Below are 121,896 nucleotides of genomic sequence, written 5' to 3' on the forward strand. Positions count from 1 at the left end.
CCTGCAAGGCTCCACATCCCAAAGCTGACTCTGGGGTAAGATTAAATATGGAAATCAGCTTTTAATTTCTAATTGGAGAAAAGGATTCTCTGGCGCTGCTTTGAGAATGAGCAAAACCCTGCAGAGTTCATTTGAACACCCCCTCTCCTCGTGGTGAGTTCAGTGAGAGGAGCTTAATGATCCTTCCTCAAAGTGTAAGAATTTATTTTACACGTCCCATGGAGCTGGGAGGCAGAGGAGCACACACTGTGGGGGCTCAAAAGGTCTTTGAGACAAGCTGGGGAGGGACAGCCCTTCCAATCTGCTGTTCCAGCTCTTGGGAGTGTGGGATCTCCTGGAGCCCAGAGTGTCCCTGGGCAGAGTGGCTCTAAATGAGCAATTCTGCAACTGCAAATATTCTGTGGTGAGAAACAGCTGGCGAATTACCAGCCCTGCTCCCCACGGCCCAGGGGAAGCTGGGCAGGACAGAACGTTCATTTATTGGCACAGCCCTGCTGTTTGCCTTTCATTTCATCCCACTTTCACAGGCAGCCCTGTTTGTGGGTCACTGGGGGTGCCTCATGCCCTAAAATGCCACCACACTTCATTAAAAACTGAGTGGAAGAGGGAGAAGGCAGCTGCCAACTCCCTTGGGGTGTGAGGGCTCTCTTTTGCACAGAGCCAAATGCACAGAGTGAAAATTCAATATTGGGCTCTTGGGATTGTTTATTTTATGGCCTGGAAGGTGCCAATAAAGCCTCCTGCATTCAGCAAGGATGCCAGGGGACAGAAGGATGAAGGAGGTGCAGTGCTCTGACCCCTGGCTCTGTTGGAGCAGGACATTCTCCCTCTTCCTCCTTCTGCAAGTAAAGCTGGGCTCCCAAATTCGATAAAAACAGAGAAATAAAGCTTAATTTCACAAAAAGAGGTGTAAATAGGCACATGTGAAGCTGTGCTCTGCTGGGGTTACGTTCAGGCACTGCACATCAGGACTCTGCAGCTCCGGGCTTGGCTCTGGTGTTAATTTGCCACTAATCAGCAGCTCTGGCCACGTTTCCTGCCCATTTCCCATCAGCAGCAGCAAAATAACAGCCTGGAGCACTGAGAGCTTCTTTGTTGAGTTGCAGACTTTTCTGAGAGGCAGTTTTTACTGCCTGTTTATCACAGGATGATGGAATGACTGGAGTTGGATGCTCCGGTGCCAGCCCTGCCATGGCAGGGACACTTCCACTGTCCCAGGTGCTCCAGCCCCAGTGCCCAGCCTGGCCTTGGCACTGCCAGGGATCCAGGGGCAACCTGGGGAAAGGAATCCAAAGGCAATCCTGCCTTCCCTGTCGGGAATGCTGTGTAGGTGTTGCAGGGTATTCTCAGGGAGAATTTCTTCCCAGAGAAGGGAACCCATCCTGGCAGGAATCTCCCCAGTTTCACCAGCCAAGCCCATCTGTAACCACCCCTGCACTGACAAAAGTGTATTTATCCCATCAATCCCCTATAAAATAAACATCCCAGAGGCTGGGCTGTGCAGGGAGTCCCTGATGTCCCTAAAGCCAGCTCAGCCTGGCACAGGGGGCTCCTCCTTGTCCTCGGTCCTTGTTTCTGCAGGAGGATCACTGGGAACACTCCAAAAACTCCCAACTGCACACAGGAAAATCCCAGAGAGAGAAAGAGAAGGAAAGAACAGAGAGAACCCATCAGTGGAGACCGCAGAGAGGAGAGTGCTGACCAGATAAATAAAATCATTTCCAGCTCATTTCAAGAAGCAGCAAAGAGGGAAAAATTGCAGGAGGGGTTGGGAGGCTTCCACCTCTGTCCTGCAGGGAATGAGAGAGGATAAACAGAGGGCAAACCTGACCCCTCATCACAGTTATCTGCAGAAGGAGGTGAGATCAGGTCCAGGATGGGATGGGTGCCACTGAAGCTTTGCACTCTGCCATGTCCTGGAGGTTCCTGACCCAAATCCCTGCAAATTTATTGAATTGCCATAATAAAAATCCCTTCTCTGCTTAAAACATTGAGAGGAACTGGATAAACCTCTTGGCTAAAGGGGATTTATTGAGTCAGGGCATCCAGAGGAACCTTCACTCCTCCTCTTTCCTTTTTCCTTCCCATTTTTCCTGGCAGAGCTGCCCCATCCCAGCCCCCTGGAAGGACCAAGGCTGGGAAAGGACTCTTGGTGATGCTTTTGAATCTTTTTTTGGGGAGCCTTTTTCCCCTTGTGGAAGGAACTTTCTCATGGTTGATTTTTTTTCCCTCAACAATTTCTGAGCTCCTCATGACCCACGTGGCCCAGGCAGGTTTGGTATCCTGGGAACTCCTGGCAGTTATTGACAGAAAATGCTGCTCCAGCAGAGGCTGCTGATAAAGCACAGATGGGAACAGGTAGAAGCTGTCTGTAAATAATTATTGGGTGAAAAGCCTGTGATTACAGCAGAATCTGAGACTGAGGCAGCTGAGAACTGTGAAAGATTTAGGAACTGGAAGAGGATGCTGTGGGAATTGTTCCTCAGGAATCCACTTCTCCCAAAAAGGCTGAATTCTTTAAATCCTTCTACTCACAGAAGGTGAGGTGGGGAAAAAAGCATTTTTATAAAGTCAAACCTCACATTGTTTCAATATTTTTAAAAGCAGATGGTCTATTTAGGAGCTAAAACCAAAGGAATTTAAAATTTGATATGTTAAATATTTAAATATAATTTGTTTTTGCAGTCGACCTGTTCTTTAAAAAATATAAAGCAAAATCAGGTTTGTTTAAAAAAAAAAAGACATTTGAAGGTGTTAAATCATTCAAAATTTGAAATCAGGTCCATCATGGGATGGGTGCCACCTGCAGCTTTGCATTTCTGCCATGTCCAGGAGGTTCCCGACCCCAAAATCCTATGAATTTATTGAATTGCCATAATAAAAATCCCTTCTCTGCTTAAAATACTGAGAGGAACAGAATAAACCTCTTGGCTAAAGGGGATTTATTGAGTCAGGGCATCCAGAGGAAGGTGCTTGAAGGTGTTAAATTACTGAACTTTGAAGGTGTTAAATTATCAAAACCGAAGCAAGATGAAAGGTTTTGAGCTGAACTGGAATAATCTTTTTCTTCAGGCTGGGACCCTGGACAGGCTTTGGAGCATCCCTGGGTGGGGTTTGGCCAGAATGACCCCAGAATGGTTTGGGCTGGGAGGGCCTTTAAACCCCCCCCATTCCCCTCCCTGCTGTGTCAGGGCCACCTTCCCCAGCCCAGGTGCCTCAAGCTCCATCCAAGCTCCTGCTGCTTCTTGGCCTCTTTGCCTCTAACAAGAACAGGATTGAAGCACCAGAGACTGAATTTCGTGTTCATGCTCAAATGTTTATTATTTCTTGTCTAGATTACAGTTTCACAAGTCATGATTTCTGCAGGATTGTACTAACAAGCCACAAAATGCCCAATTATCTCTCTCTACAAAGTCCTTTAAGGCTAAACGATCCCATTAAGAAATGACACCTAAATATTTTTGCTCTTAACCCAATAATTAATCACTCATGTCCCACAATTCTGTCCAATTACAGAACACCACCCAAACCCATGGAGAAGAAGCTGAAGAAGAACAATCCTCAAGCATTGCCCTCAAACCTCCATTCTGCTCCATATTTATGGCTATATTCTAAATGCAATAAATTTAGAATATATTGCAATATATTTAGCATATATAAATGTCTAGAAACTCTCTTTTTTTTTGGTGTCAGGTCAAATGTGTTCTCTTGTAGGTCTGTGCTTTTCAGCACAGAAAGTTGAAAATTCTCAGCATCCAGGGCTCCGACATCAGCTCCCCAAGGACTCCTGGTGTGAGTTCAGCACTTTAGTCAAGAGGTTTATCCAGTGCAGGAGATGGAGCCGAGCCTGAGAGCCCCGGGGTGCTGGACACAACCAGAGCCCCCTCCCTGGGAGGAGCTGCTGACCCCGAAATCATCCCTGAGCTCTGCAAACCTCACACGAGGAGCTGAGCTGAGCTATTCCCTTCCCACTCGCAGCATCCAGACCTGGAGAAGTTCGTGGTGTGTGGTGTGGGCTCCCCGCTCCCCCAGCAGGGCCCTGAGCTCAGGGAAAGGCACTCCCTGCCCTGGGGTGCTGCACCCCGAGCAAAGCTGAGCTGTTCCCACTCTGGGAGCTGCAGGATGGAGCTGTGCTCCCTGGGAAACCACGTGGATTTAATGGGTGAAAACAAATTGGGTGGCTGGGTGACCACTTTGGAACCTGGATTCTTCTCTTGCATCCCCTCAGCCAAACCCTAGGGCAGAAATCTGCTTTTTTTTTGTAGTTTTTTTTTAGGTATTGGGGTTTTTTTTCCCAATTGTTTTCCCTGGCCACTAAACCAGGCAAGGGAAATGCTCTGCAGGCTGACACAAAGTCACTCCCTCCTGCTTTTAAACACAATGTCAGCAGTGAATAAACAGGAAAAAACCTCTCCTGCTCAGCAGAGCCCTTCCCAGGGAACGTCTCCTCTGGACCTGCTCTTGGGAGCTTGGAAACACTTAAGGTGTAAAAATAGCACCTGCAGAGTCAGCAGCCAGCCCTGCTCCTGCAGGCTTGTGTGGCTTTTTTCTGGGCTTTGTTTATTTTCCAAAAGCTGTTCCAAACCCTCTGGAAGGAAGTGGGGACTGTCCCTGGCCACCTCAGCCTGTGAGATCCTGGACACGGTTCCACCTGAGCCAGCCCTGCTGCTGCAGGGAGCAACCCACCTGAATGGATTTCCAGGGGAATTGGAATCTTGGGATATTTCTAGGGAGAGATGCTGAGGGAAACCCCCAGAGTCAGCTCAGGATGTCCCCAAAATCCCCTCCCATCCCTGCTCTGCTTGGGATGCTCCAAAATTACCCTATTCTCTTGTTTTTGGGGTTTGTTTTTGGTTTTGTTTGTTTGTTTGTTTGTTTGTTTGTTTGTTTTTTGTTTGGGGTTTTTTGTGTTTTTTGTGGGTTTTTTGTTTTTGTTTGTTTGTTTTTTTGTTTTTGTTTGTTTGTTTGTTTGTTTGTTTGTTTTTTGGTTTTGTTTGTTTGTTTGTTTGTTTTTTGTTTGGGGTTTTTTTGTGTTTTTTGGTGGGTTTTTTGTTTTTGTTTGTTTGTTTGTTTGTTTTTTGGTTTTGTTTGTTTGTTTGTTTGTTTGTTTTTTGTTTGGGTTTTTTTGTGTTTTTTGGTGTTTTTTGTTTTTGTTTGTTTGTTTGTTTGTTTGTTTTTTGTTTTGTTTGTTTGTTTGTTTGTTTGTTTTTTGTTTGGGTTTTTTTTGTGTTTTTTGGTGTTTTTTGTTTTTGTTTGTTTGTTTGTTTGTTTGTTTTTTGGCTTTGTTTGTTTGTTTGTTTGTTTGTTTGTTTGGGGGTTTTTTGTGTTTTTTGGTGTTTTTTGTTTTTGTTTGTTTGTTTGTTTGTTTTTTTGTTTTGTTTGTTTGTTTGTTTGGTTTTTCCTTGAAAAGTGTTCTGAAAATTCTCAGAAACAGAGGTGGAAAGGAGAATTTGTCCCTCATGGAAAACACATCCAGGTTCCCCAGTGATCTTTTTGCTCCCTGCAGGGCACTGTGGAAAAGGAGGAGAGTGCTGGGCAGCAGGGAGGGCTAAAATCCAACCTGGGATGGATTAAATCAGCAAATCCCTCAGAGAATCCTATCCCTGGGTATTCCTGGATCCAAACCTGAGGTTTAACAATGTTCCTGGGAATCTCTTGAGAACTTTTCCTACTAAAAGTTCTGAGTAAATCCACCTGTTCTGATTTAAAAAATAGTGCTATTGCTGAGGAATTTCCAAAAAATTCTCTGTTATCTCAGGATCTGATATCCTGAGAGCCCTCAGGACATTGTCCTGTGTTATGTGCCCAGATTCACTTGGGAATTTCTTGCCCAGCTCAGTCTCAAACACATCAGGGGTGATTTTGCCTGCCACAGCAGAGGGAAATGAGTGGAGTGTCCTTTGCTGCTCTCCAGGCCTTCAAGCAGAACACCATGAGGACAAAATTGTATTTTTGGCTGTGCCCTGGGAGCTGTTGGTGGCTGACCAAGCCCAAAGGCCATTCCTCACCATGCTGATCCATCCCTCTGATCACCTTGCTTGGGTTTTTTTCCCCCTGGCATAGCTGGTATGATACCAGAGAGCTCCCTAGACACAGAAAATCACCTTGGAATTGCAAAGAAACACCACCCAGCCCAGGCTGGATGTGCCAGCTCCCTTTTTCCTGTGGCACAGAGCAGGAATACAGATGGGGAGCAGCCTGGCCTCTCCCAAGGCATCCTGAGCACTTCCTGCAGCCTGCTTTTGGGGCTGAACACTGCAAGTTCCCTGCTGCTGGCAGAGAAAGGACATGCCCCGTGATGAGCTCCCGTTGCCATGCCAACAACCTCAGCACCACAAAGGACATTTCCCCTCCTGGCCGGGTCTTAGCAGTGCCTTGCTAAGCCCTGGGGTTGTTTTTGGGACACGGAGCGTGTGCTGCTGCTGAGCAGCAACAGTGGGAGAGGCTGCAACCTGTGACACAAAGGCACAAAGGCAGGGGGAAACCAGCCCAGCTGAAGTGGCACAGTCTGTCAGTCCCTAATCTAAGGCAGCCCCTCTATTTTTGGCTCTTTGCTGTGCCGTGTTTAGTCTGTGCCTGTTGGAGTTTCTGGCAGCAGTTCTCCAGCACCAACTCCAGCTCCTTTCCTAAAGGTGCTGGAGCAGATGACATCCCCCATCTTTGCCACCTGGGTGGATTGGGTGTTCATAAACCCAGGAATCATGTGCTGAGAGGATGGAAAAGTCCTGTGCTCTGAAGGGGAGGCAGGGGTGAGTTTTGAAGCCTCGATTCTCTGTCACAAAGTCTGGAACAGGCAGTTGCACAAAGTGCTCAGAAAATCTGACCAAATCTGACCAGAACATGCTCAGAAAATCACATAAAATCTGTCCTGGCATCCCCACCATGCCCATCAACTCCAGCTCCTTTCCTAAAGATGCTGGAGCAGATGACATCCCCCATCTCTGCCACCTGGGAGGATTGGGTGCTCCTAAATCCAGGAACAACGTGCTGAGGGGATGGAATTCAAATTCCTGTGCTCCGTGGCGAGTTTTGAAGCCTCAATTCTCCTACACCAGAAGGAGTCTCTCTCTCAGTTTGAATCCATTCCCCCTTGTCCTGGCACTCCATCCCCTGTGAAGTCTCTCCCCATCTTCCCTGCAGCTCCTTCTCCTACTCCTCTATTCTCTTCTGGCACAGGCAGTACCAGAACACGCTCAGAAAACCAGAAAAACCTATCCTGGCACTCTCTTCTTGCCAGAACCATTTCCCAGTGACACAGGGACCTGCAAGAGCTCCCACAGACCCCGCCACGAGGAGAGGATCATTATTCCTGTTTAAACCGACGTGGTTTTACCATAGCAACTCCCCAAGAAGGAGTCAACAGCTCCTGAGCAAACAAACCCTGATTAAAGCACCCTTTGAAATATTTGTGCTTTGTTCCCCAAAGCCCACTAAGTGCAGGGCCCTGCCTGGCTCCAGGAGTGCCAGGAGAGCTTTTTCCGGCTGCCTGGCAAAGTGGAAAAACCATTCTTGAGCAGGGTGTTTGTCAGGGAGCGAGCAGCAGGGATGCAGGAGAGCAGAGCAGAGGAGCAGCCCAGCCCGGCCTCGGGCCCTCCCGCCCAGGGGAAGGGCGCAGGAGGCTCTGGGTGCTCGGGGAGGAAGAACACATTTATTCAGGGCTAGAAATGCCAGTGTAGTTCTGGGATTCTGCTGTTATATGTTAGCTTTTGTAAATTATTGTTAATCACAACGATTTTAATGTGATATAAATATTAATATATATAATATATATTTTATAGATATTATATATTATATATTTTATAGATATTATATATTAATATATATTATATATATTATATATTATATATATTATATATTATATATATTATATATTATATATATTATATATATAATAAATGTTAATAGGATAGAAAGAATAAATATAAATAATATAATAAATAAATATAATAAAAACTATATATAATATATTACATATTACATATTATATATAATAATATAATATATTATATTATTATATAATATATAATATAATAAATATATTATAAATATAAATACTATAATAAAGAATGAATAATAAATATAAATAAGTAATAAATAAATAATATAAATAGATAAAGTAATATAAATTATATAAATAATATATAAACAGTATAAATATATATAAATAATATAAATAATATATAATAGTAGAAATACTATATTAATAAATAATAATTAAATAATATACTAAAGAATAACTATAAATAATATAAATAATAATAAAATAAATTAAAATAATATAAATATAAAGTTTATAATCACTTTTAAACTGTTTTTGATATAGTATACATACTATACTGTATCGTATATAGTATAAATATACAGTATACTATATTTGATACAGTATATTTTAATATCATTTTCTGGGCTTGCAAGAGCACAAAGAGGGGGAAATCTGGGAGTGTTTAACCTCAACACCGCCCAGCTGCCTGTGTGCCCAGAGCCCTGTTTGTTTATGTGCTGATGCCGCACACAAATATTTGGCAGGCTCGTTTCAGACGGTTTCAAGAAGTTTTTCCTTAGACAAGGGAGCCCTGCTGCTCCCTGCCATGCTCTCTGCTGCAAACACTCCGAGATTTTCTCCTCTGAGAGCCACTGCAGGTCACCTCGACAGCCAGGATGGAAAAGTGAGAGGAAATGGTGCTGTTTTGTTTTATTTTAAAGATTTTGGAAATAATTTTATTCCACCCCTGCTATGACAGGGACACCTTCCACTGTCCCAGGTGCTCCCAGCCCCAGTGTTCAGCCTGGGCACTGCCAGGGATCCAGGGGCAGCCCCAGCTGCTCTGGGCACCCTGTGCCAGACCTGCCCACCCTCACAGGGAAGGATTTCTTCCCAATATCCCACCTAAACCCGCTCTCTGTCAGTTTGAATCCATTCCCCCCTGTCCTGGCACTCCAGGCCCCTGGAAAGTCTCTCCATCTTTCCTGCAGCTCCTTCAGACCCCACAATTGTGTCACCCCAAAGCTGCTCCTGTCCAGTGAACAACCCCAGCTCTCCCAGCAGAGCTGCTCCATCCCCCTGATCACCTTGATACTTTTTGTTTGTTTGTTTTGTTTTGTTTTGTTTTGTTTTGTTTTTTGTTTTGTTTTGTTTTCCCTGGCATAGCTAGTATGATATTAGAGAGCTCTCTAGCCACAGAAAATCACCTGGAAATTGAAAAGAAAGAAGTACAATATTATAATAATAAATAAAGGGATTTAGCTCCTTGAGAGCCCCAGGACAAGAAGTGGGTGATGCTGGAACCCCAGAAGGGCAGAATTCCCAAAGCATTTGCAGGATCTGGCACAGCTGGATCCAGATTTCCAAGGCAGAGGAGCCACCCTTGGCCTGTTGGGTGAAGAAGCTCAGCCCTGAGCCCCCAGAGCACAAACTTTGATACAAATTTTGATTTCTCTGCTCTGAATCTCCCGATCTGAGCCGTGGTTCCCATTTCAGGCTGCATATAGTCAGGGCATTGACTTTAGTCTGGCTCTCTCTAGTGGTCTGAAGCTTAATGAGATGGAAGTCCTGCTCTGTAATTACTCTGGGTGATTTCAGTATGAACAAAAAGACATCCCGTCACTTTTGAGCAGTTAAATTAAAAGCAAAGTGGATTGAGCTACCTGGGGTGTGTTTGCAGGTGATAAATGCTTTCTCACAAATCTCATAAACCCTCCTCTTTCTGCTGCACTGAACTGGGATTTTTATGGATCTTCTTAATACTCCCTCAAATAATTTCATCAGCATAAAGTCTCCTCCTGGAGGGAAATTTAATAAAAAGCTGAATTGTTCAGAAAGGGATGAGCTTGATCTAATCTTGCCCTTGTAAATGTATTCCTGACAGGGCGGCAGTTAATAATTAATAAATGAAATAAATGACTTGGAAATTGCAAGCTGACACCAGGCTCTCCCCTCCTGCCAGCCCAATGATAATTCACACTGGGTTTTTTTCAGTCATTTGCCTCTGTGATCCAGATTAAGCATCCAAATTAATCCAGATTAAACACCCAAATTAAGATGTGGAATGTCTCAGCTCAGGGTTCAGAGTCAGGATTTCTCATTTCACATTTCACTGTGAGTTTGCTGGGTTCAGACCTGCAAAAGTAAACCCAAATACAGATGCAGAGAATTCTTGGTCTTTTTTGAAGGTCGTGGCATGGAACAGGAATTATCCCCTGAACCAGTGGGTCTCCAGCCCAGCTCTGTGCTTGGATTCTCCAGCTCCTTCTCAAAGTCCCACCTGCGAGTTCCAAGCTGCCAGAAATCCTTGGCTGCAGCTCCACATCCTTCTGTGGCTCCCAGGCATCCTCTTGGTGCCTTGGGAAGGCTGAGCTAGAGCAGAGACCAGAAAGAGCTAAAGAATAAAGCAGGGATTTATTAAAGGATCTCCTCCGTGGATGCACCTTGGGCAGCAGCAGAGCCCAGCCAGGGCTGCACCCAAGATGAACCCAAATGGTCCCAAAATGAACCCAGGATGAACCCAAATGGTCCCAAAATGAACCCAAGATGAACCCAAATGGTCCCAAAAGGAACCCAAGATGAACCCAAATGTTCCCAAAATGCACGAGCGCTGCCGGGGTCTCTCCCTGGGCTCAGCTCTGCTCCATGTGCACATTGCAGTTCAGTGTCCAATCCCAGCTGCAGCCCCTGCAGTCCCATCCTTGTTTTTCTCTCTGCAGCCCACGGGGTTTGTGCTCCTGGGCTGAGATTGGGATCATTTGTCCTTGGTGCCCAGCTGGAGCAGGAATTGTTTTGTGTCCCTGCTCTGTGCAGAGCTCACCATCCCCTGATGTGAACCCAGCCCCACACACTAAAGCAGCACAGAATCTGAAAAATAAAAAATGTGAAACCTGAGGCATTGCCCTCAGACCAGTTTGGGTCCATAACCAACATCTCAGGGAGCTTCCCGAGCCCCCTGCCCCCTCAGCAGCATGACAAGGGTGGTTTGGAGCTCAGAGGAGCATCAGGAAATCATCCCAGAGATAATTCCTGCAAAACCACAGCCTCGTTTTTCCTGCAGATCTGTGGGAGAGGCACCATTCCTGTCATGTGGAGACCAAGATTTCCCAGCTCCTTGCACAGGCGCTCTCCTGTCTTTGTGTGGGCTTTGTTTTGGAGAAAATCTGCTTTGTTCCATCATTTTCCCTCACCTGGTGCTGGAAAGGAGCTGAAGCCAGGCTGGAATACACCCATGGAAATGTGTGGGGGTCCTGAAATCAGCAGAGGTGATGGAATTCATCCCAGAACACTTGTGAACCATCCAAGGGAATTTCTGAGGCATTAGTGAGGATCTCTGAGAAAGTGGTGGCAGGAGAAATAAACAGTGAAAAAAGAGGAAAAGAAGCCCCAGGAGTGATCCCTCAGCCTGCCCAACTCCATTTATTGGAAAGATCCTGGGACAAATGATGAAATAATCAATATAAACACCTAGAAGGTAATAAGATTACAGGGGAAATAAAAATAAAATAACCAGCATGGATTTCTCGGGAGCAAATCGCATCAAATCAATCTGATTTCCTCCCCTGACAGAGCAACAGCCTGATGGACAGGGGAGAAGCAAATGTGAGATATCCTGACTGCAAAAATCTGTGTACTCAGGATTGCATGGCAGCCTCATGAGCAAATCAGGGCCATGGGAGCAAAATAGAAACATGAAAAAAGCGCTGTAATTTCAGTGCCTCGGCAGGAGAAAATGCAGCCCCCAATTCAGGTGGGGCCAGAGCTGCGTGTGCTGTTCATGCCCATTAATAAGTGATTTGTCTGATAGCAGAGATAAAGCAGCTTTATGAGCTGGGAGGTGTTGGAACAACACGGAGAGCAGCTCCTGAATTCTGATTGATCTGGATAATGGGATGAGATCTGTGGGCTGAAACTGCCGAGGACAAACGCAGAATCCCAGGCTTAGGCAGGAAAAATCAAATGTACAGATGCAAAATGAGAGATAAGGGACAAAGCCTTGCTGGGAGGATGGGGACACAAATGACTTCATCTCTTCTGCCTGAGCTCAGTGGGTTTCTTTTCTGATTTTAACGCGTGCAGATACTTTTGACATTGACAGATGGTGGAAGTTCTGAGATTATTTCTTCTTTTTATTATTTTTAACAAAGAATATGTATTTTTCCAAGGTTTGTGCATTAAAAAGTAATGTTTTAGGGGAGAGCTGGAGTGGTGGGGTCACACCTTGAGTGCTGTGTCCAGTCCTGGGCCCCTCAGAGGAGAGAGCCCTGGAGGGGCTGGAGCGTGTCCAGAGAAGGGAAAGGAGCTGGGGAAGGGTCTGGAGAATCCCTGAGGGAGCTGGGAAGGGGCTCAGCCTGGAGCAAAGGAGGCTCAGGGGGCCCTTGTGGCTCTGCACAGCTCCTGCCAGGAGGGGACAGCCGGGGGGTCGGGCTGTGCTCCAGGAACAGGGACAGGAGCAGAGGGAACGGCCTCAGGCTGGGCCAGGGCAGCTCAGGGTGGGCACAGCAGGAATTTCCCCGTGGAAAGGGGGCTCAGGCACTGGAACTGCCCAGGGAGGGTTGGATCCCCATCCCTGGAGTGTCCCAGGAAGGGCTGGAGGTGGCACTGGGGCTCTGGGCTGGGGACAGGGTGGGGATCAGGGGAACTCCATGACCTGGGGGATTTTCCAGCCTCAGTGATCCTGGGATCCTGTGACCCCAGCCAGGCCCAGGACCTGGCATGGAGCACTGGTGACACCAAATGGCAAAGGACACCTCAGAAATGGCCACTCACAGCTCCCATCCCCCAAAACTGGGGTGTTTTAGAGCCAGCAGCAAGGGCTAAAGCACCGATTCAAGAAATCTTTAATTTTTCCACAGGCAGGAATAGGATGCCCTCATGTTATAAATGCCAATATTTAAACCACTTTCCTTTCTCTTCAGGTGTTTCCTGTCATGGGTTTCTCTGAGCAGCACATTGCAGGAGGGATGGGAGCTGTCCCAAATCCAGGCTTCCTTGTCAATCACAGCACAGAGGGGAATTTTCCTGCAGGAACACTGGAGATCCCTCCTTAGCACCACTTCTGAACCATCTCCCTTTGAGGTTCCCAGCCCTGCAGAGTCACTCCAGTCCCTGCATCCCTTCAGTTCAAATTGCTGGGTGTTTAATTCAGTTTAAATTTTGCAGAGTGTTAAAACTGAGATTAAAGTGATGTTTGTCCCTGTGAATCCATGGATTCTCAAATTGACTCTCTGTCCCCCTCACACGCCCTGGAGGTCACGTCCCCAGCAGGGCTGGCCCAGGAGGATCCCTCACACCAAGCTCTGTCTCACACAGACTTTATTTTCCTCCACTCATACAAACACCATCTAATCAGGCGCGAGGAGAATCTGCCTTTGTTTATTGGGAATACAACAATAGGATCCTATTCCACACCCTGAGGAGCAAACAACAGTGCTCACAGCCAGGATCTCTCCTTGTCTTTATTGGTTTTGATGTTTAAAAGCATCATCCAGAGTTCCAAACAGATTTTGATCCAACTTTAGCATCCCTGATGTAATTCCAGCACTCAGTAGAGGCACAGCACACGTGCAATGAGCTCCTCAGGGACAACAGGGATAAGAAGAGATAAGATTTTGATGTCCAGCCAGGTGAAATCATCCAAGAGCTCGGTGTGAATGTGTCCTGCCATGCTGGGGGTTGTTCAGGCTGGGATTTTGGGGTGTTTCCCCCATTTCCATGCAAAGCTCAGTCCTGTAAAAGTGAATCATTCACAAATAATTCAGCTGTGAACACTGCCTGTCAGGATTAGGAACTAAGAGCTGGGAAGAATTCCTGGTTTTCTCTAGGTGGAAAGGAACTTCTGCAGGGACAGTGTGGCAGGTCCTGGTCCCTGACAGTGTCTGTGCTTGGGTGTCCTACAAAACCATGGAACAGGGAGCACCTGGCACTGACAGTGGCCCTGCCCTGCCCATGCAGACAGACCTTGCTGCTTTCCCTGCCTCCATTTCTGTTCCTGCTCTTTTCCCTGTCTCCATTTGCCTTCCTGCTCCTTTTCCCATCTCATTTCTGTTCCTGTTCCTTTCCCTGCCTCCATTTCCCTTCCTGCTCCTTTCCCATCTCCATTTCCCTTCTGCTCTTTTCCCTGTCTCCATTTCCCTTCCTGTTCCTTTCCCTGCCTCCATTTCTGTTCCTGCTCCTTTCCCTGTCTCCATTTCCCTTCCTGCTCCTTTTCCCATCTCCATTTCTGTTCCTGCTCCTTTCCCTGTCTCCATTTCCCTTCCTGCTCCTTTTCCCATCTCCATTTCTGTTCCTGCTCCTTTCCCTGTCTCCATTTCCCTTCCTGCTCCTTTTCCCATCTCCATTTCCCTTCCTGTTCCTTTCCCTGTCTCCATTTCCCTTCCTGCTCCTTTCCCTGTCTCCATTTCCCTTCCTGCTCCTTTTCCCATCTCCATTTCTGTTCCTGCTCCTTTCCCTGTCTCCATTTCCCTTCCTGCTCCTTTCCCATCTCCATTTCCCCTCTGGCTGAGCCCCTGCCCTCAGCACCAAGCAGGGAGCCAAGCAGGAGCTCAGGCAGCTGAGGACAGAGAGGAGGAAAGAATATCCCACCAAAGTACAACTGCAGACCAGGCAAACCCTTCCCGAGCACGAGAATCTTCCTCCAGCTCCCCAGCCTGGGAGAATGCTCGAGATCCAAAGCGAAAATATTTGGAATATTAACATCTATCAGTTTCACACGTCTCTTAAAGCAGCATATTCCTTGCCTGATTGATCCTGCCATATGGGAACATTAGCCTGTACCATCACCATCTGCTGCAGCTTTAATTTTATCAAAAGCATTGTGACAGGAGGGAGAATGTTTCTTTTTCCACCCTTCCTTCTCCTCCCGCCAAAACCTGGCTGATTTCTCCTCAGATGAACCCATTCTCCAGTCCTGAGTGAGAAGGCTGTCTGGATACTCTGTCTAGGAATAGCTCTTTGATTTCAAACACTTCACTTTGGGGAAGCTGAGCTAGAAATCCAGGAGCAAGGCAACTCACAAACTTCTCTCCCGGAGAAATTTTTGGTATTCATGAGCTCCAAGCTGAAATAGAAGTGTGGCTTGGGTGTTGCACGTTTCTTCCACTCTCTGCTCAGAATTCCAAAATTATTCAGGTTGGAAAAGCCCTCCAAATTATCGAGTTCAACCTGATCCCACCTTGTCCCTAGCCCAGAGCTCCAGTGCCACCTCCAGCCCTTCCTGGGACACTCCAGGGATGGGGATCCAAACCTCCCTGGGCAGTTCCAGTGCCTGAGCCCCCTTTCCATGGGGAAATTCCTGCTGTGCCCACCCTGAGCCTGCCCTGGCCCAGCCTGAGGCCGTTCCCTCTGCTCCTGTTGTTGGTTGTCTCACAGAATAAAAAATATTGTGCTTTAATCATCCCTGACTTATCTTGTCACCACTGATTGTGCATCCCTTCATAAAGGAAAAAAAAAGGAATTCCAAATCTCTTGCCTTATTCCTTCTCACTTATCCATGACCACAGATATTTTTGTGACATCCCTGCTGTGCTCCTTTCCCACAGCAAACCACAACCTAAATCCAAACTTCAGTGCCACAGAACCAGAGAATAGTTTGGGTTGGAAAGGACCTTAAAGATCATCCAACTCCAACCCCTGCCATGGGCAGGGACACGCAGGGACACCTTCCACTACCCCAGTTGCTGACAGCTCCATCCAGCCTGGCCCTGGACACTCCAGGTGGAGATGTCAGCTCCCAAATGAGCTCCAGACATTAATAAAACATTTATACAACACAAAATGGATACAATAACAGCAGGAAAGGCAGAAATGGCACCGCCACAGGCCAGGTGTGCCCTGTGCTGGCTGTGACCCAGCTCTAAACTGCTCCTGCTGCACTGGGGATGTGCAGAGGCTTGGGAGCCCCATCCTCCTCCTGGGCTGCCTTTGTGCCACTCAGTCCTTCATTATTTAGTGACACGGAACACTCCTGCAGCCAGCCAGGCAGGGAATCCACTCAAAGGCAGCTGAAAGGGGAGAACTTGGCCACAAAGAGCAGCTGGGGAGGAGATAAGGTTCTCTGGGCTTCCAGCCTGGCTGAGCAGCAGGAGCTGGGCTCTTGTTGTGCTCTGGAGATGTGACAAGGACAGCGGGGTGTGAGCGACTGCCTGGCTGCAAGTGCATCAGAATAATGATAATAATTTTTAAAAATCATGTTAAAAGTGCCGTTTATTGCAGCGTCTTGCTGTGCAATCAGGGAGGTCACCACAGGAGGGAAGCAGTGTTTCACTTTTGTTGCTGTAGCAGCCAAAGTTTTTTTTTTTTCTTTTTTAATGTGTATTTTGATTAGCAAAACCTGCTCGATGTGACAAAGCAATAAATCACAGAATCCTGGAATGGTTTGGGTTGGAAGAGACCTGAAAGATCATCTCATTCCACCCCCTGCCATGGGCAGGGACACCTTCCATCAGCCCAGGTTGCTCTAAGCCCCATCCAGCTTGGTTCTTGCAGTGGAATCCACCCCTTCCAGAGATTCCTGCCACCATTGCTGATGCTCCACATTAAAAGTGATTTTTAGCCTTTTCAGTGACCCCTTTTCTCCAGCAACAGGAATCAAAACCTCAGAGATTTACAGAAACATTTAAAGCAAGTGGAATCATGACTTTTCCTGCTGTTATTGACAGAGAGAGATCAAGAACCCCCAGCAGTCCCCAGGAGTGGGTGTGGGGCTGTGCAGAGATCAGGAGAGAAACTCAGCATTGCTCTTCACAGCAATACCCTGAGGTGGAAATTCCCTCAGGAGCTCCAGCTGCCCATCCTGGCGTCCCTGCAGCAGAGGTGTGTGCCAGGGCTCCTGGAGAGGGGCTGGAGGGCACACACAGCCCTCGCTCTGTTCATTCCTGGCCAGCTCGGGATCTCCCGGTGTCTGCTGGGGCTCCTCAGCCACAGGAATTCCTCTGTGCAGTTTTCTGTCCTTGGCCACCCCAGGGAAACAAACCCTGCCTGGTTTCACATCATTTTGACACAGCTTTGCTGCCTCTGGGTGGTGGAGATTGCTACCAGCCCCTTTGGGAAGGGATGGATTAGATGGGATTGGAAGCAGCCTAAAAGCTGCTGGTGGAAAGTTTGGAATAGGAGCCAGCATTCCTAAAAACCACATCTAAACAGAAACGCTGTGCAGGGAAACCTCCAGCCTTGTGAAAATGAGGCTGCAGCCTCTGCAGCTTTCAGGAAGAGCCATGGGGAAATAAATCTGAAAATAGCAACTTGCTGAATCTCTTCAGACCCTCTGAGGAGGAAAATGAGCAGTTGGACTCCATGGTTCTTTCCTGCTCCTGCTTCCTGTGGGAGCTTTGGTTGAGAACCTCATCAGCCGTGTCTCCCCTCCCCATCTGCCAAAAGCAGGATGGCAGAAAGCTGGGAAAACTTTCACTACAATGTGAAGACTTTGATAGCGCTGTCCTGAGCAGCACTGCTAGAAATCAAAATGTGCATGCCTGAGAGAGAAGTTTCAGTGCTGATGCAATTTGTCAGCATCTCATCCTTGTTCCCACACAGAGCTGAATCATCAGAGAGCAGGGATTTGTCACTCTGGATCATCATGTGATGGCAAAGCCCACCACCAGCACTGCGAGCAAACAGCCAGAGCCCAGCTGGGGAGAAAAACTGGCCACGTGCAGAAAATATTTCATTATACAGGATTATATAGGGTTATATAGGGTTATATAGGGAATAACCTGACAACCACAGAGCCATGGAACGGCCTGGGTTGGAAGGGACTTTAAAGGTCATCCAGTTCCTGTCCCTTTGCTGTGGGCAGGGACACCTTCCATGATCCCAGGCTGCTCCAAGCTCTGTCCAGCCTGGCCTTGGGCACTGCCAGGGATCCAGGGGCAGCCACAGCTGCTCTGGGCATCCTGTGCCAGGGCTGCCCACCCTCACAGGGAACAATTCCTAATTCCCAATATCCCATCCATCCTGCCCTCTGCCAGTGTGAAGCCATTCTCCCTTGTCCTGTCACTTGTAAATTGTCTCTCTCCATCTTTCCTGCAGCTCCTTCAGGCACTGTGAGGCCACAATTGTGTCACCCCAAAGCTCCTCCTGTCCAGGTGAACAATCCCAGCTCTCCCAGCAGAGCTGCTCCATCCCTCTGCCCATCCTGGAGCCTCCTCCTCCAGCACAGAGCACGTGGGGATCTCCTCAGGGATTTTTACACAAATCCAGTCCCTCTGGTGCTCCCAGGACAGCACAGTCCAGCAGGGTTTGTGCCACGAGGAAATCCTCCAGCTGTTGGCACTGTAGGGTTTGTGACCCCCAGATAATCCCAAGCACACAGGGCTGTGGTGCCTCCGTGGAACACCCCATCCATGGCACCCTTTAATTGTGAAAAGTCACTTTTGATGTTCAGAGTTTGACATCCCATTCATTTCAGGCAGTTAGTAAGTCATAAAGAGCAAGGATTAATTAATCCTGGCCATACCCCCAAGAGATGTGCAGACAAACACTGAGCTGCTGACAGAAACACAGCAGCCAAGGTTACTGACTTGTCCAAGCCACAGTGGGTGCTGGAGCAGAGCTGAGATTAAGGGGCAGAAACTGATTACAAAGCTCAGCGAAACTTATTTTGAGGAGGAAATAACCTTCAAAACAAACAATCCAGTTAGAGAAATGTTTGTTTTTAATTCAGCACTTTGTTGGTACAATGCAGTACACCCTGATCCATGGGGTCAGGCTGTAAATATTCGCTTTGGCCCATCCTGAGAGTTTGTACACACACAAACACATCTATGTGTGCTCCATACCCTGTGGGAGGAACAACGAGGTGTCCAGTGAAACAGTTCAGTCCCAAGCAGGCAGAATAACAAGCTCTGGTGTGTTTTTTTTCCAAGGCTCCACCAGCAGACTGCTGGCTGGTGGGGACAGACTTTCCCACGCCAGCCTCCCTGTTATGGAACAGAGTCACGTTGAATTTCCAGCAGTTTTGGGATCTCACTGGGCAGCAGATATCCAGATATCCTCCCAGGGAGCATCCCCACAATCCATGATTCCCTGCAGAGTTTTGTGCTCTGATGATTAAATACTCACAGCAACACCTACTTCTAGGAAAATTTGCAACCATCTTCCAAATTTCCTACAGTTTTGAATAAATAATATCCAATGCCTCCCCCTCCCAGCCTGACACATCTCAGGCATGGGAATAGGGTGCTCAGGGGGGTTTGGGGTGCCCATCCCTGGAGGTGTCACCTGGAGGTGGCACTCAGGGCTCTGGGCTGGGGACAAGGTGGGCATCGGGCACAGGTGGCACCCCGTGGTCTTGGAGCTCTTTTCCAACATAAATTATTTTGTGATTCTACAATATCTTTAATTACACAGTGTATATATGGGCAAACTCCCTCGTGGCCCTCAGATAAAATCTGAAAACTGGGCTCTGTGGGGTTCCTTGATCTGGTTTAAGTGTCTGCACAGACAAGGAGTTTTTGCTTTTGTTGTAATTAGTGGGCATGTGCTCAGACTCTAATCATTGTTCTTCAGCCTTTCTTACCAGGCCTGACCTTCCCATTTGGACCCAATAAAGCAGATGAGCTCTGTGCCTTTTTTGTTCTCAGATGACAAAGTGCCTGGCATTTGGCACTCAGCTTATCTCATACATTTGGGATTTTAATTATCAACACAAGAGCCTTCCCAAAGGCTGGGCATGAAGATTATGTAGGGAAATTAATGGCAGAAAAACGCCTTTGTCCATCAGTTCTTTTCACTGTGGCGACTAGAAACCCTACAAGCAGCTATGCTACTTTAATTCCAAAAAACACATTTGCAATGTCATCTTTGTGGAGGAAAAATATGTTCAGCTTGAGTTTTGTTTTGTGCTGCTCTGTGTACGAGAACATGGAGCTGCCGTGTTTGCAGAGCGTGTGGGGAACCCAGAGCACAGTCTGTTACCAGGCTTTATTTTTTGCACTGTCTGCTCCCATTTTTCCATGTTCTGACTTATTGCTGATTATTCCAAGGCGCTCCAGTGGATCTGATAGTGCAGGAACTGTAACTCCTCAATCCCAGGCTGGGATGGCTGCCGAAATGAGATAACCAGCTGGGCATTAAGAGCACAGAAGTTGAACTTTTCTTCTCAGAGAACTGAAGCCTGCTTGGTCAGATTGACCAAAAAGCACCGAGTTTGCTCAGTTTTTATTTCAAACTGGCAGTCTGATAACACAGGGGTGGGTGGCTGGGCAGTGGGGCAGGGATTTATCTGAGTGTGGCCTTTCTCTTCGTGTGCAGAGAAAAATCATGGAGCACAGAACGGTTTGGGCTGGGAGTGACCTTATGGATCCTCTTGTTCCCTGGACAGGGTCACCTTTCACCACCGGGATGCTCAGAGCTCCATCCCTGAGCGCCTCGGGGATGGGGCAGAGCACGGCAGGGCACGCAGGCTGTACAGCGAGAGGGGAATAAACACAGCGAGGGGAATAAACACAGTGAGAGGGGAATAAACACAGCGAGAGGGGAATGAACACAGCCCGCACCCACGGCCGGGGGCTGGCCCCGCATCCCGGGGCCGGTGCTGGGCCGGTCCCGGTGTCGGTGTCGGGGCGGTCCCGATGTCGGTGTGGATATCGGGGCGGTCCCGATCCTGCTGCCAGGGTCGGTGCCGGTGTCGGTGCCGATGCCAGTGCTGGTGCGGTGCGGTGCCAGGGCGATCCCGGGGGCTGTGCCAGTACCAGTGCCGGTCTCGGTCTCAACCCGGTGCCGGTGCCGTCCCGCGGGCGGTGCTGGTCTCGGTCCCAGTCCCGGTCCCGGGGCGGTCCGGCGGGCGGTGCCGGTACCGATGCCAGTCCCGGTCCCGTTCCCGGTGGCGGGGCGGTGCGGCGGGCGGGACCGGTACTGATGCCGGTCCCAGTCCCGGTCCCGGTCCCGTTCCCGTTCCGGTCCGGCGGGCGGTGCCGGTACCGATGCCAGTCCCGGTCCCGCTCCCGGTCCCGTTCCGGTCCGGCGGGCGGTCCGGCGCAGGCCGCGCCCCTGGGCGGTGCTGGGCGCGGGGAGGCGGCTCCGCAGCCATCGCGCCTGCCCGGCCGGCGGCGGAGCTCGGTGCAGGGGAGGGGGGCGGGGGGCGGCTCGGCGGCGGGTCTGCGGGCCCCATGGGCGGGTGTGTGGGCTCCCACCACGACTCCTCGGGCAGCCTCAACGAGAACTCGGACGGCACCGGAGGTGAGCGCCGGCGCCGGGCCGGGGGGCCCGCGGGGGGACCCCGGGGCGGGCGCTGCGGGCCGGGGCCTGCGGCGGGCGGGGGAGCCGCGTCCGGCGGCTGGCCCGGACCGTCCCCCGGACCATACCCCGGACCATCCCCGGGACCATCCCCGGGCTTCTCCCCCGCGTTCGCCCCAAGTTTGCCGGGGCGCGGGGCCGGCGGCGCTCGGCGGGCGCTGCCCCGGGCTCAGCCCTCGCTCGGCGGCCGGGGCCGTGCCGGGGCCGTGCCGGGGCCGTGCCGGGGCCGTGCCGGGGCCGTGCCGGGGGCCGTGCCGGGGCCGTGCCGGGCGGTAGCGCGGAGCGGGGTCGGGGCTGTCTCGCTGAGGGGCTCAGGGACGCGGCCCCCGCTGAAATGAAGCCAGGCGGGGGAAAGGGCCTGCCCGGGGGCTCCCGAACTTTGTTTTCCTCGGGCTCCGCTCCTTGCGGCGTGCGGGCAATGATTCCTCGGCTCGCTGAGATCCCGGCGGTGCTGCGGGGCCGGGGTTTGTTTTTCAGCCGGGAGAGGTGCTTGGCTCCAGCCTCAGCCGTGAGACCGGAGCGGCGGCTGGAGAGGATGGATGGATGGATGGATGGATGGATGGATGGATGGATGGATGGATGGATGGATGGATGGATGGATGGATGGATGGAGCGAGCACCGAGGTCCCTGTCGCTCATCCCGACCTGGGGAGCAAAGCCAGCGTGCAAACGCTGCTGCAGTGTCAGCAGCCTTTCACCGGCGTGTTTCTCTCCAGCTAAATGCCCGAATGATTGCTTTTTCAATGCTCTCAGGTTTGTGGACCCCTGATGTTCTCCAGCTGAGCTGTGTATGTTTTATAGTCATTTAAAGTCAGCCTGCCAACAGGACACTTGACTCATAAGTAGTCCTCACACACGCAGGGTCCACGGATTTCAGGAGGAGAATTGCTGATCTAGGGCTGTGTTTTTCCCTGTGTTTTACAGAATGTTATTTATCAGTCTGGTTTTGTTTCAGATGTCCCAGCTGATGGGTGTTCTTTCCATCAGTGGCTTTGCTGTCATTCCATAATGTAAAAATATGCAGCACTTGGAGTTGTATCTGAACCAACCATCTGCTGGTTAGTGCCAGATACAGAGTTCATGGAAATACCAGAATTGCAGCTGCTAAGAACTCTGTGGGATTTCACAGAATCCCAGAAGAGTTGGGGTTGGGGACCCCAAGAGTTGGGGAGTGACCTCTGGAGATCATCCAGACCAACCCCCCTACTAAGGCAGGGTCACAGGGATAAATCCAGGTGGGTTTGGAATGTCTGCAGAGAGGGAGGCTCCACAACCTCCTGTGGATTTAATCACATCAGTGTCATTAAAAGCAATTTTATAGCTTTCAGTAGTGCGAGTCTTCCTTACTCTATTGGTAAAAAGGGAAGGAGTGGGTTCCTAAAATGCATCTGTACTAAGCAGATTTACCAACCAGTAAAACCCTGCAGGTGTGCTGAGCAGAATGGACCAGTCAAAGGAAAAGAACAGCAGGAATCATCACATACCCCACAACCCCGACCAAAAAATAGCATTAAAAGCTCCACTGGTGCTTGTCCTGAGATGTGCTTTGGTGTTACGAGGTGAGATCATGTCACAGAAATAGGCTGGGTTTAATTTCCTTGCTCTTATCTCACCTGTGATATCGAATGAATGAGATGGGAGAAGAACACGATCAGGCTTTGGGTGATATTGTAAAACAGATTCCACACCCCAGAGCAGCATGTGAGGTGGGCAGGCTCCATCCAGGCCGTGTCCCTGCCTGGTGCTCCCAGGGCATGGCACTCTGCTGCTCTGGGGTTAAATAACCCATTGTGCCTGCTGCATTACAACAGCAGCTGGGCTTTCAAGATGTAAGAGATGTGAAATTCGTGTCAGCTGGCTCGTGTTGATTCATGCTCTCAGGGTAATGTTCCTTAAGGTTGTCTCGCTGAAGTGAGAGGCGCTGAAATTTCACTTGAATTATGAGCTTCTTAGGACTGTCTTAAACAATCAGCTCCAGTGTGCAATAGCCTGTTTTGTAATGCTACAGATCTGTTCCTGCCTCTCCACAAGGAGGAAGGGGAGTGGGTTAAGCTGGAGGAAGCTCTGAGTATCTCCCCTAAACGTGACTCCCCAGGTGTCAAAGTCCAGCCTGCGCTCATTCCGAGCTTTGCAGGTTCTGCCCTCAGCCAGCCTGAAACCTGACGTGCTCTCCCAGGGGAGCTCCTGTCTGGAGGCATCAGCCAGTGAACCAGCTGAAGCACAAGTGAGCACGGTTTGGAGCTGAGACCTGTGCAGAGAGATGGCTTTTTCCTGTTCCCCAAGTGAGGCTCATTTCCTCCAGCTCCGGGGTTGTGACCCAGCCCGCTACATTCACTTTCAGATTGCTGTCGGTGAGCGGGGCCAGAGCATTTCGAAATCCTAGGAAGGTGTTTTGGAACGTGATGGTTCTAACTTGCCAGCGATGGACTTGTTTTGGAGAGGCTTTGTCTTTTCCCCAGAATGGAAAAGTTTCTGGAGAATCGCGAGCGCCCAAGAGCTTGATCAGCCAGCAGCGGCCGTGTGCGACGCTGGGTGAAAGCAGAGCCAGCTCTCAAGTCTGATTCATCCCAGTTTCAATGTATTCCAGGGCAGTGGGGAGTGGCAAAATCGTGCTCAATTGTGTTATTGGAGTCGAGAGGAGGATTTGTCACATCCCTGTATTCTCCTCGGTGTTTTTGTCCATGGCCAGCACTTCCCGTTGCTCGTGTGCAGCTTGGCAGAGCTGACGGCATGTCCTGGCCACGTGTGCTTCTTTTGTCTCTTATTGTGGGCATTTTTGAAGGTCAGGATGCCTGTGTGTGTCAGGAGAGCTGGTGTGGATCCTCAGGTGTGCCTGCATGTGTGAGATGGAGCTAATCAAAGCCCAGCTCATTAAAGCACGGCTCTGTTTGCAGTGACCGGAGCAGGAGGAGGCTGTTCCTCACCAAGAATTTAACAGATGCTGCTCTGCCCATCGGGCTGGAAATGAAATGGGCTTTGCAGATTGGTACCAGCTGTTTCATTAGCACTGCTCTTTTTAGCAAGCTTTCATTTCACCAGGACGTTGTTTGGCACAGACAGGAAGAGTTCCTGCCTCGATGCTCGGTGTGTTGTAGCCCAGCAGCACCAAACTGTGGTGGGTGTCCTGGGTGGATTTACTGGGGAGTCATTAAAGGACATCATTAACTGGGTTATAGACATGGGTTTTGCCCACTTCTTCCCTTTAGCTCAGCTTTCTCACACCTAACAGCCCAAGGTTTCAGGAGCTGAGCTCTGCATCTGGTCCAGCTGTGCCCTGCCAAAGGTGCCTGAGTTCCTCAGGATGGTGAGAGCAGGGGAGGAATAACTGTTCTGCAGCACTTCCCAGGCTGTGTGACCTCTTCACTTGTGCTTTTGGCGTTGCTTTGGGCTTGGAATGAACTGCTGGAAAGCTCTGCCCTTGTGCCTGTACGTCAGGTATGTTCAGTTGAGCAGAAGCAGCAGAGCTGTGCCAGCTCCATCCCACAGGCTGGTCCTTCCTGGAGAGCTCCTCAATTTCTTTTTGAGAAAGAAAAGGAGGAACCTGTTCATTCTCTCGTGGCAAACTCTCACCCCTCTCAGAAGCTGCACATCACTTTGTCTGACGTGGTGAGTTCAGTGAGCCAGTTACTTGTGTGGGGTGAGGGAAAAGCAGGGAATACAGTGGCTGGGAGCACGAGTCATTCCAGATTAAGGATTTTGGCTGCAGCTGTCTGGTTGCTGCTGAGCTCTCCTTGACACGATGCTCGCCCGCCTGCTGCAGTTCTTGTCGCCCTTCCTTGGCAGCAAAGATGCTGATTGTGTTTGAAATTTGTCTTCTTTCCTGCTGCCCCCATCACCCAGCAGTGAGAACAGGGCCAAGTGGAAATAAGGCTGCCAGAATGGGAGATTATTCAAACTATCAACTCCTCCCGTGGAGTTTGATGCAGTGCTGGAGCTTCATTAACTCAGAGAAAAGCAAATATTGTGCTCCACCTCTGCTCTCAGCAACTGGACAACAGTTTCTTAAATATTTTCCTTGAGTGCTGTGCAGGGCTGCGTATCACATGGCTAATTGGAAGTCACAATAACTGCTTTCATGGTGCTTCTCTGCAAGACTGACCAGGGGAATTTGCATATTAAGCAGTGAGATTTGTTGCTCACAATTGCACTAATACAGCTGGGCTCTGCCTGGCTGGCACGGGGGGGTTAAACAAGCAGCTCATGACTGAGCACTTAAGAGCATTTGGTGCCTCCCTTTTGTGCTGGAGCACACAAAGAGTCTCCCAGAGGGATTTTTTCAGTGGGTTGGAGCTGTTGGGTGCAGGATGGGATGGTTTTTCACCATGGATTCAGGTAGTTCCTGCTGGTCTGGAATACAGGGCTGGCAAAAATATTACTAAACCAGAGCTGGCTTTTTGCTGTTAGGTGCTACTGGGGGGTGTTTTGTATGGTTTGTTTTGGTTTTGGGGTTTTTTTTATAATGGAATAACGAAAAAAGCTTAACATGACACTGAAATTTGCTCCAAATCCTTCCTGCTCCATGCCTGAGTGCATTTAAAGGATGTGTAGATGGAGCACTTGGGGATTTGGTTTAGAGGGGGCAGTGATGGGTTAATGATGATCCTAAAGATCTTTTCCAACCTAAACGAGTCAGTCATTTCCACAAGAGTTATATGTGGGTTTTCTCATGGCTTTGGAATAAAAGTAGCCTTTAATAACTCTTATTTCCTGAGGGCTGGGCACCCACAGCCTGCTGGAGGTTGTTAGGGTCTGGGAGCCCCTGACAATTCAGTCCCAAGCGTTCATCCCCTGGCGTGTCACTCTGCTGCTGTGACTTCTCATTTGTAAACTACCAGGCTCGGTTTTGTTTTCCAGGTGATAACAAGGAGCTCTCAGAAACCGAAATAAAGTGTTATTTTTGCTGTTAATAAGGGCTGGCAAACGAAGCTGTTTGGTTTCCTTTTTGGCTGGTTCCTCCATGTAATTGTTTGTTTGGCTTCTAGATGAAGTGATTTATTTTAATTTCTCTGTTTGGGATTGCAGTGTTGAAAACGACAACATCCTCCTTCACTGAATGTTAAATGCAATAAATTGAACAGTCATTGTGCTTTGGAGACTTTTGATAAATGGAAAATATTATTAGTTGCCAGTTTGAATAAACTCTACAAAGCAGGCATCCACTCTCATTGCAGCAAGTAATATGATAGCTATTATTTTTCATGTTGAATGTTGAATAATACAATTTATGAGTCACAAATTATAATACAGTTAAAGCCTGAAGTACAGATTTGCCTTGTGGTTAAGTTGCAAATTCTTGTGAGTCTTCTTGCAGGTACAAGGAAGGGTCAAGTTGGCCTTAATTTTTTTGGTTACCTGTAAAAAAGAAAGAATATAAAGCTCTGGAAAGTTCATGAGCGAATGACCATAATTGAGAAGGGAATGTAACTCCTCCTTATAATTTGGAGTGTGATGTAACAATCACCTTCATCCTCTTTTCTAGACAGATACTGTGTATAAATGTCTGATACATTTTAAAACAAATTATTTTCAGTTTGCCACCTTGGCTTTCACCTCCTTTTCTGCAAGTATTTCAACTGGGTTTTATCTCTTAATTCTTTTTTTTTTTTTTAATTTTGTGGGTTTTTTTCCCCCCAAATAACTTATGGCTCCTACAGAAAACTGTCGGATTTTTTTGGGGTGAAGTTCTGCCCCCCAGCAGCCAGGATGGAGCAGGGAGAGGCCCATGGGGCATCCCCTGGGTGTGGAGAGTCCATCCAGGGAGGATCCTTGGCTTCATCTTCACCTTCCCAAAGTGTGCAGGTGCCTGGCTGGAGCCTGGGGAGGTTTCTGGGTTTTTCTGGGGGCTCTGTGGGACTCTTCCTTCCTTTGCAAGGTGATGGGAGTGCTGAGGTTCAGTCACCCAAAATCAGGAGGGAGGGGCTGTTCTGTGCAGGAATAACAGAGCTGGAATCAGCACCTGGTTCCTGGCTGTGGAATAAAACACTTTTCTTGCACTCTGAGGATTTTAGTTACAGTTTCATCTGCTGCTTCTGTGTTGTCTGGCAGTTTAGAGCTGACAAAACAGAAATGTTCCACTAGTTAGGAAGTAAATGAACCGTCAGTTTTGTCAGGGATTTTTAAAATTTGGTTTGTTTTCTTGTTTTTTAAGGAAACAAAAAGATTCCCCCTCACGTGGGGGGTGTGTTTGCAGTGTAATTCAGTGTTTCAGACCGAGTTGTCCATAGCAGAAGAGGTGATGGATCCAAAGCCTCCTGCACCCCAAAGCAGCAGGAATGCTGGTGGCACTGGGTGTGGAAAACTCCTCCAGCACAGGATGTCAGCTCTGCACTCTGACCTGTGTGCAGGGAAAATGCCTCTTGTGGTTTATTGAAGGTTCAGCTGGAACCTGAATTTTGCATTTGCTGGCCCTGGCACACTCAGATTTAATGCAAGTGAGAGCTGGACAAAAGATGGGGCACAGCAAACTGCAGGAAGTGTTTTTGTTCTGGTCCCCATTTTAGGAGTAAATTAAAAACTGTCTCAAATGCTGAATGAGGCTGAAGTTTCTTAGACTACCTTAAATATTTAAAATACCATCAGTCTCATCCTCAGGCTTCCCAGCACTGGGAAATGCAAGGGCACTGCAGGTTCTGCAGGTAATAAATGCAGGAGCAATTATTGGATGCTATCAATTTGCAGGAGCTGCTCCACACCCACTTGACCTCTCAGGCCTGATGGAAAACATTTGGAAATTGTCCTTGCCAAAGCAGAAATGCTGCTGGGGTTGTGGATTAGAGCAGTTTTAGCAGCTCCTCCCTTCAGCCTTTTCTCAGTGTCCTTTTCCCTGCCCATCTCCCCCTCTCCTCAGTGAAGAGGATTTAAAAAGGAAAATTCAAAGCCCTGCTTGAAAGCCATTTGTGGGAGGAGATGGGCACAGCTCTGAAACGCTGATTTTTTTTATTTTTTTATTTTTTCTTCTGGAGAATCTCAGATGTGCTGGCGGATTTTTTGTGTGCCTGTCTATCTGTGTGTGTATAAAGACATCCTTGTGCTGCAGATGAGGTGGAAGGGAGGGGATTTGGGGAGTTTTCTGCATGATCTGTCATGTGGTTTTCCCCCACATTCTCAGCCATGAAAGCACAGGCACTTCACAAATGGGAGTGAAAAATGCTTCAGTAGTTTGCAGCAAGAACAGGTAGTGCCCAGGGGGAAAAGATTAGAGGCTAAAATGGGAAAATGTGTCACACAGAGCATGGTGGCTCTGCACATGTTTAACAGGGAAAGTTTCCTCTTAAAACACATATATTCAGTCTAGCATTACCAGCACTTTTCTATAAATAAATTACTTTTCATCCCCTGAAATGATCAACATTTTATAGCTCATAACAGCTTCCAGTTTATAATAATGTATAATAAATGTAGCAACTATAAATAATTCTCTTAGTTCAGACAACAGCTTCTGGAGGGAGGCATTTTTCACCTTTCCCCAGAGGAGCTGTGTGCTCTTTGAGAGCACTCCCAGGGCCTGAAATGGCATCGGAAGCAGAGCACAGCACTTTGGGATTGGAAGCTTGTTACCTTTCTATTTTTAAAATCCAGTCATGAAGCTCCAGCTCTGCTCCCATGCTGTGATGAAGGGCACTGTGGATTCAGCAGAAGAATCTCTCCGTGGCATTTACTTTGTTGCTTTATTTCCCTGCCACAGAGCTCTCCTCTCCTGTGATTTCCTGCCTCTGTGGGTAAATACAGATTTTGCAAAAGAGCACCTACAGAATAGCACAGGGTACCTGCAGCTGCCAAATGCCATTTTCTCCTCTCTGCCAATTGTTTTTTTTTTTTGGAAGCACCTGAGCCTGCAGCAGAGCATCAGCAAGCACAGGGTAATGGCTGGCTGGAGAATTTAAGGAAAAATTGTTAATTCCCATGGCCTGGCTGCACAAAGCATCCCCTGGAAGAGCTGTCACCGAGCCCTGCCTGTGTCACACTGCTGGATTCGTGCCTCCAGAGAGGGTTTGGGTGTGTTTTTCTCCCTCTCAGGTGCACACAGAAGCTGGGTATGTCAAAAGAGTGTTTTTAATGCAGAATATTGAGCCTTCAAATGCTCCTGAGCCATTGCATCCCCATCCTTCAGAGGGGACATGCCTTGAGTGGGAAGGAACACCCAAATCTTGGAACGTGCAAACATATTTTAGATATTTTTTTAGTGCAAGTACAAATCCCATTCCTGCCTTGCATGGCTGTGGCTGCTCCCAGCTTTTACCCCTCCCCAGGTGAGAGGACAGGGGAAGGAGCAGTTGGGAGGATTTTGGGAAGCACAGTTTGGAAAGGTTACCCAAAGGCTGGGTGCATTTCCCTGGCTGGATGAATCACAGCTCCCACTGAGGGGGAGCACTGGGAGGGCTGAAGAAGAGGAAAGCTCTCACAGAGCTATTTAAACTTTATTTTTTTTTAGAGTTAGATTTCACTCGTGAGTTGCATGTTGATGACTTGGCTCGGTGAAACACGTAGCAGACTGATTTTTTTTGTGTGATTTTTTTTTTTTTTGCTCTGTGCCCACATAAGTTCGTTAAAAGCACATGGGTTGCTATAAATATGAGTGCTTTTAGAACAAAAATACCTTCTGTGAAGTGCTGATCAATATTGGATATTATCCTGAGACAGGTTTAAATGCTCATTTGCGATGAGTTCTCACTCTTTTGTGTGTTTTTCACATCCAGAGATCTCCATTGTGTGTTTATCCAGATCTAAAAGTAGTTCTGGTTCCAAAAAAGCTCGAATTTCAACAGAAAACCACATGATTATTGCTTGACTGAAGTCACACACTTCCAGTCACTCACAGATTGGATGGCCCCACATGGATCTTACAGCAAAATCCCGTTTTTTGCTGCCTCCGTGCATCCCAACAAATCACATTCCTTGTGTATATCCAGGGCTTTTAATACAGCACAAAAATAGCTCCAGAAATACTCCAGGCACGGGTTTGGCTTTATCTGAAACTCCTGCAAAATAGAGCAGGGAATACAAGATTTTAGTCTGGCAGCTGGGAATAAAAAAAGGAGCAGCAGCATTGTCAGATTGTTGTGGTTTGGTGTTACAAGGCAGTACCAGAATAAAAATCCTTTCGTTGTAAGTAAGCTTTTAGTTCTTGAGCTCTGCCTGGGAATGGAGGCTTTCTAATCGACTGTAGACAGAGATTATTTTCTGTAAACCTCTAAAAACACTTGGGCTGTCTTTGGGGCTTTTATTCTCCTAAATAACAAACCTTTAGAAAACATTACAGGTTGTTCTCAGCTGTTGTTAGAGGTGAATCTCAAGGGCTCTGGCTCCCTGGGAAGTTTTGTGCCCTTTCCAATTCTCCTAAATATTGGTGTCCTGGCAATTAGGTTTAAATTGAGGAGGAGAAGTTTGGCTTTTGATTAAGTTATCACTCCAGCAGCTTGAAAATTGAAATTTTAGCTTGAAAATTGAAGTAATCTGCTGGGTTTTGGACTGTTGGTGCTCAGCAGTGGGGAAAACACAATCACCCACTGAAAGAGGAGCCCAAAATTCTCTTTTTTATCTTGAACATGACAGGAGTGGGAGGGCTCCAAACACTCCCCAGTCCCAGCCTTCCTCCATCCCAGCATCAGTCACGATCCATTCTCAGGGAGCAAATTTCCTCCAGAATTTTTAAGTTAAACTTATTGAAATTGATGCTTACCACATCTCCTTCACAATATTGCTTTGGGAAATCAACAGGTTCCTTTATAATTATTTTTTCCTGCTTTATCCATCCCAAATAAAGTGTTTTTTCTTAGGAATGCAACTGCAGTTCTTTCTGACTCTGATCATGATTTTCCTGATGATTGGTGTGCTGCAGGACTGGGGAAGGAACCACCTTAGCATTTTATCTTATTGTGCTGGGAAACTTATTACCAAGAGTTAATAATTTGCATTGAGCTCACATTAGTTAGGAAAATATTGCAGATATTTCGGGGTGGGGGAGGAAGTGTTTTGGTTGCTGCCAGGGTCCTGCTTTAACATCTCTTGGCAGCTCTGTCCAGAGGGATGCTGATCTGATAATTGAGCCTGTTCAAAATCCATTTTATTAAGTAAAAAAATCCATTTTATTAAGTATTAAGTAGTGACAATTCAGCTTAAAACAAAGTTCTGCGAAATCCAAGATGGCAAAGGCTTCTGTATCTCTGCTTCAGTGCTGTGTCAAACAGAATATTCTGCCTTCGAAATTCTACCAACTGATCTAATCTTGTCTTGAAACTCTTTCCACGTTTGCCTGCTCAAGGATTCTGTTGCTATCTGATTGCTCTGCCTGCCAAATTTCCAGGCTGAGTTCATCTCCCATTGATAAAGTGCATTTCTCTCTGCTCTTTGCATTCAGCCTTCCTTCTTTCTCACGTCTCCTTTCGTTATTCTGAATTAATCGGGATTTTTTTCCAGCTGAGGGGACTCTGGCCATGCAATTCAGCTTTAGGGACCTGCACAATTTCTTTTCTTGTGTTTTGAAACTTTCCAACTTTTGCTGGTTTCTGTTGAAGGTAAATAAATTAGGAGCCCTTTTTCTCACAGAGCATTTTTCTATCGAGATAATTCAGGATTATTGTGTGTTAAAGGCACTTTTGATGCTAATAACGGGAGCTGTGTGGATGCTGCTCAGATGGAAACAGTTTTTAATGAATTTTTCTCCTGCTCATCCTCAGGACTGAAAGTGGCCCCAGTTCTGCTGCTCTGGGCTTTGAGGTGCTTTTGTTCAGAGCTGTGGAATCAGCACTTCCTGGCCATGGTTTGCTCATTAGAGCACAGTAATTAGTGAGTTTGTCATGGGCTTGCATGCAGCCATTCTTGGGAACCCTTTCCACTGCTGCAGTGAAATCAGCAGCTTTGGGTGTTGGGGTTTGATTTCCCCAACGCTTTCAGGAGTTCCTTTCCCTAAACCAAACCATCCCACCTGCCCTGAGGAGCCGTGGGAGAGGTGGGCTCCTGTTTTCAGATGGCTGGAATAAGAATCTCTTCTTAATAGTGCATTCTCATTGCCAGTCTCAAACTTCTCATCCTTAATTTGAAACTATTTTCCCTTGCAGAAAGGGGAGCAGGGGTGAGAAGAGAATCTGTGTCATAATGGAGAGTTGTGCTTGAACTCAGAACTGTTCTTGCAGACTCTTTAAAGCCCACCATCTTCACACACTTATTAATCTGTTATTGCATCAATTATGTCTTAAATAATGGGAAAAAGTAGGAAAAGTGCATCTGTCCTGACAAAAAACTCTGCTCATGCTTTGCAGTGATGCCACAGGAGAAAGAAGCTCCTGGAGCATTTTGGTGAGGAGCTTTTTAGAAAAGACAAGCACAGCCCACGGCCGAGCCCTGCTTCAGCTCTTGCTGGCTGTGGAACAGCTGAGAGCATTGCCAGCACCATCCCTGGGCTGCCACTTTTGAGCCTGCCCTGAGCTCTGGAGAATTAAATGCGTTTTCAATCAAATTCTGTGATCCCTGCCTTTGAAAGGAAGCTCCTCAAGGGCTGCTGTGTCCGTAGGAAACACTGAGCAAGCATCACTCAGGCCATTAATAGAGCTAAAGCCTCGTGTGCTCAGGGACTTCTGAAAGAGATCAGATTAATTTGCTAAAGGTGGAAAGGCTCTGCCTGCTTTAATCTCGCTTCATTTCAGCAATTGAAATGGAGAGGGCAGGTTCCTGTGCTTCCTCCCAGCTCAGGAGGTGCTCTCTGTGCTTTGCTGCGAGGAGGAGACCTTGATTCATTCCTAATTTGGGGGGGTTTGAAAAGCTCAGGGCTGGATTCACTGGCACAGGGTGCCCAGAGCAGCTGGGGCTGCCCCTGCATCCCTGGCAGTGCCCAAGGCCAGGCTGGATGAAGCACCTGGGACAGTGGCAGTGTCCTTGGGGGTGGCACTGCGTGTCCCTCAAGGTCCCTTCCAGCCAAACCACTCTCTGATTACATCAGGAATCCTTGAGGCTCTAGCAGGGCTATTTTTTCCCCAAGAACATCCACAGGGGGATAAAAAGGCCTTGGAAGGATGGAGTTTTAAGGCTACTTTGTTCAGGTGCTGCCATTTACAGGGTTGGATTGTTTTGGGGTTTTTTCCCCCCCTGGATGTACAAGACATCCAGGTATTTATACAAGTTGCAACAAAGGCTTGCACGTTTTTCATTTTAGCTTAGATTGCTTTCTAATTATCTGAGCAATCCACCGACGTCCTTATCTGTTATTACTTGCCTCTAACTCGGGGATAAATGTGGATTTCTTAACAAAATGTGTGCTTGAAGGGTAGGAATTCCTTATGGCCAAGAGGTTGGCCGTGTGTGCTGCCCTGAATTCCAGCTGTTGAGCTTTATCCAGCAAGGGTGCTGGAGTTTCCTGGGGGTGGCTGCCCAGGACAACAGAGAGGAGCTGGGTTTCAAAATTGAATGTGAAATATTAACTTTACTATGAAAAAGTACCCTGTAAAATAGGGCTGAATAAAGCAGCGAGTATCACTCTGAGAAATCCAATTTCTTAGATGAAATCTGTGAATGTTTGTGTGACTTTCACTTTCACTTTTCTTTAAACCAAGCAGTCGCCTTTCAGTTTTCCTCAGGCACCCGAGGAACATAATATGGGAGTGTAAAATGAAATCATTAAGATAATGTATGTTTGGGATGTGTGTCAGGTAAGGTTCCTATTTTCAGCTTACACTGAGCTCTTAATTAACTGATGAGCTTAAGCAGCTGAGATGCAGTAATAGTGCATTTAGTTAATTGGCTCATGTGAAACTTCATCCCTGCCAATAACTGTGACACTGGAATAAATTCAAGACATGGTGTTAGATCCTTTAACTAAGCTAATTTAATTGTTGGTCATTGTAAAAACAGCCACCAACTTGGAGGCTTTTTTTGGGTCGTTCCCTCCTGGAATTTGTGACTGCTGTGCTGGCAGCAGTGACATGGCAAGCGTGGCATGTTCAGCCAAAAAATCCTTGGGAACGTGGAGCTGGCCATCTGTCCTGAGCATTATACCTTGAATTACCCAGACTTCAGGGTTTGTGGGAGGGTTTGATGAGCAAAGCCAAATCGAAGGCTGTGCTGAGATGGGGTCTGAGCACTCTGCTGGCTCCTGGGCAGGTTTACCTGAGGGAAAAACCTGAGAAAGGTGGAGAGGGAATTCTACAAGAGCCTGGAGTGACAGGAGCAGGGGAAGGGGTTCACACTGACAGAGATGGATGCTGGGGAGGAATTCTTCCCTGGGAGGGTGGGGAGCCCTGGAATGGGGAGCTGTGGCTGTCCCATCCCTGGAAATGTCCAAGGCTGGGGCTTGGAGCAGCCTGGGGTGGTGGAAACTGTCCTTGCCCATGGCAAAGGCTGCCACTGGATGAGATTTAAGATCCCTTCAAATCCAAACCATCCAATGACTTTATGAACATTGGGCTTACTTGTAGTGAATGAAATTCCCTGGTGGCACCATCCAGAAGGTTCAGCCCCACGTTTAAACTCCCTCTGCACGAGGCCCTGCTGAGCAGGGTGTCCTGGCTGCTTTCAGCACCACCACACCTCGTCAGGGGCTGCAGAAATCCTCAGCCAAGTATTTTTTGTCATTCTGGCAGGGTGAAAGATAAGGCTGCCTTTGATTATTTTATTTTTTTCCCTGATTTTTTTTTGGCTGATGTTGGAAGCACTCGTGGTGTGTTAAACACAGCCCAGATGTCCAGCAGATGGTCCTGTGTCACTTGGCCAGCTCAGGATTCCTGGTGGCCTCGTGTGGCCAGCGCTGGCCACACCACTGCCATGGCTCAGCCAAGAGCAAAGCTAACCCAAACCTGCCTTGGCCTTGCTCAAAGCCCACCGAGCTCAGCTGTCAGCGTGTGGGGATGCCCTTGGCACTGGGAGAGTTTTGGTGCTGCTCCTTTTCCCTGGAGGTGCCCAAGGAGGGGCTGGAGGTGGCACTCAGGGCTCTGGGCTGGGGACAGGGTGACCACTGGGCACAGCCTGGTGATCTTGGAGGGCTTTTCCAGCCTCAGGGGTTCTGTGGTGTCAGCCCCCAGTGAACTTTAAATCACTTTTTTTTAGCAGTTGATGCTTTTTATGCAGGGGTCAGAGGGAGAACAAGGGAGGAAGGGACTTTGTGAGCCTGGTTCATTTGCAGCTGGAGCTGGACATTTCCTGGTGTGAAATCCAGGCTGCCCACCAGCCTGGAGCAGTGGGCAGTGCCCTGTGCCAGCAGTGCCCCAGCACAGGTTGTCCAGTCAGGAATTCGCACTTTTATCTGATGGGTCTAAAGTTTCCCTGGGAGCTGAAGGGACAAGAGACACAAAAGGCTTTTAGTGCTTTAAAAGTGAAGTTGCTGAGTTGCATTCTTCCTCATGCTGAGATACAGAAAGCTCTGGGGTGGGGTTTTTTTTAGGTTTTTTGGGGGTTTTTTTGGTCTTTTTTATTTTTTCTTTTTTTTTGTGGGTTTTTTGGTTTTTTTTTTTTTTGGGGGGGGGTTTTGTGGTTGGGTTTTTTTTTTTGTTGTTGTTGTTTTTGTTTTGTTTTTTTGGGTTTTTTTGGGTTTTTTTTGTTTTTTTTTTTTCCCCAGAAAATCTCTGTGCAGCTTCCCACTGCATTCCCAGAGCTCTGTTCTGCTCTTGTTTTGGGTGTGGGGCTGCCCTGGTGCCAAGCTCAGCTGCAATAATTGAGCTGGAGTTTAAGCCACAGGCTGCAGAAGTCACAACAAACGTGTGCTCTTGCAGCCTGCCTCAGACAGAATATTTTTCATGTTGCTGACAGCTTCCTTAATGGTTCTTGTCACAGCTTTTAAAAAGCTGGCCAGTTGTGCGCTGTAGATGGAGCAGATTGAAGCTCTTGGTGCTTGCACACTGTGAGTTGGGGATGGGGAAATCTTTATCCTCCGCTGTATCCAGCTGAAAACATCCATCTGCCAGAGATAGGAGCAGTTTAAATTCCAGTGTAAACAGTGCTGACAGGTAATTGTGTTGATAATGTCTGTCCCCTGGAGCTGTTTCACCTCAGTGAACTTCCCTGCCGGGCTGGGGCTGACTCTGAGCCGGGTTTTACAGCTCCTGCTTTTGGACCTGAGTTCAGGCAAGCTGAGTTTGGGGCTCCAGGGTTCCTGTGCTGGGAAAGAACAGAGACAGATGGGCAAACCCTGGGCTGTGCCCTGCCTGGCAGCCTTCCTTCCTCCCCCCTGCTCAGCCCTTGCCCAGGCACTGAGGTGTTCCCTCCCCGAGACATTTCTCTCTGTCCCCATGAGCTTCATCCAGATGATTGAGAATCCTCTGCTTGTGCTTCCAGCAGGAGGCTGGGTGGGCAGGCAGGGCTCAGGAGTACCCACAGAGCTTTTGGGAATAATAATCCTGGAAACAAAGGATGGTTTGGGTTGGAAAGGACCTCAAAAATCAGGGCAGGGACACCTCCCACTGTCCCAGGCTGCTCCATCCCATCCAGCCTGGCCTTGGGCACTGCCAGGGATCCAGGGGCAGCCCCAGCTGCTCTGGGCACCCTGCCCACCCTCCCAGGGAAACGTTTATTCCCAATATCCAGTCTAAATCCCCCCTGCCAGCTGGCTTTGGGCTGGGAGTGCCCCCTCAGGTCAGACAAAATTCACTGACCTGGTTCCAGTTCTGCTCAGCACATCCCAGGGCTGTGGTCACCTGAGCAGATCCTGCCTGGGCTGGGATGAGCTGGGATCTCTGGAGAACCACAGAGGGAGCAAAGATTCAGATCTCCAGAGCTGAAGCTTTTATTTCTTGCTGCAACACTCCTTTGAGGGGTGATGAGTGATGAGCTGCCCGGAAATCTCCTGATTTCTTCTGCAGTTTCTGCTGAAAATGATGGGAGAAATGGAAAATACAGTGGAATAGCTGGCAATTAGAGTCAGCTCTTCTCTGTGTCCAGCTCGTTCATACACCCTCCTCCTCTCATGCTGAGAAGCCTCTGGATTGACTCGGGAAGGTTTCATGTGTGGACAAAGGCAGGGATAAGTTATCCAGAGCTGCCTGGAATTACCAGAGGAACTTGCATTTTGCTCCCTGCAGCTTCTTCTGGGCAATTTTTGGTGTTGGGTAAGAACTGAGGGGAAGCAGGGGAGGATTCCCTGCCCAGCACTGGGTGGCACCAGTGATTGATTGTCCCCCTTGTCCCCAGAGGCAGCACATCCATCACTCAGCACCAGCACATGGTGCCTGGCTGCTGCTCAGCCCCTGGCCCTGCTGCTCCTTCCCCTCTCCATCTGATTTCTTTTTTTTGTGTTTATTTTCTTCCTTTCTTCACCTCCTTTCAGGTGGGAGAAAGGGGAAATTGCTCAGGGCTTGGCTGGGGGTTTATTTCTTGTGTGCAGACGTGTCTCTGCTGGGTTTGCTGCTCTGAAAAGCCTCACAGTTTGTTACTTGCCTCAAAATTAATGCCTTTGCCTACACTTCTGTAATATTGCTTTGAGTCTGCAGCCTGGTGGTTTGGTACACAGCTATTTCAAAATATAACCTGAATTTCTACCAGGGAAGTGGTGTTCATTTTATCCTCCTAAAAAACTATAAAACGTGACTTAGTTTCAAGCATTATCTTTCTATCTGTATTTATTTGGAAAGTTCACACAAGCTCCCTAGAAATGTTAATTAATTTCCTTGTTAGAAAAGTCTAATTGTCCTAATATTTCACTTTTAAGTCTTTGCCACTGTCCAGTGCCACTTCTGTTCCAAAATCCTCTTCTCGCCTTGGAAAAATGTAGCCTTCTTAAGAAGAAAATCACTGAAAATCAGCAATAAACAGATAAAATTCTGTCATTTTCCTGTTGTCGGCTACGCCTGTGCTATTTAATGTCATTTAAATTGTGTAAGCCTGTGTTGCTTAATGTAATTCAAATTGTCTGCTGCTTAAATGCAACGAATTTTCCCTTTTCCCCTCCCTGTTTTCCCTGGGATTTTGCACTTTTCCTTTGTGCTGGCTCTTCCAAGCACCATTGTAATTCAGGATTACACTGGAGAACGACGCAAAGAAAATGTTTCAGGTGAACTGTGTGATATTGATACCAAATTACAAGGTACCTCATGAGGAAATTGGAGCAAAATGGGTTTCAAATGGGGCTCATTTGATTAAGCAGAGAAGTGCTGGGTGATTGTGGGGAGGGGAGCCCTTGGGACTGTCACTGACAGGAACTTTCTGGGGAGCAAACCATTATTTGCATTTCATTTCTGATAGAAAAACACTTTGTTAGCAGCTGAGCCTCGACGGGGAAGCAATCTGGTAAAGAAAATAGCTTTGATCATTGGTTCAGTTTGTAAAAATTTCCTTGGCTTCTCCTGGCTGCCTGCAGGCCACTGCTGGGGTTTGTCCAGGATGGGGGAACATCCCCTGTCCTGCTGGGCTGGGGGTGTTTGCAGCCCCCAAACCAGCCTGGGGCTTCTCCTCCCTGAGCCCTGCAGCTCTGGGCTGGGCTGTTCCCTCCTCACTTCATCATCCATGGCCAGCCCTCCAAGCCCAGCTTTTCCACCCACAGCAGCTCCTCTACGTGTCATTCCCATTCTGAGAGATTTGTGGTGATTTTTTATCCTTCCCTTGGGCATTCCTGCTCCTCTCCTCACAGGACACTCCAAAGCTTTTTCATCTCTCACCACTTAAGCAGTTGGGTTCATCTCTTGGATATTTTCTTAATCAAGACAAAGAAAAAAAAGAAAATACAATATTTTCTTTTATTTATTATATTATTATTTATTATAATGAATAATATATAATAATATAAAACAATATATTTATTATTCTATTTTATATATAAAATCAATCTTGCCAGATTCTCCATTGTAACATTTCACGACTTTGGTCTTGGAATGTTTGCCTGTATCTGCTCTGAGCTCGTGTTGCACTGCTGGGCTGTCCCTCCCTGGTGCTTTCTGGCTGTGTGTCCATCTTCCACACATCTGCAGGGATTGGGAAGCACAGCCAGGCCCTGTGCTTGTAGCTCCAGCTGCTGCTGAGCCCCTGCAGATCACCAGCCTGGAGTGGAACCTGTCCAGTCCAGGTGGCTCCTGCTGGGTTTTCCGTGCCCTGGGTGGGCTCTTTGTGCCTGGAAACTTTTCCACCCCCAGCTTGGGCCACTTCCCTGTGCTTTTTCCAAAAGCTGTAAAAGACTAATGCTGCAAGCAACATATGCTTGTGTTTCCAAGGGAAAGGAGGAAATTCACTGTGGAGCACTTGGAGAGATGGAACAGCCAAATCTGCTCCTAACTTTATTTTTAGAAATAGGTGAAAGATGTTTGAAGGATGGGGTGGGAGGGAAAACTCACCTAAGGCTGATGACAGCAGAGGTGTTTCCATAAATAATTAAGATTTGAGCTGAGCTGCTTCAGGGCTGTTCCAGGTCTCATCCAGGGTTACCTGGCAGGGCAGAACGTGGGGAGGAGGAGGATGCAGGTCACACCTGAAGCAGAGATCCTGCCCTTCTCCAGAGCTCTGAGCTGTCCCTTGGCTCAGCTTGGCCGCGTCTGATTTGACACAAAACCCTCTGGGGCTGAGATATTCCCAATCTGACGATGGAGTGCTGTGATTTGGGTGGTATAAATTAGGAATTATGGATTGTGTAGCTGGATATTGGCTTTTAATACAAGAATCCTGTGGTAGCAGCTGCTCCTGCTCATCTGGTCCCCCTCAGAAGAGGCACCAGTGATATCCACAGTGATATCCACAGTGATAGCGACATAACAAACACACCAGCTGCTCCAAAGAGCTTCCACAGAGACATTTCTTGACATTCTGTTAAGAAACTGATTTAAATATCTGGGTTTATCTGCATAAGGAGCAGAGATAACCTTACAGATTCATTGCTTTGATGGGAAGCTGCGGGGAAGGGAAATAAATTTACCATTCAGGTGATAAAACAGTCTGCAAGGATTGCAGAAATACATTTTTTCCTTCTGAAAAATAAGACTTTTCAGCCTGCCAGGAGTTCAGTGGGGCAGTCAGAGCAGCTGCCTCGAGGATCCTGAACTCTGCCTGTGAGGGGGAAACAGGTAATGCTGCTAAATCCTGCAGGAACAGCCCAGGGCTTGTGCCCCACTGCTTTGGGGCATTAAACAGAATTATTAGGATTGGAAAAGAGCTTTCAGAAGAGTTTGTGTCCAGTCTTTGATCCATCACCACCTTTCCGAGCAGACACGAAGGGAGGTTTGGATCCCATCCCAGGGAATTCCTGGAGTGGCTCTCGGGGCTCTGGGCTGGGGTTGGAGCACAACTGGGCTGGGAGGGCTTTTCCACCCTAAATTCTGTGCATTTCTTACCCTGCCCAGCACCACCTGCACACCTGAGCTGTTGAAACAACAACCTAGCTCATTTTGGAGTGTGGCTGCTGATGTTTCACCTCTTGAAAAGTAGACCAGTGCTGATTTCCATATTCCCTTCTAAATAAATCCCTCGCCAAAAATATCAACCGCTGGCCTCTGCTGACAGGGTGACTTGGAGAATTGCTTCAGGGAGAACGTGCCTTCTTCTTGGCATTTGGAAAACAATTCCTGCTTTCGAGCAGGGTATTAATAATTTCTTACTCATGTTGAAGTGATGTAAGATGAAAAATTAATGTGGATGCTGCTTTCTCTTCTGGATCCTGCAAGCTGGTGGTGCCTCTGATGTGCCTGGTCTTAAATGAAGTCAAGGTTTCCTTTTGAGCTCCAATTTCCTTCCGAAGTGAGGAACAGAAAACTGACACTGTAAATACTTTTAAGTGGTTCAGACTGTTGATGTTTGTTTCTTTATCAGCCTTGTTAACAGAAAAGGGAAAGTGCTTTGATGTGGTCCGAAAGTTTGGTTGTAGAAATTCACATGTTTTGCTTTAGTGACTAAAACATGGGCTGGAAAGAGAAATATTTGGGCCTTTTTGCACATTATTTTTTTTACATGGCATAAGTTTCTCTCATCCTTTCTGCCTCATCTATCCACAGAGCTAAATAATGAATATTTCTTCAGGGAAGGCATAAAGCTTTTTGGGGATCCTTGAAGCACTTCTGTTAAATGATAAACACGCCAAAGATCTTTTTAAATACTGGCTTGTGCTGCAGCCAAGTTGTGTTTAAAGGCTCAGTACTGGGATGGATGGCTTGCTAGAGTGGATTTGGCTTTTGAGCCATTTGGAGAGTCCCTTTCTTCCACCACCCTTCCTTCCAGCTCAGAAAAAAAAAGAATTTATCACCGGGTTTATCATCACTGCTGTCTGTGTGGGAAGGATGGGATCTCCAGGGAGGAGTTACTGGAGGCTGTGAGGATCTGAGCCTCGGCTGGAGTGAGGATAAATCAATTTTTAATAAATCTGGGTGCTGTCTGGGGCAGGGTGGGAAGCAGGGAGAGCAGTGGGCTGCTGGATTTGCAGTGGGCTGCGGGAAGTGCCTTTAACCTGCTTCCATAATTGATGTTTGGGGACAAGGAGGGGGCCCTGTGGGACAAATCAGCATCCACTGAGTGGATGCAAACAGATGTGAGCTAAAGTGGAATGGAAAAAAAGAATATCCACTGACCCAAATTTCTTGCAGTGTGTCCTGTTCTGTCTGGCTGTAAATGTCATCCTCTGGCTGCTGAGCCTTAATAAGGAAACAATTCCCTGCTGGAGTGTTTTCCCACATATGTTTTTAGAATTTTAGCATGTACAGGGTTTAATGCACAACCCCATTGCTTGAGGCTGCCCCAGCATCATCTTCCAGGCTTCGTGTGCTCAGCTGAGCCTTGGACTGGGAAAGGCTGGGCTCTGCCAGGAAACTTGGTGTTTTGTAAACACTGGGGCTTGCTGCTCTGCAGTCTGCTCAATGGTCAGCTCTCCTTTGGAAAGCAAATGGAAGCAGTCCCATGGAAGCAATCCCGTGGAAACAAAAAGCAATAAATGCTTGTGGTCACTTGAAAGGGCTCAGCAGTTTGTTGTTGCTGGGTTCTGCGTGGGACACGGGGAGCAGCTGCAGTCCGTGGATGGGGGCCATGCAATTGTCATTTGCTGCTTTTAATTAGGAGCTGACTTGGTTTCTGTGCAGATCATGCTCCAGAGGAGGCCACCAGGATTGCAGGGATGGAGCTGCTCTGTTTTAAGAGCTGGGATTGTTCAGCCTGGAGAGGAGAGGCCTTGGGGTGATCTCAGTGTGGCCTGAAGGAGCTGCAGATGGGGAGAAAGGGAAAGATGGAGAGAGAGGATTTCCAAGGGATGGAGGGACAGGATTCTGGGAATGAATTCACACTGACAGGGAATAGGTGTAGATTGGATATTGGGAAGAAGTTCTTGGCTGTGTGGCCCCATCCCTGGCAGCTTGGAGCACCCTGGGATGGTGGGAGGTGTCCCTACCCATGGCAGGGGGTGGAATTAAATGATCTTTAGGGTTCCTTCCAACCCAACCCATTCTCCCATGGTATTTAATCCATAGAAAGCTCATTCCAGCAGGAATCCTTTTCAAACTCCTCTTTTCCATGGCTTGCACTCCAGGTTCATGAACGTGTCTCTCATCCTGAGCTAGCAAAGGAAGCTGATCATTCCTTGGTCATATGGGGTCAGATTGAATAAGGGTGTGTGGCTTAACCTCTTGTCAGGGGTTTTGGTCTCCTTAAAACCTCTGTGAGCTTGGAATCTCCTGCTGCAGCCCCAGGCACTGATGGGGATGGGAGCAGGGAGTTTTAATCTGTCAACTTTTATACCTGTGATAACCTCAAAGTGGCTATTACACAAAAATAGCTGTAGTTAAAGGGAAACAAATGGGGTTGTGTTTATTGAGAAGGAGGAAAATGCTCTTTAAACCTTGATGGATTCCTGGATTTCCAGGGGAAATCGGAAAGCAGGAGGATGCATTTGCACAGAAACAAAGTCAGCTCCTAATTAGAAGTAGCAAATAACAATTGCATGGCCCACATCCATATCACCTCCCTTCTCCAAAGCTCCATGGTGCTTTGACCTCCTGGGGAAATTGAGGAGACTCTGAGTCTGGTTTTGACCATACAAGACTGGTAAAAACATAATTCTCTCAGGAAATGAAGATCTGAACCATGAGCAGTATATAAATAACACCCCTCTCACTGCATCACCTGGGAGGTGATGAGCAAAAAGGACCAGGCTTGCAAATTCAGCTCTGTGATGCCTTGGGAAGGCTGAGCTAGAGCAGAAACTGGGCAGAGTTACAGAATAAAGCAGGGATTTATTCAAAGGATCTCCTCCTTGGATCCACCTTGGGCAGCACAAGAGCCCAGCCAGGGCTGCACCCAAGATGAACCCAAATGGTCCCAAAATGAACCCAGGATGAACCCAAATGGTCCCAAAATGCACCCAAGATGAACCCAAATGGTCCCAAAATGCACCCAAGATGAACCCAAATGGTCCCAAAATGAACCCAAGATGAACCCAAATGGTCCTAAAATGAACCCAGGATGAACCCAAATGGTCCCAAAATGCACCCAAGATGAACCCAAATGGTCCCAAAATGAACCCAAGATGAACCCAAATGGTCCCAAAATGCACCCAAGATGAACCCAAATGGTCCCAAAATGCACCCAAGATGAACCCAAATGGTCCCAAAATGCACCCAAGATGAACCCAAATGGTCCCAAAATGCACCCAAGATGAACCCAAATGGTCCCAAAATGAACCCAAGATGAACCCAAATGGTCCCAAAATGCACGAGCGCTGCCGGGGTCTCTCCCTGGGCTCAGCTCTGCTCCATGTGCACATTGCAGTTCAGTGTCCAATCCCAGCTGCAGCCCCTGCACTCCCATCCTTGTTTTTCTCTCTGCAGCCCACGGGGTTTGTGCTCCTGGGCTGGGATTGGGATCATTTGTCCTTGGTGCCCAGCTGGAGCAGGAATTGTTTTGTCTCCCTGCTCTGTGCACAGAGCTCACCATCCCCTGATGTGAGCCCAGCCCCACACACTAAAGCAGCACAGAACCTGAAAAATAGAAAAGCTCAAACCTGAGGCATACTGTAAATCCAAAACAGAGCAACCCAAGGGAATTTTATGGTGTTATTTTGATGAATTCCCTCTTTTCTTTGTCCCCCACAGTGGCTCTTGGTCGTAACCAGCCCCTGAAGAAGGAGAAGCCCAAATGGAAGAGCGATTACCCCATGACGGACGGGCAGCTGCGCAGTAAGAGGGATGAATTTTGGGACACAGCCCCGGCCTTTGAGGGCAGGAAGGAGATTTGGGATGCCCTCAAGGCTGCTGCCCACGCCTTTGAGAGCAACGACCACGAACTGGCACAAGCAATCATTGATGGTGCAAACATAACACTACCCCATGGTAGGTGCAGCTCCCGAGGATGTGGCCTCTCCAAAGGGTGAAAGGTTAAAATCCTGATGGTTTCACCCCAAAAATCAGTGATGGAATGGTTTAAAATATCTGGCTTTTAGTATGGATGTGCTCCTGTTCAGAGTTTCCAAGCAAAATGGTGTTAATACATAGAGGGACCAAGAAAATCTGCTTTTTTTGGTGGTTCCTGCAGTGGAATGGATGATGGGAATACTCAGCTTGAGTCTGATCTTTCCAGGCAGCACTTGGGACTTTCTGTGATCTCTTGGAGCACCTAGATGCTCCAAGGCAAGATTTTCATAACTTTTTTTTCCCAGCTTCTCTTTGTAAGGAAGCAGATTATTTTTCCCTCCTGATTTTATGGGTTTCTTTGGCACTTGAACTGTTGGGGTTTTTTTTAAACTTTCTCTTCTGAAGAGCCTGAAAAAAATTCCCAAAAATTTGGGGCTGGCAATCTGCTGTTAGATCCTGTGTGAGATAAACTGCAAGTATTATTTTGGGTACTTTCCCCTTTGTTTTGTTACTCTGAATCTTGCTGGGTGGGGTTTTTTTTTTCCAACTAATATTTCCCTCTCCACAGCTCTGAAATAAATCACTTCCCTATATTCCTAACAGAAATACAGGGAGAGGGAGCCAGCAAGAAGTTCCTGATCATTTGAAGTCACCATTCAGATAAATGGAAATAAGAACTCAGAAACTGAATTTTTGCAGACCTAAGGGAGTTGCTGCATTGTTTTTAGTTGCTAAAACATCAATTGTAGGTGCCAGGAAAACTCAATTTATACATGGGGAAGGTGGAATAAAATAGAGGTTACCTTTCACTGTGGTGTCTCCCTCACATCAGCCCTCAAAAATTGTCTTTAATGTGGGAAAGTTCCTCTCTGTGAGGGTCTGAGTGTGGTTCTGACCATACAAAAACCTGGTAAAAACATCATTATCTTAACAAATGAGAATTTGGAGCCAGGAGCAGCAAGGGGGATATTATTTCAGTAATGAGTTTGATGAGCCCCCGTTAATGAGCTGCCTTGGCAGCTGAAATGTTGCATGACCACAGATGAGCAGCACTTCAGGGGAAAACATTCAATTTATGGCACCAAATCCTGCAAAGAAGGTGTTTGGCACGTTGGGCCTGTGCTGCCTCTTGTCAGAGTGCCATAACAGCTTGTAACTGGGAGGGAGGAGCTGGAGAAATCCAAATTTGAAGCAGTTTAATCCTGCCTGCAAGGCTCAGCCTGGCTTGGGGGGCACAGGGCAGCCCCTTGTGTGCCTCAGGAAAACAGACTTTGTCTAATGGGCAGTTTCAAGGCTCCCAGATTTGGGAAAAACAAATGGATGTGAGCTCTTAAATTTGTTTTTCCAACAGTTTGCTTCGAGTCCTGCCTACTGCTGGCAGGTTGAAATCTGCTTTTTAAGGCCCACATGCAGAATATTCAGAGTTTCTCAGAAATAACTCAGAAATCAAAGCTGAACCAGGGGCTCTGCTGCCCAAGCCAGGCCTGGCTGGAGGCTGAATCCCAAACAGAGAGAATATTTAGAATTTTTATGCAGGATGTGGAGCTTACTGGGGAATTTTCTACCCACAGAATTGCATTATTTATTTTTATTCAGCTTTCTGACACATTTGAGCATCAGCTGTTGGCAAAGCTCTGCATGCAGTGTGACCTCCCCAGTCCAGATAATTCTAAAAATCCAAATATTCCTGAGCCAGGCATTGGCAGTGCCATGGAGGAGGAGATTTTGGATGAAATCCTCTCACTCAGGGACCCGGGGATGCAAAGTGAGCTTTTCTCCGGGCAGGAAAACAAACAAACTCTCCTTGCTCTGAGTGACCCCAGCAGCCTCTGGGGCTCTGGTTACAAAAAGCTCATTTTGGGCAAAATTGGGGAAGAATTGGGGAATAGCTGTGGAGAAATGCAGCTGTGGAGTCTGCAGCAGGATGGGATCCTGTCCCTCTCATTGCCCCAGGGAGCTGCTGGGCTCTGCAGGGCACACTGGCACTGCTGAAATTCAGCTTTCAGACCTTTTTTGGGGGGTTAATATTTGGTTTTGGGATTGGGTTTTTTTGTTGTTGTTTTTTGGGGTTTTTTTGGGGGTTTTTGTTAGGTATTTTTTGGTTTTTTTTTGTTTTATTTTGGCTTTTTTGTATTTTTTTGTTGTTGTTTGTTGGGGTTTTTTTGTGTTTTGGGGTTTGGGTTTTTGGTTTTGTTTATTTGGGGTTTGTTTTGTTTTTAGGGTTTTTTTCTGTTTTTGGGGCTTTTTAAAATTATTTTTGGGGTTTTTGGGGGGAGTTTAGTTGTTGGTTTTTTTTGTTTCTTTTTGTTTTGGTTTTTAGTTTTTTGTTTTGTTTTTGGGGGTGTTTTGTTTTGGTTGTTTTTTTTTGTTTGGTTGGGGGTTTTTTTGTTTGTTTTTTTGTGTTTTTTTTGTTTGGTTGGGGGTTTTTTTGTTTGTTTTTTTTGTGGTTTTTTTGTTTGTTTGTTTGGTTTTTGTTTGTTTGTTTGTTTGGGTTTTTTTATGTTTGTTTTTTCCTCTGGGTCTCTTTACCTGCCCAAGCTCTGTCTTCTCTAAAAAGTTTGGATGAAAATCCAGCCTCAGGCTGGGCCAGGGCAGCTCAGGGTGGGCACAGCAGGAATTTCCCCATGGAAAGGGAGCTCAGGCACTGGAACTGCCCAGGGAGGGTTGGATCCCATCCCTGGAGGTGCCACTCAGGGCTGTGTATTCCTGTCAGGAACCTAAATAATTCCCCAAGAAAACCCAACATTTGTTGGTTAAATTCCTTTAAATTTATTTTTTAAAAAGAAAGCTTTCTCTCTAATTTTTCCTTCTGCAGAATGCTGCAGTGCCAGGGGCTGTGGTGTTTCCTTTCATTTATTTGCTCCATTTTCCCTTTCATTTATTTTCATTTATTTTTGTGTGTACAACAAGAGGCTTTAAAAAAAAATAAATAAAACCCAAGCCAAGCCCTGCATGCCCATCTGAGTGTCCCTGTGTTCAGGCCTTGGGTTCCTGAGCAAATGAAACTTGCAGGAAGTGGAGGAGGGAGAGGAGGGGCTGGGGAGTGAGGAAGGACTGACAAACACAGGCTGAGCTGATGCTGCAAAAATAAAATTGCTTTTTTTTATTCCAGAATCCTACAGGAAAGGAAAGGGAAAAATAAAAAAAAATCTTTTCTGAGGCTGCTTCCAGCCAGATCTGCCACTGCTCTGGTGTGAGGAATTCTCTGAGCAGTGTAATTTTTCTAATGGATGCCTTTTGCTGGCTGCTGCTGTTAAAAATAGCGTGTAAGAAGTATTAAATAAATAAATAAGCTCGTGGGATGGGCTTAGCACTTCTCATCTATCTTGGGTGACTCTGTGGGATGGTTTTAAAAATAGAAATAACGTTATCACCAATTTATACTCCTTTTTTCTCCTCCTCCTGTCTTAAAGTAGCACATCCTCCATATTTTATTAATGAGTGCATTTAAATTTCATGAAGAAGAGTTTTCCATACTTCTCAGCTATCAAACAGGAAATCTTGGAGTGTGTAGTATTTTATAATAACGTTGAGCTGAACTTGGCCTGCAAGTCATTAATATTAATTGCAATCTGGCTGGGGTTAAGTGGAGTTTTTAAATTCCAGGCTGGACACTTGATGAGCTGCAGCAGAGTTCCCAGGATACTGGGGTTAAATATCTCAGACATTGCATCTTTGCAGCCCTTGCATTGTTTTGCTTTGTGGCTAAAATATAAATTGGAGATGGCAGAAAAACTCAATTTATACAGGGGGAAGTTGGAATAAAATACAGGTTACTTTTAATAGGTAATAAAATACAGGTTACCTTTAATAGGTAATAAAATACAATACATAAATTTTACCAAAAAATACAATAAAATTTACAAAAAATTCAATTAAAAATTTACAAAAAAAAAACCCAATAAAATAAAATTTACCCTTAAAGCCTCTCCACCATCAGCTTTGGGTCAGGGCAGTTTTTAACCCTTATTAGCAATCAGTTCCAGGGTGGGCATTTCCCCTCAGGGTATTGGGGTTTAGCTCCTCTCATGCTGTTGGATGATGGAAGGGTCTCTCTGCTGAGTTTTCAGCTTTTCTGGGCCTCCAGACACAGCTCCTGTGTCCCAGCTGGATTTTCCTGGGAGCAGCTCTGGCTCTTTATTTGCTTTATTTGCATCCCAAACTGGGATGGGAACATTTCCCTGAAATGCTGGGGAGGAATAAAGGACATCACTGAGATATTCCCACTCTGAATAGAGCATTTTCTTCTCCTTTGGGTGAAATATGAGTCAGAAAAGCAGAAAAAAGCCCTAAACAACACCAAGGAAAGCCCTCAAAGCCAAGAGCAGCAGTGTGGGGGGTTTTCCACAAATTCCTGATTCCAGCAAAACTGGTAATTAAATCACACAATCCCAGAATTACTGAGGTTGGAAAAGATTTCCAAGATCCAGGCCAGCTTGTGGGCAGCCCCACCCTGTCCCCAGAGCTCTGAGTGCCACCTGCAGATCCCTCAGTCACAGATTTATCAGTGCCACAGGTGAGTCCAATGTTGCCTCCAAACAAAAAGCAAAATTACAGAACTGCACCTCTGGAGCTGCCTGATTTCCAGAACTCTGTGGAATCTGTTCCTGGACACCTCCAGGGATGGGCACTCCAGCACCAGCTTTGGGGTTTTGGGTATTTTTAACATTTATCACTTGTAGTCAATATAAAAAGTTGCCCTGTGCTATGTTGAAAACTCCCTTTTTATTTATGTTGATGAAAATCTCCGTTTATTGAGTCCATTTATTTTATTTTATGTTGCTGGAAAGCTGAGCTGTCAGTGTGTGCTCACAGCCCAGCAAGCCAAGCATTAATATTGAAATTTGCACAGTAATTCAGAGAGATCTGCCACAAAATGCTGTAAAGTGTTGTAGGTTTTTAACACCGACCATTCCATGGGTGGTTCCTGTAAATGACACAGCTCCAGGAGTGGAACTCTGCCCTTCTGCAGAGCTTTTTGGGTGGTGGCAGTGCTGGAGTTAACCTGCTGTATTGATGGATTTGTGCTGGAGTGAATCTGTACAGTGAATTTTGCTGTGGAACTTTAGCATTTAAATGGAATCCCCTGTGAGCTGCTGCCCTTAAAGCCACCAGCTCCTGGGGCTTTTATTCCTCTTCTCCCTGAAAATTGCTGTATCCATTGCTGGGAATTAAAGCTGTAGGAATTGCTTGTCTGAAGAGGCTTTTGAATTGTCACAAAAAATCATATTTTTGATGGATTACGTTCTCTACACACGTGTAAAACATTGCTGGACATTGTGTTTTTCTGTGAGGATACCAAATACTCGCTCAGGTTTCTCTAATGCCCCTTTGAAAGGGGAGTAAATGATATTTTGGTGACTGTGGCTGTCTAATTTTAGATTCCAGCAGAGTTATGGAAGCTTTGGGAGGTCTGGCTACCAAAGCCTGTCTGTCAGTATGATCAGCAGTAGGACTGAGAGGAAAATGCAGCCCATGAAAGTTCATCAAACTCTAAAATCTGTAGTGAATATCATAACATTTACAGCTGAGCCTCCTGGTTTGTTGCTTTGGGTTTTTTTTTACTAAACTCTGCTCAGGAGACAGCAGTTATTAGTTCCAGGGAAGCTTTTTCTGGTTTGTTTTTACTTCAGTTTAAAAAAAACCCAAAAGGCAAGGGATTAAAACCCAAAATTGCTGCTGTCTTGTGAGGAAGCAGACAAGCTGCTGCTGGCACTGAGGCTGTGTGTGCATTAGGAGAGTGCTTTTATTTTGCTTTTTCCTCTACACATCCATGTCTATTTTTAAGGGTTCTTGACGTCAGGTCCCCTCTGTAGGCTGAGCGTGGCTGAAATGGGGAGTGAATGCTTTGGGTATTTCATAAAAGGGCTGCTTGAATCCCTTCCTGCCTCCCAGCACCCAGGCATCCTCTGGGGAGGGGCTGGCAGCTGCATCCCAGTTTCGGGTGCTCCAGCCCCATCCCTGCCTGCTCTGCAGCCCAGGGACAGCACAGGGACAGGACAGGGACAGGACAGGGACAGGGACAGGGACAGGGACAGGACAGGGACAGGGACAGGACAGGGGGACACAGATGGCTCTGCTGGCTCTGCTCTGCTCCTGTGGGCACTGCCGAGCAGTGGAGCAGCCCAGGTCATCCCAAAATTCAGTTCCCAGAGTGGGGGATCCCAGCTCACCCCAAAATCCAATTCCCAGAATGGGGCAGCCCAGGTCACCCCAAAATCCAATTCCCAGAGTTGGGGAGCCCAGCCCATCTCAAAATACATTTTTTGGAGTGTGGGAGCCCAACTCATTCCAAAATCCATTTCTCAGAGTTGGGGAGATCAGCTCATCTCCAAACCCCATTTTTTGGAGTGTGGGAGCCCAGCTCATGCCAAAATCCAATTTCCAGCTCATCCCAAATCCATTTCCCAGAGTGGTGCAGCCCAAGTTACCCCAAAATCCAATTCCTAGAGCTGGGGAGCCCAGCTCATTCCAAAACCCATTTTTTGGAGTGTGCAAGCCCAACTCATCCCAAAATCCAATTCCCAGAGCTGGGGAGCCCAGCTCATTCCAAAACCCATTTTTTGGAGTGTGGGAGCCCAGCTCATCTCAAAATCCATTTCCCAGCCCATCCCCAAATCCATTTCCCAGCCCATCCCCAAATCCATCTCCTGGAGCAGCTCTGCTCCTCACAAAGTGCCTCCTGCTGAGGAGAAATCCCCCAATCTCTGCCTCTTTCAGGGCACAGGAGTTGCTTTTCCATCAGGAGCTCCATCCAGAGGAGGGGTGCTCCCTCCAGGCTGAGTGCCTGGATTTGGGATTTGGATTTGGGAAGCTCCAGCCTCCCTCAGCCTGTTTGGGCCACAGTGGCAGCTCCTCCTCCTCTGCTGCTCTTCCTTTGGTGATTTTTGGCATTTCCTGTGTCCATCACACCTGGGAAAATGGTTTATTTTTATTCCCCTTGGGAATGGCCATGGTTCCATAAAGGATGTGCTGTGTTGTTGTGTCTCCAAATCCCTCCTGACCTTGAAAAAGAATCCTTTTCCTCACAGCCTCCTCCAATGAAGATGCTGCTTTCCATCATTGCTGCTGTGATTAATATTTTTAAAATAGATCACAGCATCCTTTCTGAGGGATGCTGAATTCCCAGTGTTTTCTTCAAGTGGAAGGAAAACGAATCAAATCCTCAGGATGTAAAGCAATTGTGGCTGGAATATTTATAGATCTAAGTGCAGGTTAGAAACTCTCAACCCTTCAAATAAAAGCCCCACTTAGGGCTCCATCCTACAGTTGTTTTCCTTAAATATCTTTAACTTCTGCTCTTGTGTTTTGAAAGGTTTTTTGAGGAGCTTTGTCCACAGAATTCTTGGGCTCTTCTGGAGTCTCTTCCCCTCAGCACTTGCCTCTCTATTTCCTGCCTTTGGTTTCAGTTTGTCTTTTTGGTGTGGGGAGGGTGACTGAGCAGCACTTTTCAGAAATGCTGGTTTAGGGGTTTTTTAACCATTCATGTGTGACCAGAAAATTGCAGCTAATTCCTTTAAGAAAAAAAAAAAAAAAACAAAACCAAAACAAAACAAAAAAAACCCACCAATCAAACAAACAAACAAACAAACAAAAAAAAAAAAACAAAACAAAAAAAACACAAACAAACAAAAAAAAAAACAAAAAAAAAAAAAAAAAACAAACAAAGCAACAAACCCAAAGTGGCTCAAAATAAACCCAGATTTGTGCCAAAAAACATCTCCAGTTCCTCATGTAGGAAGTTGTTGGGTGTTGCAGATGTTGCAGACAGATGTGTCTGGCTCAGGTGAATAATTGTCCTGTGCTATCTGATGGTGGCCAGGACTTGGTGTCTGATTATTAAATATTCCAGGAGTGGACATTTGCTCATTTCTGGCTGCTCTCAGTGGAGGGGCTGAGTGTCAGCTGCATCTGCCTTGCTGTCTGCTTGGGAAATGAGAAAAAGAAATATGAACTCTTTAAATGGGAGTGGGAAATGAAGTTTAAAATGGGTTTTCCCCCTGAAGATTCCAGTGAGAACCTTCCAGTGATCTCAGGGGAGGCTCTGCTGCCTTCTGCAGCTGTGGTTTGGTGTTCCTGGAGGGAATATTTCCCAACCTGAGGGCTCCAATCCCTCCAGGAGCCCCAGTCCCACCAGTCCCACCTGCCTCTGCCTCATCCCACTGCTCTGCCATCACCTCCACTGGATTGTGGCCAAAACATTTGGCATCTTCTGCTGGTTTGGCTTCAGGAATTTAAATAATAATAATAATTTAAATAATGAATTTAAATAAATTTCTTATAATAAAAATAATAAATAAATAAATTTTAATTTTAATTTTAATTTTTGTTTTTATTTTAACAAAATAATAATAATAATAATAATAATAATAATAATAATAATAATAATAATAAGGTGACTTTTTTCCAAAACCAAGGCAAAGTGTGTGACCCCCAGAAAGTTTCTCCCTTTAACCCTTTAGGGGCAGGCAGTGGCTGGGGAAATCCTGCCTGAGCTGAACATGGGCAGCACTCCTGAGCTATTTCAGGATTTTTAAATGTTCCACAGGCTCCTTCAATAAATACTCAGGGGGATAACTCAGAGTCACTCCCTGAGTGTGTTACAGACAGCCTGACCTCTGGGAAAATCCAAATTTCCAAGGATTTTGTGCAGCTAGAGCTGGGAGCTGCTTTCTGCTGACAGTTAGCACTGAGAAAATCATCTCTGAGAAAAAAAACCCTTTTTTTTTTTTGCTGAGCCCAGCCCAGAGCACGCAGTGCTTGGCTTGCAGCTGTACTGCAAAGAAAACCTGCAAAGAAAACCTGCAGCAGGATGAGCTCTGTGTTCCCACCTGTGTTTTGACTCCTTGAAACTGCACAGGAGCAAGGAAACCTCCGAGGTGCTTTTAATAATTCCTGAGTGATCGAGGAAGGTTTTTATAGAAGGTCACAGGTACAGCAAGGCCTTGAATTTTTAACCTTTTTTGGGCTCTCACCATCTGTGCAGCCTCTGCTCAGGGCACATTCAGGGCATGAGGCAGCACCAACATTCAGTCTTCCACCTTTGTGCTTTATCAGTCATTTTTCCTCTTTTTTATTTTAAATAAGGGCCACATTTTATTTTATTTTATTTTATTTTATTTTATTTTATTTTATTTTATTTTATTTTATTTTATTTTATTTTATTTATTTTTATTTTATTTTACTTTATTTTATTTTTAATTATTATTATTTTATTTTATTTTTATTTTTTAAATTTTAAATTTTATTTTATTTTTAATTATTATTATTTTATTCTTATTTTTAAAATTTAAAATTTTATTTTATGTTATGTTGTGCTGGTTTATTTTAATTTGTTTTAGTTTATTTTTATTTACTTAATTTTTTAAAAATTTTTTAATTTTTAAATTTTATGTTATGTTGTGTTGTTTTATTTTAATTTGTTTTATTTTAGTTTATTTTTACTTACTTAATTTTTTTTACATCTTTTAATTTTTAAATTTTATTTTATGTTGTGTTATTTGATTTTAATTTGTTTTATTTTAGTTTATTTTTACTTACTTAATTTTTTTTACATCTTTTAAGTTTTAAATTTTATTTTATGTTGTGTTATTTGATTTTAATTTGTTTTATTTTAGTTTATTTTTATTTACTTAATTTTTTTAAAAAAAATTTAATTTTTAAATTTTATTTTAAATAAGGGCCTCCACTCTGAAAGAACAACACTGTGGAGGTGAGGAGCAAATAAAGCAACACCCAGATCTTCCTGTGACCTCCTTTAATCCCCTCCACCCCACAGCCTGGGCCAGCCTCGTGCTGGAGTTTTATTTTCAGATGTGGGATGGTGTCAGGCTGCCTGACCTCCCTGGAGCCTTGCACATTTTTACTGCTGATCCTTGGAGACTGAGCATGCAAATGAGTGAGCCAGGCTCGGGAGCAGGTCCTGGCAGGGCAGCAGGGGCTGCAGGGAGGTCCTGGAAGGGCAGCAGGGGCTGCAGGGAGGTCCTGGAAGGGCAGCAGGGGCTGCAGGGAGGTCCTGGAAGGGCAGAGCAGCACAGGCTGCAGGGAGGTCCTGGAAGGGCAGCACAGGCTGCAGGGAGGTCCTGGAAGGGCAGCACAGGCTGCAGGGAGGTCCTGGAAGGGCAGCAGGGGCTGCAGGGAGGTCCTGGAAGGGCAGCACAGGCTGCAGGGAGGTGGGAGCAGGAGAACAAAGGTGCAGCACAAACCTTGCTCTTTGTCTGGGTCATTCTGGCCTCGTGTTGCCTTCACTGGGCACTGTTAAAAGAATAAAGGAATATTGTGACATGCTTATTAAAAGGATGCACCTTAGGGCTCCATCCTACAGATCTTTCCCTTACATATCTTTAACTTCTGCTCTTTTTTTTTTTAAGGTTTTTTGAGGAGCTTTGTCCACAGAGTTCTTGGGCTCTTCTGGAGTCTCTTCCCCTCAGCACTTGCCTCTCTATTTCCTGCCTTTGGTTTCAGTTTGTCTTTCTGCTGTGGGGAGGATGTCTGAGCATCACTTTTCAGAAATGCACTGTGCAGAGGCTGCCTGGAGCAGAGGCTGGGCAGAGCTCAGGGATAAAGCAGGGATTTATTGAAAGCCCTTCCCAGGACACACCCCGGGCAGTGCAGGAGCCCGGCCGTGGCTCCACCCCACAGGGACTCCTGGCCACGAGTTCTCACTCTTGGATCAGTTCTGCTCCATTCCCACACTGGGTTCAGTGTCCCATTCCAGCCCCAGGTGATGCAGTCCCACCCTCCCAGGCTGCTCTCCTCCATCCCCTGGTGTTGGCACTTTTTGGGCTGCAGCTGCAGCGGTGTCCTTGGTTCTGGGCTGGAAAAGGATTGTTCTGTGTGCCTGAGCTGTGAGGAGAGCTGCTGGCACTGGGTGTGGAGTGCAGAGTTCTGCACCAGTGCAGTGCAGAGCTGGGAAATACCAAAGCTCAAACTGAGGGCATCACTTGCCTTCTCTCCCTGTTGCCCACAGGTGGGGCAGAGTTGTTCAGTTTGAGTTTTCCAGCTCTGGCAGACAGCTCCGTGCTCCATCAGAGCCAACATTTGTTGGGTGTTCAGTCTGAGGGGTTGTCACTGCTGCTGCTTTGCCTGGAGCTTTAACAAGTGCTGCCTCATCCCAAATTTCCAAGTGGAAATTCAGGATGATGCAGGACTTGTTAAAGCTGCATCCACCCTCCAGATCCACTCGGAGCTCAGATTAAACTCTCTGAAATCTCATTTTGAGCAGGGGATTGTTTGGGGGCTGAACTCCCTGCCTGGAGTGCACAGGAGAGGGGCAGCTCGAGTTGTGATCACCAGTTGCTGATTGAACATCCCAACAAGTCTGGGCCTCCTCTCTCTCTGCAATTCCCTGGAATGAGGTTGGAGCTGGGGGAGTTTGGTCTCTGCTCCAGGAACAGGGACAGGAGCAGAGGGAACGGCCTCAGGCTGGGCCAGGGCAACTCAGGGTGGGCACAGCAGGAATTTCCCCATGGAAAGGGGGCTCAGGCACTGGAACTGCCCAGGGAGGGTTGGATCCCCATCCCTGGAGTGCCCAAGGAATTCCTGGATGTGACACTTTGTAGACTTCCAGGGACACAATCTGTCAGTGTCAGTGCTTGGCAAGAAAAAGGAAATTTCTGTCACGTGGATAATGTGAGCTCCTGTTTGGTTTCCATTTGAGCCATGCCAGCTATGGGATGTGGGATGCTGAGTGCCAGGTGTTCACTCTGCATTTACAGTAAAAAATCAATGGTAACCAAGGCAGTGACAACTTGTGTAAATCTGGGATCAGCCTCACCCTGAGCAGGTGACCTGGGGACTTCAACCACTGCCAGGGCAGCTGTGCTTGGAGGGATCACCACCTCAGCTGGTGGAGATATTCTGCTTTCCTTTTCTCCTCCAAAACCCTCCAGCCCCTTGAAGAAGCTGGATAATGCAGAAAAGCAAATGTAAATGAAGAGGATACACAGAGAAGCTCTTTTACCAACCATTTTATTTTTAAATTTTTATCTAAGAAGCCTGTCTAGACAGGCATTTATTTTCATGACATGCAAAGCAGAGTAGTAGATGAATACTTCATTAGTAAAATGACTTGTCATCTTTGAACCCTGCTGGAATATCTCTTGGAAGCTGTTCCTTCCATGCAATATTAGATCCAAGTTTTACAGGGATATGGAAGTAGCAGTACATATGGTGTTGTTAACATGACAACTACTGAGCATTAGTGCATAATTACTTTATTTATCAAAGCCAGTGATGGAAAGCCAATGAACTGCACAGACTGGAGGAATGTGAGCTCTGCTAAAGCTGTTTCAGGGAAGGATTAAGTGGTTTGTGGAAGTTACACTGCTGGGAAATTTGGAGATTTCTGGTGTGGGTCCCTTCCTCCCTGGTCTCCATCAGGTGAGGGAGGTGGGGTGACAGATTCCAGCTCCTCCGCCAGCATTGCACTGCTGCTGCTGGCGTTGGTGTGGATTTCTAAGAGGAATTTTGAGGGATTTGGTTTCCCAAGTGTCCCATCCCTGCTCCCTCTGCTCTCCCTGCTCCAGCACATCGGGCACGGTGAGGGAGGCACAGCTGGGAGCTGGGGCTAAAACCTGAGCAAAAGTGGCTCGTTTAGCAGAAATTCCTGTTTCAGAAGGCTCTGTTAATTATCTTTCACCTTCAGCCTAGTTAATTAGTGCTAATGAGTGAAGTGGTGCTGGTGCTCTGCTGTGGTAGAGGGAGAGGATCGGCAAGCCCAGCGATGCACATGGCACACGTGCAGCAGGATTTCCCAAAATTTGGGTGGGTGGGGACCTTAAAGCTCATGCAGTCCCACCCCCTGCCATAGCAGGGACACCTTCACTGTCCTGGCTTTTTCCAGCCTGGCCCTGGACACTTGCAGGGATGGGGCAGCCACAGTTTCTCTGGACAAGCTGTTCAGTGAGGAGCCTGCCCTGGGTTAGGGTGGGCTGTGCTTAGTTTGGGGCAGGAAGGCTTGGATACACCTGAGGGATCTTTGCTTGCATTCTCCAACTGGGAATTGCTCTTTAAAAGTGTTATTTTGGTATTATTATTGGTATTTGGTATTATTATTATTGAGGAAAAACTTTATGTGGAGAGTGGCAGAGCCCTGGAGCAGGGAGCTTGTGGAATTCCCTCTCTGGGGACATCCCAGACCCACCTGGATGTGTCCCTGTGTCACCCGCTCCAGGTGCCTTGGAAGGGTTGGACTGGGTGATCTCCAGACCCAACTATTCTGTGACTGCAGGAAAAGCAGCTGGGGAGGATCCTCGAGGTTGGGAAGGCTGTCAGAGCCTCTTTTTCCTCCTCTTTTCCTCCATAAACTCCTGTTTTCAGTTAAATTCCTGTGTGTCACACGTGGGACTGAGCTGGTCCTGCTCACCAAGCAGCTCTGGAGCCCTGGGATCTCCTGCTGGCTCTGGGAGTTGTTTCCCAGTGTGGAAAGGAGCCAGACCAATAATGTTCCCATAATGGAAGAGCTGTTTTTCAGTGGATTTGAAATGAGAATTATTAAATGCTTAACACTCATTATCTGCAAACCCATCCCTTCAGGAGCTGCAGTGCCAGAGGCAGGGTGGGGATGAGAGCAGAGCACTCGTGCCCTGCCTCAGGATGCAAACTGCACCTTTGTCCAGGAGCTTTCTGCCAGTTCCAACCTGCAGAACCCACGGAAATTTAGTGTGGAAGGAGCACAGGAGGGGGGTTTATATGGGTGGTTTATTGCCAAGTGTTTCCCCCACACCATCAATTCTTTATTGTTCTCTCTACACCGTGCAAGGCGCTGACTTGCACGAGTATTCCCACAAATTTCCCTCTGGAAAACAGGAAAGCCACTCTGGTAACAGCAGCCTTGGACACTTCCAGGGATGAAGTGAGCAGTTTCTGTTGGGATTCAGTCAGGAGGAGCTTTTTGGTGTGAATTCCTCCCATCTGGGCTGCCTGGAGGTGAGTGGAGCACAGCACTGTGTGTTTGCTCCTGTCCCAGCCCTGCTGCCCCTCTGCAGGAGCCACCCTCCACCTCTCCCACGTGCTCCTGGTGTCAGCACAGGGATGTTTTCCTTCTAAAATCTTGTATTTCCCAGTTCAGAGCTAGAATCAGCAGCTAATAAAGATGAAGAGATAATTCAGCTTTTCTGCCTCATCTTTGCTCTCCAGGAACTGCTTTGCTGTAAGACGCAGAGACTTCTTTGTTTTCCTTCTGAATTTCAGGCATCAGTGATTTATATTGGGTCCAAATCAATACTCCACAGGTGAGAGCTCTGCTTTCCCCAATTTATTCAGCAATCCAGGCTCAGCTTGGCTTTGGAATGGAGATTTTCAGTCAGAAAAACAACTGAACCAGCTGTTCCTTGGGCAAATGTGTTATACACAGACAGTCTCCTTAAATTAGCTGAGTCTCACTGCAGTGCTACATTTTGGGTTGTGTTGTCTTAATTTCTCTTCCTGCAGCAAATCTGGCTGAGAGAAGAGGAAAATAAAATGGAAATCTGCTCAGGTCTTAAGTTTTGGGTGTTTCTAAGCAATGCTCCTCAAAATTGCTCTAAAACTTGAAGGCACTTTATGAACAGAAAACAAGAATTTTCCTGAAGAGAATGGTGTGCAGCTTCAGGAAATGCCAAAATGCCATTCCAAATGCATCAAAAATTTCTGTGTTTTGAGGTGAGTGTGACCATATTTGCTTGATTTAATAACTCCTGCAAAAGTTGAGCTTCCTGTCATTGAAAGCTCTTAAATTTACTTATCCTGCAAGAGGATAAGTAAGTCTAAACTCTGAACTACTTAGGGGTGGAAGCAGTATTTCAACCAGTCCTTTTTTAGTGTTTTCCCTTCCAAATCCAGTGAAATATCCTCATAATCTTCATAAAACAAAGTTTTTGTGGCTGGCGAAGCAATTAATTTCAAAATGTTCCCGTTCCCTTATGCTTGATGATCACATCTGCTTATTTTTCCCTCTGAAATTCTCAAGCTGTCTCCTACCTGGATAACAACCAACAAGAAGCTCCTTCCAGAATCCCTCACTCCCCAAATCCTGAAATATTAAAATAATCCCATCTGCTGTTGTTTTTTTGCATTGTCTGCCACCCTTCCTCCCTGCTGCCTTCCTCCCGGAATCTGCCCCTTCCAGAGGTTTCTTTGGATGGTCCAGCAGTGAAAACTCCAATCCCTGAGGCTTTGGCATCTGAACCTCTCTGGTTTGGGGAAGGGGAGGGAGATGAGGCTCATTTGGGATGTGGGGTGGCTGTCCTGAGCATCTCTGTGCTGCCTTTTCCTCCTCTGCTCTGAGGAGGCTGCTCCTTCCTGGGCTGGAAGGACCCTGCTGCCTAGGGGACAGAAAAACAACAAAAAAAATTTTATTTCTCTCTTGTTTTCCACTTTCTCATAAAAACTTTACAGTCCTTTAGTGCCCCTTCCAGCTAAATGTGGTGCAAGCTGCTGTATCCTGCAGGAGGGATCAGAAATTTGATTTTCAGTTAGAAAAGCCATGTTAGTAAGTGTTCTCTAGTTGGGATATTTGATTTCCTGTGATTTTCAGTTAGCACATCAATTTTAGGACATATTCTGTAGTTGGGATGTTTGATTTCCTGTGATTTTCAGTTAGAACATTAATTTTAGGACATGTACTCTAGTTGGGATATTTGATTTTCTGTGATTTTCAGTCAGACCAGCAATGCTAGGATGTGTTCTCTAGTTGGGATATTTGTGATTTTCAGTTAGGACAGCAATGTTGTATTCTATAGTTGGGATATTTGATTTCCTGTGATTTTCAGTTAGAACATTAATTTTAGGACATGTTCTCTAGTTGGGATGTTTGATTTTCTGTGATTTTCAGTCAGACCAGCAATGCTAGGACATGTTCTCTAGCTGGGACATTTTGGGACTTGGGACAGGGGACATTTCCACCAGGATGAAAGGAAGACTGGGATTACTGGTGAGGTTTAATAACCTGTTCTTACTTTACCAGTTTGGTAGAAACCATTTCTCAGCCTGGCATGGGACTGTGGGGTTTTATTGGCAAGAGCTTTTCTCTGCTGTGTCTCTTTCTATTTATTTATTTTTTTAGCTGCAGACCTCCAAGTTAGCTGCTGTTTGAGAGGATTTGTTTTAATATTGCTTATCTGATGATGATGGAGGAATCCAGTGTTTATAGCACCAGCTTTGACCTCCATGTTAGCTCAGCTGGGCAGCCAGATAAATGATGCAGGAATTCCTCAGCAAGCTCCCCCCACGTTATTTAAAATTAACTCTTTGAGGAGCTCTTCTAAAGCTGATGCATTCTTTTTAAGAGAAATGGCTTTTGAAGAAATTTTAGCTGCTTTAGCTGCATTGAAAGGCTGTTGAGGTTTGGATTTTGGCTTGTTTTTAGTTGCAAATTTGTTTCTATGTCTGGGATTTAGTCCTGTGACATTTAGCAAATAGATGAGGAGTGAAATGAACGTTGTAAAACAAAACTGAAGTGTGGGAACTCCAGGCTTGGGTCTGTAAATGGCCAAGAAGCATAAAAGGGTTTGGGTCCAGCACAGCTTTGATAAAAGTTGGTTTGCTCTGCAGTTCATTAATGGTAAAACACTGTAATGAGTTCATGTAATTAGATAATTTTAATTCCTTTTGTTTTGTTCTCTGATAAATCTCAGGGCACAGATGCCTCGGTGCTGCCTGTACAAACAGAAAGCCTAAATCATTGATCTTTTGAATTATTTCCTCTGTGTACTTTTGCCAATATAAATTATCCTTTAAAAAAGAGTATTTCTATCTAAAATACTTCCACCAGAAGATGCTGCTGTTACACTGGGCTGGGTGGCACCACATATCCCTGAGTTATAATTCTATATTGTGGTAATTTTGCTGATCAAACAGCAAAGTTTAAGAGAACTCAGTGTCAGCATGAAAAAAACTCCAAATTTAAAAAAAACCCCTTAGTTTTTAACAAGGAGCACTTGGCTGTTGTGTGCAGAACAGTCAAAGAGGTTTTTAATGTTCTGTGTCTCAAGGACTTGGCTCCTCTTCAAGCATTCCCAGCTCCACAAGGATGGGTAATTTGGCAAGTGACTGTGCCCCTCTAGGGGCAAAAATGTGGAAATTGGTGCTCCAGGTAAATTCAGACCAGGGCAGGGGGCTTTAACCACAGTGAGAAAAAAAAGGATTCCTGCTTTTGGGATGCAGCTTCCTCAGTGTCCCAGGCTCTGCTTTCAGCCTTCTCTGCCTTGAATTCTTCCAACAGCACAGAAAATGTGCTGCTGCTTTTCTAGGCTAGCACCTGAAATCCATTTTATAAATCTGCTTTATAAAGTTACACTGTGAAAAACTCAGCCTGTATTTGATGCTTCAGCACGGGGTAGAATTCCTGAGCGCCCAGATGATCCCAAGGGAGTTCAGGGATATAAAAACCCCTCGTGACACTCCGGGGTTTGAATGTGGGCTCAGAGGAGCTGTGGAAATCCAAAATCCCTGCTGGGTGCTGTTCTGTGGTGCTGATGGAGCCGCAGGCTTGGGTGGCCGTGTTTGTTTGTCCTGGCACTGCTCACTAAAACAAGGCCTGCAAGAGCCATTTCAGTGATTTGGGGATGTTTGAGAAGTTACAAAATCCTCCTTTCACAGAGGAAAATGCTCTCCTGCATTTTCACAGCTCGGGCTCACCCTGGTGGAATTGCTCCAAGTGGCATTTTTGTGTGCTGGACCTTGGCCATGCTGCTGCTGAAATGAGACATGGGAGCACATCCTCGTCCCTGCTGCCCGCTCTGGCACTTCATCCTGGTTTTTCTGGGTGTTTGGCTTTTAGGGGCTGTGTGCTTTTATCTCAACCCCAAATTTCAAACAGAGTAGGGCATTGATGATTTTTAAAATGTCTGCGTGCAAACGAGGTGGGGCATTGATAATTTTTAAAATATCTGTATGCAAACGAGGTGGGACATTGATGATTTTTAAAGTGTCTTTATGCAAGCAGGGTGGGACATTGATGATTTTTATCTGTATGCAGGCAAGGTGGGGTATTGATGATTTTTAAAATGTATGCAAACGAGGTGGGGGCATTGATGATTTTTAAAGTGTCTTTATGCAAACAAGGTGGGGTATTGATGATTTTTATCTGTATACAAACAAAGTGGGACATTGATGATTTTTAAAATGTATGCAAACAAGGTGGGACATTGATGATTTTAAAAATGTCTTTATACAAACAAGGTGGGATACTGATGATTTTTGTCTGTATACAAACAAAGTGGGACATTGATGATTTTTAAAATGTATGCAAGCAAGGTGGGACATTGATGATTTTTATCTGTTTGCAAACAAAGTGGGGCATTGACGATTTTTGCCTGGTCCTTTAAAGCCTGAATTCCAGCCTCACCTCCTGGGCGGTTGAAGAGCAGGGTAAAACTTCCCAGAGCCACCACTGCAGAGTGCAACGTGCCAGGAATTCCCACTCACTGCCCCCTTTTCTCTCCTCAAGGTGCTCTTACGGAGTGTTACGATGAACTGGGCAACCGCTACCAGCTCCCCGTCTACTGCCTTGCCCCACCCATCAACATGATCGAGGAGAAGGGTGACCTGGAGACCCTGGACATCCCTGACCCCCCTCCCAACTCCGGGCACGAGTGCCAGCTGCGCCTGCGCCTGTCCACGGGCAAAGACCTGAAGCTGCTGGTGCGCAGCATGGACACCGTGTACCACATGAAGCGGCGGCTGCACGCCGTGGAGGGAGTGGAGCCGGGCAGCCAGCGCTGGTTCTTCTCCGGGAGACCCCTGGCAGACAAAATGAAACTGGAGGAGTTGAAAATCCCAAAGGACTACGTGGTGCAAGTCATCGTGAGCCAGCCCTTAGCAAACCCCACCCCGGTGGAAAACTGACGGCCGCCCGTGGGGTGGTTCTTCTCTCTCGTGGGGTTTGGTTTTCACTGCCCTCTCTTCTTTCTGGGGTTGGCCTGCTCGTGGATGGGTTGCAAGAAATGACCAGCAAAAAAAAAAAAAAAAAAAAAAAAAATTTCCATCTGTGATGGAGATCTGCAAAAATGTAAAAATGTAACCTGGCCTCTGGGGTTCGCCTGATCTCGTATTGAGCAGCGGGGCAGGGCAAAGGAAGGGAGGGGAAAAGGGGGAGGGAAGAGGTTGTTCTTCACTTAATGCAGATATGTAATGGTCCTGGAACTGTCAGTGGTGTCCTGACCCACGAGGCCGGAGCAACAGAGAGCACTTTTATTTAAAAATCCAACTTCAAACGGAATCAGTGTACCCAGTTCCACAGCAGCAGCACACACAGCTCCTGCAGGAAGGAGCCCGGTGCTCACGGGGATCCCTCTGGCTGTGCCCAGCTCTGGTGAGGCACAGCCAGCCCTGGCCAGTGGAGCTGGGCTGGGCTTTGCTCTCTGGCAGCTCCTGGTGATGCTCAGTTGTACATTCCAAGGTGGCAGTGCAGCCCTGTGCCACTGCCTCAGGCAATAACTCAGCCCTGTCTGCTCTGTACTGTAATTTACCTGCTCCAGCACTGACTCAGCCTCAGCTCCTGAGTCTGTGCCTGCTGAACTCCTGTCCCTCGGATCCCAGAGGCCGTGCTGGGGTCGGTGCTGCTCTGTGGTCCAGCCCCCACAGCACCCCTGGGCCAGGTGGCTGCTCCTCCTGCCAGGAGGGATGGATTGAGCTGCCCCGCAGGGCTGCGAGCTTGGAGGAGCTCAGGATGCAGCAGCACACAGCTGCCAGGTTTGGGGTGCCACTGGGAGCCAGCCTTGCAGCTGGGGTGGCTCTGCAGGCCAGCTGGGGTGGCCTCAGCAGCACAGTGTCCCCCAGGCAGTGCTGGCCCTCCAGAATGTACAGGGGCCCTGCAGCAGGTGACAAATCCTGCCGTGGCCTCAAGGACCATGCTGGGCTCAGGGATGCAGTTTGTTCCCCCATGGAGCTGCTCTGCACCCCTGCCTTTGCTGGAGATCAGGGCCCTGCTCTTTTAATCATCATTTCTGTTTGCTTGGGGCTTAAGCCATCACTGAAATCACTTCTTCCAAAGTCAAATGTGCTCTTAATATGGGAATAGCAGATTGGTTTTTTTTCCTGGTTTCTGTCTTCCCTCTGTGAATTAAGTGAAACTGAGGGATTCCCTTGACAATTTTAAACTTCTGCTCCTTCAGTAATTCCATAGAAATCGAATTTCTGGCACTCGGAAACTCCGAGGGAGTTCTTGCACCAGTCAGGATGATCAGGGACATCCCAGCAGGTGGAAGCAGAATTTCATTGATGGCTGGGAAACAGAGCCACGTTTTGTTTGCATTTCCCACCCCACCCCACCCAACTACAGCTTTTTTTGGTCCACATTTTGTATCAAACCTGGGGTTTCTGACAGCTCCACTGGCCCCACTTGGTACAGGATGCCTGAAATGCAGTGGCAGGGCTGCAGGAAGGAAAATGAGTTCCTGTTCTCATAATCACCAAAGTGACTTGCTTTGCTTTTCTTTTTTCTTCTTTTTTTCCTTTATTTTTAAAGGTGAAAGTGAGCTGATCAATACTAACCTAGAACAAGTTTTCTATTGTGGAGGTTTTCTTAAGCAAATTTGATTTACTGTACTTGAGGGTTTTTGCAGCCAAATCTTTTGCATTCCAGGGGAGGGGGAAATATTTGCTACATAAACAAGTCAAAAAATCTCTCTTGGGTTTTCTCTGGGCAAAGGATGGGTTCATGCCAGGAAGACACTACTTGTCCTATAAGGCATAATTTATATGTCTGGATAAATGCTCTTTATGTGTCATTTCCCTGCAGTCCCTCCTGGAAAGGGAGGAAATTCTGATGGATTAAGGAGGAGCAAACCTGGAGCTGTGAACACTAAAACACCACTTTTTTTTATTATTTTTGTAGGATCCTTTTTTTTATTATTATTATTTCTATTTTCATTCAGGCAATTTGTCACCAGGTGCTGGTTTTGAGCTGTTGGGGCTGGGATTGCTCCTTCTTGGCCCCCTCTGAGCTGGAAAAGGCTCAGTTTTGTGACACTGTTCCACATGATCATGGTTCATATGAATTGCTTTTATGGCAGGGAGGAAAGGTGATGCTCTGAAGGCCGTGTTGTGAGTGGGCTCTGGGTAGAACAGAGATTTTGTTCATGAAAATTCTCTTTAACAGCCTCCCCCTCCTTAATCACATATCCAAACCTGAAAGAATTCAATGGTGAAATGCTTTTAGAGGTGACAGTGAAGAGTTTGACCCTGTCTGTATAAAGTGACAGCACTACTGAGCACACACCCTGCAGAAACACAATTTTACAAGATTTCTATTAGGAAAGAACTTTAAATCTCAAAATATCTGTTAAAAATATCAGCAGCAAGCTGTGAAGGCACATGGCTGACAGGGCCACGTATAGAACTGGAAATTGTGACACAACAGAGAACATTTGTGTCTCAAATGATTGAGATTGCCCTAAAAGTTGGGGTTTGGTGCAGATTCCAGTGCAGGGAGTGTGGGATGAGTTTTGGGGCAGAGGGGGTGTCCCTTGAGGGAGGGAAATTTATTTGAGTGGCTGAAGTGGCACTGATCAGGGGCTGTCCCATGGGGGCTGGTGGCTGCTGGGGAGAGGAGGGGAACCCCAGGAGAGGAGGGAGAACCCCAAGAGAGGATGGAGAACCCCAGGAGAGGAGGGAGAACCCCAGGAGAGGATGGAGAACCCCAGGAGAGGAGGGAGAACCCCAGGAGAGGAGGGAGAACCCCAGGAGAGGATGGAGAACACCAAGAGAGGAGGGAGAACCCCAGGAGAGGATGGAGAACCCCAGGAGAGGAGGGAGAACCCCAGGAGAGGATGGAGAACCCCAGGAGAGGATGGAGAACCCCAGGAGAGGAGGGAGAACCCCAGGAGAGGATGGAGAACACCAAGAGAGGAGGGAGAACCCCAGGAGAGGAGGGAGAACCCCAGGAGAGGAGAGAGAACCCCAGGAGAGGAGGGAGAACCCCAGGAGAGGAGGGAGAAGCCCAGGAGAGGATGGAGAAGCCCAGGAGAGGAGGGAGAAGCCCTGGATTGCAGCAGGAGGGTGCTGGCAGCATGTCCTGGCTGGGTTTTGGCCCCTGGCTGCTGTCCCCACCCTCAGTCCCTGGGGTGTAAATGCTGGAACAGAATTTTAACGCACACGACACAAGCAATGAAGAATCAATTTGGGATTTTCAAATCCCCCCCCTCAGCCCTCTGTGCCATTCCTGCTCAGCTCTGGCTGGGAACTGATGCCAGGAGAGCCTTTTTTACCCTGTCAGTGACAGCTCTGTTTGACACAGCTCAGATTTTTCTACTCTTTCTTGGCACTTCTGCCCGAGCCAGAAGTAAGGGCCCGATGAAAGTCACACTCCTGAAGAACTTGAAGGGCAGAGAGGCACAAAGACCTGAGCCTGCCAGGGCCAGGGAGCCCAGGAAAGCCCCAGGTGTGCTGCAGGTCCCTTTGGGGCACTGCAGAGGGATGCTCAGGGTCTTCTTCCCCACCCCAGTGACAGCTGCTCCTTCAGAGCCCCCCAAATGTCCCTCAGTTTTTGGGGTCCTCCACACAAAACACAGCTTGGGATCCATTTGCTGAAAGCCTTTGCTCCTCTGGAGCTGGGGAGTATTTTGGAAAATGAATTGGTGGTGTGGTAAGTTGGGTTTTTAATGGACACCTTAAATTTGGGGTGTAACAACACCAAAAAACCTCAGCCCAGGAGCAACCAAACCAAGCCCAGCTTTTCTTTGCCTTCCACGGAAAGTTTGGGAAGGAAAGAGGGAATCTTTGGAGCAACTGTGCATAATGTTTGGTGAAGGTCAATGATAACTTGATAAAATATTGCTGTAGTGTGATGTGCTTCTGCATATATATCCATTGCTAGTAAATAATGTAAAATCTTTTTTTCTTTTTGGAAGTATTAAAAATACAAAAATACGCTTTGTTACAATGGTGGGATGCTTTTAGCCATGGAGTTCTGGAGGAATTTTTGCTGTGTAGGTGTTGACAAAGTGAATGCTGAACGTTTCTCCATGTCTGTGATGCTTCAGAAATGGAAGGGGCAGCTGCATTTCTGGCTCTGGAGCTCTCTTTTCCAAACCTTTCCATGTTCCTGTACAGACAGCCGAGACCCTGCACCTTATGCAGAGAATGTTTACATTAAAAAAAAAAAAAGGAATTTTTCTTTTTTGGCTTTTTCCCTGTGCTGCTCAGATCCTGTTACTTTGAAATGAAAGTAGTCTCTGTTAGAAAAAGGGGCTTTTTTGTTTTGTTTTTTTTTTTTTTGCCTTTGCCCTTCCCTGTAATCAAATCCCTCCTGGATTGTGGCTGGAAGCTCTGGGACAGCTTGGACTTTTCTGGAGTGGGATTAGAGGTGCTTGAGAAAGGTGATTTTTAAAAACCCCTGCCTGGGCTGTGGGGATGAGCTTTGTCCACTCTGCAGCTTCTTGGCAAACAGCAAACCCTGCTCCAAAGCCCCGGCTGTGTGGCTGCCTTGCAGATTCCCTGGGATTGGATTTCCCAGCACCCACATTTGTGTTTCCTCCCCAAATGATGAATGTCCTGCTGTTCCCTCTGCAGCCACAAACACTCGTGCTGGTTTGGATGCACAAATCTGCTCCAGGATTTCCCCTGCCAGGAGTTGTTTGGGATTGCTGTGGGCGCCTCTCCTCTCCCAAATTCCACCCTCGTGGGGATGGACTTGGAGCTCTCCTTCCCAAAGGAGACACTTCACTGAGCCTACACCAGGCAGGCAGCTGGAAAATGAGATATTTTAACCAAAAGGCTCCTTAAAGTGGACTTTGAGACTTTCATCCAACGTGTCTGCTGGATTTTCCATGGAAAATTTGTCCTGACCCTCGGGGCAGGGGGTCGGTCCAGGGGAACTCTGGATTTGTACATTTTCCACATGAAGACCACTCAGCCAGAGCCACGGGGCAAAGAGACAACTTCACATCCTGACTCCTGCCTTAAAACCTCTCCTTCGTCTTGAGCTCCAGAAAATCCTGCACCTGCTCCCTCCCAGATCCCTTTTTTTTCCCCGTCAGGAAATCGGAACCCGCTCCAAAGGCTGGAGACAATTCAAGGCAGTGCAAAACAAAAGAAATCCGAGCTGGTGGCTTTATTAAAACAACAAACTGGTCTTGGCTTCAAACCCCTATTTGTGCCTCTCAAGTCCAGGGAATGTTTCAAAAGAGGCGGATTTGAGCAACGCCGGCCGGGACCGCGCTGGTGGCACTTGGTGACACCTGGTGGCACTTGGTGACACTTTGCCTCCGTGTGCTCTGACAAGGGACTGGGCTCTGTGTCCTCTCTGCCTCATGGGAATGGCTTTCAAAGATGGCTGGTACCATCAAATTTGTACTTCTTGAATAAATACCTTCATTTTTATGGAAAGAGCCCGGTGTGTGTGCGTGCTGTGGGATTGGTGTTCCCGTTCTGGGGTCTGCTGCTGCCCCGGGGGGATCCAGGGATGGGGATCTTCCTTTTCCCTCTAATTCCAGGAGCACTTCTAGAATCAAATATTTCTGTCAAACAGGCTTTGCAATATTTTCCCCCTCGCTGCTCAGGGAAGAATTCCAGAATTCCAATTTTATCCTGCTCTGAACACCAGGTAACTTCCAAAGTGCTTTATGGGTTTTATTAACACCTCACAGGTTGTCTCCAGGCTATTATTTCTTATTAATTATTACAATTATTTCTTATTTAAATCATTAATATATTATTTATTATTATATATATTCATGATACACTATATATTATATAATATATATTATATAATATATATTATATATTATATATTATATATTATATATTATATATTATATATTATATACTATATATTATATACTATATATTATATAGTATATATTATATATTACATATTGTATATTATATATTATATATAATATTATATATTATATATTATATTATATATAATATATTGTATGATATATTATATCTATTATATCATATATTATATATATTATATCATTATGATATGATATGATATATAATATAATATAATATAATATAATATATTATAATATAATATAATATAATATAATATAATATAATATAATATAATATATTTAATGTAATGTATTTAATATCATATAGCACATTTAATATATTCAATATCTTATAATTAGTATATATTATTTCTTATTAATTATAATTATATTTATTTTTTATCCCAGGGAAGATCTTTTACTGCTGAGAGCAAACCACCCTGAATTTCCAGTGGAAACGCTGTGCAAATTTCCTGTATTAATAACAAAACAAAAAAAATTACACTTTTTTTCCCCTGTATTTAAAAAATAAGAATAATCCCGGCCGTGCCTCGCCTTAAGAAATACACTCAGTGTTCTTTTCCCTCCTGAAATTTCTTCAGTGGGGCTTTTGGCTGGGAGCTGCAATTCTCCAATTTCTCCATTACCTCTGATACCCCTAAGGGATCGTTTTAATGTGAATTTGGGTGTGTGGCAATGTTTTATCTCGCAGACAAGGGGTGAAATCCGTGGAGAATCCTGGGCCTGGAGATGTGCCTGGCTCTGGGGATCAGCTCCTTGCTGAACAAAAATAATGGAGCTGGGTAATTGTCCTGTAATTACATTCCCTGACGCTTTGTCTTAATTCAGGTCAGCGCTTTTATCGTCTTGATTAACTACCGGAGGTGTCAGAGTAGGAATCATTCTTTGGAGGCCACAGCAAAATATTTCCATTTTTAAAATTAAATTAAAGAAATTAAAGTAATTTCACTGTAGAATTTGGGATGTGAGTTCCAAACAAACAAGGGTGTGATTCTCCTGGAAATTTTCCCTTTACAGATGTAAAATACATAATTTTTATTCCTTTTATATGGGAGTGGGTACATACAGTGTCCTTAATTTATCAATGTTGCCTTTTCTAATAAAATACAAGGTGCAAAGGCTTTGCACCTTTACAATTTTCTTGTAAAGAAAATTTATAATTTAATTTATCCATATTCCCTTTTGTAAGGGAATATGGCTAAATTAAAAATTCCCTTACAAAAGCAAATATGGATAAATTAAAGAAAATTATAAATGTTGCAGCACTTCCATAAAATCACAGGATGCTTTGGGTTGGAGGGGAGCTTCTTGCTCCAAACTTTTTCCCCGGGCAGGGACATTTTCCTCTATCCCAGGGTGCTCCAAGCCCAGACCCGGAGCAGTTGTGGGGCGGGGAGGCCCTTGGAGGCTGGAATTTTCACATTTAATTATTCCCTCCTGCTGCAGCCATTCCTTCAGGGAAGCTCCAGCGTTTGGAGGAGCTCTGTGGTGTCCTGGGCTGCGTGAGAGGTGATGGGGGAATAAATCCATGGGGTGAGCAGCCAACATTCAGCAAAAAATCCAATAGTGCCTCTCGTGCCTTCTCTCCACATGGCTTTAATTAGTTGGGTTCGTTAATGAGATGTCTCCTGGTGCCGGGCTGTCCCCCAGCTCTCCAGCAGGGATTTAGGGGATGTGGGGCAGGAGCTGCCCCTGGGAGTGACCCGGCCCTGGACAGAGCCCAGTCTGGCCCAGTCACACCAGTGTGGGGCCGGGGCAGCCCTGGGAGGAGCGGGGAGGGAGGGGGGACACCCGCAGGGAGGGGGGGACACCCTCAGGGTGGAGGGGACACCTTCAGGGTGAAGGTGACACCCTCAGGGAGGAGGGGACACCTGCAGGGAGGAGGTGACACCTTCAGAGAAGAGGTGACACCTGCAGGGTGGAGGGGACACCAACCCCAGCCCTGGGAGGAGCAGGGGAAGGGAGGAGGGGACACCCTCAAGGTGGAGGGGACACCCTCAGGGAGGAGGTGACACCCTCAGGGAGGAGGGGACACCTGCAGGGAGGAGGTGACACCCTCAAGGTGGAGGTGACACCAACCCCAGCCCCGGGGATGTGCAGCTGCAGCATCCCCTGCTCCTCAAACAGCCCCGGGGCAAACCCAGGGAACTGCCGGGCATTTGTTCACTTTGTGAATTGCTGTTTGTTTATTTATTTATTTATTCACTTTGTGAGTTGCTGTTTGTTTATTTATTCGCGTTGTAATTTGCTGTTTATTCACTTTACAAATTGCTGCTGGCTGGGAGCGGAGCCCATGGGGTCAGGCAGGTGAGGCTGGGCGGTTCCTGGGTGAAAGATTCTGTTGGTTGGGAGCTGCTCCTGCTGGGAAGCTCTCCAGGATCCCTCTTTTTTTTTTTTTTTTTTTTTTGTTTGTTTGTTTGGGTTTTTCTGTTTGTTTGATTTTGGTTTTTTTTTTTTTTGGTTTTTTTGGTTTTTTTTGGGTTTTGTTGTTGTTGATTTGGGTCTTCTTTCTTCTGCTTTCTTCTTTCTTCTGCTTTCTTCTTTCTTCTTTCTTCTTTCTTCTTTCTTCTTCTTCTTTATTCTTTCTTCTTCTTTCTTCTTCTTTCTTCTTTTATTTTTATTTTTGTTGCTTTTTATCCAAGCAGCAGACTGCCAACATTTCAGATTCCCTGCAGCTCAGCTGTTGATTTTGGAGAGGAGGCAGATCCCACCTCACCAGACAGCCCCGCCCAGCAGGAATTATTTCAAAGACCCCAAATCCAGGCTCTCATCCCCCTCTCCAAAAGACTTTCCCGACTGCCTCGGGAGCAATTAATTCCAGCTGATTGCCTGGGGCTCATCCCAAACGTGTTCTGGGCTCCCAGAGCTCCTCCCTGGCTGCTGCTCTGCCCGTGGAGATGAGGCAGATGTTGATCCACAACATCTGGATTGTGCAGTGCTGGGAGGAGCCCCCACAGCTGGGGCACAGCCCCTTTGAACCAGGCAGCATCAGCAGGATTTGGGGCTGAAAAACTAATTTCAGGAAACGCTGGGAGGGCTTAGAAATGTCCAGAGGATGGGGGGGTTGGGACCTGCCAGGGCTGGGGCTGCAAACCCTGCAGGGCTGAGGTCCAACCACCTCCAACAAATAACTGAGAGGAGACTCTGGTGGGCAAAGAGGAGAATTATCTTATTATTAATTATATTTGTATTTAAAACAGTAACCCAGGGAGCTGGCAGCAGAAAGGAGGAGCAGGTGAGGCGATCTCCCTCAGCTCCTGTGCCCTGGAGCAGGTGGAGATGCTGTGTTTGGGAACAGGCCATAATCCTGATTTCCTGCCTGGGAAGGGCGCGTGGAACCCCGAGCAGTGCTCCCACCCAGACCACAGCTGGGACCTCCTGCTTCTCCCAGGCGCAGGAAATGCCAGAATCTGCTGCTGCCTGCCACGGAGCCTCGGCTGCTGCTGCTGCTGCTGCTGGGTTTGGGATGTGCTGGGACAGCAGCTGCCACCAGCCAGGCTCCAGAGCTGCTGCCAGGGAGTCACGGGGTGGTTTGGGTTGGAAGGGACTTTAAAGTTCATTTGACTCCATCTCCTCCCACGGCAGGGACACCTTCCACTGTCCCAGGTGCTCCCAGCCTGGTTTTGGGCACTGCCAGGGATCCAGGGGCAGCCCCAGCTGCTCTGGGCACCCTGTGCCAGGGCTGCCCACCCTCACAGGGAACAATTCCTTCCCAATATCCCACATAAATCTCCTTTCTGGCAGTGGGAAGCCATTCCCAGTATCCGGTCACTGCAGGTCCTTGTAAATTCTCTCTCTCCACCCTTCCTGGAAGGTCACAGTTGTGTCACCCCAAAGCTCCTCCTGCCCAGGTGAACAATCCCAGCTCTCCCAGCAGAGCTGCTCCATCCCTCTGCCCATCCTGGAGCTCTCCTTTGAGAGTTCCTTTCCCATCCCTCCCATGTCCATGGCTGGCTTCTCTCCCCCTCCTCTCCAGATCCCACAGGGGACACCCCCAGTGCTGATCCTGGGCCAGAGCAGAACTGCAGGTCATGCCCAACATCAAAGCTGAGCTTTAGGGTTAATCCTGGCTTTACCACCCCTCTCCCTCCCCACAGCATTCCAGCCCAGTGGGTGGAAGAACAGCAGGACCTGATCCTTGTTCAGGTTGGTCCCACCCTGGAGAAAGCAATAAAACTTCCCCTGAGGAGAGCAGGGAGCTCTCAGGCATCTCCTGCGCCAAGCTGAGAGCAATAATTAGCAGGATTTATTTCATTTGAAATGCCCACTGCTCCCAGTCAGGCTGCACAGGCAATTAACACCCCGGAACAGACACGAGATGCTGCTCAGAATTCATGGACAGTATTAATGAGATGATTTATGAGGGAGCCACATGTGATTTCTGCCCAGAAAATGTGAAGGTGCTCATTGCTGTCTGCCTGTCCTCTCTTCCTGTCTTCTTCTCCCACTCTACCACTAGAGGAAAAAAATACTTTTCCAACAAACCAGAATCACTCAAAACCCCCCACATTTTTCTTTTGAAGGTGTCACTTTTAACAATTCTTTTCAGTCCTCTTTAATCTCCTCCAGGGCAGCGCAGAGGGAGAACCGAACCAGCTCCAGAATTTCAAACTCCCCCCAGTGTGAACACACAGGACAAAAACTGCCCGTGCTAAAATCAAATCTGCACCTTGGGCTGATTCTGCCACCCTCAAATCTCTGCCAGTGGGGGAAACCTGCGGGAAGAGGGATCATTTGGGCTGGAACACCTTGAAAATATCTCCAAATATATCGAAGAACTGCAGCGTGAGGTGGGGAAGCACCAAACCAATGGGTAAGGGGTTGCAAAAAGCCTCATGTGAAGGACTTTTGGCAAGAAACAAAAAAAATGCTTCTCAGTGTGGAGCATGGCTGGGTTTGGATGTGCAGCGCTCAGGAATGAGCTCCAGTGAGGCAGAAATGCCCTCCTGCCCCGTGCCCCTGGCATCTGGCACAGCTGGAAGGGTTCCTGCAGTGCTGGCTGGGGTTTCCCTGCGTGGATTTTGTGCTCTCTGTGCCAGGACCTGGTTGTGGTGTTTGGACAGCCTGGCCTGGGGGCTTCACAGGGGGCAGGAAGGGGACACTGGGGACAGGAATGACATCGACCCAGTCAGGGCTGGAGCTTTGTCTGTCTCAAACAGGGGAGGAGAATGCAAGGGGGAAGGAGGATCCTCAGGCAGAGCTGGAAGGGATCTTGGTGGCTCTGCCACCTCCCCTGGGGAGCAGCCAGGCCATTGTCACCTCCCAGAGCAGCAGGGAGGGAGGACACCGAGCTGTGTCTGAAAGCTTTCTGGGGAATTGCCAAGCCCTGAATTAACCAAGCTGCTGGCTAATTAATATTACAGAGTGCTGCTGTTGTTGGAACATCTGAAGTGCAGGATTTGTAGTGTCACTGATCCCTGGTTTTAAATCCCAGGCAATGCAGAGTCCTGTGTGTCCCTTCCCAAAACATCACACAGAACATTTGAGAGCTTTAATGCCAACCTCGATTTTAGGAGCATTTACTGCTCAGGTGATTCTTTCAATCAACATCTGGGAGCTGGAAATACTCTGCCAGGTTTTTGGGGGTTTTTAAACAGCAAGGAGAGGGAAAGATGACAATCAGTTTTAGGGAATGATGTGGCAGGGAACTCATGAGGCATCGCTAACATGAGATTTCTGAACGAGCGAGCCTGTGCTGAGTTCTGCTGGAATTATCCCTCAGGATGGAGCGTGCGAATCCCCCCCGTTCCTGTGCTGCGCTGGGGGCGGATTTGGGGCAAAACCCGGGCGGTGCGGGTCCGTGCGGGCCAGCCCATGGCTCTGGGGGCGGATTTGGGGCAAAACCCGGGCGGTGCGGGTCCGTGCGGGCCAGCCCATGGCTCTGGGGGCGGATTTGGGGCAAAACCCGGGCGGTGCGGGTCCGTGCGGGCCAGCCCATGGCTCTGGGGGCGGATTTGGGGCAAAACCCGGGCGGTGCGGGTCCGTGCGGGCCAGCCCGTGGCTCCGCGCTGCACCGCCCGGGGGGTCCCCTAGATGTCCCCACTCCAACGGGATTGCCAGCCGCCCTTCCAGAGGCTTGGAGCTCCGCCGAGGCGAGGATGCGAGCTCCCCCCGGACCCATCCCATCTCCGAAGCGGACCCGGGACGGGCTCCCCGGAGTTCCCGGAGGCTGGAACCCGCTGGCTCCGTCACTGCGGGATTCGGGTTTTCCGTGCGGGGTCGGACGCAGCCCCGGGGATGCCGCGGGCCGAGCGGGGACATCGCTCCTTCCCTGCCCGCCTGGCCCGGGTTTGCTTCCCTTGGCTCGGGATTGCGATCCCCTCGCGGCGGGGCCGAACCGAGCCGGGCTGGGCCGTGGCGCGATGCACCGGGACGGGAAGAACGGGGCCGAGCCGTGCCCAGGCTGAACCGTGCCACGACGACTGGGCAGAGCGTACCCGGGCTGAGCCGTGCCGGTCAGAGCGGACCTTGACGCGGCTGGGCAGTGCCGGGCCGTATCCAGACTGAACCGTGCCGGGCCAGGGCAGAGCCGTGCCCGGGCTGAACCGTGCCCGGGATGAGCCGTGATAGTCTGGGCGGGCCGTGCCCTGTCTGTGCCGTGCCCTACCCGGACCGAGCCCTGTCTGTGCCGTGCCCTACCCGGACTGTGCCCTGTCTGTGCCATACCCAGACCGAGCCGGGCCGTGCCCTGTCTGTGCCGTGCCCTACCCAGACCGTGCCCTGTCTGTGCCGTGCCCTACCCGGACTGTGCCCTGTCTGTGCCATACCCAGACCGAGCCGGGCCGTGCAGGGCGGTGCCATACCCAGACCGTGCCCTGTCTGTGCCGTGCCCGGACCGAGCCCTGTCTGTGCCATACCCAGACCGAGCCGGGCCGTGTGGGGCGGTGCCGTGCCCGGACCGAGCCCTGTCTGTGCCGTGCCCTACCCGGACCGAGCCGGGCCGTGCGGGGCGGTGCCGGCCGGGCGGGCGGAGGGCTCGGGCGGCCAATGGCTCTGTCCCGGGCAGCCCAGCCCAGCCCAGCAGGTGGAGCGGCTCCGGCTCCATGTGCGCGGCCGGAGGCGGCCCCGGTGCCGGTCCCGCCTCGCCGCTCCCGGGGCCGCAGCGGGCGGCGGCTCCGCAGCTGCCGGGGCCGCGCTCCGCGATGGCTTTCGCCAATTTCCGCCGCATCCTGCGCCTCTCCGCCTTCGAGAAGCGCCGCTCCAAGGAATACGAGCACGTCCGCCGAGACCTGGACCCCGGCGAGGTGTGGGAGGTGGTGGGCGAGCTGGGAGATGGAGCCTTCGGCAAAGTCTACAAGGTGGGTGCTGGGGGGTCCGGGGGCAGCGGCGGTGCCGGGCCGGGCTCGGAGCTGCCCCGGCGCAGCGGGGCCGGCTCCGCATCCCGTTAGCCGGGAGGAGCCGGGCGGGCACGGGGAGCGGGGCAGCGCTCCGGGAAGGGGAGAGGAAGGGGAAAGCTTCCTGCTTTTTTTTCTTTCTTGCCTTTTTTTACATTTTTTGGGGTTTGATTTGTTTTTTAAATTTTTTTTTTAATTTTTAAATTTTCTTTTTGTCGCCGTGAATCGCCCGTTTCCAGAGCGATGCTTTTGCCAGCAGACCCGGGCGCTCCCTGCCAAGCCCGGGTGCAATGAATGGAGGGAGGTTTCTTGGAAGTCGGCGCTTCCAGGGCTGTCTCCGAGTTCTCTCAGTCTCCGGGGGTGACAGGGGATTTGTGTCCCCGCCGCTGCTGCCGGCAGAAAACTTGGGAGGGCCGAGAGGAGCCGGGTCCGGCGCTGTGAATGTTTAACCCCGGCCTTTAGGGACGGGGGTTTCAAGGAGCAAAGATTCCCCGGACTTTGCCCTGCGGAGCCGCGGCGTTGCCGCTGTCCCTGCTCGGAACTGTCCCGTGTCCTGGCAGGGCTGAGCCCGGAGCTCCCGGGCACACCTGTGTGACAGGAGCCGCTTGGAATGGGGGTGGCAATTGGCAGCTGGGGCCCGATGGCCTCGTTAGATCACCTGAGGAGTATTGCCTTCGGAAAAATGGGAAATAAATAGGGCAGGAAGGGAGGCGGGTGACTGCGGGTCAGCACAGGGGGATTTCGGGTTTATTTCTCATCTCTGTCACTGTGTTTGACAGAAACTCTAAAAAACTGAGTGCTAAATACCCATTGAGAGAAACTTTTTAGTGAAGGATCCTAATTAAACACAATTCCTAAAAAAATGATATTTAAATCCCTTCTCCTTATCCTTCTGAAAGCAGCATCAGTAGAATTCTGTTGTCATTCTGCTCGGGGAGGTGCATTGGAGACACATTTGTGTGTAGCAACACTCACTCCTGGATGATTCCTTGCTTTTATTTGCTCAAGTTTCTCAAACAGTGACAGGAGCCAGGTAAACAGTGTAAAATAACTTCAGTGGCCTCTGAGAGAAAGGAAAACTTAAATAATTATTTAATTGCTTTCTATTTTAAACACGTATAATGTACCCAAAGTAGGTGACTTAGAGAATAAAGCTACTTTAGAGGTGGCTGGTTTGGTTATTGTAGCTGAGTGCCTCAGTTATTAACCCCAGCCTCACAAAAAAACCATTGTCAGAGTAACTTTATGACTGTAGGTAAAGGATGTCAGCCTGTCAGGCAATAACAGCTCATCTCCAGCTCCTCTCATCCCTGTTTTGACCCAAGTGAGAATGAAAGCGTCCCAGTGGACACCGTGTGTTTACAACCAGAAGTTCACTCCTGGAACTTGAATATTCAGGCAAATTTTTGCTTTTGTGGAGTTTTAACCCTGTTGGGCAGGGTGAGGTTTAACATCGTGCCAGAAATCAAAGGGTTACTTTATTGTGTTTAGCAACATTTCACTTCTCCATTGCTTTGATCTCTTCTCCACCTGTTCTCCATTCCATCTGGCAAAAGGTCATGGCTGGATTTTGAATTCTCATCCAAAACTTTGTTTGTTCATTTAAGAATCCTGAATTATTTGGGGGTGCTGTGCTGTAAATCCTTATTTTAGGATAATAAATCCTTCTTTTATAAGGATTAATAATCCTTATTAATCCTTATTTTAGGATTAATAACCAGAGACATATTTTCCCTTCACCTAAAGTTTTTTTGTTGTCTCCTTTTGCTTTTTATATCTATGGGTGCGGATGAGTGTAAGGTGGGATGTGGAAGGAGGGGTTTGCCCTCTTGTGCTGCTCAGCTGTCAAAAAATCAGCTGGATAACCCACCAAAAATTGCAGAATAACCCACCAAAAATTGCAGAATAACCCACCAAAAACCCAGCAGCTGAATAACCCACCTCACCTGTGCTCCAGGAGAGCAGAGGCGCCCAAAACCCAGTGAACAACTTGAATCATTCTCTTGACCCCAAAGTCAGTTTGATTTTCTGCCTAAAGGCACTGCTTGGAGCGAGGCTGAGTGTCTGCAGGCTTTTCAGGATGTTGGAGTGCAGTTCCTGCCCGTTTTCCACGCCCGGAAGCGTGGGGAGGTGACGGAATCCTGTGCCTGCATCCTGCCCCGTGTGCCATCTGCTGTGTCCCCTTGGAAAGCTCTGAGCAGGGCTTTGTTCTCTGGGCAGTCAGACCTGGCAGAAAGTGAGGTGTGGAGAGATGGAAAAACGGGCTGGGTTTAGCAGGATTTGGTTTTGTGAACGAGGGTTCAGGGATTTGGGGTATTCCTGCCCCGTGGGATCCTGTCTGCAGCTGTGTCCTGGGCTCAGCAAAGCTGAACTGGCTTCTCACAGTGTTCCCAAAAGTAGGACAGGCTTCATTTAAATACATATTAATTAAAAAATAATTAAATTTCTAGTGGAGTCTGGATCCTACACGGCAAACCTAAAAAAACCTGCAGCCAGCAGAAACTGGGACTGGGATTTCCCTGGTTTTATAGAAAGTCTTTTTGCAGTAAAAGAGGATCTGCCTGCATGAGGAACCAGTCGAACAGAGGGTAATGAGGCTGAAAAGCAGGAGGGGGTGGGGAGGAAATGTTTCTTTCTAGCTCTGATTCCGTGAATGCCGTGGTCTTGGCAAGGCCAGAGGTCCACTGAGGACGTGGTGGCACCCACAGGTGACCAGGCTTTGTCACCAGCCCATCCAGAGCTCGTTAAATGGAGATTCCAAACCCTGCAGTTGGGAGCTGTGGTCAGTGGGTGCCTGCCTGGGAAGGCTCCAGCCAACCCAGGGTTGGGAACCTGTAAAAGTTCCTCACTCAGAGCCTTCCCAAGCTGCCTTAGAAGAAAAGCAGAGTTACTTTCCTGGAAAGACGTTTAAGATACCACTTATAAACCCAAAGGATCTGTGCTGCCACTTCAGAAAAGAAAAGAAAAAAGCAGAGTTATTTTCTTGGAAAAAACACCTAAGATACTCCCCATAAACCCAGAGGATCTGTGCCACCATGTCAGAAAAGAATAAAACAGTTTTTCTCCTCGAAAAACACCTAAGATACTGTCCATAAAACCAGAGGATATGTGTTGCCACTTCAGAAAAGAAAAGAGAAAAGCAGAGTTGTTTTCATGGAAAGACACCTAAGATACCACCCATAAACCCAGAGGATCTTTGCTGCCATGTCAGAAAAGAAAAAAGCAGAGTTATTCTCCTGGAAGAACCCCTAAGATACCATTTACAAACCCAGAGGATCTGTGCTACCATGTCAGAAAAGAAAAAGGCAGAGTTTTTCTCCAGGAAAGACACTTAAGATAGCACCCTTAAACCCAGAGGATCTGTGTTACCACTTCAGAAAAGAAAAGAAAAAAGAAAAGCAGAGTTATTTTCCTGGAAAGACACCTAAGATACCACTCATAAGCCCAACGATCTGTGCTGCCACCTCAGAGCTGGCATTGTTTGGAGGGACAGTGGCACTGGGCTCTCAGGAAGATGCTCAGGGTGAAACCAGCCCCTGCAGCCCCTCTGAGCCCTGCCAACCGAGCACTCCCTGCTTCACCCTCGCAGGGAGAGCCCCGGGGAGGGATGCCCAGTGGGCATGGAGAGCCCTGGCTGGCAGGGGCACGGCCAGAGCCCCTCCTGCCTCTCTCCTGGGATTGTTTTGCTGCTCGGTGCCTCTTGTGCGGCGCTATCTGCCCTGCCCAGCGCCGCTGATGGGGACAGTGGCCGCGATAAGGCAGGGTGGGGACAGGCTGCCCGAGGGGGTTCTTCGCTTCATCCCTCCAAATCGCCCTCGCACAGCGAGCCAGCAGCACCTCTGCTGTGCCTGGTCCTCCTTTCCCCTCCCAGGGAGGCTCAAAAAGGCGAATTTGGGTGCTGTGCTGCTCTGGGGCTGTGCAGGCTTTGCCCGGGTGTGAAAGGCTGGTTGTTGGGTTGTGCAGCTGCCTGCAGCAGCAGCAGGGCTCTTGGTGGGCACCAGGGTGGCCCTGGCACCACAGAGCTCCCTGCTCATCAGCCCAGCCTGCAGCACTCGTGGGTGGCTCAGGTGATCCAGGCTCAGCTCTGGGTTTTGGGTAGGAATTGTTCCCTGGGAGGGTGGGCAGCACTGGCACAGGGTGCCCAGGAAAGCTGGGGCTGCCCCTGGATCCCTGGCAGTGCCCAAGGGACACTTGGACAGGGCTTGGAGCCATCTGGGATAGTGGAAGATGTCCCTGCCCATGGCAATGAAATGGGCTTTATGGTCCCTTCCAGCCCAAATCGTTCTGTGATTCTACACTTTAATTCCTGGAAAGGGTGTCACACAGAGATGTTAATCTGCTGAGTTAACTTTGAAAAAGAAAAAGGAAGGAAAACAGAAACAGGGGAAGTTTGAGCTGATTGGCCACAAGCAATGTAAGATCAGATCATGGTCTTGTCCTTTAGGGTTTCCTTAAAATCTTTTCTCTTGGGAAAGAGGAATGGGAAGGTTTAACAATATTAACCCTGGCTGAACTTTAAACTTGCTTTTCACTTTCAGCTGATGGAAACGCGGGATGCTCTGTCCCTGCTGCAGCCCTGTGCTCTGCGGCTGTCTCTGTGTGACAGGGGACAGGGACAGCTCTCCATGGCCTAAATATTTGGGCAATGACTTCAGTGGCACAGCCCAGATCCTGGCAGTGCTGCTGCCAGTGGGAGCTGTGGGCAGCTGCCTGCAGGAGAGCTCAGATGAGCCTTTCACCCTCAGCACGTGGCTCAGAAAAACTCCTCCCTGCACATCTCATGACTTTGTAAATGTTTTCTCTCCTGAGAATCCAGTTTCCTTGGAGAAAAAGGTTCTTTTTCTTGCCCATGGGGTGCTGCTGTAAATGTGGGGTTCTCCTGGCGAGTCTCAGGGGGCTGGGTGTCCCCAGGAGCCCTGGGGGTGGCTGTGCTGTGTCCCCAGATCCAGAGAGAGCAGAGATTCATCAGGAGAGCAAAAGCACAGCTCTGCTCCCATGGGAAGGGGAGGGGACAGCTCCCCCGAGGGCAGTGCCACCCCAGGACGGGGCTGGAAGGGGCAGCGTGTCCCTGGCACGGAGCAGAGCCGTGGCTCTGTTCCTGCTGCATTCTCTGACTCTCTCCTGGCTGGAGAAAAGCACCTCGGGGTCACCTCCCAGGCAGCTCAGGGGAGCCTTGCTGGCATTTGTCACCTCCTGTCCCTCCTGTCTTTCTTTGCTCTGCCAGGGTCTCTGTGGAATTTGGGGAGGCAGAGAAAGAGGCTGTGCCCAGCAGCTGCTGCTGGTTCTCCTCACACCTGGATCTGCTGCTCCTGCCTCAAATTCCTTCTGCCAAGGGAAGTGCCAGCAGCGCTGGGCCACCCTGGCAGCCCTGGGCTCTGGGGACAGGGAAGAGCTGAGTGTTTTATTCCCCTGCCAGGGCCTTGCTGAGCTGATGCTTTCCAGCCCAGCGAGAGGGAGGGCTGCCAGCCAGCCAGACCTGCCAGTGCCAGCCCAAAGCCCTTCCCTGGCTCTGGGTGCCACAGCCATTCAGCCCCTGCTCCCACAGCCCTCTGGGCACCAGGTTTTTAGCAGGAAGTTGCTAGGAAACTCAGAACTGGCTGAAAGGCTTTTCCCCCTCTATATTTTTTTATTATTTCAATGTTGTGGCGTTGTCTGAATGAAGACAGGGCCAGGATTGCTCTCTTGGAGCACGCTGCTCTTCCAGGGATTTGAAGGATGTTTGGTGCTCTCAGGTTTTAGGCAGAAGATGCTGGGTCAAGGTGGAATTCCCTCTCCTCAAGCCCAGTTTATTTGCATGTCTCGCTGAGCCAGGCCCAGCAGCTCTGCCTGGTTTTGTGGGTGGCTCCAGCACAGCACAGCAGCCCCAGCCCCCTCGCTGTGCCTCTTTGGGTGCAAGCTCTGGAGCATCACGTGGAGCTCTGCTGCTCTGTGGGCTCCTCTTCTCCGGGCCACTGCTGAGAGGAGGCCACGAGAGGTGTTTGGGTCACACTTTTGTTTGCCCACCCAGAAACGAGGCTGTGGCTGCAGCTGAGCTCTCTGGTGGGGCTGCTTTCCTGCCCTCAGCTCGTACAACCAAAGGAAGGCATTTCTGCTTTTTAATGTTTTTTTTTTTAACGGTTTTTGGGGTGTTTCATAAGCCACTTCCCCTTCCCTCTTGCTGAAATGTTGCCTCAGCTGCCAGAGCAGCAGTGGTGGGGCTGTGGGGCCAGGGCTGTGCTGCTGTCCCCTGGCCATGTGTCACCAGCTGCTCTGTTTGTGGCACAAGGCCTGAATCCAGAGTTTCAAACAAAACCCCAGATGGGATTCATTTATGGTTCTAGGGGGCCTGATAGGCTTGGAAGCCATGGAATGGTTTGGGATGGAAGGGAAATGAAAGCTCACCTCATTCCACCCCTGCCATGGCAGGGACACCTTCCCCTGTCCCAGGTGGTCCAAGCCCTGCCCAGCCTGGCCTTGGGCACTGCCAGGAATCCAGGGGCAGCCCCAGCTGCTCTGGGCACCCTGTGCCAGGACCTGCCCACCCTCACAGGGAACAATTCCTTCCCAAAATCCCACCTGGCCCTGCTGTGTCAGTGTGAAGCCATTCCCTGTGTCCTGTCACTCCCATTCCTGAGGAACAGGCCCTCTCCATTTTTTGTGGCCCTTCAGGCAAGGTCACCCCAAAGCTTCTCTGGGCTGAACAGCCCCAACTTTCTCAGCCTGTCTCCATTCCATCTCCCATTGATTTTCTGACACCACCAGCAGCACTGCCTCAAGCCTGTTCTGTGTTTGTTTATTGATGCAGGGAGCTCAGGCCAGGTTCATCAGGAGGTAATTAATCATTATGTAATCCCTGGGAATGGTGTGAGGGAGCAGTGCCACAGAGCAGGAGTGGGGTGGGGCAGGGCCAGCTACCACCCCCCAAATGCAGCACCCCTGGGACCTCCTGGCTCCTTGTGGGGCTCTAACCTGGGGATATCTGAACCATCAGCTCTCCTGCCATGGGGACACGGCTGGCAAGGAGGGGAAGAAGAGCTGACACCAAAAATGTGGTGGCTTGGTAGCCTGTGAAGGATGGCCCCGTGGCCTGGGGAGGTGCTGGCTGCAGAGGAGCTGAGATGAGGCCCTTGGGGCTCTCAGTTCTGCTTTTTGTGCCAGTGAGAGTTCAGGGAGGGCTTTCCTCTGCCTCACCTAGAAACTGGCCGTCCTGAACCTTCCAGCCTTCCGCTGGTGGCTTCTTTCAGGGCTTAAAATAGTTCCTGTGTTTGTCACACTGCATTTCACAATAGCTGCGGGTGAGTCACAGGCAGAGGCCAAAGAGCCACTTCTGTCACCTGAGCAGGCACCTCTCACCCCTCCAACCCACAACCCCAGCAGTGCTGTCCCTCGGTGCCTTCCAGGAGCGATCCTGCTCATCCCCTGTCTCCTGGCATTCCCAGGGTTGGCCAGAGCAGGGCCAGCCCCCACTCTGCTCCAGGGCTCTGCAGGGAGATCCTTTCCCTTGTTTCTGTTTCCTGCTTGGCTCCTGGCGTGGCTCTCTGGCAGTGGTTTACTGAGTAACTTTTATGTGACATTTGTGGAATGCACATTCCAGCCCTGTTCCTGCACCGACCTGTCACCGGTGACGTGCTCAGGGGCTGCTGGTGGCCACGAGGGGTTTTTGGGGTTTAAATGATGGGAATGAACCCCCTGGAGTTTAGCAGCACCTCCTGGGCACCATGCTGGCAGCTGTCTGCCTGGATTTGTTTTGGTTTTGGTGCTAATTAACACCCCAAGGACAAATTATCCGTGGGATTGAAATGTCCAGGAGTGGAGGAGCTAAAAGATGGGACTGGCATCCAAAAGTTTCTTGGGGTTTTAGTCTGAAGGCTGCTGGGATGGGGGACGAGCAGATGGAGAGAAAGGGGCAGAAGATCCTTGGAATTCCAAAGCTTTCGTGATGCCCAGGGTGACTTGCTGGGCTCAGTTCAGGATTGCCCGTGCCAGGCACTGGGCATCTCCCTCTGCCTTGTGTGGTAGGAACAGCACAGCTGGAATTTGGGCCCAGAGGGGCCACGGACACCTCAGGGAGGGATGAAGTGCCCAGCCTGTCCCAGTGCTGGTCCTCCCAAAGCTGCTGGGTGGGGTAGCCAGAGTCTTCTCTGCACTACAGGGGAGATCATTTTCCAACGCCCCCTGCTCACCCCATGATCTCCTTCCTACTTCAGCTTCTTCTGCCATCCTGAGGGTCAGTTTGGTTCCTTCTGGGAAGTGCCCTTGGCTGCAGCAGTGACACTATGGCAGGGTCATGCCCACCCCATCCCTGTGCCACCCCTGCCCGTGTCAGCCTGCTGCCTCCACAGTGCTGGTGGTGATGTCCTGAGCTCATTTGTCCTTGGAGCTGCTGCTCTCATTTCCTCTGGGTGAACAAGTTGGGACCTCCCTGGGCCAGCTGGGGGCACGTGGGACGTGAAAGTGTTCCCTTTGGAGCTTGGGGACATGGGGAAGGGTGGGAAATACAGGATGGATATCAGGAAAAAGTTTTTTACAGAAACAGTGATAAAGTTCTGGAATGGCTGCCCAGGGAGGTGGTGCAGTCACCATCCCTGGGGGTGTTTAACAAAGCCTGGATGTGGCACTGGGGGCCAGGGTTTAGTTGAGGTGTTGGGGCTGGGTTGGAGTCGATGACCTTGAAAGTCTCTTCCAACCTGGTCATTCTGTGATTGTGTGTGATTCTGTGAATTCTGTGTGATTCTGTGTATGATTCTGTGAATTCTGTGTGATTCTGTGTGTGATTCTCTGTGTGATTTTGTGAATTCTGTGTGTGATTCTGTGGACTCTTGCTCTGGCCAGCTCAGAGGTGACTCTGTCCTGGCCTCCTGTGAACCTGGCACCAGGTGGGCTCCCAGCTGGGCAGGGGCTGCTGACCCCTGGGGTGTGGCAATAGCAGTGAGCCAGGCCAGGCTGGGCTGTGGTCCCTCCCCAGCACAATCTGCAGCCTGAATTGCACACCCTGACCCCAGCCCAGCTCCGTGCTCTGCTCCTGGGTTTTTCCAGGTGCTGCTGGGCCCCAGCATCCTGCAGGGGCTGAGCTGGCAGGGCCCCTGCCGGTGGGAAGCAAAGCTCCAGGGGAAGCCCCACCTCTTCTCACAATATTTACTTCCCCTCCTTGGAGCTCTCCCAGCTCTGGAAGTGCAGAGCAAACACAGTGGGGCACTTCTGGCTCCCGTTTGGAAGGGCTGAGCCTCTCCCCGTGCTCCTTCCACGTTCCCCCCTGCCCTGCCCTCTGTGTGAGAGCATCTGGTGGTGGCTGGGTGAGAACCCAGCCAACCTGAGCTCAAGAAACCCCCTAATTTCTCCTGAAACCCCCTAATTTCTCCTGAAACCCCCTAATTTCTCCTGAAGCAGCAGGAGCTGCTGGCCTGCATTTGGGCAGCGAGCCCGGATGGAAATGGATTTGTCCCCTGTGGTAAGGACACGGCTGTCCCTGCCAGCTCCTGGAATGCAGCAACACTTCAAAACACAGCAGAATTCCCTCATTTTCCTCCCTCTGCTGAATGATTTGCCCAATATTCCTTCCTGCCCTCCCCAGCCTGTCCCTTGGTACGTGGTGACAGTGTCACCCAAGCTGTGGGAAGCTGTTCAGAGGGGTTTGTGGTGTTTACAGCAGGAATTAATCCTCTGTAAGCTCCCCTGCAGGTTTTCCAAACACAGAGATGTAAACTGCAGAGTGGGAAGAAAGGTCACAAGCAGAGCTTGGCCGGCTCCTGCAGGATTTCCATCCACAGTGGGAATTGTTTCCCTGGGGGAGAGGCAGCCTGGGCTGGGGGAGACGGCAGGAAAAAGGGGGAGGAGGTGGGATTGTGTCTGTGGGGAGCAGTGGGTGAGCTGCTGACTCAATGAGCTTCTGGGAATGTCTGGATGCTCCTGAGTCAGCAGCTCCTGTCTCACCCCTCTGCCACGTGTGACACATCTCCTGGTCACTCTGGACTGTGAATTTTACAAACTCACAGAATCACTGAGGTTGGAAAAGTCTTTCAGCATCATCAAATCCAAGCTGTGCCCCATCCCCACCCTGTCCCCAGCCCAGAGCCCGAGTGCCACCCCCAGCCCTTCCTGGGACACTCCAGGGATGGGGATCCAACCCTCCCTGGGCAGTTCCAGTGCCTGAGCCCCCTTTCCATGGGGAAATTCCTGCTGTGCCCACCCTGAGCCTGCCCTGGCCCAGCCTGAGGCCATTCCCTCTCCTCCTGTCCCTGTCCCTGGGAGCAGAGTGCCATCCCCACCTGGCTGCACCCTCAGATAGATCTTGGCTGGATTATCTGACACTCAGGATTTCTAGAAATTCACCTGTGGTATCATCAGAGAGCTTCTGCACTTTGAGGTTTCCTTGCTTCCTTTTTTCCCCCCATGCTACAAACAACAGGCTGCATCTCCTTTCCTAGAAGTTTCCATCTCCCTGTGATGGGAGGTGGTTTGGGCTTTGGAGCCTGGAGGGAGGAAGGATCCAGCCACTCTGAAGCTGTGGGCAGCTTTAGCAAGCAGAAATGCCCCTGAAAGTTTCCCTCCTGGTGAATGGCTGGGGCCAGCCAAGCCGAGCAGGAATTGGAGCAGCGGGAATTTTGTGCTCCTCACTCTCTCTGCACTCACTCTGGTTTGTCCCTCCAGGCCAAGAACAAGGAAACGGGAGCTTTGGCAGCTGCCAAGGTCATCGAGACCAAGAGCGAGGATGAGCTGGAGGATTACATGGTGGAGATTGAGATCCTGGCCACCTGTGACCACCCCCACATCGTCAAACTGCTGGGAGCCTTCTACTGGGATGGCAAACTCTGGGTAAGGCTGGGATGGGATGGGATGGGATGGGATGGGATGGCATGGCATGGCATGGCATGGCATGGCATGGCATGGCATGGCATGGCATGGCATGGCATGGCATGGCATGGCATGGCATGGGAAAGGCTGGCCCAGGTGGGATGGGACATCCTCACCCTGCTCAAAGGGCTGCTCATGGTGAAGCAAAACCTCTGGAGCTGCTTGAACATCAGAAATGAGTCATGAGCTCACTTTGTGCTCAGGGTCTGGATTTTCCCTGCTGTCGCTATCACCAAACTCTCTTCTAACTAAAGCTGGTAAAAACCCAAGGGAAGGCCAAGGGATTTCACAGGGAAGTTGGAGTTGTGTTTTTTTCCACCATTAAGGCTTTGTAAAGGCAGAAAAAGCATCACCAATAAGTTCCCCTCTCTTTTAAAACACCAGCTGGAAGGGTGACTCTTCCAAGTGATTTTCTGGACTTGGGGCTCAGCACTTGCAGTGCAGAGGCACCAAGAGCTCCACTGTGGAGGTGCAGGGCCATAAAATGCAGAGGAGTGGGTTGGTGCAAGGGCTGGACCAGCAGGTTCCTGCAGCTCTCTCCCCTAGCCCAGCAGGTTTATGTATGATTTTTATTTCCCCTGCCTGCTGCTCTCTCTGAGTGCCTGGCAGCACAGGAAGCTGAGCGTGAAAGGCACCTTCCTGTGCTCTGTGCAGGGCATGGAGAGCTGAGGGAGTGAGCCCTTGCATACTCACCTCTGTGCCCGGGGGAGGATTGTGCAAAGCAGGTGAGCAGGAGGATTTCCAAACCCACCTCCTCAGTTCATCTGTTCCTCCTTGAACTGCACGAAGTCAGGAGAGTGGCAAAGCGTGCGTTCAGCAGCTCTGGTGCTTCTTCCTTCCTGTTTTTAAAGTTTCAGGTACCTTTGTGGCCTCCCTGAGTAAATTTAATAGAGTTTAAAAAAGAGATCTCAGCTTTTGGGACTTGCCGTGGTGTGAGCTGAGCTGCCAGTCCCTGCCTGTGGTGCCGAGGGCTGAGCTGGGGTAACACAATCCCAGTCTGGCTCATTGCTGGGTCCAGCAGTGCAGGAGAGGGATGTTTTATTAGGCTGATTCAGCAGGCACCTTTTGCATTGTCAGCACGTGTTTTCTTTTTTAAAAATCCATGGCTAAAGCCCCTGAGCTCTCTGAACACCCAGCCTGGAGTGCTGGAGTGTTTCTGCTCTGTCTTCTGGTCTCAAGGGAGCTGAGTTGTCCACTTGGTATTTTGGATGGATTCTGAGCCCTGGGTATGTTAAAGAACAAGGTAAATATGTACTCTGCTAAGGAAGGGAAGGACAAACATCCCTCCTAGGAGGGGACTTGGGATCTGGATGGATTGCAAGTGCAGCAGGATTAATCTGGGCTAAAGTAAAAAGGCAAACACTCCCTGAGCCAGGGTGAGAGATGAGGCTGCTTTATCTGCCACACTTTTCTCCTGGCTTCACCTCCCTGCTCTGAAATGTCAGCCCCCTCCCCACCCCCTCCCTGCCATGGGAATCTTTGCCTTCCTTCCTTCCTTCCTGGAGGAAAGGGGATTGCAGAGTCCCTTTGTCCAGGGAGGGCTTTGTGATGTCAAGTGCTCAGGGACCTGCTAAAATTAACCTCTGCAACAAGAGCCTCCTGTCTGGGGCTCCCCCACCAGGGCAGGACCTGGGCTTCTGTCAAACCCACCCTACAGCCCCAGCCCTTGCTCTGGGAGCAGGATCCTTCTCTTTATTCCATTATTAGAGTAGCATTTGCATTTCACTGCTCAGGCTGGTTTTATTAATGCTCCAGTGTTTTCCTGGCTTGGAGGGGAGTCATTAAGCCAGGCTGTTTTACTTCTGCAAGGCTTTCAGTCCCTACCAGATTTTCCCTGAAGTCAAAACCTTCCTCTTCTTGGTGACCAGTGCTGCTGGGGAAAATTTGCATCCAAATATAAACAGAAGCTTTTATTGTTCTGCCCACATCCCATCCTCATTTCTGTCTGTGCAGTTTTTGAACCAGCATTTTCCTGGAGCATTTGCATGGTGGGTGCCTGGATTCCCAGAGTGGCTCTGGATAAAACCTCTGGGGGTGTCTGGCTGGTCAGGAACCCACTGTGGCTTCCTTGCTGCTCACAGCCAGCATGGAAAGAGAATATTCCAAGTGAGCAGAATATTCTGCCCAGCATGGAAAGAGAATATTCCAAGTGAGCAGAATATTCTGCCCAGCATGGAAAGAGAATATTCCAAGTGAGCAGAATATTCTGCCCAGCATGGAAAGAGAATATTCCAAGTGAGCAGGTCCAGATGTGCCCAAGCTCCTGGGTGGCAGCAGCTCTTTGGCTCTTGAATAATTCACAGTGCCACAAGCAGGCTCAGCCTGAGAAGAGCTCTTCCTAAATCACTCTGGCTGCTCTTTCCTTGAGTTCACAAGGGAAATGTGTGAGGAACCCTGGCCCTCCTGCTGCCCCTGAGCTGTGTCAGGTCCCCGTGGCTCCTCTGCCAGGCTCTGGCTTTGTGCTCCAGCAGCCAGGAGAGGCCATGAAATATTTATGGAGCAAGAGACCTTTCTGTGCAAGGGGAAGTGCCTCATCCTCCTGCAGCTGCTCAGAAATCCACAGCACTGGAAGGAAAGCACAAACCAGAGAGCTCCTCTGCGTTTTATACCTGGTTGGCATCAAGTGTAAAAGGAAGAAAACCACAGTTCTTGTGTGGGATGGAGCAAAGCCCACTGTGAGCAAGGGTTGGGAGAACCCCAGTGAGTTCCCAGGAATAAATCTGGCGGGGTAACAGCGTCCAGCATGAACTTCCTTGGCATTTCAATCCTCTGCAGAGAGGCTGTGCCCTGCCAGCAGCTCCTCTCTCATTCCATCCCCCTCCACCTCCTTTTCTTTGCTCGTGGCAGAGGCCAAGAAGTCTTGTGCTGCTTGAAAACAGCCCAGGGAAGCTGCAGAACTGCCCTGGTGGGAGCTTTCAGGATTTTATTTTATTTTTATTACAAGCCCCGTGGCATTTCATGTTCTTTTGCATAAATCCTGGCTGCTGGAAATGGGGGCACTGAATGAAAGCTGAGATTCTCATGCTTTCTTTTAAAGAGTGTGGTTTGAGTCCTTGTGGCTGGGACACATTTTAAAGTCTCTTTTCCTGCACTGTGATGCAGGACTTGGAAACACAGAAGCAAATCCCCCTCGCTCAATATAACACAGCTTTTAAAATGGACTTTTAAAAGTTATTTGTGGCTTAGGAATGGGACTGAAATTGGGTTTTCTTGCTTTGAACAGAATTTTCACTGATAATTATTACAACATGGGAAAGGAAAACAACAGCTCTTGTGTTTTGTGTCCCTCTCAAGGGCTGCGTGTTTGGGAGTCTTTTTTTCCCCCTTCCAAAACAACAACAAAAAACCAGACTGAGACCTCAGAGGAAGGGAGGAACTTTTGATCTGCTGCTGCTGAGCCCCTCTGCTGTTTCCGAGTGTCTCCTCCCGCAGCCAGAGCAGTGATAAGACAGAGGGGAGGAGAGTTTAGTTTGCTGTGAAGATCCTGACCTTTCCTGCAGGAACCCTCTGCTCCCAGGGGATGGTGGCTGTGCCCAGCCACCCCAGCAGGACTGCAGGAAACCCAGGAGCCTGAGATGCTCCAGCAGAGTCTGCAGGAATCTCTAGAAATTCATTAAAATCTCATTTGGCACCAGGTGCTGAAGCACTGTGCTGGTGGTGGGACAACTTTTCCAGGGAAGCCCTGGGGAATTGTCTCCCCCTCCCTGCTTCTCCCTGCCCCTCGGTTGCCATGGCAAAAGGGGTTTTTGAATAAACAACCGTTTCCTGGAGATCAAAGCTGGGATTGCTGCACCGTGCAGGTAACCCTGCCTGCCTGGGCCATGGGGGAATGGTTCATTTAATCAGCTTAGGGTTTCTCCTGTGTGGGTACAGACTCCTACAGCTGGCACAGAGACTCCAGCTCTGTGCTGCTCTTTGTACTTGCCTTAAAAAAGCCCTTTGCATTTTCTGTGGGCAGGCCCTGACCTGTTCAGCCAGGGACTTTTGGGATTGCTCCCCCTTTGATATGGATGTTGACTGGAGATTTGGGCATTCTTGAAAATCCTGTAGCATAAAGAAATGTTCATTATCCCATGCACTCGACTGCTGGGCTATGTAAAGCATCTGCAGCCTTTGGTTCTCTGAGGCTGGCAATACCTTTTCTTTAAAACAAACAGAAAAGGGAGCTGGTAGCAGGCTCAGATTCCCCACAGCTTTCCTTAGCACAGGGAGGTTATCACAACTCGCAGGGATGTCTTGCAGGGTGAGCAGCCTGAGCTTGGCTGGATGCCTGTGGGGATCTGTTTGTGTGCATGCTGGACAGAGCAGGCTCTCCAGGCTGCTCAGCCCTCAGTCCCCGAGGAATCCCATGGCTCTTTGTGTCCCTTTAAAGCTCCACTTGGCAGCAGAGCTGCAGCCCTTCCTACTTGGCCTCCTGCTCCTGGAGCTTTGTACCAAACTTCCCCCAGAAGTTCTTGAACTTTGTTGTTCGCGGCTCATGGGGCTCGAGTGTAGCTGAGGGAAAACCCAGGAAAACAAAGAGATCCCAAACTTTGCTAAACAGCTCACCAGCGTCGTGGAGGAACAACAATCCCTTCCCCTGCTCCTTGTCCCAGTTGCAGGAACATAAATCCCAATTTCTCCCGGATCTGGCAGTTCCCTGGGACACGCAGGGCTCGGGAGCTGCTGCAGGATCAGCCCCGCTGGGAAAAGCAGCGTGGGGGTGGGGTTTGCTGGACCGGTTTCCAAATTCCTACCAGTCCAGAATTCGGGCAGAACTGCAAAACACCCCCAGGAGCTTCAGCAGGGTGGGTAGGAGAGGAGCAGGTGTGGGCAGATATCAGGGACAGGCATTGCTTGGCCCTGGGAGCTGGGAGTGCAGCAGGGACATCACAGTGTCCCCTCCCTGTCCTGAGGGGCAGCTCCTCTGCTTGGCCACAGCTGCAAAGTGGAAAAAGTGATGCAGCCCAGTGGCTTTCTGGCACTTTGCTGCATTCCCAGGGTCAGCAGTTTGCTGCTCAGAGTAGCACAATTGAAGAGGGTGGTCACTCCTGCTCCAGCTCTGGGGCCGTGTCTCTGCCAGCTGGGATGCTGTGGGTCACATCTCTGGGTGACATCCTCCTTCCCTTCTCTCTGCCTGGCCATTCCCAAAGGCCTGGAGGTCTAAATCCTCTTCTGCTGGAAATCTGGGCAGCAGGTTCCACGGGCCCCCTCCGTGCTGTGAACGTGAGCTCCAGCATTCAGCCTCCTGGCAAGTGACTGTAAATCCTATTCTGGGTAAAACTGGGGGGTTTCCCTTAAAACAGAGGGAAACTGAGTGATTTTCAGCAACCCCCAAAATGATTTATGTATCAGGCAAATTGCCACAGCCCAGCTGAGTTCAAGAGTGCTCCTACAGGTACTGACACGACAGCCCAAAGGAGAACAGAAACCTTTGTCTGCCACCCTTTGCACAGGATAACGTTGCATGAAGAGCTTATTGAGGCCGTAATAATTCCTTGTGATTGCACAGCCTTGTCATCTGCACGTCCTGGAATGCTTTAGAAAAGACCTGGTGTCATTATCCTGGCTCTCAGAGTGAAGGCACAGACAGGGATTTGCCTAAAGTTTCCCCGGGGGTAAATGGCACTTGGGAATAAGTCCTGGGTGCTGAGTCCCAATGCAGGGTTACAACGTGAGGCCGGAGTTTCATGAAAAGAAAAGCAGAGCAGACAAGAAGCCTTATAGGCAAATCAGTTTTCAAAGCACCTGAAAACTTTGTTTAGGACTGAATTGCAATAAGCCACGTTCCCACTTGGCTGGATCTCCAAGGGAATGCTAAGGAGCAGTTTTTGCATAGGAAGGAATATTTATGAACTCCCCGTGGATAGGAGACAGCGCCTTGAAACCCAGCTTCAGCCCAAGCCCTGCAAGGAGGGATAGCTTGCAGGTTTAAACTTTGTCCTGTTTCAGATGTAGCCTGAAAGTTGTCATTTGGAGGGAGGGAGGGACGTCCTTTTGCAGAGCTCGTGGCCTGGAGAGATCCATTGACTTCAAAGCCCTCACAGAAACTGTGACACAGCAACACTCAGGTTGTGTGGTGGATCCAGGCACCCTGTGCTGGCAATCTGGGGATGATTAGGACAAGTGGTGGTTGTTTCTAGGGAAATGCCAGGCAGGAGTGGAAAACCCTTTGCCAGCCCTTCACTGCATTGTCCTCGTGGCCAGGTGAGGCTTTGGGGCTGTGCTGGAAATGCTGACTTCATAAAATCCAGCAAGAAACTTGTCCTGGGTCAAACTCCAGCTCTCCCAGTGAGCTTTGCCCTTCTGAGATGCATCATCTCCTTTAGATGCTGACACAGACTCGGGGCACTTGGGGCTGGGGAATCTTCCCACTGAAGCAGCAACTTCTTCCTTTTTTTTTTTTGCTATTTATATCTGAAATGATTCTTGGAGTTTTGCTTCCCCTCCCGTAACAAAGTGAACTCAGTGGCCTCTAAATGCTGATAACTGGGTGAGAAAAGGGATCCCACTCACAGCCCTCCAAGCAGCAAGAGATGCTTTTTGCAACATCAAAACCATTTGGTTGAACTCAAAGGAGTTTCAAGTTGTGCTGCCAAAATTTCAGTAGGGATGGGAATATTTCTGCCATCTGTGGGGGGTAGTCCAAGGAAACATTTTGTCATCTTGCAGTGATTTAAATGTGGAGAACTCGTCCCCAGTTTCCTTAAGATCAGCAGGGAGCTCTGCACTTCGCCAGGAGTATTGACTTTGTTCTCCATAAACTTTTCTTACTCTGAAACTCCCTAAACTTTGTGTTCCTTGTTTCCTGCCCTGCATCTTCTTCCCCCCACCCCTTATGGGGACAGCCTTTTTTCATTTCTGATTTCAAATATTTTTCTCTGTAGGTTATTTTGTCCAGAAAAGGTTTATTATATTTAAAGTCTCTGAATGGTGTCCTTGTCCGTGAGGGAAAATTGGCAAGCTGGGAGCCTTCTCTTACAGAGAGGGAATTATTTCACTTCCACCTACAGCATACTTGCCATGTCAGGCCAGCTTTTGACATTTGTGCTGCTCTGGGCCAGCCAAGAGGCTTTTGGTGGCTTCTGGATTGTTCTGTGCCCTCTCTGGTGGCTGCTGAGGGCCGGCTGCAGCCGGAGCTGGTGGCTTTGGCAGCTCCCCGTGGCCCTTGGGTGTTGTCCCCTTTTGTCTTGGTGGTGCTCCGGCCTCGTGGGGCTCTAGGAATGAGGCTGGGAAGGATTTTGTGGTTCAGCCCCCAGCAGAGAGCAGGAGCAGCTGAGCCCTGCTCTGGGTTGAGCCCATCTGGTGGTGTATGAGCAAGGCTGGTGGAATGTGCTCCCCGTGCTCCTTGGCATGTGTGGGGTGAAGAGCAGTGGGCAGAGGCTGCTGGGGAAGGTGCCAAGGTGAGGAATGTGAGCACCTCCTCCCTCTGCTCCACGGTGTAAACTCACTCCTTGGACTCAGGTGGGAGCAGGGGAGGCTGGGGAGATACCAGGGAGGCTCAGGCAGCTGCTCTGCACAGCCCCCCTGGGAGGGAGAGAGGAGATCTGACCAAATGGGCTCCAAAAGCCAAGGGGGTGCTCTCCAAATCCACCCCCGTGGTCCTGCACATCCCTGTGCTGTGAGGAGAGAGGCTCCCAGAAGGTCTGATCCTGTTCTGATCTGCTCCTGAAAGGTCTGATCCTGCTCTGATCTGCTCCTGAAAGGTCTGATCCAGCTCAGATCTGCTCCTGGAGGTTCTAATCCCACTATGATCTGCTCCTGGCAGCTCTGATCTGTTCCTGGATGTTCTGATCCCACTCTGATCTGCTCCTGGATGTTCTGATTCCACTCTGATCTGCTCCTGGCAGTTCTGATCCCACTCTGATCTGCTCCTGGAGGTTCTGATCCCACTCTGATCTGCTCCTGGAGGTTCTAATCCACTCTGATCTGCTCCTGGCAACTCTGATCCCATGTTCCTTATCCTGCCTCCTCTTGCAGCCACCAGGACAGCGTAGCTTCACTGTTAACCACCAGAACTTGGGTTCAGATGTCACACAGATAAAGGATGTGCCTCTTGACCCTCACTAAATGTGGTTCCTGTGCCTGGATGCGTCCCTGTATTCCTCCCACCAGTGAGGGCTGGCTCTGTGTCTGGTGTCTGGGTCACTCAGAAGCTGAAGGCCCTTTCTCAGTCCTGGGAAGTAGAAATGTGTCCCAAGTTTTTGCTGGGCTCAGCCCAGGGGATGTGTGGGCTTGTGGGGACAGGACATGGAGCCAAGTGACTCAGGTTGGGAGCAGGGGAAATCCCTGGCAGATGAGTGAGGCTGGGGAGGAGCTGTGCACAGCCAGGCCACAGCTGATCTCTGCAGAAGCTGCTGGAATCCTGGAGGACACAGGAGGCTGCTGCCTGTGTCCCAGTCTGTGCAGGGCTGCCTCTGGCTCGCCGTGGTCTCAGGATGGGGCCTCAAGTCTGTGGCCATCATTTTTCTGGGAGGCTTTTGCACAAATGACCATTTTTTTGGGGTGGCTGTGCTCTGTGTTTGCTGCAGCCAGTGCTGCTGGGCTGGGATCATCCCCTGCATGGGATTTGTGTGGACGTTGGGCCCTGCTCCAGATGTTCCAGCCTTGTCAGAGTGCTCTCGGTGCCGTGGTGATGAGCAGAGTTGAGAACAGAGCCAGCAGCTGCCCTGGCCTTTCTGTGCACAGCCTGTGCTGTGTGGGACTGGGTGTGCTGAGGGAGCTGCTGGCTGCCCCTGACCCCGAGGAATGGGGTGGAAAAGCTGGAATTACCCTGGCCAGCGTGGGTGAGGGCCAGGCAGCTCCTGCCCTGCTCGAGCCAGGTCTGAGGGCTGCAGGAAGGGGACTCCTGGCCTTGCTCGGCCTCCTCTGCCTCTGAGTCAAGACCCAAAGCCCTGGAGGCTGTCTGGGCTCTCCAAGGAGCCGGCCTGGCCCTGGTGTGATCCCACTCTGTCACTCACGGCAGGTCTGGGCCATGTCCTGCTGCTCCCCAGGGAAGCCAGGGCAGCGTGCCCGTGCCAGGCTGCTGCTGTGGGCTGTGTGAGGAGCCTCCAGGAGCCCCAGCCTTGTCCTGGGCTCCTTGCACTGAAGGGAAATGCTGTGCCTGTGCCAAAGCCAGGGGGTGTTTTGGGTTGGGGGGCTGCTCCTGCAGGGCCAGGGCATGGTGTGAGGTGTTTGCCTGGCTTTGGGTAGAGGAGCAGCAAGAAAGCTGTGCCCGGCAGAGAAAGGGTGGCACCAGATTTTGTAGGCAAAACCTTCACCTTCATCAGTGCTGGCACAGGAAGCTTGGCAAGCTTTGTAAAAAAAAAAAAATAGCAGCTTTGTAAAATTCACCCTAAGGGGGTTTCTTTCCTCTTCTGCTGCTGCTGCCCAGCATCAGCAGTGTCCTCTCCTTCCCTCACAAAAGCAGGGCCAGGGATGGGGACAAAGGGTGAGGGAATGACCAAGGATGGGGACAGAGGGTGAGGGAATGACCAAGGATGGGGACAGAGTTAGGGAATGGCCAGGGATGGGGACAGAGGGTGACAGCAGGGCCAGGGATGGGGACAGAGGGTGAGGGAATGGCCAGGGATGGGGATAGAGGGTGACAGCAGGGCCAGGGATGGGGACAGAGGGTGAGGGCAGGCCAGGCAGCCTGGGGAATGCCAGGACAGCTCCTGGAGCAGGGAGGTTTCATATCTGGGGGTCCCTGTAGCTGTTCTGTGCCCCTCACTGCCAGCCTCACAGCTCATCCCTGTGTGCTCCCAGGGCCCCCAGCTCCTCTGGCTCTTTCCCTTTTCCCTTTGTGGTGGTTTTGCTGAATGTGAAGGATTCCTGTCTGCTTTTCCTGTAAGTGGGTGGTGATGCCAGGAAAGGCCTGCTCTGCCCTGCCCTGCTGGGGATCCCTGTGGGCACATCTGGCTCCTTCCTCTCCATCCCAGCTCAGCCCAGGGAGCGCTGTGGTGTCCCTGCAGTGTCCCTGTAGGAGCAGGGCTGAGCCCTCTGCTGCTGAGCAGGGCTGGGGCCAGCTGGGACACTCCTTTTCCGTGCCCTGCTCCAATCTGGAAAACACCCAGGTGGGAATTACTGCTGCCAGTGGCAGCAAACCCCCGGGAGCTTTGTGCCAGCTCCACACTCTGGATGGAGAGAAGGAGGACCAGGTGTGGTGGGTGGCAAGGAGGGAACCTGACAGCATTTCCTTCCCCAGCTCTCTGCAAGTGCAGCACGGTTTCCTTTATCAAATTTGGCTTTTCTTGTCTCCACAACCCCTGTGTGCCAGCACAAGGCTGTGCTGGGGGTGCTTTCCACTGTGGGTGACAAGGACACCTCAGAGCTGCCCCAGAAACGTGGCAGAGCCACGTGGGTGCCGGGGGTGGCAGCAGGATGCTGTGGCTTCCAGCAGCTGCCCACACAAACAACGTGAGCCCTACTAATGCAGACAGGGGAGGAAATTGCTGGGGGTTGGGGCTGTGCTGGGGGTTGGGGCTGTTTCTGGGCCAGGCAGGGTGGATCTGAGGGCATTTGGGTGCTGGGGGCATGGGCAGGGCCCACTGGGGGCTGCAGTTCTTGTCATGGTGTCACAGAATCACAGAATATCCTGGAAGGGACCCAGCAGGATCAAAGTCCAGGTCCTGACCCTGCACTGGACCCCCAAGTTAAAACTAATTTGTTAAGACAGATAAAACCCCAAATCTGGGATGTCCCCAGAGCCAGCCTGGACAATCCCAGCCCCTGCAATCTCCCACCATGTGATGTGTGTTCCAACTCTCCCATCTCCCCCTCCTGCCCACACAACAGCCCCACAAATGATGGACAGAGGGGTCTAAACCCTTTCCATGACTCCTGAAGGCTCTTAATGAGATTCCTTAATGAGGGTGTCCTGCAGACCCACATGCAGCATTTCCCCATAGCCACGTGTGTGTTCACAGACATTCAGAACACCAACAGAGAACAAACCCTTCCACAGGGATGGCCCTGGGAGCTCTGGAGCCCCTCTGGGACCCCTGGAGCCCCTCTGGGACCCCAAGCTCCCTAATGAGCACTGCACAAGCAGCAAAGTCCCAGGAGAAGCCTGCAGGCAGCCCTCACCTCCAGGGCCTGGGCACCACTGCCAGCCCAGGGCTGCTCTGTCCTCAGACTGCCAGCATCCCTTGTCCTCAGACTTTCTCCCTGCCAGGCTGCAAACCTGGCTGGAATTTTGTGAGGTTTGCTCTGAGGAGCCCAGGAAGGGCTGCTGGCCACTCTTGGTTGATTCTGCTGAATGTGATGAGGAGCAGCACAAAATCAATGGGTTGAGATGATGCTCCTGGAGCTGGCAGGGGTGACAGTGGGCACGGGGCAGTTCTCTGCCTGGGAGCACCATGGCAGGAGACAATTCCTGCCTTTCCACGTGCTCAGGAAGCTGTGGGTGCTCTGGTTCAAGGTGTTAAACAACAACACAGTGTTGGTGTGTCCTCAGGGGCTCTGGTGGCCACCAGTGCCCGTGGGCAGTGCCTGGCACCCAGGGGCAGCCCTGGCAGGAGCTGCCCCAGCTTTCCCAGCTGATGGCTTTTGTTTTCCACCCCCCTGGCCCTTTCTGCCGGGGAAGGGTTTGTGGGCACTGCTCTCTGAATGCCAGCGGGGTGAGTAAGAGCCAAACCCTGCTCGGGCCAGCAGCTGTCCCACCCTTGGCCACTGGGCAGTGTTTGGTGACATTATCTCCCCAGATAAGCTTTTTATGTGTGGTTTTTGGTTTTGTTTTAGCCATATAGAAAGTTCCAGGCGTTTAGACACGCCCAGGAGGCAGGAGCTGTCGTGCCCAGGGTGGGAGGAGAGAGCTGGGTCTTTGTGCCACCTTGGGGGCACCTCAGTACCTGGGCAGGAGAGGCTGCTCCTGGTTTGTCAGACCCAAAATCTTCCAGATCCTGCTGTGGTGAACAGAGGATTAAGATGAGCCATGGGAAAAATCGAGGTGACCACCCTGTAACTTGAGTGGACTTTCTCTTATAAATTTAATTTAATATTGCCTTTTGCAAAGGTTTTTTGAAAAGGAAAGGTTTTGTGGTGTCTGCATGCAGGCCTTTTTGGTTTTGTTAAACATGTTTTATTTAAACTGTCCCAAAGGTTTTCAGAGGTAGTGAGAGCAAGTTCCTTTCTCTTTCAACCCAGCTGCCCAAATCTGTTCCTGTGTGTGCAGCCAGAGCATCCCGTGGAGCTGGGAGTGAGCCCAGGGGGTTCTGAGCTCCTTGCCTGGGGTTGTTTTGGGGCTGGGGGCTCTGCGTGTGGCTGCCACTCCATTGTGTGGCTCAGATAACTCTGAAACGGAGCTACCTTGACTTTTGGGGTGATTGTGATGGACTGGAGACTGAAACATTGATGGTGGATGTGTGGGAGCTTTGATGTGGCACAGGAACCCTGTGTCCCCCCAGCTGCCCCGGCTGAGGAAGTCCCTGGATTTCTTGTGCAGAGGAAATCATTAGAAACAGGATGTTTGCTCCAGGCTGCTCCCCGCACACCCACAGGGCCCCGAGCAGCAGCAGCAGGAGGTGTGGGTGCTCCCGGCTCACACACAGCTGCTGATGTCACCAGCCTGCCTCGATGGCAGAACGCTCTGCAGGCTGGCCCTGCTCCTGGAAGGAAGTGTGCTCGGAGGATGAGCTGGGAGGTTGCCAGCTGTGGTTGTTTAAACAGCGTTTTTGGGGCTGAAACGAGCTCGTTATTTTTTTAGCTGCTCCACTGGACCATGTGGCCACACCCGGAATTATTCTTTGGCATCTCTGTCCTCGTTGAAAATGCGCATTTGGAAGGTTCCCAGTGCCCAGCTGCAGCCTGCTGGGCCTGGATAAACACACAGGGTCACGCTGCTCCACAGGGACTGATGCTCCTCGTTTTCTCCCTGCCAGGCTGCAAACCTGGCTGGAATTTTGTGAGGTTTGCTCTGAGCAGCCCAGGAAGGGCTGGTGGGCACTCCTGGTTTATTCTGCTGGGATGAATGTGATGAGGAGCAGCACAAAAACAATGGGTTGAGATGATGCTCCTGGAGCTGGCAGGGGTGACGGTGGGGCACGGGGCAGTTCTCTGCCTGGGGGCACCATGGCAGGAGACAATTCCTGCCTTTCCATGTGCTCAGGAAGCTGCTGGTGCTCTGGTTCAAGGTGTTAAACAACAACCAAGTGTTGGTGTGTCCCATTGATGCCCTGCTGGCCCCATCCCTCCTGCCAGACTTCCCCCTGGAGCTGTGCCAGGTGGTTCTCCTGGTTTGGGAATGGTTCAGTTGTCTTCCAAATGCTTCTCTCCACCTGCCTGTTTCAGCCCTGGCCCCTGCTTATTCTCCTCCGTTGTGCCTCTGTCACCTCTGCATGGGTTTGTCCCCTCAGTTTGTCCCTCTCTGGCTCCCTGGACCTGGGCTGACTGTCCCAGAGCAGCTCCAGCTTTGCTGCAGCCCAGTCCTGCTCCTGCTCCTCCTTTCTCCCAGCAGGTGATAGCTGCCCTTCCCTTGCCCCTGCAGGGGATCTCCAGGGTGGGATGGGGCTTTCCTGGAGCTGCAGGATCAAACCATGGGAAATGGAGCTTGAACCTTCTCCCCTCAGCTCCTGGGCCAGTGCTTGGAGCTGCTCTGAGCAACGTGACCCCCCCTTGAAGGGTTTGGAGAGCTGAGCTGTAAACACTGCTCGGGCCTGTCCTCGGAGTCACCCCTGGCATTTCACCACTCTGGAATGCTGCCCTGTGTCACCTCCACAAGGAGCAGAGCTTGTTGGAGAGGTGAAGCATCTCTTGTCCCCTGTAATCCCTGGCTGCTTGAAATTGTAATCAGTTTATCTGAGCAGCCCCAGAGGGGAGCAGGGAATTGAGGGCGGCTCTGGCTCAGCCTGTGCAGAGCTCAGGGAGAGGATCTGCATCCCTGAGGTGCTGGGGGCAGCTGGGAGGGATGGCAAGCAGATGTGTGGGACTGGCAGGGCTCTGCACATCCCTGGGGAAAAACGGCAGCATCTGGGGAATGTGCTCACCCTGTTTATTGACACACTTTCCCCTCCAAGTGCTCAAAATAAGAGAGCAATGAACTACTGAGCAATGCGTGGAAATAAAACCAGCTAAAAAAAAAACCTACCCTAAAGACACGAGAGCCCTCCCCATCCTTCATTTGGCAGGGAAAACCCTGCCTGAAGCCTCAGAGCCACGTCAGCTCGCAGCTATGCCAGTTATCCCACCCTGCTGGCAGCGCTGCTCCAAAGGCAGGGGAAGGGGTGGAATCGGGGGCACCTCCACATCCTGAAGCTCTGCTGGGGTGGGCATCAGGTACGGGGGTGTCCTGGGGAGGGACACCCTGCTGGAGGGTCCCTGGGAGGTGGGCAGAGGGTGGCACCTGACCCCGGGCTCGGAGCTCCTTGCAGTGCCCAAGGGGCAAGGAATCAAAGCCAGCTTTCCTCCTCTTCCCTCCCTTTGCCCAGTGAGCCACAGCCTGGCATTAACTCTCTCTTTGCTCCCCCAGATCATGATCGAGTTCTGCCCGGGCGGGGCCGTGGATGCCACGATGCTGGGTGAGTGACGGGGCGATGCCCACTGGGCATTTCCAGCCTCCTGGCACCAGGAGCAGCCCTCAGACAGATGGCAGGCGTGGGTGCCACTGCTGCCCTTTCTGTCCCAGGAGTTTCTCCATTTCCATCCCCTGAGCAGAAGGTGTGGCAGCCCTGGGGGAGTTTTGGAGCCACTTTCATGTCCTTTTGTGATTTAAGCTGCTGGGATCAGCAGGGGTGGGGAGAAGGGAGAGCAGCTGCAGGGGAAAGCTGAATTTCAATGTTTATCTGCTGGGGGCACTGGGATCCCGTTCCCACAGCTCCCAGCAGGGCTGAGATGTTGAAGCTGGGTGCCTGTCAAGGTGAATTTCCCCAGATGTTTTTGCTGACTGCTCCGTATGGTATCGGTCACTGGCTGAGGCACAGAGCTCTGCTGAGCTGCAGTTTGCAGCAATCCCAGAATCTCCCCTTTTCCAACTCCTCCCTCCCATAAGGAGAGAGCTGCTGGGAGCAGGGATGTGTGGCTGCACCCCAAAAGAGCCCTGGCTGGTGGCTCAGCCCCCCTGGGTGACATCCCCTCTGCACAGCAGATGTGACACTCTGACATCACCTTGCCTGGAGCCTGGGACAGAGCCACATCTCCCTGGGGGTGACTCCTTGTCAGCCCTGATCCTCCCAAAGGCCTCGCTTGCTTTTTATTTCCAAATTTATCATCTTTAACTCAGCCCTTAAACCTTGTCCCTCCTTTAGGGAATTTCTTTAAAGCTGCTCCAAATCATTGTGTGAAAAAATACCTTTCCTGAAGTGCTGGGGGGGATGATGCCTTCCCCATGGAAAAACCTCAGCAGGAGGGGTTTTACCCATCTCTTGGGACATAAAAACATGCCTGAGTATTCATGGCTCCTCTCTGGAGAAGCTGGCAGGGGCAGCAGAGAACACCAAGAGAGAGCAGCCTGGCTGTGGCTCTGTGACCCCTGAGTGAGGGTGAGGAGGAGCTGGAGCTCAGGAATGCTCCCAGAATTAGACAATTCAGAATTAGTAAATCCCAGAATTCCAGAAATGCTGAATGCTGCCTGTCCCAGCTCCCCATCCCCACCTGCAGCTGGGGTTTGCCCTTATGGACAAAACTTGAAGCCCACTGGAACTTGTTTTTGCCAGATGGAGGGTGAAAATCATCAGCTTTTCCCAGAGCAGGGGAGATACTGCTGAGGAAAGGAGGAATCAGGCTGACCCAGCACCCCCAGGCTGTGGTTAAGATCCTTGCTCTGAACAAACATCTGTCCCAGCTGCTGGGGTCCCTCCACCAGCCCCATCTGGTGCTGGCTGAGCCCTGCTCTGCTCTGCTCTGCTGGAGGAGGGATCTGCACTGCAGAGGCCCTGCCGAGGAGGGAGGGCAGCTCAGGAGGTGCTGGCCATCTGGGGGGGGATGCTCTGCAGAGCTGTCACCCTGGCCTGGTGGAGGTGGCCCAGCAGAGCTCAGCAGGGAGGTCACGCTGTCCCTGTGAGCACCAGAAATGGAATCACTGAACCACAAAACATCCTCAGCTGGAAGGGACACACAAAATCCAGCTCCTGACCCCGCACAGGACGGCCTCAAGAATCCCATCATGTGCCTGAGAGTGTCCAAACACTCCTTGAACTCTGGCACTGGTGCTACCCAAAACACCAGCTCCGAGCAGTGGCAGGGACAGCCCTGCTGAGCATTTAAATCGTGTTCCTTTGGGAAGTGCTGTGGCCCTGCTGATGTTTAGGGGGCTGCCCTGCACCCCCCCAGCCGGGATCATTCCCTGGCTCCCTGGGGAGTGAGGGCTGCTGGTGTGAGCCCAGTGCAGCTGGCTGAGACCCAGCTTGTCTGTCTGCCCAAATTGTCAGGGAATCTGCAGTTCAGACCCCATCCCAAGCATTTCTGGCTCCCCCTCCTCATCCCCCTCACCCCACTGTTCCAGTGAGCATTCCCAGGAGGGAACAAGGAGCCAGCAGCTCCAAGAGCTGGAAATTCTGCTGCAAGTGCTGGCTTAGGGGATAAATCACCTTTACAAGCTGATTTCCATCATCCCCTGCTGCTCTGACACAGGGACAGTGGCTTTGCCAGGCCCTGCTGGGCCTTCCTGCTGCTCAGGTGAGCATCCCTTTATCCCTGCCCTGTCTGACCTCCCTGTCCCTCCCTGCAGAGCTGGACCGGGGTCTGACCGAGCCCCAGATCCAGGTGATTTGCCGCCAGATGTTGGAAGCTCTGCACTACCTGCACAGCAAAAGGATCATCCACAGGGACCTGAAGGCTGGCAACGTGCTCCTCACCCAGGATGGGGACATCAAGCTGGGTGAGTCAGCCCCTGGCACCACCCCTGGGACAGCTGGAGCTGGATTTGTGGGGTTTGGGTGCCCCGAGTGTGCTGGGGTTGAGGGATGCAGGAGGAGCAGCAGGACGAGGAGGGGAAGGTTTGGTTCCAGGGAAAGGCACATGGAGCTGAGCCCCCAGGGCACAGCCAGCTCAGGCCCCCGATGGATTTGCCTTCCCTGAGTTTGTTTCATCCCTCTCTGAACCCCATTTCTGTGCCTTTTGGCCTGCTGAGCATCCTGAGCTGGGTGCCAGTTGGCAGGGCTGGGAGCTGGAAGAATTCCTCTTATCTGCACAGCAGCTTTGGTGCTGACAGGGGCAGCGTTGCCAAAGGGTTCCTTTGCCAGCTCGCTCTGCTCCGGAGTTAAATTGGCACCCAACGACCTGCTGGGGGAGGAGAGGGTGGATTTGTCTGCAGGAGGGTGACCCCCAGGCAGGGACACCCTGAGCTCGGCTGGGGATGGGTGACAGCTCCTCCAGCTGCCACCAGGGCTGTCCTGGAGAGCAAACCCACCTGGAGTGGGCTCAGTGCCCCCCGCAGGTCTGACCAGTTCAGTTTGGGCTGAGCTCAGAAGGGACAAAATCGGGGAGAGGCATCTTGCAGTGGCTGGGAGAGAAGGAATGGAACAGCACTTTGGTCTTTTTCTGCTCTAAAATCAGGCTTTTTCTTAGGAAATACATTCCTCCTTAGCAGATTTCAGGATTTAACAGCATTTTGGTTTTTCTGCTCTAAAAGCATGCTTTTTGCTAGGAAAAAGGTCCTGAAATCTGCTGTGGAGGAATGTAACAGCACTTTGGTTTTTCTGCTCTAAAATCAGGCTTTTTCTTAGGAAATACATTCCTCCATAGCAGATTTCAGGATTTAACAGCACTTTGTTTTTTCTGCTCTAAAATCAGGCTTTCTGCTAGGAAATAATCCTGAAATCTGCTGTGGAGCTGCTTTTGTTTGCAGAAAAGAGCTCCATTTCCTCCTAGATGTGTAAGGTTTGTCAGGAGGAGTTGTTGTGCCTGTTTTTTAGTAAATGGGAGAGGAAAATCCTGGGGGTCATGTACCCCAAAGCAAGTTCAATTCCTGATGCTCAGCTCGGAGGACACAGCTCATGGCATCACGTTCTTGCCTCCAGTGTGTGTTGTTTGCTTTCCAGTCTGTCTCAGCCAAGTGTGCTAACTCAGAAGGGTTTTTCAGCTTTCCTCTGGCCTCTAATGTTAGTGCTCTTTGCAGCTGACTTTGGAGTGTCTGCCAAGAACATGAAAACCTTGCAGAAGCGAGATTCCTTCATTGGGACCCCTTACTGGTGAGTCCCCTGCTCGTGAAGGGCTTCAGTGCTGAAAATCAGGTTTGCTCTGAAGCTTTGGGGTGTGTTGGACCACGGTGCCTCAGGGTGGGGGGATCTCAATGAGGATTCTTGGCCATTTTCTGCACATTCAAGGGTTTTTTGTGCCTGTGAGCAGCCTCAGTGGTGCGGGAGCTCTGTGTGCTGCTGAGGGGTCACAGTGCTCCAGGCTTGGAGCGAGGGTCACACGAGTGTGCTCTCCCTGCTTCCCTCACCCCGGGGGTGAGATGGGCTTTGAAGCCACTCCAGGCACATGGGAACGAGTCCCTGCCCCAGAAACACAACCTCTAAATCACCCGGCTTGCTGAAGGAGTGGAATTGCAGGGATTAATTGATGCTCTGAGGCAACATCCGTGCCAGATGTCAACGGCCTGGGGGTTTTCTGTGGAGGAGGGAGGGGTCTGCACCCCGGGGAAAAGATGCTGCTGCTTCTGAAACCCAGAGCTGGGGGGGAAAGCTGTGTTTTCTGCAGCACTGGGGGGAAAAAATCTGTGTTTTCTGCAGCTCTGTGGGTTATTTGAAGGGTTTAATTGCTGCTGCCAGGCGTCACCCCGGCCCCGCTCTGCCCTTCGCAGGATGGCCCCGGAGGTGGTGATGTGTGAGACCATGAAGGACACTCCCTACGACTACAAGGCTGACATCTGGTCCCTGGGGATCACCCTGATCGAGATGGCCCAGATTGAGCCACCCCACCACGAGCTCAACCCCATGAGGGTCCTGCTGAAGATCGCCAAGTCCGACCCGCCCACGCTCAGCTGCCCTTCCAAATGGTGAGGGGCAGCCCAGGGGGCATCTCCCAGCTCCCACACGGAGAAAAACCAGATGGTTTTAGCAGTTTCCTTTCATTTGGGTAGGGTTTTAGCTGTATTCTGGGTCCAGCTGTGTGCAAGGGGCTGGGAAGGCACTGCTGGTGAGGGCAGGATGCTCACACTGCTCACAGTGTCCAGGCAGCACAGGGAGAGCTGCTGCTCACCCACAGACCCCCCCAAAAAAACAGGGGTGACCCCTTGGCTGGTCTCAAAACAACCTGTATGTATGAAAAGCAGATTTTTCTCTAAAGCTGGAGATGGCCAAGAGCTCCAGAACTGCTTTCCCTGAAGTCTGGAAAGCCAATTCTGCATGTAAAAGAAAACTAGCCAGTTAATTTAAAGAAAACTAGCTAGTTGATTTTTCTTAATTTATTTATGTCATTAATTTACTTATTTCTAAATCATAGAAGCTGCTGCAGATCAGCCAGCAGCAAATTACTGGCAGAGCCCTGGAGTCCCAGCATTCTCACAGCAGTCCCAGTCATTGTCACAGGCAGCAGGCAGGGTGGGAGCTGCCCAGAAGCCAGAAGTGACATCAGGGCCACGCTCTGGAGCTCAGAGGTGCACTTTGCAGGCTGAGGGTGCCCTCCTATGGGGTTCCTGGTCCTTCACAGCCACCCTTTCCCACTGGGGCTCCTTGTCCCCAAGCAGCTCCTGCCATGGGCTCCTCTGGGGAACAGCTGCTGTGTCCTGCCCTGCCTCTGCACAGGGGCTGTGTTCAGTCCCCACCATCTGCTGCCAGCACAGGAAAAGGCAAAACCTGGTCCCTGACCTGGCCCTGTTGCTGTTCTCATACAAATAATCAGAATTCCTGAGCACAGGGTTTCCCATGGGAGCAAAATGCTGATTATGGCCAGTTGCAAGCTGGGACAGAACCTGCTGAGGGATCAGGCTGATCCCTCTGCTATTTGAGGCCTTTCCTGTGCTGAATTTCTCACCACCAGCTGTGTTTTAAGGTCCCTGGAGTTCAGAGATTTCCTGAAGAAGGCGCTGGACAAGAACCCAGAGACCCGGCCCAGTGCTGCCCAGCTGCTGGAGGTAGGGACCAGAGCAGCAACCCCAGACTGGATTCACATTATTTCTGTTTAGAAAGTTCATAGCACTTTTCAGCCACTAAAACTCTCCAAAAAGGATCAGCAGTGTTTTTCCCTTTGGAGCAACCTGCAGAGCCCCTGTGGACACCACCTGGAACAGAAGCAGCTCCTGTGGCAGCCAGCTTGGGCTGAACCTGGTTAGCTCTGATGGAAATTCAATTCCTTTCCTCCTGTCCCTTCCCAAAATCACAGCAAACTCCTGGGAGCTGCTGTTCCCTGCTGGCTGCATTCTGTGCTGGTGCACAGAACACAGGGACCCCCTGCCTTTGGTGCAGCTCAGCACCAGCACTGTGAGCAGTGTGATTCCACTGTGAGCAGTGTGATTCCACTGTGAGCAGTGTGATTCCAGCCCCATTCCAATTTAACCTCCCCCCAGGCTCTCCTTGCTCCCAGGGATCCTGCAGACTGCTCCTGGTGACATTCTGTGAGCAGATGTCCCCTTGTTTCAATGCTGCTGCATTTTTTTTGGGGGGGCTGCTGCCATAAAGCAGCTTTGGGGAACATCTGAGGTTCAGTGTGCCCTGAACCTGAGCCTCACTTCTGTGAATTCCTCTGGGGGTAAATCCCAGTGACACTGCAAGGAACCACAGCCTCAGGTCTCTGAAAGCCAAAAGTCATGCTTGGGTCACAAGGTGTGACTGTGGCCAGCTGAATTTTCACTGTGCTTGGTTTTCAGCACCCCTTTGTCAGCAAGGTGACCAGCAACAGGGCCCTGCGGGAGCTGGTGGCCGAGGCCAAGGCTGAGGTCATGGAGGAGATCGAGGACAGTCGGGATGAAGCAGAGGAGGATGACTCCTCGGAGTCTGCCTCGGTGAGCAGCTTCACCACGGTGGCTGTGCTGGGGGAAAGAACCTGGTGGTTTTTGCAGCTTCCAAAAACTGGTTTGGGTCACATCAGGTGGAGGGGGAGTGGTTGCTTGGCCGGGGAGGGGCTGGGTTTTGGTGGCTGCCAAGGGCATGGAGAAATAATGGTGCTGGGGGGAGCCCAGTGCCCCTCACAAGAGGGGTTCCTGAAAAGTTGTAGGAATGTAGGAGAGTGCCCCCTAATGACAGAGTGGCAAAGCTAGCCTTTGTCCCCTAAAAAAGGAAAGAAGCCCAGAAGTTTCTCCTAAGGATCAGGTGAAAAGCCACCTTATAGGACCCCAAAGACTTCACTAAAACCTTGGGGTCACCTAATTGGATAGAAGCCAAAAAGTGATTAAAAAACAAAAGGAAAAGGGGAAAAAAAAAAAAAAGGGAAATAAGCCCTGATGCAGGCTGGAGAAGCTGGAGTGGAAGCAAAGCCAGCAGCAGTGGAGGGACCACTGGCCCAAGGAGGGAGCTGGGCAGATCTGCCCCTGGGCTTGGAGCTTTGAAGGGGACATCTCAGAGCTCCTTGGGGACATGTCTTGACCTCCCTTCTCTGTCACAAAGGGAAGTGGCTCATCCACAGTGGAATTAGCCATGGGAAAAGGAGTTTGTTGTGCAAATTCCTCATCTGCTCTTAAGGATGTGCAGGTTCTGGGGCTTTTTCATTGTTCCTCTTCCTTCCCCCCAGGATCCCTGGGGCCACAAACCTGGGGAAAGATGGAAGCATCCCAGGGCAGATGTCCTACAAGGGACATTCCCTCAGGGCTCAGGGTGCCTTTGCTCTGCCTTTAGCCCTTGCAGTTGTGTTGAGTGGTGGTGCCCAACCCAACATCTGCCCTTGGCTGTCTTTGCAGCCCCCTGGGAAGCACAAGCGGGACCCGTCTGAGGTGAGCCAGCTGAGCCTTGATGGGGAGAAACCTCCAGACTCGCCCTTGCCCAAAGCTGTGAACGGCTCCACGGGGACTGGCAAGGACACCACAGACAGCCAGAGCCACAAAGCCTCGGACAAAGGGATGAGCAGTGACAGTGACAAACTGGGGAGCAACCACTCCACAAAACCCAGCTCGGCCTCCTCGGCCGCCCAGGACAAGCCAGACATCATCCTGCAGCCAGGACATTTGGGAAGCTCAACGGAGGGGAACACGGAGCCCAGGCCAGGCAGGGAGGAGAGGAAGAGCCTTGGGGAGAGGAAGAGCCTTGAGGAGAGGAAGAGCATCGGGGAGGGGAAGAGCCTTGAACAGAGGAAGAGCATTGGGGAGGGGAAGAGCCTTGAGGAGGGGAAGAGCCTTGAGGAGAGGAAGAGCCTTGGAGAGAGGAAGAGCATGGGGGAGAGGAAGAGCATCGTGGAGCGACCAGAGAGTGTTTTCCTGGAGAACTTCAGCGAGGAGAAGCTGGTCAATGGAAGCCTGGAGCCCCTGGGGCCATTCCCCCGCTCCAAAAGGGACTCGGATTCCGGCAGCACTTCGGCCTCCGAGAGCATGGACCTCACCATCTCCTTGTCTGCTGACCTGTCCCTCAACAGGGAGAGCGGCTCCATCTCCCTCAAGGTGAGAGTGGTGCCAGAGGGGCTGGAGAACATGCAGGAGGGAGGAACCCTTCCCAGGGAAAGCTTTCAGGGTTTGTTTTCCATGCTGCCTGTCCCAGCTGGGCTCAGGCCAGCACAGCATTTACAGCTGGGTTGAGCTGTGCCAGGGGGACATGGCATGTCCTCAAGGGAAGGAGGAGCTCATGGTGGAGCTGCTGAAGGTTCATGTGTCCTCTTCTGTGCCAGGCCACTGAAATCTAGGGGAAGTCTGATGTCTTGTGTCTATTTTGTGGGAAGTAACCATGCCATGACCATGATTTGTCCTTGCTCACGGGTGAAACCCCAAATGGGGCTTCCTAAACTTTATCCATAGTCCATCATTTTGATGCTCTTCCTTAGCACACCTGATCCCAGGGAAAAGTTCATCTGGGCTTGTGCCTCTCAGTTTTCCCCACCTTCTCCAATCTGGCCTGGTTTGTGTCAGCAGGGACTGCACAAAGACCTCCCAGGCTTCCTGGCTTTTGCTAGAGCTTGCTGGAGGCTGGGAAGGCTTGACCTGGAGCTGCCCAGGTCAGCAGGCCTTCGAGGAAGAGGCAAAATAACTGGAATGGTATTTGCTGAGCTCCAGGAGAAGAAATGTTCTGACTTGAGGGGGCAGAGGGATGTGTTGCACAAGATCTTTGTCACATTGCCTGCATGAGTGAGAACTTCCCGGCACAGAAACGTGCCTAAAAACCTTTCCTGGCAAAACCTTCCCCACCTCCTGCTGGGAGCTGGAGAGCCAACATCCCCCAGAGCAGCCTGCAATCCTTAATGATTGGAAATGTGATGCTCTTGCACAGGAATTTCCTCCTCCTCCTCCTCCTTTCCAGGACACCTGGAATCCTTGAGGAGGAGGAATGTGATGCCACACAGAGATTTGATCTCTGAGTTGGTCCTTTAGAAGGGGAAAGGAGTTGTTTGGGTTTTTCAGGGAGTAAGCCATGTGAGGAAGGTGAGGAAGAGTCTTTGGGAGGTGGGTCAGGTTTCTTCAGGGTGGAAGTCCCCTGCTCCATGGTTTAGTAGCCACGCTGGATCTCCAAATTCACTGATGGTTTGTGCCCCTTGTGGTTTCCTTCTGTATGCTCCTCATGAATAACAGCATTAAAATTGCTCTGAGGGCTCCAGTGAAGCTGTTGCAGCCCTGGGAAGCTGCTTCACAGCCCCTCCTCTCCTCCCTGCCCACCCCAGGACTCCCGGCTGCAGAAGAAGACCCTGAAACGCACCCGCAAGTTCGTGGTGGACGGCGTGGAGGTGAGCGTCACCACCTCCAAGATCATCAGCGAGGATGAGAAGAAGGATGAAGAAATGAGGTTCCTCAGGCAAGTGGGGCACTGGGATGGAGGGAGGGCAGGGTTGTCCTCTCTGTGAGCTAAAGTCCTCGTTGTTGTCTGGGTCCCACTTGGACAGGGGAAGGAGGGATTCAGCTCAAGATGCAGCCAGACTGGGACAAGGGGAGGTTTGTTGTGGCTGGCTCTGTCCTCTGGGAATGACTGAACGTGTCCCCAAGGCTGCAGATGCCTGGCTCAGTGGAAATTAGCTCAGAAATCTTCTCAAGATGTTCCTCTCCCTTTTGCTCTCAAATCTCCTCAGACTTCATTAACAGAATGGCCAAGGGAGTTGTAAACTCCTGGAGCATTATTTAATATTCATGGGTGTATCCTCCCTCCTTCATGACTCTTTGCAGATCTTACAGCTTTCAAACCTCCCTGACTTACTCTCAGAAAGAGCTGCTGTTTCTAGCACTGAAATGAAAGGCCCTTAAAATAATTAAAATACAAATTGTTTCATTTGATGCCCAATTCCAGGCTCCCTCGTGCTGCTCGCAGGGACTCCCTGAGAGGATAATTTGTCCTAAACACTGTGTCCCTGTGGCTGCCTTATTCCTCAGCCCCAACATCAGATTTATGTAAAAGCTCATTAGCAGAGCTCATTTACTGGTGAGCTGGATGAGGAGAGAGGTGCAATGTCATCATAGATGGGTCAGAATTTGGGAAAACTGCCCTTTTTACCACCCAGGTGTGAATAAGAATGGACACAGAGCACAGAGGCCAGGCCAGAGCAGTCCAGCTTGGGACTTGAGGACCAGTGAGCACCACCCCAGCTGGCACAGTGGGTATTTGGGCTGCTGGGGGACACCAGAGCCTGCAGAACCACCTCGGGAGCCTTGCCAGGGCTTGTTTGGGAAGCTGTGAATGCTAACAGGCCCAGCAGCATCCTGCTTCCTGCAGTGTCCCTGGAGCACATCAGGGAGCTGGGATCTGCCTCCTGCCTGTGCTCAGAGCAGGGCAGGTCTCAGAACTCAGGACATCCCTCTGGATGCCCTGGGTGGCAGGAAGCCAGACACGGGGAATTCAATCTCAACCCATGGAGCAAATTACCAACTCTATATGAAGAATTACAAGTCACGAAAGTTTAGATAACATAACAGTAGTTGTCACAGGGTGAAAGGTGAAATTTTGAAGACTTTTACTATGGGGGTCTAGGGGGACAAAATGGAGGAATTTGGGCGTTGTCCTGTCCTTTTTGCTTCTTCTTCCTAGCCTCCATCTTCTTGGTGATGGTGGCACTTTGGGATTGGTGTAGAGTAGAAAGTCACTGTCTAACATAGGTGACAGGTATTGGGACATAACTGTAAATATCAATATGTAGTTTATAGTATAAAACACAACACCAGCCCCATGGGCAGGCAGTGTGCCTCGGACTGACCTGCAGAACAGATCTCTGCAGGCCAGACAGAAAATGTTTGAGACAAGAAATAATATACAACCTTGAGAACGACAGCCAAAGACTCCTGATTTCTTCTTTGACAGCTGGGTGGGGGAAAAGAGACTTTTTAAACACACCTTGGGATCATCTCAACCAGAGGAAATCCTGAGAGCAGGGTGCTGTGGGCTGCAGGAGCAGCTTCCACTCCCTGCTGAAATGCTCTGCTTGTGGATGGAACTGCCCCTGCCCATCGCATCCCTCCCACCCTGCCTGACCCTCATCTCTCTGTCCCCCTGCCCACCCTGCCCCTCTGCAGGCGCCAGGAGCTGCGGGAGCTGCGTCTCCTGCAGAAGGAGGAGCACAGGAACCAGGCCCAGCTGAACAGCAAACACCAGCTGCAGCAGGAGCAGATGCTGCGGCGCTTCGAGCAGGAAATGATGGTAGGAGGGCAGGGAAAACCCCTGGGAATTCTCTGGGAACACAGCTCCTCTGCAGGTGCCCCACACGAGGATGCTTTGGGGGTTGCAACAGCCTTGGGCATCACAGGAACACCTCTGGGATTGGCAGCATGGATGGAGGATGGAGGTTTTGTGGGCATTGAGCACCCTGGGAAGCACTGGCAGCTTTGCCTGGCACGGTGTAGCAGGGAAAGGGTTGTTCTGGACTTTCTCCCTTTAATGATCTTTTATGTCTGTTCATGGCTACTGTGAGAAACAGTTTATAGTGCTGTTGTAACTCACAGGGAAGAAAAAAAACTTTAAATAAGAAAGCAGCATGGCCTGAGTGTGACAGCAGGAAATCTGGCAAGGTTTTGAGTGTAAACTGAATAAACTGGCCTCACACACTTGGTCCCTTCTGTTGGAGTAAAATAATATTGTAGCTAATCACACAATGGTGTGGGTTGGAAGGGACTTTAAAGATCTTCTCCTTCCATGGCACGAGGGCAGTGTTGGAGCACAGAGCTCCAAACTTTGTGAGGTGTTGGTTGGAAGTTCCCCTCCTCTCTAAAGAGGCTCAATCCAAGCAGGAACCACCCCCCTGCCCCTTTTTTGCTTGTTTTTTTTCTCTTTTCACTTTTCTCTTCAAACTTTTGTAAGTCAACAAAGCAGGAACCCTAACTTTAACCCTGGGCAGGCCAAGAAGAAGTTCTACGACACGGAGCTGGAGAACCTGGAGCGGCAGCAGAAGCAGCAGATCGAGAGGATGGAGCAGGAGCACGCGCTGCGCCGGCGCGAGGAGGCCAAGCGCATCCGCCTGGAGCAGGAGCGCGACCACGCCCGCTTCCTGGAGCAGCTCAAGCAGATGAAGAAGGAGGTGAAAACCGGGGCTGGCAGGGAGGGAAGATTGATTTCCTGCGCCTCTTTCTTCCTGCGGAGTTCAGCACTCCTCGTGGCAGAACTTGGGAGGAAAGCAGTTGGTGTTTTATGAGGAAAGTCTTGCTTTTGGGTGGCTCCTGAGATGGTTTTGGGTGGTTCCTGAGGGCTTTTTTGGGTGATTGCTGAGGGCCTTTTGGCTGATTCCTGAGATGTTTTTGGTTGATTCCTGAGGTGCTCTTGGGTGATTCCTTAGGTTTTTTTGGATGATTCCTGAGGTGTTTTGGGTGATTCCTGAGGTGTTTTGGGTGATTCCTGAGATGGTTTTGGGTGATTCCTGAGATGGTTTTGGGTGATTCCTGAGATGTTTTTGCGTGATCCCTGAGGTGTTTTTAGGTGGTTCCTGAGGTGCTCTTGGATGATTTCTGAGGTGCTTTTGAGTGATTCCTGAGATGGTTTTTGTGATTCCTCAGCTGTTTTGGGGTGATTCCTGAGATGTTTTTGGGTGATTTCTGAGGTGGTTTTGGGTGATTCCTGAGCTGTTCAGTGACTTGAGGTAGAATTGTTCCTGGCCTAAAGTGCCCTGCAGGGAAATTTAATTTCCTCCCCACAGGTGAAGAACGAGGTTGAGAAGCTGCCACGGCAGCAGCGCAAAGGGAACCTGAAGGCGAAGATGGACGACTTCACCCAGAAAAAACAAACCATGGTGAGACCCAGGGAAGATCCCCCAGTTCCAAGACTGGGAAACGTGCAGTAGAATAAAGCACCCCTCCTGCTGGAGGGACTGGCAGGTTCTGGTACACCAGCAGCTGCTGTCCAAGCTGCAGCAGAAGGAGAGCTCATGGTGGCACTGCTGGTTTGTTAACAGGAACAGGAGTTTTTGGCCAAGCAGAAGGAGGACCTGGAGCAGGCCATGAAGAACATCATTGCCCAGAACAAAAGAGAGATCTGTGACAAGGAGCGTGAGTGCCTCAACAAGAAGCAGCAGCTGATGAGAGGTGGGTGGCAAAGGCTGTGAGGGAGGGGAGGGAGTGCTGCAGCCATGGGTTTATCCAGCCCTGGCTCTTCCCACGCAGCAGATGCTGTGACAGAGTTGCAAGCTGGCAGGATGGGATGTGGAAAAAACCAGCCTTGCCAGGTCCTGTCTAAATGTTTAACAATAATAATACTTAGTGCTTTAATCTTCAGAGTGCTTTACAAATATGAACCAATTAGGCTTCATAATTGCAAAAACTCAGGTTCCAATATGGTTTGCAACCAATTTCTCTTGGAAAACAGGAGGTGAATGATCAACCCCAACATCTGCTGAGCTGGTGGTGTGCACAGAGGTCTCTCGAGCTTGGGACACTTTGTGTGACCAGGATGGGAGGCCAGGGTGGGTGATCTCCTGCTCCTTCTCCTCCCCACAGACCGGGAAGCTTGCATGTGGGATCTGGAGGAGCGTCAGCAGCAGGAGAAGCACCAGCTGGTCAAGCAGCAGCTGAAGGACCAGTATTTCCTCCAGAGGCACGAGCTGCTCCGGAAGCACGAGAAGGTGAAGGCTTTGCACCTTGCCATGCTGGTGTGGGTCAGCAAAGTGTCCAGGTGTCCCTGGGTGTTTCTCTTCTCTTCTTTCTGAAAGGGGGGAAATCACCAAGGTTGTGTTCCATCCCTATATGGGCCATTCACTTAAGAGTTAAACTCAATGATCCTTGTGGGTCCCTTTAAACTCAGAATATTCTGTAATTCTGTAAATTCTGTAAATTCTGTAATTCTAAGGGTGGGTTGGGAGTTAAAGGGCTTGGTCGTTATTAGTGGAAAAGGACCAGAGTACAGCTGGTGTCAAGAAGGCAATGAAGCCTTTTTTCCTGGGACATGTGCTCTGTGTTGTGTGCATTTAATGTGCAAGAAGTTGGGAATTCTGGGGGGCTTTTCTGGAAATCTGCCACTGCTCAGGATTTGGCATGGTTGCCTCCCAGAGCATGGGGTGAAGCCTGGCACTTCCAGCCCCTTCTCCTCTGCTTTCCCAGCATGTTCAGTCCTTGCCATCCCCTCTTGTCCCTTTGGAGTGTCACCAGCCACCTCCAGGCCACTCCCAAATCTGCCCTCCAGCTGTCCCCGTTCCCCTCAGGGCTGTGGGGAGGTGTCCTCCCCTCTGAGCCCTGTGTGCCTGCAGGAAAGGGAGCAGATGCAGCGCTACAACCAGCGCATGCTGGAGCAGCTGAAGGTGAGGCAGCAGCAGGAGAAGGCCCGGCTGCCCAAAATCCAGCGCAGCGAGGGCAAGACCCGCATGGCCATGTACAAGAAGAGCCTGCACATCCACTCCAGCGGCAGCGCCTCCGAGCAGAGGGAGAAGATCAAACAGGTCAGGGCCTGAAAAGGCACCAGGAGCTGAGGCTTGGCTTGGCTCGGTGGGGGGAGAAAGCTGCATTTTCCCAAATTCCTGTTTTCAGAGTTTAACTTACTGCTGGGTTGGAGGGCTGGGTTTTGTGGTGTCACGTGTGGTTTTCGGCGCTGCCTCCATCGTGACTTGTGCTGGGAAGCAACACAAATTCCTTCTTTCCTGTGCAACAATGGAAGCTGGCTGGTCTCTCAGGCAGCCCCAGAGACCAGGGCAATGCTGCCTACACTTTGCTTTTCTGTCTTCCAGTTTGCTCTGCAGGAGGAGAAGAGGCAGAAAGCAGAGCGGCTGCACCAGCAGCAGAAGCACGAGTCACAGATGAAGGACATGCAGGCCCAGTGTGAGAGCAACACCAACGAGCTCCAGCATCTCCAGGTACTCATCCCTCATGGCTTGGTCTGCCATGGCTGCCTGGCAGGGCTCAGCCTCTGGAGAAGTGGCTGCAGAGGACTGTCAGGGGTTGGTGTCCCCTTGCTCTTGCCTGAGAGCTTTTTGTTGCCATTGTCTAAACATTATCTAAGCTCAGAGCTCTGAATGTCTCTGCCCAAGACATCGGGTCTAAACATGGAGCTCAGATTGTCTCTGCCTAAGACAAATCCTGTTTGACTGTAAGAAATAGATGTAACTAAAGCTGGTAAGCCAAGAAACACTTATAATTAAGAAATAATTAGTATGAGATTGTAATAGCATAAATATAACATCTGCATTGTCTCACCCTTCACAGGAGACTGAAAATGGAATAAAAGTTTTTAAAACACCTCTCAGTTACCCCATCCCTAAATCAGAAAAGAGCTTAATCCAACATTTGACCACTGGATGTACAGCTCCAGCTGCTGATGGGTGTTGTGTTTGCTGGTGTGTTTTTAGAATGAGAAGTGTCACCTCCTGATCGAGCACGAAACCCAGAAGCTGAAGTCCCTGGATGAGAGCCACAACCAGCACATGAAGGAGTGGCGGGACAAGCTGAGACCACGGAAGAAGGTGGGTTGTCCTGCCTGGGAGCAGGGTGTGCTGGCTGGCTGGAGGGTTTATTGGTGGCTTTCCAGCCGGGGTTTGCCCAGTGTGTGCCTTGGCCAGGATAGCTGAGTCCTGCTCAGCACAGCCTGTCCGAGCTCCCAAGCAGCTCCTAGCCACAGGCAACCTTAGCAAGCTCAGTGATATCAGCTCTTAGTGATTATCAGCTCTTTGTGATTATCAGCTCTTTGTGATTATCAGCTCTCTGTGATTTCAGCTCTGTAGCTTGCTAGGTGCCAGGCAGACACAGGGAGAGAGAGGAGAAGGCCGAGTGAGGTTCTGAAGAGTTCTTTTTTTGGGTCTTCCATGAAGTTCTCAGTGACAGCTCTTCTACTGAACTGGGCAGAAGTAGGGGTTTATATGGCTTACAGAGGTTTTGGAAATTGTCCAGTAGTAAGGGTCAAAGGAAAGTGACCTATAGGCTTACAGAGAGATAAGCAAGGGTCCAAAGGTGGAAGAGAGGGGCTTCTAAGGCCCAGTCATCACGACTTGGCATTTCCCAGCTTAGGCTTCTGGCCTCCAAGGAGGCATTGCAGGCCCTGGCCCTGCTACAGGAGGGGACAGTGCCCACAGCTCCAGAACCATCTCAAACACAGCTCTTGTGTTGTTCTCTTTGCTCAAGGCCCTGGAGGATGAGCTGAACCAGAAGAAGCGTGAGCAGGAGATGTTCTTCAAGCTGAGCGAGGAGGCCGACGGACAGGTGCCAGTGTCCCCCAGCAAACACGCCAAGTTCGTCCCCTTCAGCTCCTCAGAGAGCTTGTAACACCTGGCAGGCCACCAGCTGGTACTGGCCGTGTCCTCCTGGGCTGCAGGGGGCAACCTGGACTGGGAAGAGCCAAGGGGAAGCAGCCCCTTCTCACCACAGCACCCTCCTGTCCCCGCGCTCCGCCTGGGATCAACGTGGCCTCTGCGCTGAGGGATGCTGGCTGCAACTTGGGGTGGCTTTCCCAGGAGCTCCGGGCTGGGAATTGGGGCAGGACCCTCTCTGGATTGTACTTGCACTGATGGCTGGATGCTTCCTGGGTGAGCCTGGTGCTCACTGGGTTTGTCAGCTCAGACTGGAGCAGTGACCACTCTGACCAGGAGAAGCAGCCCCTCAGGGCAGGGCTGTCACCTCCCTCTCCACCGTGGCTGCTCCTGTCCCAGTCCTTTGTAAGGTCTGGCCTGGGGCACAGCAGCTCTGGCATTGTCTTAAACTCACCTTGGCCTTAGACTTACTCCTCTCCACCGTGGCCCTTGTATTGCCACAGAGAGACAGAGATTTGGGGTTTTTTGCCTAGGGAGGGCTGGGTTTTTTCTTTCCTCCCGCTCCCCACGCAGACTGCACAGAAAGGCACTGGATGGCCTCCCAAAGATGCTTCTGCTCCTCCTTTGCTGTCACAGTGGCACCACGGCCCCTCTGGCACTAGCTCTGTTTCCAGGGGCTGGCTGTGGGCTGCAGGCTTTGCTTTGAGACAGTGCAGGTGCAGAGGGGACGTTGGGGCCAGCGCTCAGCCCTGCGGGGACACGGTGGAGTGGCTGTCACTGCCACGTGCCTTTGGGAGGAGGGGGGTGAAGGGTGTTACAGCCACACTCTCATGATCACACGGGCGCTCGAGGCTGGTTTTTAAGTGGTTTCTGTGTGGGGCCATGTGGGTCAGGCAGCCTGGCCGGGGGGTTTTGGCTGCAGAGCATCCTTTGGGAGGAACGAAGGAGCAGTGGAACACGGGAAGAGGAGATCCAAAGTTGCTCCCAGCATCTCCTTGTCCACTGATGTCTCATCTCCCTGTGATGTGCACAGCTTTTTGGATGGTTCTCCTGGCTGGGTGTCGTGGCAGAGTGGCAGAGCAGGTCCTCTGTCCTTTCTGTCCCCTCCTGCTGCACAAGGCAGGGCTGTGCTGAGCTGGGTGGGACTGGGAGCACAGAGCTGGGGAGGGGTCAGGGACCTCACTGGCAGCACCTTCTTCTTTACACAACCCAAAGGTGTAAGGCAGCACTTAAGGTTTTTTTCTGGACAACATTGTTTGTTTTAGACCTGTTTCTTTAGCAAGAAAAAAAAAAATTTCTGCTTAAAAAAAAATAGAAGAAAAAAGTTGTTATTTTCAAGTCCCCTCTGTTGATTTACTGGCATTTCAGGGAAAGGTGGTTATGATGTGCCTCACTTCTAGGTACTGGCTGAAGGAGGCAGCCCCCAGGTCTTTCACTCTGGATCTGGGGAGGGCATTTCCTCCCCTTTTAGAGCTCCTAATCCATATTTATAAGCTTCCTGCAAGCTAGCAAGGCTCTGTCAGTTCGGGCCATTCCAGGTTACCTCTGATGTCACAGCAGTGATGTCTCTGTTAATGAACACGGGAAGGGTTCCTGCCCCACCTCCAGAAGTGTGGATTGTGCCTCCCAGATGTGATAACACCGGGCTGGGAGCACCATCCCTCTCTGGACACCCTGCAGCCACCAGGAAAGGTTTTCTGGGGGCTCTCCAAGCTGAGGCACTGCCCCCGTGGTAAATCAGGTATCCCTTCCTGGGTGTCAGCTTGGAGAGAGCATCACAGCCCTGGTAAATCAGGTATCCCTCCCTCCCAGGGTAAACCAGGTATCCCTCCCTCCAGTCCAGCTGGGTTTCATCTTGGAGAGAGCATCACAGCCCTGCTGACAGAAGCAGGAATGGCTCTGTCCCCCCGTTTTTGTTCTCTCCCTGGATGTGCCAGGCTCCAGTACCGTGTCCCTCACCTAGAAGGGGTGCACATCATCTGACTGTCATGTTTACAGCGTGGTTATAATTTTCCCTCCTTTCAAAAGAGGATTTTTTGGTTGTTCCCCTGTTCAGAAGGAACCACAGTTAAACTCAGCTTGCTTTTTTGGGGGGGGAGGTGGGACACGATTTTAAAAATTGTGGCTTCGAAAAAAAAGGGGTTTTTTAAAAATATATTTTGTAAAATATCTTCAGTGGGGCCACCACCACGATGTAAAGACCTCTCTAATAAAGTAACAGACTGAGAAAGCTGGCCATGGGTCTGCTTTTGTGCCTGCTTGCCAGCTGTGAGCTCAGCTCAGCTTTGCTTCTGCTCTGGGTTTTACTGACTTAGAAAAACTGGTGGCATTTGAACTCGGCAAGGCTGAATAAAGGCGAGCTGGAGCCTCTCCTGCTGCTCGGGGGCAGGCACATCTTGGCACCCAGCTGAGGTTCTGGGCTCTGAAGGGAAGCAGCCGCTCCTGGGTGACTCCTGTGCGTGCTCAGATGGTGCTGGGCTGACACTGCTCGGTGAGGAGTGAGTACTGCACCCAGCAAGGCATTTCTGCAGGGATCCCTGTTCCTTTTTAATTCCTTTCTGCATTTCTGCAGGGATCCCTCTTCCTTTTTAATTCCTTCCTGCATTTCTGCAGGGATCCCTCTTCCTTTTTAATTCCTTCCTGCATTTCTGCAGGGATCCCCCTTCCTTTTTAATTCCTTCCTGCATTTCTGCAGGGATCCCTCTTCCTTTTTAATTCCTTTCTGCATGGATCTTTCCTCCTTTTTAATTCCTTCCTGCATTTATGCAGGGATCCTTCCTTCTTTTTAATTCCTTCCTGCATTTCTGCAGGGATCTTTCCTCCTTTTTAATTCCTTCCTGCATTTCTGCAGGGATCCCTCTTCCTGTTTAATTAACAGGGATCTCACTCCAATGCTTCAGTTCCCTTGGTTTGGTGGCACAAGGAGATGCCTCCCTGTCTCCTCCCCTGCTCTCCTTTGCTCAGAAGGAGAAAAAAAAAATCATGTTTTGGCCTGTGGGTGCAGGGGGAAATCTCTGCCCCATCCCCTGGGCTGCTCAGGAAAGCTCCCACCACAGAACCCAAACTCCCTTTGTTCCCTGCTCACAACTTTTCACCTGCTGCTTCCATTGACTCCTCTCAAGGAAACACCACATTAAATCAGGGCAGTTTTGACACCAGCCCTTGGAGCTGCTGTGGGTTCACCCTCAATTTTGGGAGGTTGTGCCAGAAGATGCCAATTCAATTGGTTTTCCTGCAGAAATGACCCCAGGTAAGTGCAGGACCTGAGCTCAGGTGAGGTGCTGAAAAGGAGATGGAATTGGGAGTGTGAGGTGGTGCTGGTGAGGTTTTAAACGAGCAGAGAGAGAAGGATGAGCAAAGCCTGAGGGTTCCTGTCTCCTTGCTCCACAAGGTAGTAAGGAATGGACTGGCTGAGGACACATAATTAATCATTTTGTTTATGTAGAGCAGGACTGCACTGGTCTCAGAGTATCCCAGGGAAGCAGGAGATCTCCTGGGAATATTTAACTTCATCTGCATGTCCTTGGCAGTGCCTGAGGGGAGCTTCAACCATGAGGCTTTAACATATATATATATAAATATAAGTACTGTATATTCCAGAAATAACTGTTAACTACCATTTCATCCGGGTGCTAGGCTGAAAACAGAGCGAAAGCAAAAATATTTCTTCATTTTTAAAAGCAGAGCTGACAGCCCTGAGAAGTTCCTGTTGCTGCAGCAGCTGCAGCATTCCCTGTGGGTCAGGTCCTGTCACATCTGGGCTCCAAACTCCTCTGGGCTGCCCAAGGGCTTTTGTAGTTGCTGATGGTGGAAATCTCTGGGGGAAGAAAAGCAGGGCAGGCAGGGAGGGCCTGGGGCTTGTGCCTGAGTGCTCTCCTCCCACGGCTGCATCCCTGCTCCCTTGGTCCCTGAGTCCCTGCAGCCTCTGAAGCCAAACGCTGCTGCAGTGGCAGCTGATTTGTTCT

The 121,896-nt window shown here is 49.8% G+C and overlaps 2 protein-coding genes across 4 annotated transcripts; both read left to right on the forward strand.

Moving 5' to 3' along the window:
* The first annotated feature begins 21,017 nt into the window (after nucleotides 1-21,017).
* UBTD2 (ubiquitin domain containing 2) lies at nucleotides 21,018-63,408 on the forward strand. The gene is made up of 3 exons (XM_064387594.1): nucleotides 21,018-21,160; nucleotides 44,185-44,421; nucleotides 62,873-63,408. Exons 1-3 carry the CDS (start codon nucleotides 21,091-21,093, stop codon nucleotides 63,268-63,270), a joined length of 705 nt encoding a protein of 234 aa, XP_064243664.1. The 5' UTR covers nucleotides 21,018-21,090; the 3' UTR covers nucleotides 63,271-63,408.
* A 12,812-nt stretch (nucleotides 63,409-76,220) lies between these two features.
* Nucleotides 76,221-120,161, forward strand: STK10 (serine/threonine kinase 10). 3 transcript variants are annotated; one of them, XM_064387615.1, is made up of 20 exons: nucleotides 76,221-76,465; nucleotides 87,128-87,292; nucleotides 101,757-101,805; nucleotides 103,953-104,102; nucleotides 105,342-105,414; nucleotides 106,029-106,223; nucleotides 107,219-107,300; nucleotides 108,033-108,167; nucleotides 109,059-109,400; nucleotides 109,491-109,751; nucleotides 110,960-111,090; nucleotides 112,794-112,917; nucleotides 113,612-113,791; nucleotides 114,404-114,496; nucleotides 114,659-114,788; nucleotides 115,200-115,324; nucleotides 115,946-116,134; nucleotides 116,420-116,545; nucleotides 117,038-117,151; nucleotides 117,807-120,161. In XM_064387615.1, exons 1-20 carry the CDS (start codon nucleotides 76,310-76,312, stop codon nucleotides 117,945-117,947), a joined length of 2,961 nt encoding a protein of 986 aa, XP_064243685.1. In that variant the 5' UTR covers nucleotides 76,221-76,309; the 3' UTR covers nucleotides 117,948-120,161. The 3 variants fall into 3 exon arrangements, with proteins under 3 accessions (XP_064243685.1, XP_064243686.1, XP_064243684.1); XM_064387616.1 differs by having other exon boundaries at nucleotides 109,059-109,382; XM_064387614.1 differs by having other exon boundaries at nucleotides 76,223-76,465; nucleotides 109,059-109,751.
* The last annotated feature ends 1,735 nt before the right edge of the window (nucleotides 120,162-121,896 follow it).

The sequence above is a fragment of the Passer domesticus genome, chromosome 13 (assembly GCF_036417665.1).
Source record: "Passer domesticus isolate bPasDom1 chromosome 13, bPasDom1.hap1, whole genome shotgun sequence".
Lineage (NCBI taxonomy): Eukaryota > Metazoa > Chordata > Aves > Passeriformes > Passeridae > Passer > Passer domesticus.

Coding starts and splice junctions, on each gene's coding strand:
- UBTD2 (XM_064387594.1), top strand. CDS start 21,091: ATGGGCGGGTGTGTGGGCTCCCACCACGACTCCTCGGGCAGCCTCAAC. Junction 21,161..44,184: donor GAACTCGGACGGCACCGGAG/GTGAGCGCCGGC, acceptor TGTCCCCCACAG/TGGCTCTTGGTCGTAACCAG. Junction 44,422..62,872: donor AAACATAACACTACCCCATG/GTAGGTGCAGCT, acceptor TCTCTCCTCAAG/GTGCTCTTACGGAGTGTTAC.
- STK10 (XM_064387614.1), top strand. CDS start 76,310: ATGGCTTTCGCCAATTTCCGCCGCATCCTGCGCCTCTCCGCCTTCGAG. Junction 101,806..103,952: donor CGTGGATGCCACGATGCTGG/GTGAGTGACGGG, acceptor CCCTCCCTGCAG/AGCTGGACCGGGGTCTGACC. Junction 116,135..116,419: donor AGAGGGAGAAGATCAAACAG/GTCAGGGCCTGA, acceptor TCTGTCTTCCAG/TTTGCTCTGCAGGAGGAGAA.